The sequence below is a fragment of the Pristiophorus japonicus genome, chromosome 14, assembly GCF_044704955.1.
Source record: "Pristiophorus japonicus isolate sPriJap1 chromosome 14, sPriJap1.hap1, whole genome shotgun sequence".
NCBI lineage: Eukaryota > Metazoa > Chordata > Chondrichthyes > Pristiophoridae > Pristiophorus > Pristiophorus japonicus.
The window spans coordinates 156,531,838-156,653,733 of record NC_091990.1 but is presented as its reverse complement, the minus strand read 5'-3'; the positions used below and the strand labels follow the sequence as shown (position 1 = coordinate 156,653,733).

General features: G+C 43.2%; 1 protein-coding gene across 1 annotated transcript; it reads left to right on the top strand.

Moving 5' to 3' along the window:
- The first annotated feature begins 321 nt into the window (after positions 1-321).
- slc17a6a (solute carrier family 17 member 6a) lies at positions 322-44,707 on the top strand. Its single transcript, XM_070898644.1, has 12 exons — positions 322-407; positions 2,206-2,458; positions 2,948-3,066; positions 14,522-14,636; positions 15,333-15,420; positions 15,536-15,622; positions 18,516-18,658; positions 25,998-26,147; positions 31,949-32,081; positions 37,621-37,731; positions 39,777-39,904; positions 44,375-44,707. Exons 1-12 carry the CDS (start codon positions 322-324, stop codon positions 44,705-44,707), a joined length of 1,746 nt encoding a protein of 581 aa, XP_070754745.1.
- The last annotated feature ends 77,189 nt before the right edge of the window (positions 44,708-121,896 follow it).

Below are 121,896 nucleotides of genomic sequence, written 5' to 3'. Positions count from 1 at the left end.
CTTTAGTAGCTGCGATTTACAGGCTACAGCACAGGATTTATTTTTTTTGCACAGGAACAATACATTTCTGAAGCAGGATTGCCTAAACATCATGGCTGTTTCTGAATCTTCAGTGGTTGGGTGCGGGCAGCCAAATAAGACTTTCTCATTTCCTCTTTGAACTTCGAATCGCAGCACCGTATCAGTTCCCATGTAGGAGTCGTACGCTCCTCTGCAGCTTGAGAGCACTTGATCCTTCTACCAAATTAATTCTAATGAACAGTCATTATTTCTAGCATGACACTTTCGTAAGAGTGTATACCTGAGCACCTTCTGGAGGGTATGGATACTGTTAAGGAACGGGTCTTTGCTCCGAGCAAGGAGGGGATCAAAAATTTTGCTGGGAAGTCTCTTAGCCACCTGTACAGGTAAGACTCCTAACAATATTTGTCAATGTATGATTAATAAAAGGGGTTTAAAATTCCCGGGGATGCATGTCATTGTACAAAGGGGTTTTCTAAATGATCTCTGGAAACGTTATTAAATGCAAATATTGATAATAAATGTATGAAATTATTAAGACTGTAGAATAATCAAAAATGTTTGCCACATAGATGTATGTACGTGATGTTCTATCACTCAACCCTCTTTCGCTCCCCCTTTCCCCCCATACTTACCTATTTAGCTTTTTCAGCTAATAGGACTCAGAGTGCAGTGAGTTTAATATGGCTGCTTACATTTTTGTCCCTTTCAATCACGATTGCTGTCATATTTACTATGACCTACTACAATGCGAAATGAAACATTTTGGTGGGATTTTTCACGGGTTATTTAAGAGTCCATCGTAAACGCGAGTTTTCTTTTGGTCTGAAAAATTGACTTCTAGTGTTACATTCCTGTTCTGGAGCCCCTGAGTGTAATCTCCACCTTAGGAATCAGCCGTGGGACGTGTAAATAATTAATATCGGACGAGATGTCTGCTTTTGCATTTGGCGCGTCTTTGTGCATTAATCCACAGCGCTACGTACATGTCGACCTGTTTAATAATTTATACATCACTGTGCCTTTCTATCAAAATAACAATTATGCAAGCGTTTTTGTTTCCAAATCGAATATTATTTTTGATGTAGACCTTTGCGTTGTAAATAGTCAATGTTTTAAAAAGTAAAGTTAATTCAGTTTATTTACGTGATTAATTGAAAAGTGCAATGGCTTGGACATCTTTGATGTTCAAAAAACTGTGTTTGGTAAATATATGCTTTTTAATATGCTTTGTCTTAACCTCAGGCTTTACTTGACGTACTAATCAATTATTGTCAGGTTAATCTCTGTATAGTTTTTCACACTCAAACATCACCTTCTTTGTCTAATTGTATATATAGGTGTTTAACATTTTTTAATCACAGTTGATTATATTTTGGCTAATTAGTAAAGTTAGCGACAAGAACTGTACTTTTTAATATTGAAACATGGTTGTAATATTAGTTGAGCTAAAGCCCCTACCTATTGTTGCGATCAAACACAGCAACAGCTTTTGAAGCCTAGGAAATCAACATTTTCATTCGGTATTTCTCCGCGTTATGTTACATATTAGCTACTTGTTTTCTACCAATACTATTAACATTGCCCCCACAATAAAACCACATTTAGACCAGAGTGATCAAATATTATTTCTGTATTGGTATTAAACTGAGTCAAAATATACGTTCTTCCAGATTATCTTTTTACCAATGAGTGTCGTTTTCATTTTAGCGAATTTATATCATGCAACAAACACTTACTGTACACTTAAGTAAGGCGTTTACTTGAAAAATAAACTTCACAAAAGCACATATATCGTGCGCTCTAAAATACACCCGCATACACATAAACATATTATTTTAGGTGCGCGTTTATAAAACTAAAAAAATCCGAATGATAATTATATATAGTTTGTATTCTAGGCTTATGTGTCCATATAACATTACACTAATATATTGTGGGCATGCATCTTAGTCCTTGTCGGGTTAATGTGATATATTTTACGAATATTTAACAGTAACAAAACAAGTACACTATCCTACATCAATGCACCCGCACTGCGAATTGCAAACATTAAGACCGCAAAGATAGCACAACAGAAAGATGTCCGTTTCTTAATTTCACAAATAGCTCCTTTCGGTAGACGCGAGCAGCAGTGAAGGCTTGAAATGTTTCTCCTGACTGAATGTGATTTTTGTGGTGCAGAGTCCTGGAGAAGAGGCAACAGCCTGGAGAAAACATCGAGCTGACCGAGGATGGAAGGGTGCAGGAAGTCCGGCCGAAGAAACCGCCGCTCTGCGACTGTACCTGCTTCGGCCTGCCTCGCAGGTACATCATCGCCATCATGAGCGGACTGGGCTTCTGTATCTCCTTCGGGATCAGGTGTAATCTTGGCGTGGCCATCGTGGACATGGTCAACAACAGCACCACCCACCACGGAAATACAATCATTAAGAAGGTGAGGAGGGCACGCCGTTACTCTGGATTCTAAACACTCCGTGCAATTCAGCTAAATCCTACAGCATGACAACTCTCGCTTTAATCTTCTATATTTAGTATGATAAATGTTGGATAATTAGTTCCAAGGCTAAAAAAAAGTAAAATAATTCTTGGAGAAATGTCTGATTATTCCTGTGTTTTTCTTTTACTTCTACGAAAACTACACCCCTTTGAACATGCCAAAAGAATTATATCTAGGCCCAACTGGGATCAAACCTTGCTCTTCACCCTGTATCCTTCACCCTTCCCTGCTACCGGCTTACGGTGAACAGATCCCACATCATTAAGTAACTGCAGTCCGAAGGTTAAAACCCGTGATCGATCATTTGGGGTGCATATGACTATCTTCGTTTCCTAAATATATCTGAAAGATTAATTCCCGTTTCATTATTATATAATTTGACCTGCACTTTCTTCTTCCCCCCCTTTTTTCCCCCTTTTCCTCAAGAAAGCGAAGTTTAACTGGGACCCCGAGACTGTGGGAATGATTCACGGTTCCTTTTTCTGGGGATATATCGTCACTCAGATCCCTGGAGGTTACATAGCGTCTAGATTGGCAGCAAACAGGTAAAATACCTAACGTGGAAAAGAAAACGTAGCAATTTGATGTGCAAACCTGGCGCCATTAATGCAAAAAAACGGAAAATAGCCGACTGCAAATTGTTACAATATGCATTCGATTTTTATTTTATAAATTAAATATTTCGAATTCTAAGCAGATTATTTTGAACGGAGAAGGCATTAAATCTAAACGCTACATTACTGAATGATGGAAAACTAAGTGAAACTCGACAATTGCAACACATACACCCAGAGTGCTTTTTTTGACAAATTTTAATCCTTATTTAACGAACTAATTTTGACCGTAGAAGGTATTTGACTTTTTAACATTTTTAACTTAGCTTATTGGCAAATAGAAATCGGGATCTCACAAACCCTCCCGCGCATTCTTGATGTGGGGACCATCAACACTGGAGTTGGACTATGAGGGAAAACAATCGATATCTGATTCATTCAAATTCAATTCATCCACACGAGCTTTAAAAAACGGTTGTAATCATATAATAGAATAGAATATATTAGGCAATTGGACTAATTTTAATTTATCTTCCAAATTCACATTCTTCATGCTTTAAATATTTTATTTTTTTATGCCAAATGTAGTAGTTTAAGCAATCAATTTCGTGACAAGTTTATGAATTAACTGAATAGAGGATTTTCAGACAGATCCCACTCCTGATTGACGCTCTTTGAAGCAATAACAGAGGGCTGTGAGAGACGGGTAATATTCTGCATGTTGTGTCAGATATAGAGCCGAGTTGGGGAGCAGGTTGTGGAAGATCTGTTTCTATGGTGCCTGCTAATATTGCGGTACACAGGGGGTTTCATCCAACCTGATAATTAGATCCCCTGAGATTGAACCCTAGTTCATCTCAATCCGAGTCACGCACTGTGCCGACTGGCTCCTAGCGCCCGTCCAGCCCACTCTAGAAAACGGGCCCAATTTCATTATGAGCAATATATTCAATCGCATATCAAACGTCTCCGCCGTGCAAAATGTCATGCACTTCAGCTGCAGAAGAACGTGATCAGTGTCGATGTTGCGGGGGGAGCGAGATGGTTTGCGTAACATTGCGACAAGATCCAGCCTGGATAATTACCTGAGAAAGAGAAAGTTGTAATTTGAAAGCGATTTGTTGCTGGGCGAATTTCTGAAAGTAGCAATATCCACCATGTTTCAAAACGTCCCCCTTCTGAGATCGAACCATGTTGAACTGTCAGGCAAGCCCTTTACATAGCAGCTAGTGTCATTTATTTTATACTGATAAAACGTGTTAAATAGTTTAATCCTCCACCTCCAATTTTATTAAGAGGTGGCAGGGAGCTGCATTCTCAATCCGTATTGTCTTTACTGCAGACATTTTGTAAACCTTGCAGTATTTCTACAATTTTACTTAGTGACAACACAGTGGTTGAAGCGAATAGTATAGAGGCATTTAAGGGGGCAGTTAGATAATCATATGAGGGAGAAGGGAATGGAGGATTATGCTGATAGATTTAGATGAAGAAAGACGGGAGGAGGCTGGAGTGGAGCATAAACGCCGGCAATGACTGGTTGGGCCAAATGGCCTGTTTCTGTATAATACATGCGGACTGGGTGTTAAATGCATTGACACATTACTGGTTACTGGATCGTAAATTGTTTGGGAACAATGGAAAAGGGGTTTCCAACGTCCATGTGAATTAGATACAGGAAATAGTTGGGGTACAATTGTAAGAATGCATGCACACATTTGTAAAAACACAAGCCTCAAATTGTCAAAAATACTGCGTAAATCGTTAACTCGTCTATGATAGAATTTCCAAGTGCTTTACATATTCATATATCCGCCTTACATCATATAACATACATCCCAATCTTATCGGAATGAATCATTAATATCGCTGTCCTATTGGAATGTGGTGTGATTGAACTTTTAGCATTGCAATCTGTGAGCGATTATCTAATTTCAAATGGATTATTTCTTGCAAATATAGTTGGTTTCACTTTCAGAATAACTGCAAACGGGCGCGTGTTTGACACGTCCTTTTAACTTCTACTCCAACGAGCTGGCCCTTTCGCTGAGATATCTTTCTAAATGCTGCATGTGTCTGAATATAGGCTCTGTAAGACAATCACTGGAGCGCAATAACAACTTGACGATGTAGCAGGGAACTTCAAAACGTCCTTTGGAATGACTATATGCACGAGTTTGTGTGCAAGAATGAGTTTACAAAAACGGCCAAATCTCGATGATTTTGAGGACAGTTTTTCTCTTCACTTCACAGAAAATATCTCAAAATGTGACTTTTTAAGAGGGGGGGGGGAATCGCTGAAATTATTTTATGATTGAACGTGTTACAATCTCGTATTTTCGATACTACGTTTTTATGAGGTAAACATTCAGGTAGACATCGTGAAATCAGATATTAAAGCAACGGATGTCATGTCAGGGGTTGTGTACGGAGGGAATTCTCATTGTCCAACAATTTCGCTACAATTATTTTTTTTAGCTGGGGTGGGGGGTCGGTCTGTCTCAATTAGCAGAAGACCATTTGTAACACCGCGATGCCGGATTCCTTAATCTGTCCCCCGTGGAAAATAGGCGGAGTTGAGATCCAGACCAAGACTCGTGATGAGTTTCACGGATTAAACAAAGGTGACTGTTCCTGCAGGGTAACTACTTGTTACCTCGTTAGTCAAATCCAGGAGGTTGTAACAAACTATGAGGGTTCTTGTCACGATTTGCAATCTCTTGTTGGCTTTGTTCACTAAAGCAGCTGTTGGAAATTATTGATACCCGCCAGTCTCAGTCTGTTATATAAACCCCAGCATGTTAAAGCGGCACTGCTAGAGATTCGAGGTACACGTGCCCTCCAGCCTGCACAATTCTAAACTTGAGTTTTTAGCATATTATCTCCAACAAACGGTAACCGACTAATTCTTTTTGCTGTGGCAATATTCGCTGTCACCTGGCAATTGCAGATTGACTGCACTATCTATGATACCCCTATTCGTATAATAGCTCTGATGGGGCATAACTTGAAGAGAACTCCTCACAATAAACTGTATCCAATCTGATGATATAAGGTACCCTGGATATGCGCACAGCAAACATCCGTCGATGCCCCCACCTCAATTCGTCTATTTTTTACGGTAATTATAGTAAACTTGGGAAATGGCTTCAGCGAAACAAAATTCACACACATTTCCCAACATGCCCAGACATATTCACTAATCGCTGCGAAGAAATTCCATGGGAACCGAAACACTTAAATCAAAACAATGTATTAATCTTTCGTCCCAGGTTCGGGCCAATTGAAGCACGCTTACCCAAACCTTTCACTGGAGCATTTTAGATACTTAGAGCTTGCAAAAAAAAACATTGCACTTGTTTCTACCAAGAAGTGCTCAGCTTTATACGTAACAGTTACCCGTGGAATAACATTTAAATGTAACGTCAGCAAAACAGAAATACTACATGATACCAATAATCATACAAGATTCAATTAGGTTTGAAAAATAGCTCTTGAAGTACCGAATCTTAAGAAAACAAACGCTTATATTTAAATTTGAGATAGTTCCTCTTTATTGTTCATGGCCATGCTTTTTTTCACTGATTATGAATGGGATGTCCAGCTGACATGTTCTGTTATACCAGTACGGGTCGTATGCTAGATTATGTGACAATATTAATCTGCGGGGCGAGTGGGGGCAGTATTAAGTGGAATAAATATACGATTTTGTTCTTTAAAACAATTTTTGCAACGAAAATATGAATTGTGCTTTAAACATGTAGAGTATATTCACGGTGCGTTTGTGTACCTTCTGCTTGTTTACAACACAGAACAAAGGGCAGTATCATATTTGGAATATGATATTTAAATGTATCCATCATTCATTGGTATTATTGAGATATTCAAATTTCAGATTATTTCGCAATATGCAGAACCTTTTTTTCGTAAATTCACATTGAGCAATTCCATTCCACTCTACCAACACCCACAAATGATGAATTTGTACAAATTAGTTCATTCATAAACCACTGGTATCTTGTCATCTTCTTCCTCTTGTGTACCTATCCCCAAGAGGTAGAAGCAACGTTGTGATTAGCTTTAAAATACAATTTTTGCTCTTTACATTTCAATGTGATGCCCCTCGCTTGAATCCCAAGTGACCCTCCCTCCCCGTGACGTTATCCATGGCACAGTGCATCATTATCCAATCAAAAACTTCTAATAAGCCCCTTCCGGTTTGCGAATGAGATAGAAAACGGATTATACTTCCGGTTCCGGATTGGTAGCATGTGAACAGTATAATCATGCGTAATTTTACAACGCAGAGATTTTCCGCCACTGGGCCCGAAGAAAGTTTAAGACAGCCTTCCGGCCTCCACAACTCATATGCCTTCCTTACAATAAATCTTTTGTCACCTGGAAAAGGGAACTATCGCCTTTGTGCCCAAGCTAGCACCAATGAACCTATGCTATGGGGCGGCGGGGGGTGGGGTAATAGCCGCTTAAAGTAGTTGAGTCAGATGTACAAATACATTCTCAATAGAACTAATTAACTTATACCCTCAAGCTTAACCATTCTCAAAGGGTCATTCGCTGAACTCGTGTGTTTTGGATCGGAAACACAGGATTTGAAACTATAATAATTCGTCCAAGTTAAATTCAGTATAAATGAAGCATATTTATAGCTAGAAATCCGGTATTATATTTGACATTTTAATTAATTACATGGAGACTAAGGGATGATTGGGGATCAGTACCTGGCTGTAATCTAATTTGAATGTTTTAAGTGACATGATAAACCACAAAAGCACAATTGATGTAGTTATTAATGTCATCTGAAATCTGGAATAATATTTCCACCTGACAATCACTCCCATGATTCTTTTCTTTTTTTGTCTATGAGCTCCAAACCTAGATATTAATACATGATACATGATTGCTGCAGCTTGATAAATTATACTAATCCATTGATGACAAAGACATAACAGAGCTAACACAAGGTGTCATACATAGAATAACACATAGACTGCCATGTGTGATTCATTAAAACGTTAAAGAGGGTGGGGGTAAAAGTTGTATTTTAATGGTTGCTATTCGTGCAATTTCCCCATGGGCAATTTTATGAAACACTATTTTTAGTGGGAATTCTAATAAAACTAATGTCCCACTCAAGCAGCTAAATAGCCAACAAACTGGTGTAAATGATGGAAACTTCATTCAGCCAATTGTGGAGTGTATATTATTTGTCTATAAAGGTTTCATGAAAATAAAGAAAATCCCAGTGTGCCACCAAGGCCCATAGTAAGATTTCCATCATCTACTTCTGTGCTAATTGGTTCAATTAGCTAAAACCCAGATCACTGTTTGTTACTCAAAAATTGTCACATCACAATTATGCTCATCATTTTGAAAAACAGGAAGATTGAATATAGAAGAAGAACAAAAGCTTATCTATTAACCTCCTCCATCATTGTCATGGCCCAATAAAAGCAGTAAACAACTCCATGTATGGACTCAGAAGAATGAACCACATTTTATAAACAAAGGCAAAGGCCACTGGTAGAATTATTTCATGATAAAAGAACATGCTATTGCAGATAGGCAATTGGTTGAGATATTTATACAACTAACAAAGGGACATGTTAAAGCATATATCAAATCTTTCATTATTGTGCTTTTATAAATAACTTAATTTTTTAACATCTACGTATCTGTGCTGACATTTATCATGAACTAGAAGCATATTTTTGAAAGTACCTTCCCCCATTCTTATGAAAAATAAAGAGCAAGAATATCAATTGTTAAATAGATGGACAATGAAAATAATTAAAAGAGGAAGATGCACATCAACATTTTTATTTTGCAAACTTCAAAACCACAGGTGTGAGGTGAAGGGACAAGAAAGCACTTGGAACCTGAAATTATAATGAAATAATAGATATGAATGCCTATATTTTTGAACATAAGCATTAAACCATTTAAAACACCTCCACTAAAAGAGCGATGGGAGAAATTTCAGATAAATGCATAAAGCAGTTGTTTATTATCCCACCGTGTAGTTTCAAGCATCATTCAGGTTTCCAACTCCTTCCTGCCAAAAACACATATCAACACACAACAGACCAACACACAACACAGACATATACACTCACACATACACGCACACAAAACACATGCTTGCATTCACAAGTAGTTTCAAATATTTAATCTAAAATTAGTTTGTAGGTGGTTGAGCTAGCAGAATCTTTTATATACAAATCTTTTTTCTAACGCTTCATCCTGATCATGCCATTACACGCAAAACATAGTCAGAAACTCCTCATAAATGTTCTGTCCTTTGCTGTGCTTTTTTCCCCCCAATAGAGGTTTCCTTTTCTTATGTTGTTTCTGTTTTGTCCACCACAATATTAAATTATTGATCTAGATCTCAAGTTTGCACACACACATATTTATTTATCCCAACATCGCCAGCAAATTTATTTTGATTACTGACAAATCTTGTCTTATCACAGGCACAACCAACCTAAATATTTCAAGCCAACTACATGAACTCATATCACATTATTTTGCTTTTCCCATGCATAACTAACAAGTGCCAGTACTATATTAGCATAAATAGTGAAATGGAACAACATTGCAATGATTCCTATTATTAGATTCTTATTTAGTAATTTCATCAAGTTTCTTAATACATCACCCTCCTCATCCCAACCAGTTATACTATTAGTTTATCTTTCTTTTTCTCTATATCATGCTTCTCCTTTCTTTTTTGCTGTATTTTCTAGTTTTGGTATTTCTCACTGAAATAAATGGGAATGAATGAATGAATGCCTGTCTGTTCTGTCTGTCTGACTGTCTGTTGGTCGGTCGGTCGGTCGTCCTTTTCTTCGAACAGCCCGGAATCTAAAGCTGAGCTCTGTAATCATATTTTCACACATCAACTTGCAACCATGTTGCTATACGTGACTGTGATAAATTGCAAAGATCATTTCCTCCATCCTGATGTCATCAGAGTGAGTCCATATTTGTCTTGATGTACTTCACAAGTACAATCAAGATAAGATGAAAATACTGATCACCAACTGAGTTAGAGTCAGATCCAAACTCAATTTATTAGAAATCTAAATAAATGAACAGTTATGTTGCAGTTCCCAAACATAAAATGACAGAGATGCTTACTTCCTTCAGACAACGTCCTCAAGTTCTGAATTTGAGTTATCTCTCCCCATGTCATGATGCACAATCAATCTCCATTAGCTTTTAACAAAGACATAACAGTCCTTAACAAGGAAAAAATCCATTGTTAATTTCAGGCAGCACACTTTATATTGGACTAAGACGAAGATTAGTCGTACAAGTACCGTACTATTTTCTATTAGTATCACGCAATTGTTTACTCATTTTTTTGCTAATATTCTAACAAAAAATCCCTGTGGACCTAAAAAAGCTTCAGTAAACTTGAGAACAAATCTTTTGAGTAGTCCAGCAATTAAATCTCAATTTCAGATGTATTTACCATTTATTAGTATCATGGTATGTAATTCCCTTTTTATAACCATTTTAGATCGTGCTGAGGGTGGATTCCAATTGTTGCTCATATATTCTCGCTTGTGGACAGGGTTATGGTGAACAGTGCGAGGTGCAAGTTACTGTGATCAAAGCACTTTAAAGAAAGGCAATGATTTGGGGCTTTCTTACACATGTTGCATGAAATCGCTGGTCATTGATCCCTTATATACAAACAGAAGTTACAAGCCAGTTTAAAAATCACTTATATGAGACACTGCTGTTATTCATTATATAGTGAATTGTTACTGTTCAGTCATTTTCAGTAGTGAAAAGACAAAAAGTGTATATATAATAAATATCGATAAATATGAAACGGGGAAATAATATTAAATTCTCTAGGATTACTTCCTTTTTTAAATAATGTTTTCTTATTTAAACTACATACAATTTCACTTATGGAATATATTGATATATATTCCAATAATTTATTCAAATCATTTTTCGTGTATTTCATTTAGAAACAGGATGTCATATGAACAAGTTACTCAAATATTAAACTAAAAAAGTAGACGAGTATCTCGGAGATGTGAGCTATAGAATGTATCGGTTATAGAAGATCATACAATTCAAACGAATTTTAGAAAACCATTCTAAACCAAGGTTCGTTCGTTCGTGTGTGCACCATCACGACCAGATCAATGGTCTTTGCACCTTTGGTGAGCGAGCGGCCGTTTTCAGAGCTGAATGGAGAGACAGTAAAACTCTGGTCTATCTGATGGGCATGCACCCAAACATGTACCAGTCTCACACCATGAGTGCACTACAATTGCATCCTGAGTGGGTTTAAAAAAAACAACTTACCGGTGCAGTAATAATAACCATTGTGGTTGGTCGAAAAGCTTATCCGGCCTCTTGATCCCATTTAATGAAATGCAGAAGCTTTAGTATATAGTGCGCATTAATAGTAAGGCAGGCGACCTTGGGGCGGGGGTTAGATCAGCAGAGGTAATAATCTGTTCCAGAGTGTAGTTTGGAGAAAACCTAAGTTAGCAGAACACGGCGATAATGTCTAACAATGTGCCTACATCGAATTGACTTTCCTGTATAAAGGTGTTGAATTACTGCTGGACCTTGTAGTTGCTACAGGTGACTGTAGCATAATATGTACAGAAGTTCCCCGTGTCAGCCTACCTTCACTCTTAGTGCGCGATTTACATGTTATGTCATAATTATATAAGATCGCACTATCAGTTTAAGATTGTAAAGAAATGATTGTTAGAACTGTCTTTTTCTTTCAGTGTCATTCTAGAAAAAGAGCTCAGTTCGATTTCTTGGCATGTAACGTCGCCAGGTCACGTTAGGATTAGAATATATTTGTAAAAGATTAGGGCGCCGAGATGGCACGGGAATCGTTCTACTCCTTGATGCTTTGCCGTAGAGATGGAAAAGCTGCAGCCCCACATCACCAATGAATATATTAATTCATTATCATTAATTATTTAGTCGCCGGTGTAAAGATTTACTGTCCACTGACGCCAGAAAAGTATTTACATATTTATTGGATATTTCCAAAGATCATCAGTCACTGAGATTAGGCTGCGAGTTTATGAGGCAACATATTTGTTTGCAGAATATATATATTCATGTCAGATCAAAAGAAATTTAAATTACAAACTTAATTTTATTTCAGTGTATAAGGATGGAACAGTCTAGTTCCCTTTCTCTGGTATTCTCGTTTGATTTGTCTTTCTAGAAGTGAGAGAGATGGACATGGTTTTATTTCATTTACCATGGAAGCAATGCGTTGTATTCCACGCTATTTATCCTGTATTCGGAGGTTTGTTGCTGTAATTTCTGTGATGGAGACTATCCCGGGAGGCTTTCAGTCTGCCTCAAATCACAAAGGAACCGAGGCAATGGTTCCTTGCTCGCTCGGTTATTTTATCCGATTTTCGTCTCTCTAGCTCTGTAGTTGGTTCCCCAGGCTACGTACAGTATGCGTGGAAGCAACCTGAGCATGTTAACAAGATTGCAATTTACCCCGAAAGACTCGCCCTCTCGGCAGTCACTGTCCCTGCGGTATTGCTGGGCTTGATGTGAACAGGTGCAGCACCGGCCGGCCATCCAATGTGCCTCGCTTAAATTGCCATTTTAATTACAATTACTGACTAGAAACACAGAGCACCATATTAAATACACAACCGCTAAAATGAAAATATTTGATTCTATAAATTTCATGACATTTAGCCCAATCTCATAAAATAAGCAAGGCGTGAAACTTATCACGACAAGGCATATCTATCTATCTCTCTGTCTGTCTGCTTGTCTGTCTGGCTGTATATCTAGCTATCTAGCTATCTATCTATCTCTCTCTGTCTCTCCTCTTAGCCATCTACATATTTCTAGATTAATTGGCTTATTCACAAAGCAAACTGCTGATCTCACGGTTCGAGCAAACTCAACACAATTTTAACCACAAATAGTTTGTACGGTTAAATACATTCAAACAATAAATTGAATATCGAAACATAGGTAAGGTACCAAGAATTGATATCGGGATTATGCTTTTACATTGGATTCCTATGTTGAAATTGGGGGAGACTTTGGTCTGGCCACGTTTCCGAATTCACTGCACTATAGTAGAAATAAAATACATTTATGTATAAATAAATCGTTCATCAGAATGCAGCTTTCATTTTGCACAGGAGCTGCCCATTCAGCAGGAATTTGAACCATCTGCCAATGAGTTTTGATTGAGCATATACATTTATTTATATATTAGGGCCCATCTGGCTCCCAATTTGCCTTCTATGTATTCCATTCAAAAGCTTTGTGGAAGTACACGTTGAGCTGTTAAAAATGTATTCCTGTTGCACAGATTAAACATCTAGGATCTTTGAGGTCCACTTCCTTTTTAATTTTTAATATTGCGACGCCATATGTTCGAAACCCGTTCAATTTACATTTCAGATAATTAGATCGGTTTTACAATTTGAATGATTCACTCTGAGATTTCTTTTTTTTGGTGGGGGTTGGGGTAATAACCCATTCGCCAGTGGTCTCAGCTGTGGGAAAGTATTATCTGAATCACCGATGAAACTTCAAGGAGCTGGGTGCAGATTTCAAATGGATTGTTTTCAGGAGCTCTGCTTTAAGTGAGTGCAGGTTTGCAATGGTGATACAGTGAATGTGAAGTTATAACCTGGGCCCTCCATCATCGCACACACATAGCACTCAAACAGATATGGTTTAAGGGAACCAAATAAAACGCAGTGCGCAATTATTATGATATTCATTATTATTGTTATGATATTATTCATTATTGTGATATTTATTAATTGAATAGTAACCCAGATGACACATGTAAGCATCGATGTTAAGGATTACTTACTCGTTTAACGCCATTGATTTGGCAATATTGAAACTGTGGGTGAAAGGGATAATTGGATAACACGGCAACATGAGGACCTGGTAGACAATTACGAATTCCTTGGTTCAATTACATTACTTTTCCTCAGACAATGTTAAAAGCAACGCTGATTGAATCAGTCTTGTGTAGTCTGTGAGAAGCCGCGTTATAAACTAAACTGGAAAAGCTAAAGAAAACTCAATTTTTATATAAGGATTGTATGTGCGGCACGAAACAGCTTCAGGCGCTGTTCAGTCGCTATTAACTACAGAATATTGAAACATTTTAAAATCTGTTACCTAATTTATCTGCTATTCAGTCTGGTAACAATACGTCCTAACAGTCCCCTTAGAACGACCACCATGCAGAAACCCCAGTGCATTTGTACAAAGTGATGGAAATAGTCATTGTGAAGAATATTGGGCGCGACCGAGTGAAATATCTTGACCTGAAGGAATGTGTCTCAGAGAGCAATATTGGAAAGAGTTAATGAACGTCTGTGAGGAGAATGTGTATAATGAGGATATTTCTGTGGCTCTGTTTCAGAGTGTTTGGCGCTGCCATCTTTCTCACCTCCACTTTCAATATGCTCATCCCATCTGCAGCTAAAGTGCACTATGGTTTCGTGATGTTCATCAGGATCCTGCAGGGACTGGTCGAGGTATGTTTGAATCTCCCGGGTAATTGGAGCAACATCGATTAATTCACAGAAGCCCACAGAGTGCTCACAATACAATGTAGTAAGGTCTGGAAAAAAATTACACTCCCTCAGACATTATTCTACAGTTTGCCCTTTATGCCCATTACCAGTTTAAACTGATGAAGGCTTTACTCCCCAAACATCATAACACACCTGTTTTGTCTCTTTATAGATGTTGAATGACCTGTTGTGTGTTTCCAGCCGGTTATATTTTCATTTAATAATTGCAGCATTTTCAGTCTTTTTGTTAATTTTATCTTCGAATTGTTGACGTTTTATTACCGATTATATATTGTCATGTTTCTGAACTCATTGGCAACTATTAGCTTTAACTACATGCATATATTTTAATTAATATTATGATTCAATTGGCTCTTGCAGAATTTTTTGCAGGAATACAGATATCTGGTTACACGCAGGTCTGTTGACAAAAAAAGGAAATGTAAACTCGAGATATAGTTGTGTTCTTGGGTAGAAATATAATAGTAACTGAACTGCAAGATACATTCACATCTCTTAAAATTTTCGACTGCTGATTTCTCTATTTCATCTGTATCAATAATTTAAAAAGAGTAAATGTATTGATTTTTACTTAGATGACTGATAACAAATTACACTCACCCTCTGTGTAAAAACATAAATGATGTGTGTTTGCAGGGAGTCACGTATCCAGCCTGCCATGGCATATGGAGTAAATGGGCTCCACCATTAGAGAGAAGCAGGCTGGCAACCACCTCATTTTGTGGTAATTAGCCTTTTGTTTCTCCTGTAATTTTTAAAAAATGGATAAAATGTTGCTGAAGTGCAACCTTTGAATGGGGTCATACTTGCCTGTTGATTTGAGATTGATCTTCTTGCAGGTTCTTATGCTGGAGCTGTAATTGCCATGCCTTTAGCTGGGATTCTAGTGCAATACACTGGATGGCCCTCCGTGTTTTATGTGTATGGTAGGTTCTGTATTCCAGTGAAGCAGATAATTGCTGACCAACATGCCTTAAATACATATCGGCCAATAAGCTTCAATACACCAAAGAACACTAGTTTCTTTTATTAAAATAAAATAACATTTCCCACATTACAACAGTGATTACATTTCAAAAGTACTTCATTGGCTGTAAAGCGCTTTGAGACATCTGGTGGTCATGAAAGGCTCTGTAAAAATGTAAGTCTTTCTTTCATAAAATAGTAATTTATTTTACTTTTGTTGTTTAATCATTAATATGATTATCAATATAAACATTGCATTTCTGAAAATACAGTACTGATAACCTGCAAAATAACTTACTAATCCTAGATTGTTATGAACTTTTATTACACAAAAGCGATCAGTTCCCGTATTATTTAAAAAAATAATCTGGCAAATTACTTAAAAGATTAATAATGGAGCTATTTTTAAGTCTATATTTGCAAGTTGGTAAAACAGTTAAAAAAGCATACGGGCCTTGGATTTATAAATAAAGGCATAGAGTATGAAAGCAAGGAAGTTATGCTAAGCCTTTATCAATCACTGGTTAGGTCTCAGCTGGAGTATTGCGGTAGAAATTCATCTTGAATGGTAGGACAACATGAGGGACATTGAATTGGCTGCCTAAATGGGCAGCACGGAATTGGCTGCCTATTATATGCCTCACTTGATATTCAGTTCTAATGAAGTGAATGGAACTGACTATCTGGTGGGGGGTATAGTGGGCGGCCAATTCAATACCATCTACTTAGTGCCACCACCAAAGATTAAGTTCCACCCCATTGTGTGCGATTCTGGGCACCACACTTTAGGAAGGATGTCAAGGCCTTGGAAAGAATGCAGAAGAGATTTGCTAGAATGGTACCAGGGATGAGGAACTTTAGTTATGTGGAGAAGGGTAAGGAGAGATTTAATAGAGGTGTTCAAAATTATATGGGGTTTTGATAGAGTAGATAAAGAGAAACTGTTTCTACTGATGGGTGGATCAGTAACCGGGGATACAGATTTAAATAATTGGCAAAAGAACCAGAAGAGGAGATTTATTTTATGCAGCAAGTTGTTATGATCTGGAATGCACTGCCTGAAATGGTGGCAGCAGCAGATTCAATAGTAACTTTCAAAACTTTCATAAGGGAATTGGATATATACTTGAAAAGGAACAATTTACAGGGCTATGGGGAAGTGGGAGAATGCTACTAATTGTTTAGCACTTTCAAAGAGCCAGCACAGGCACAGTGGGACGAATAGTCTCCTTCTATGATTCTATGATTTGAGGTGTTATTTTAGAACATGTAATAGCCAATATAGTAAATATAATCAAATTTGTTCTTCAAAGTGGATGGGAACTCCCATCTTTCTTCATGAAATCAATGGAAAGACAAATTGGGAAATTTCTATAATGGATTCTTAACCCATAACACCAGTTTACATTCTGGCGATAAATTGAAAATGACCCCCATGGTCCTTTAAATATTGTTAGAACTAAAAACCATATCATGTAAATCTGAAGTAATGGGTAACTCCCTAATATAGGGGTTATTAGGAAGGTACGTGAGTCACATTACAACAATGACTACACTCCAAAAGTACTTAATTGGCTGTAAAACACTTTGAGATGTCCGTTGATCGTGAAAGGCGCGATATAAATGCAAGTCTTTCTTTATATTCTTACTCCAAAAATATAAATAACATTACCTTGAGGGCAATTGTACAATATAAGCTGCCATTGGGTGAAGTTTCTGCCACCAATGTATATTTAGATTATTATCCTGGGATGTTATTAGATTAGAGCATCTCTTACGCATATAAGTATGCATGGCAACATTTTTGTAATTGGTTGAGAGGTTATGGGATCAAGGGCAACATCTGACTGGAACAAAACAGCAGGATATAGCAATGCAATGATATCAAATATAACTTGGATATAGAATTCTTGGTTTCAAATAAGGATAGTTAATCTCAATTTCAGATACATTGATAATGTCATAATGTTTAATGTGCTAGTAGATTCAACCACAGATGTTGGCTAGGGGAACTATAAATAGTCAAGTAAACAAATATAAGTCTACTAAAACAATTAGTTGAGGTACAAAAGTCTTCTAAGATGTAATGGGTTAGCAATAATTTACCAAATTCTTATTATGGTCCAATTCAGTCGCAGCTGGCTAATTAAACCCTCAATCTCAATCTTCATTTGGCACAGCACAAACTAATGTCCAGTAGATTTGAGTTAAGATTATTAGGCAAAATACAATTTACTCCTTTGAAATATATGTTCTTATTTGGCAAATAAATTAATGAGATGAATGAAAAATGGTACCATCTGTTCCTAAAATCAGCATAATTTTTAACACTGCTTTTTATTAAATACATAAATTTCAAAAATAAATGTTTTAAGTAAGCCAGTGAAAAACTCTCAGGAACATCTGAAATTGTACAGCAGTTCTGTCAGTGAAAAATTGGTTAGCATTTACCGCAAGGTACTACATCAGAAGGTCTGTGCTCACGATTGTTTCCATGATCTTCCAATGCGCTCTCATGACGTGTGAGATACTTTGCCACATGTGTGAGGATTGAAAAAATCTACCCTTAGAATATTAACCTGCTGTTCCCCTTTCAGCGATTGATTGCCTGGCTGTACAGTTCTGGCATTTTCTGTTCTTAGCTCAGAGTTCCAGCATTCATATACTCATTCTGTGTTAAATAATTCATTTTTTTGCAAATATTAAAAACTATTTATGCCACATAATAACTGAATAGTAAGATATTGAATAACGAGTAATTGTTCTGTTGGAGATCAATGGCATTTTGAATGAAAGCATCTTACTTCTGATTCTATATAGTTTATTTCATATGTAACTTTTTTTTTGGACTAGGATCTTTTGGAATAGTGTGGTATATGTTCTGGATTCTGGTATCCTACGAAAGTCCTGCAGCACATCCAACTATCACAGACGAGGAGCGTATCTACATTGAAGAAAGCATTGGTGAAAGTGCCAGCCTTGTTGGAGGAATAGATGTATGGACATTTCATTCTGTATATTTTTTAGATATATCTCAGTTAATTAAACACAAATACAAATGTGTGTAAAATTACTCAAAGATATTCACAAAGCTCTGTGCAAACAAAATCACATTTGTTGAACCTTTTATATACATACTTTATAAGTCCCTTGTGCTCTGCACCTATGTACTTAAACATGTACAGAAATTTGGTCCAACATACTGAAACATGGGCACAGGACTCTGGACTTCGATACTGAAGTACATGTGCAGAGATCTGTTCTTACATATGTGCACCAAGATTTTTGCATACGTACTTAAATTCATGCATTGAATATTGGGCCTTCATATTTTTAACTTATACAATACGTTCTGTGCATACATACTTTAGCACTGAGCTCTGAGCTTCTGTACTTTAACACAACAACAACGTACATTTATATAGCACCTATATAAATTTAAAGATCACATGGGTGAACTTCAACAATTGTATATCCCTGTCTGGAGTAAAAATAAAACGGGGAAGGTGGCTCAACCGTGGCTAACAAGGGAAATTAAGGATAATGTTAAATTCAAGGAAGAGGCATATAAATTGGCCAGAAAAAGCAGCAAACCTGAGGACTGGGAGAAATTTAAAATTCAGCAGAGGAGGAATAAGGGTTTAATTAAGAGGGGGAAAATAGAGTAATAGAGGAAGCTTGCTGGGAACATAAAAAATGACTGGAAAAGCTTCTATAGATATGTGAAGAGAAAAAGATTAGTGAAAACAAATGTAGGTCCCTTGCAGTTGGATTCAGGTGAATTTATAATGGGGAACAAAGAAATGGCGGACCAATGGAACAAATAATTTTGTTCTGTCTTCACGAAGGAAGACACAAATAACCTTCCAGATGTACTAGGGGACCGAGGGTCTGGTGAGAAGGAGGAACTGAAGGATATCCTTATTAGGCGGGAAATTGATGGGATTGAAGGCCGATAAATCCCTGGGGCCTGATAGTCTGCATCCCAGGGTACTTAAGGAAGTGGCCCTAGAAATAGTAGCTGCATTGGTGATCATTTTCCAACAGTCTATCGACTCTGGATCAGTTCCTATGGACTGGAGGGTAACTAAAGTAACACCACTTTTTAAAAAAGGAGGGAGAGAGAAAACGGGTAATTATAGACCAGTTAGCCTGACATCAGTAGTGGGGAAAATGTTGGAATCAATCATTAAGGCTGAAATAGCAGCGCATTTGGAAAGCAGTGATAGGATCGGTCCAAGTCAGCATGGATTTATGAAAGGGAAATCATGCTTGACGAATCTTCTGGAATTTTTTAAGGATGTAACTAGCAGAGTGGACAAGGGAGAACCAGTGGATGTGGTGTATTTGGATTTTCAAAAGGTTTTTGACAAGGTCCCACACAAGAGATTGGTGTGCAAAATCAAAGTACATGCTATTGGGGGTAATGTACTGACATGGATAGAGAACTAATTGGCAGATAGGAAGCAGAGAGTCGGGATAAACGGGTCCTTTTCAGAATGGCAGGCAGTGACTAGTGGAGTGCCGCAGGGCTCAGTGCTGGGACTCCAACTTTTTACAATATACATGAATGATTTAGATGAAGGAATTGAGTGTAATATCTACAAGTTTGCAGATGACACTAAGCTGGGTGGTGGTGTGAGCTGCGAGGAGGATGCTAAGAGGCTGCAGGGTGACTTGGACAGGCTAAGTGAGTGGGCAAATGCATGGCAGATGCAGTATAATGTGGATAAATGTGAGGTTATTCACTTTGGGGGCAAAAACACGAAGGCAGAATATTATCTGAATGGCGGCAGATTAGGAAAAGGGGAGGTGCAACGAGACCTGGGTGTCATGGTTCATCAGTCATTGAAAGTTGGCATGCAGGTACAGCAGGTGGTGAAGAAGGCAAATGGTATGTTGGCCTTCATAGCTAGGGGATTTGAGTATAGGAGCAGGGAGGTCTTACTGCAGTTGTACACGGCCTTGGTGAGACCTCACCTGGAATATTGTGTTCAGTTTTGGTCTCCTAATCTGAGGAAGGGCGTTCTTGCTATTGAGGGAGTGCAGCGAAGGTTCACCAGGCTGATTCCAGGGATGGCTGGACTGACATATGAGGAGAGACTGGATCAACTGGGCCTTTATTCACTGGAGTTTAGAAGGATGAGAGGGGATCTCATAGAAACGTCCAAAATCTGACGGAACTGGACAGGTTAGATGCGGGAAGAATGTTCCCAATGTTGGGGAAGTCCAGAACCAGGGGACACAGTCTTAGGATAAGGGGTAAGCCATTTAGGACTGAGATGAGAAGAAACTTCTTCACTCAGAGAGTTGTTCACCTGTGGAATTCCCTACCGCCGAGAGTTGTTGATGCCAGTTCATTGGATATATTCAAGAGGGAGTTAGATATGGCCCTTATGGCTCAGGGGATCAAGGGGTATGGAGAGAAAACGGGAAAGGGGTACTGAGGGAATGATCAGCCATGATCTTATTGAATGGTGGTGCAGGCTTGAAGGACCGAATGGCCTACTCCTGCACCTATTTTCTATGTTTCTATAACATAGTAAAACATACCATGACACTTAACAAGAGCGTTATCAAATAAAATTTCACACTGAGCCACATAAGGAGATATTAGGACAGATGACCAAAAGTTTAGTCAAAGATGTACGTTTTAAGGAGCATCTTAAAGGAGGAGAGTGAGTTAGAGAGACGGAGAGTTTTAGGGAGGGAATTCCAGAGCTTAGGGCCGAGGCAGCAGAAGGCATGCACCAATGGTGGAGCGATTAAAATCGGGGATGCACAAGAGGACATAATTTGAGGAGCGCCGCGATCTCAGAGCGCTGGAAGAGGTTACAGAGACAGGGAGGGGCAAGGCCATGGACAAATTGAAAATAAGGATGCAAATTTTAAAATTGAGGCGTTGCTGGACCGAGAGCCAATTTGGTCAGCAAGCACAGGGGAGATGGGTGTACAGAATTTGGTGCAGAGTTTTGGATGACCTCAAGAGGGAGAAATTTGAGAGCGCTTTTACAAGTTGAAAAAATGTCAACTTTGAAAAAATGTGGTGTTTGCGCTCCAGGAAGGAAGTAAAGTGCTAAATCAAGTGCTCCACATCCTTCCTGCAGCACAATCGGATGCAGGCGGGGAGGTAGTTGTGCAACGCTGCACACTGGGCCGTGCAGCGCTGCCATGTTCGGAGGTTCCTTCTCTCCCGTAAAGGGAAGGGCCATCGCTGTAAGCCCTGTATTGGAACCACTTACCTGGTTCCCGACTGCAGCCACGATCCGACCCGATCAGCCTGATGCACTGCAGCAGAGTTCCAGGCTGATCGATTGCAGCCGAAGAGGAATCTAAAAAAAATAAGAACCACCACTTTTGAATTTTTTTTTAACTTCAGCCTCCTCACCTTTAATTTTTGCCCCCGAAGTGCCCCGCCTCCCGATCAACGTCACCTACAGCATCCGGTGTTTTCGTCCGGCGATGCTGCAGGGGATGGAACCGAAGTTCGGGTCCGAGTACTTCTGAGGCGATATGCATGGCAATGATGTCACAATCTCCGGGATGAAGGAGATCGGGGTAAAATGTCCTACCATTGCCGCAAACCTCCTGCTGAAGTTAGCGGGAGTTGTTCGTCTTGCAGCGCCTGGTTAGTAAGTGGTTAGCGTCCCATTATCACCCCCTGGAAGCAATAACGGGAATCGCTGAGGAGGCCAATTTCTAGGCCCAAGTTTGCAGAGGGTGGAAGATGGGAAGCCAGCTAGGAGAGCATTGGAGTAGCCAAGTCTAGAAGTAGCAAAGGCATGGACGAACGTTTCATCAGCAGATGAGCTGGGTGGGGAAGAGTTGGGCGATGCTAAGGAGGTGGAAGTAGGCAGATTTTATGATGGAGCGGAAGCTCATCTCAGGGTGAAATTTGACACTAAGGTTGCGAACGGTCTGCTTCAGCCTCAGATAGTTGCCAGAGAGAGGGATGAAGTCGGTGGCTAGGGAATGCAGGTTGTGGCTGGGACCAAAGACAATTTATTTGGTCTTCCCAATATTTATTCTTCTCATCCAGTATTGGAGGTTGGACAAGCAGTGTGACAAATTAGAGACAGTGGAGGGGTTGAGAGAGGTGGTGGTGAGGTAGAGCTGGGTGTCATCAGCATACTTATAGAAAATGACGCCGTGTTTTCGGAAGATGTCACTGAGGGACAGTATGTAGATGAGAAATCGGAGGGACCAAGGATAGATCCTTGGGGGACACCAGAGATAATGGTGTGGGAGCAGGTTGAGAAGCCATTGCAGGTGATTCTCTGGCTATGATGGGATAGATAAAAATGGAGCCATGCGAGGGCAGTCACACCCAGCTGGATGATGGAGGGGAGGCATTGGAGGAGGATGGTGTGAACAACTGTGTGAAAGGCTGCAGACTGGTCAAGCAGGATGAGGGATAGTTTACCACCGTCATAGTCACATAGCATATCATTACACTGACCTCTGTGTATACATACTTCGAAGTGTGTACTGAGCTCTGTGCATACATACTTTAACATGTGTACCAAGCTCTGCAGATTCATACTACAAAGTTAGATGGGAATGTAAGTTGTGAGGAGGACGCAAAGAGGCTGCAACGTAATTCGGTAAGAAGATGGTAGATGGAATATAATGTGGAGAAGTCTGAAATTATCCACTTTTTAGGAAGAAGGAAAAGCAGAATATATTTTTCAAAAGTGAGAGTCTAGTAAATCTTGGTATGCAGAGGGATTTGGGGGTCATTGTACACAAATCACAGAAATTGAACAAGCGGGTACAGCAAACAATTAGGAAGGCAAATTAGCCTTTATTGCAAGGGGGTCGGAGTATAAAAGTAAGGAAGACTTTCTACAATTATAATGAGCCTTTGTGAGACCACACCTGGAGTACTGTGTACAGTTTTGATCTCCTTACCTATGGAAGAATATACTTGCCTTAGAGAGGGTGCAACAAAGGTTCATTAAATTGATTCCTGTGATGAGAGGGCTGTCCTATGAGGAAGGATTGAGTAGAATGGGCCTATATTCTCTGGAGTTTAGAAGAATGAGAGCTGATCTCATTGAAACATTTAAAATTTTTAGAGGGTTTGACAGGGTAGATGCTGAGAGGCTGTTTCCCCAGGCTGGAGAATCTAGAACCAGGGGGCACAGTTTTAGGATACGGCGTTGACCATTTAGGACTGAGATGAGGAGAAATGTCTTCACTCAGAGAGTTGTGAATCTTTGGAATTCTCTACCCCAGAGGACTGTGGATACTCAGACGATGAGCATATTCAAGACTGAGATCGATAGATTTTTGGGCACTAAGAGTATCAAGGGATGTGGGGATAAGGTGAATAAGTGGAGTTGTGTAAATCAGCCATGATCTTATTGAATGGTAAAGCAGGCTTGAGGGGCCATATGGCCTACTCCCGCTCCTTTTTCTTATGTTCTTATACAGGGGTATTTTAAAATATGTACTGAGCTTTAAGCATACATATTTTAACACAAGTACAGAGCTTTATACTTACATACAGGAACATACATACAGAGCTCTGCCCTTACATACTTAAACATATACACTGAGTTCTGCACACAGTTCAACACATATTCAAAATGTGGACAAAACTCTTTTCACTGGCTGTTGAAATTTTTGATGAGAAGAAAATATCCTGACTTTTCCAATAGCTCTTGCCTAACATTAGAAACTTGAAGCTGGTGTAACAGATTGTATGGATATTTTCTATTACCTTAACGTAGTCATTTAAAAGGTTCGCTTTATACTGATTGATGGATATAAAATGTTTTAATGGTGTGAGTTGATCTCCTTAAGGTGGATTTATGTTCAGTGTAAGATGCCAAACATGTGATGTTGTACATTTTGAGTTGCTATAATTCTGGAACTGCTACACTGTGACACAAGATGTGCAGGAATGACATTTGCAGTAGCCAAAATATAGAAAACTTGGCATTTCTGAGTCTTTAAAAATTGATTTAGCAGAATGAAAGGTATTTGATAGCACACCAAACATTTACAAAAGAACAACTTCCTGGTTCTTTGTCACAATAAGTTGTTATAGCAACACACTGTCCAATGGAATACTGGGACATGGATTCTACCCACAAGATATTTTATATTTCAACATAGATTATAGTTTTTAATCTTGGTTATTTATCATTAAGCAGTGTTATTGCTATATAACAACTTACATTTATATAGCACCTGTAACATAATAAAACATCCCAAGGCATTTCACAGGAGTGTTATTGAAAAAAAATTGATACCGAGCCATATAAGGAAATATTAGGGCAGATGACCAAAAGCTTGTTTGAAGAGGTAGGTTTTAAGGACAGACTTAAAGGAGGAAAGAGAAGTAGAGAGTTGGAGAGATTTAGGGAGGGAATTCCAGAGGCTAGGACCAATGCAGACTAAAGAAGAATAGTACCCAGCATAATATTAACATAACACTATAATTCTACCTACTTATTACATTCTGAGAGTACGGGGCTTTATTTATTAATAGCAATTCAATTAGAATGAGAAGAAAAATAAACTTGAAATTGTATCTTCAGACATCAAAAAAACCCATCTAAATGGTAAGATTCTATAGTAATTATTCGATTAGTTGATCACAAAGTCATTATTTAGAAAAAAGATTAAAAAATTACAGCTCTGGAATGAAATAATCAAAATGTGACGATGATATTTATTTCTCACCGTTTTGATTTGCCAGAGAATTGGTGATTTGCTCACCACAGCGGCATGAAGGTTCTTCCCAAAATAACTTATAAATAACAGAAGACAAAAACAGTTGAGGTAGAACTGAGTTTCTGCCATTTTCTATTAGTTTTCACCTGTTAAAAGCAATAGTGTAGAGCAGCCAGCTGGTAATTAAATAGTCATGTTCCAAGCTTGTAAAAAAAAATCTTTGTGTAAATTTGTTGTTGATCATTTGATACTTCCATTAGCCAACATATATTTACCATTTTGTTTTACAAAAATCAGTTGGTTAGATGTACGGAGGTCTTAATCTGCAGGCTATTAGCACGTGTAGTCGGTCAATGGATTTGGAGGAAAGGCAAGGACTTCTTCCTCACGGACTCTAGTTCTGGTCAATGTTCCCCGCATGCGGTATCTTAGAGGGAACAGCTTGTGAGCGGCCTGTGCGATACCTTCCCGATTGCTGCGTGGTGGTGCAGGCACGCAGCTTAGAGGGAGGATTGGGTGTGATACCATTTTCTGATTTTATCACAGTGAATGGAATTTGATTCATAAATGGACTCGATGTAATAAAATTGACTGGTGCACACCCCAATTTAACAGTGACTAAAATTTGATTAGGTTTGTACTTTTTTTTAGAAATACAAGACACCATGGAGAAAGTTCTTTACCTCTATGCCAGTCTATGCAATAATTGTGGCAAACTTCTGTAGAAGCTGGACTTTCTACTTGCTACTGATTAGCCAACCTGCCTACTTTGAGGAAGTGTTCGGATTTGAAATCAGCAAGGTAACTTTAATTCTGAGTGGTGATGTTCATAACAGGATAGACAATTTGCCCAGTTCTGTTTCATACAGTCACTTCATAGAGGAGACTGTGGTTAGAACAATGCTGTTAATCTCTACTTCCTGGGTTTAAATGTAGACAAAAGTCAGTAAGAAATCTCTTCGCTCATCTTGTAGCCAATGTAGTAGTGACAAAGACACTCCAACGGAATATGTCATATATCGGATTTCCTTTCAATAATGCTATGATAACATCTAGGAGTGCCCTGTGCATTCCTGGCATCCAGGTTTTCTACCTCTGTGGGGGAATGTGGTGTTTAAAATTTGAAGTACTGTCTCTCAGCTCATACAGTTAATAACATAGGCTAAGACAGAATTGTCTTTTTGAAAATTGAGGCCAGCTCTGGAGGCTTCCAGCCAAGCTGCTCTGTGTTAGGTACCTGCAACCTGCTATAGCCATTTTCCTTCTCTCTACCCCCACACAGGCACCCTGACTGAGGCAGGAAGCACACCTCATATAGGTGTCAGCCTTGGCTCAGTGGTGGCACTCTCACTTCTGAATCAGAAAGTTGCGGGTTCAAGTCACACTCCAAAGACTTGAGCACATAATCCAAGTTGACACTTCAGTGCAGCATTAAGGGAGTGCTGCACTGTTGGAGGTGCCGTCTTTTGGTTAAGAAGTTGAACCAAGGCCCTGTCTGCCCTTTCAGGTGGACATAAAAGATCCCATGGCACTACATGAAGAAGAGTAGGGGCGGGAAGGGTTCTCCCCAGTGGCCTGGCCAATATTCATCCCTCGATCACAAAAAACCCCACATTATCTAGTCATGATCTCATTGCCATTTGTGGGATCTTGTTGTTTGCCATTTGGCTGCTGTTAGTCCCTGCATTACAACAGTGACTGCACTTCAAAGGTACTTCATTGACTGTAAAGTACTTTGAGATGTGCTGAGCTTGTAAAAGGCGCTATATAAATGCAAATTGTTCTTTCATCTAAAATATGGTAATTACTTTGACCCCAGAAAATCGGTCAGGATTGGACCATTGGGGCAGATCGAACTTCTGCACCAAAATTGCACCAGGATTCCAGCAAAACTGAAAATCATGTCTAAAATGTGTTGTATAGTCACAGCTTATTTGTTGATGCACCTTTTTGGTAATATCCCAAATCTTTTTATAAAAGATCTCCATTTATTTTAGATCTGATGCCACCTTGTTGTAAATTCATATCTGGTATCTCTTTCTACACAAATTGTTAGTCCTGCATGCTGAACTCTTAACTTATTACCTTCTTGCCAGGTTAACTACGCACGAGTATGAAAGACGAGGGCTGAATATGATTTTTAAAAACGAGTAACTCTAATTATTACAAAAGCAAAATGCTGTGGATGCTGGTTTCTGGAATAAAAACAGAAAATGCTGGAAATCTCAGTGGGTCAGGCAGCATCTGTGGAGAGAAAGCAGAGTTAACGTTTTGGGTAGATGACCCTTCATCAGAACTGGAGTTGTGGGAGTAGTGGGAGTTGTGTACAGACCACTAAACAGTAGTAGTGAGGTTCGGGATGGCATCAAACAGGAAATTAGGTATGTGTGCAATAAAGGTATAGCAGTTATCGTGGGTGACTTTAATCTATATATAGATTGGGCTAACCAAATTGGTAGCAATACTGTGGAGGAAGATTTCCTGGAGTGTATAAGGGATGGTTTTCTAGACCAATATGTCGAGGAACCAACTAGAGAGCAGGACATCCTAGATTGGGTCATGTGTAATGAGAGAGGATTAATTAGCAATCTTGTCATGCGAGGCCCCTTGGGGAAGAGTGATCATAAAATGGTAGAATTCTTAATTAAGATGGAGAGTGACACAGTTAATTCAGAGACTAGGGTCCTGAAATAAAGAAAGGTAACTTCGATGTTATGAGACATGAATTGGCTAGGATAGCTTGGAGAATGATACTTAAAGGGTTGATGTTAGATAGGCAATGGCAGACATTTAAAGAGCACATGGATGAACTACAACAATTGTACATCCCTATCTGGCGTAAAAATAAAACGGGGAAGGTGGCTCAACGTTGGCTAACAAGGGAAATTAGGGAAAGTGTTAAATCCAAGGAAGAGGCATATAAATTGGCCAGAAAAAGCAGCAAACCTGAGGACTGGGAGAAATTTAGAATTCAACAGAGGAGCACTAAGGGTCTAATTAGGAGGGGGGAAATAGAATATGAGAGTAAGCTTGCAGGGAACATAAAAACTGACTGCAAAAGCTTCTATAGATATGTGAAGAGAAAAAGATTAGTGAAGACTAATGTAGGTCCCTTGCAGTCAGAATCAGAAGAATTCATAATGGGGAACAAAGAAATGGCAGACCAATTGAACAAATACTTTTGTTCTGTCTTCACTAAGGAAGACACAAATAACCTCCCGAAAATACTAGAGAAGGTGGAACTGAGGGAACTGAGGGAAATCCTTATTAGTCAGGAAATGGTGTTAGGGAAATTGATGGGATTGAAGGCCGATAAATCCCCAGGGCCTGATAGTCTGCATTCCCAGAGTACTGAAGGAAGTGGCCCTAGAAATAGTAGATGCATTGGTGGTCATTTTCCAACATTCCATGGACTCTGGGTCAGTTCCGATGGATTGGAGGGTAGCTAATGTAACCCCACTTTTTAAAAAAGGAGGGAGACAGAAAACAGGGAATTAAAGACCGGTTAGCCTGACATCAGTAGTGGGGGAAATGCTGGAATCAATTAGTAAAGATGTAATAGCAGCGCATTTGGAAAGCAGTGACAGGATAGGTCCAAGTCAGCATGGATTTATGAAAGGGAAATCACGCTTGACAAATCTTCTAGAGTTTTTTGAGGATGTAACTAGTAGAATGGATAAGGGAGAACCAGTGGATGTGGTGTATTTGGATTTTCAAAAGACTTTTGACAAGGTCCCACACAAGAGATTAGTGTGCACAATTAAGGCACATGGGATTGAGGGTAATGTATTGACGTGGATAGAGAACTGGTTCGCAGACAGGAAGCAAAGAGTGGGAATAAACGGGTCCTTTTCAGAATGGCAGGCAGTGACTAGTGGGATACCACAAAGTTCAGTGCTGGGACCCCAGCTATTTACAATATATATTAATGATTTAGATGAAGGAATTGAATGTAATATCTCCAAGTTTGCAGATGACACTAAGCTAGGTGGCAGTGTGAGCTGTGAGGAGGATGCTAAGAGGCTGCAGGGTAACTTGGACAGGTTAGGTGAGTGGGCAAATGCATGGCAGATGCAGTATAATGTGGATAAGTGTGAGGTTATCCACTTTGTTGGCAAAAACAGGAAGGCAGATTATTATCTGAATGGTGACAGATTAGTAAAAGGGGAGGTGCAACGAGACCTGGGTGTCATGGTACATCAGTCATTTGAAGTAGGCATGCAGGTACAGCAGGCAGTTAAGAAATCAAATGGCATGTTGGCCTTCATAGCAAGAGGATTTGAGTATCGGAGCAGGGAGGACTTGTTGCAGTTGTGCAGGGCCTTGGTGAGACCCCACCTTGAGTATTGTGTGCAGTTTTGGTCTCCTAATCTGAGGAAGGACATTCTTGCTATTGAGGGAGTGCAGCGAAGGTTCACCAGACTGATTCCCGGGATGGCAGGACTGACATATGAAGAAAGACTGGATCGACTAGGCTTATATTCACAGGAATTTAGAAGAATGAGAGGGGATCTCATAGAAGCATATAAACTTCTGACAGGATTGGACAGGTTAGATGCAGGAAGAATGTTCCCGAAGTTAGGGAATTCCAGAACTGGGGTCACAGTCTAAGGATAAGGGGTAAGCCATATAGGACCGAGATGAGGAGAAACTTTTTCACCCAGAGAATTGTGAACCAGTGAAATTTTCTACTACAGAAAGTTGTTGAGTCCAGTTCGTTGGATATATTCAAAAGGGAGTTAGATGTGGCCCTTACGGCTAAAGGGATCAGGGAGTATGGAGAGAAGGCAGGAGTGGGGTACTGAAGTTGCATGATCAGCCATGATCTTATTGAATATTGGTGCAGGCTTGAAGGGCCGAATGGCCTGCTGCTGCACCTATTTTCTATGTTTCTATGTTTCTATGAGAGTGTTCGAAAAGAACAGATTCTTAACAAGTACTAAAAGGGGGAGGGGAAGAAAGAACAAAAGGGAAGGTCTGTGATAGGGTGCAAGGCAGGAGAGATTAGAGAGACAAAAGGAATGATGGGCCGAATTGAAATGGTAATGGCCGGAGTTAGAAAAACATTCATCAAGATAGGGTGTGAATGGCGGAATAATGATCAGCTGCCATTAGAGATTTAGCTACGAGACATTATGTTGATTTTTTTTTAATAGACATTGCAAGCCTTGTAGGAAAACAGTTTACAAGTGAAAAGCTCTGTCACACATTTATAATTAAAACAATAGAGCTGAGCGGTTCTTAATGCATATTTAGGTTTGCGTGGCTTTTGTTGTTCAGCTCTCCCACAGACATTCATAACTCGGTCTGAATGTACAACACATCAAAATCTCCAGCAGATTCCTGGAATAGACATGCAGCATGTGCTACGTTTATCAGAGTTCATCCACCTTTCACCCATGCCCTTCCCTCCCTTTCCGCTGCAGCAGTTGGTGAAGTTAGAAACTGTTTTATTTTTTCTTTAGTGAAATTATCTTTCTTGTCTCTGTTATTTTTTTCCACTGCATTGTTTTCACCAATTGAGAGCTGCATGTTGTTCAAGAAAAATCTTCTAGTGTTTTTTTTTATTCGTTCACGGGATGTGGGCATCGCTGGCAAGGCCAGCATTTATTGCCCATCTCTAATTACCCTTGAGAAGATGATGGTGTGTCACCTTCTTGAACTGCTGCAGTCTGTGTGGTGATGGTACTCCCGCAGTAGTGTTAGGGAGGGAGTTCCAGCATTTTGACCCAGCGACGATGAAGGAACGGCGATATGCTTCCAAATCAGGATGGTGTGTGACTTGAAGGGGAACGTGGAGGTGGTGGTGTTCCCATGTGCTTGCTGTCCTTATCCTTCTCGGTGCTAGAGGTTGTGGGTTTAGGAAGTGCAGTTGAAGAAGCCTTGGCGAATTGCTGCAGTGCATCTTTTAGATGGCAGACACTGCAACCCCGGTATGTCGGTGGTGGAGGGAGTGAATGTTTAAGGCAGTGGGTGGGGTGCCAATTGAACTTTGTCCTGGATGGTGTCGAGCTTCTTGAGTGTTGTTGGAGCTGCACTCATCCAGGCAAGTGGAGAGTATTCCATCACACTACTGACTTGTGCCTTGTAGTTCGTGGAAAGGCTTTGGGGAGTCAGGAGATGAGTCACTCGCCTCAGAATATCCAGCCTCTGACCTGCTCTTGTTGCCACAGTATTTGTGTGGCTGGTCCAGTTAAGTTTCTGGTCAATGGTGATCCCCAGGATGTTGATGGTAGGTGATTTGGCGATGGTAATGCCATTGAATGTTAAGGGGCGGTGATTAGACTCTCGCTTGTTGGAGATAGTCATTGCCTGGCACTTGTGGGCGCGAATGTTATTTGCCACTTATCAGCCCAAGCCTGAATGTTGTCCAAGTCCTGCTGTATGGGGGCATGGACTGCTCCATTATTTGAAGATAACCTTGTTGCTCTCAGAATCCTGTTGACTATTTTAGATTTGATCTCAGATAGTTTTTCCTGGGCTACCTTGTTCGAGAGAATTTTCAATGTTAATTCCAGTAATTTATGTCTCTCTCTGCACAGGATACAGCAGAACAAATCGTATTCCCTGTTGCCTTTAACTATTACATTTTACTATTCCAGGTGGGTATGCTATCAGCTTTGCCCCATCTTGTCATGACAATTATAGTACCCATTGGTGGACAGATCGCGGACTACCTCAGAACTAAGAGGATACTTTCAACTACAAATGTCAGGAAGATAATGAACTGTGGAGGTACGTCTCCATTTTTTTTAGATTTCATGAAGATACTTATACATTTTTAGGCATATTCATTCAGACTACACCTACAATATAACAGTGGGTATAGTCATCAGAATACATAACCAAACAATAGTGTATAATTCTTGATAATGTTGTGCAGGTTATAATGTTGGGAGCTATTGCATTCCACATATGAGTTAAAGGACATGCAGTAAGAGTGAAAAGAATATTTTCTACTATCGATTATTCTTTTGAAGTTCAACCTCTGGAGTCCAAACATATTCAAAGGTTCGAAGCACATTCGTACTCAGAGGCAAGAAGCAAAGGGTAATGGTTGATGGGTGTTTTTGTGACTGGAAGGCCGTATCCAGTGGGGTTCCGCAGGGCTCAGTGCTGGGTCCCTTGCTTTTTGTGGTATATATTATGACTTAGACTTGAATGTTGGGGGTATGATTAAGAAGTTTGCAGATGACACTAAAATAGGCTGTGTGGTTGATAATGAAGAAGAAAGCTGTGGATTGCAGGAAGATATCAATGTACTGGTCAGGTAGGTGGAACAGTGGCAAATGGAATTCAATCCGGTAAGTGTGAGCTAATGCATTTGGGGAGGTCTAACAAGGCAAGGGAATACACATTAAATGGTACAACACTGAAAAGTGTAGATGAACAAAGGGACCTTGGAGTGCAGGTCCACAGATCCCTAAAGGTAGCAGGCCAGGTAGATAAGATAGTTAAGAAGGCATATAGAATACTTGACTTTATTCGTCGAGACATGGAATACAAGAGCGAGGAGGTTATGCTTGAACTGTATAAAACGCTGGTTAGGCCGCAGCCCTAGTACTGTGTGCAGTTCTGGTCACCACATTACAGAAAAGATGCACTGGAGAGGGTGCAGAGGAGATTTACAAGAATGTTGCCTGGACTGGAGAATTTTGGCTATGAGGAAAGATTGTAGATGCTGGATCTGTTTTCTTTGGAACAGAGGAGGCTGAGGGGAGACCTGATTGAGGTGTATAAAATTATGAGGGGCCTGGATAAAGTGGATAGGAAGGACCTGGTTCCCTTGGCAGAGGGGTCAACAACCAGAGGACATAGATTTAAAGTAATTGGGGGGGAGGTTTAGAGGAGATAGGAGGGGAAATTTCTTCACCCAGAGGGTAGTGGGTGTCTGGAACTCACTGCCTGAAAGGGTGTAGCAGCAGAAACCCTCACAACATTTAAAAAATATTTGGATGTGCACTGAAAGTGCCGTAACCTACAGGGCTTATGGATCACGAGCTGGAAAGTGGGATTAGGCTGGTGCGGACATGATGGGCCAAAATGACCTCCTTCCATGCTGTAAATTGCTATGATTCTATTTCTTACACTCACGGACGGCAAAGTAAGACAACAAGGTAGAGTTCAGTCTGTTTAATGTAGGTGAAGAGTTGCAATTGGTAGCAAAGTAAAAGACTGACAGTAACAATAACAATCTCTAGTTCAGCACTGAAGGTTTGAAATTGCCCCAAGCTGTACCAAGACTGTGTCAGTGGCATCATAAGATTGATAGCATTGAATTTTTTTTGATGTATGTTTCCCACTGGCATTTCAGCTTAGCACAGGAGATCAATATATTGTATTGGGCACCCTTTTCACCCAGAATTTCAAAATAAAATACTGGATGCCAGGCTTGCTAGTTCAAGAATCTCTTACAAAGGGTTTTGTGTGAACCAATTGAGTGCAGAACTTTCTTCTTGAAGACTGCACCTCCCTTCACCTTTATTTCTCTGAATCTACATTTTCTTGTCAGCTGGGAATTTGCTCAGAGCTGCTCCGTGTCTTAACGTCACTGGAAATGTGATGGAAACCCTAAGATTCTTCTTCTGCAGGCTCTGGCTGCTGAAAAGGACCTAGGGGAAAGAGAAAGCAAAGTTAGGATGGCACTGACAGTCGGGACAGTAGCAGCTGACCATCTTCAGAATCGAGCCAATATTGCCAGTGGGTTGAATGATAATGTCAGATTTTTGATGAGGTGGAAAGGGGTTTCAATATCCAAGCATTTCCTTTGTGCTTCACCAGTTTCACGTCAATTATTAGCAACATTAAACAGATTTTTAAAGGATCTAATTCTATCATGGGGAAATATTAACTGGTTAAAACACAATCCTAAAGATTGCTATGTTATTAAAGTAATGGCCTGGAGACTTTAGGTTTGGGTGCCAAACAGGCGCAATATCGGTGAGGCTAACAACACTCACTGTTATAACGTGGTAAATCAGACTGCAACTGCTGTTGTCCCAACATACGCAATTAAACGTGCAAATCCAGAGGTTTCTGTCAGAGATAGCCCATTCCTCCACAGGATGTGGTGTTGCAGCCCTTGCCGATAGACTCAGCACTGAACTTGGGGTACTTGCCTATTAGTTCCGCACGAAAAACAGTTGAAAAAGTTAGGGCTGGTGCATTCAGGAGGGAATGAGTTTTTAACAGTATGATAAGTGAGAATTACTGCTTAAAAACCACTCTGGCACTGAAAATTTAATTGTTCAAGTGTGTACTCGCATTCCCTAAGAAGAAAATTAGTGTTGGAGGTTTAAAAAAATAAAAAATTAGTATTTTAAAAAACTTTTTCTATCTTGTCTATTTTGTCTCACTTAAACCAATCTGTATTTCCCAATCTTTAGGCCAAGTTTCGGCCTCAGTTGCTCCTGATTTTTTGGAGCAACTGGTGTAGAACGGAGTATCTTAGAAATTCAAATTCTCGGCATTTAGTTTGCTCCAGTTCTAGTCAGTTAGAACAGTTTCACTTTGGAACAGAATTTTTTTTTCAAAAGGGGGCGTGTCCGGCCACTTACGCCTGTTTTCAAAGTTTCGGCAGTGAAAACTTACTCCAAACTAACTTAGAATGGAGTAAGTGAAGATTTTTGTACGCTCGAAAAAACCTTGTCTACACTTTAGAAAATCAGGCGCAGGTTACAAATTAGGCGTAGGGAACGAGGTGGGGGGGGAGGGGGGGGGAAGAGAAGTCATTAAATTCTACAATCAATCCTTAGTTATACTTATACAAATATTATACAAATAAATCCAACCTGAATAAAAATTTATAAGCAAAAAAAAAGATTAAATAAACCATGTTCCTACCTGTGTGAAACATCAGCAGCCTTCGAGCTGCTGTGCTTCAGGCAGGCCTTTCATGTTGGAGACAGGCAGGGGTGTGGCGTCAGTGTCTCGACGGCAGCCCCAACAGCGGCAGCAAGCAGCCTTCGAGCTGAGCTGCTGTGCTGCAGGCAGGCCTTCATTCTGTTCGTGGCTGTCCGGCAGCCGAAGGATCAACATCGGAGGCACGCAGCTTTTCAAGGGGGTTGAGGCCATTCGGCCATGGGATAGGAGCGGCGTCAGTGGCTGGCTGGCAGCCGAAGGATCAACACCAGACGCACGCAGATTTTCAAGGGGGCTGAGGCCATTCGGCCACGCTTAAGGGGCGGCGTCAGTGGCTCGACGAGTCCTTTTAAAAATGGCCGAGTGCCAATGTTTGTTTGACACTGCGCATGCGCGCACGCTCCAACGCGCACGCGCAGGGTTGCCAGCACCACGTTGGCTCATTTAAACTGAACCCGCCCCCCACTACTTACAGAATTGGCGCGAGTGTTTGGCTCCGCCCCCCCGCTGTGAAGAGCGCGCCGCGCCAAGCTGAGATCGAGCTCCGAGGAGCCGGAGAATATCAAAGTTTTTTTCTAGCGCACTTTTAGGCGCGAAGAACAGGCGTCCAGCTCGGAGGTGCGGCATTTTCGGCGCGGGCCGAAACTTGGGGCCTTTATTTTGCATTACATCATTTAAATCTAATTTATATTTCTTGCTTTATAGTTCCTGGTTTTGACTCCGCGAGTCTCAGTGAGGCTTCTTCAACCTGATTGATTGAAGAGCCTTGCTGTTTCTTACCTGCTCACAGACACCACAGATCCCCTGTAGTGGGCACCGGGCTGAAACAGATGTTGAATTAGAGCAGGTCTGCGCTCTAAAGCCCACAAAAACATTGTGGGCAACTGCCCGCGTAGTGAATGGCGAATGCCGTTCCTTCGCCACTGACGGAAAATTCCGGGCCATTACTTTAATAACATAGCGATCTTTAAGATTGTGTTTTTAACCAATTAATATTTGCCCATGATAGAATTAGATCCTTAAAGATCCATTTAATTTTGCTGGTAATTGATATGAAACTAGTGAAGCACAAAGGAAATGCTTAGATATTTTAACCCCTTTCCACCTCATCAAAAATCTACAGTGCCTGTGATACTTTTGGTTCAGCTATTTCGCATTTATCCATATTAAATCATTGTTTTACCTGCAGAAATTTTATTGGAGATTATTTAAATTGCTTTATAATATATACTATACCATAATTTTGCTTCTGAGATTTAATATTATTTTATTGTACCTGTTTTGAATCAAGTGGTATTGTATTCTATAGTTATTACCTTATTAAAAAAATGTAAACACCTTCTGTAATTATTCACTCACCATTGCTGCAACATAGCAATAATAATATGAAATATATAAGTTAACTGTAATATGTATTACAAAAAATAAGGTTGAGCAAAAGTAACCAATCAATAATTCAACTCCTTTGTTCCTAATTGTATCCATTCAAATTATGATATTGTGGTTCATGACATCATCTGAATACCTCAGATTAGTACTTTATTACATTTGCTGTTTGTGGGTCTTTGCTAAGCACACACTGGTTGCCATATTTGCTACATAACATCAGTGACAGCACTTTAAATAGTAATTTATTCGTTGTAAAGCACTTTGAGATATTCTAAGGACACAACAAGGTGCTGTATGAATGCAAGTTTGTTTCCTTCTCAATTTACTTATGACTACATATATAATTAGTTGGTCTCAGGATGTGGGTAACGATGGGAAGACCAGGTTTATTGCCCATTGTTAGTTGCTCTGAGAAGGTGGTGGTTGGTTTTCTTCGTGAATTGCTGTAGACCGTGTGGTGACGGTGCTCACACAATGGTGTTTGGTAGGGAATTCCAGGATTGTGACCCAGCTATGGTGAAAGAACACTGGTCCAAGTCAGGATGATGTGTGAATCGGACGGGGAACTTGCAAGTGAAGGTGTTTCCACTCCATTGTTGCTCTCCTTCTTCATGCTGGTAGAGGTCACGAGGCTGAGAACTACTGTTGAAGTAAAGTTGCTGAATTGCTGCAGTGCATCCTGTAGATAATACATACTGCAGCCACAGTGTGCTGGTTGTGGAGGGGATGGATATTGAGTTCATTGACAGGGGCACCGATCAAGTGAACTGGTTTATTCTGCATGGAGTTAAGTTTCTTGAGTGTTGTTGCAGCTGTACCCATCCAGGCAAGTGATGAGTACTGTGTCATACTCTGACTTGAGCTATATAAATGGAAGTTGCTGTTGTTATAAACAGTAGAGAAGCATCATGATGTCAGGAGGTGAACCATTTGGTGCTGAGTATAAATCATAAATATCATAAAACCAGAATTATTAAAAGTTCTCTTCTGAAACATAACTACTTGTATTTCATTTTTCCTGAAGGTTTTGGTTTGGAAGCAACATTTCTTCTTGTGGTAGGCTACTCACAAAACAAAGGGGTTGCGATTTCATTCCTTGTCATGGCTGTTGGTTTCAGCGGTTTTGCTATATCAGGTAAGACAATATTGTAAAACATCCGACAAAGCAAACTGATATTATTTTTCTAACCTACTGTCAGCCAGACCATTTCTATCTTAACCAACGCTAACTATATTTCAGATTTCCAAAAGCTGCAATAATTTGCTTTTGTTAACTATATTTCTATCTATAAAAGTTTATTCTACATTTTCTGAATACCAGGAACTGCGTCTTTTACATATCTACAGATTTCCCAATTTTCCATATCAAAATGCTTAATGATGTTGTGGAACAGCATATTATTTGTATGAGGAGAATATTACTGAGTTAATGAGACTGTGTATTGGGCTAGCCTTATGAGAGGATGATTGAATTATTGGGCCCAAGTTTCTACATGATTTGCGCCTGATTTTTAGGAGCAACTGGTGGAGAACGGACTATCTTAGAAATCGCAATTCTTTACATTTTTTTTTCTGCAGTTCTAGTCAGTTAGAACAATTCCACTTTAGAACAGAATGTTTTCTTCAAAAGGGGGCGTGCCCGGCCACTGACGCCTGATTTCAAAGTTTCCACAGTGAAAACGTACTCCAAACTAACTTAGAATGGAGCAAGTGAAGATTTTTGTAGAACTGAAAAAACTTGTTCTACACATTAAAAAATCAGGCGTAGGTTACAAATTAGGGGTAGGGAACGAGGGGGGGAGGGGGGGAAGGGAAGTCATTAAATTCTACAATAAATCCTTAGTTATACTTATACAAATATTATACAAATAAATCCAACCTGAATAAAAATTTATAAGCAAAGAAAAGATTAAATAAACCATGTTCCTACCTGTGTGAAAGTTCTTCAGGCAGGCCTTTAGGAAGCGGTTTGCCATCGGGACCGAAGGCTGAATGGGCCGGGCCCGAGATTTCGGGCAGGGCCCGACCCCAGCACCAGAGGTAGGTGGCATTGGGTCGGGTCGGGGAGAGAGGTTCGGTTCGGGTCAGCGGGGTGGGGGGGGGGGAGAGGGAGAGAGAGGGAGAGGGAGGGAGAGAGAGGGAGGGAGGGAGAGAGAGGGAGGTCAGGTCGGGGAGGGGGGGGAGGGAGGTTGGGGGGGGGAGGGAGGTCGGGGAGGGGGAGGTCAGGTCGGATCCAGTCCGGGGGCGGGGGCGGGGGGCGGGAGTAGAGTCGGGTCGAGTCGGGTGGGAGCGGGAGCGGCAGACGCAGACGGGTCGAGTTGGGTCCGGTCCCGGGGGGGGGCGGGGGAGAAGCAGGAGCAGGAGCGGCAGCGACAGGCGGGTCGGGTCGGGTCGAGTCCGGTCCGGGGGGGAAGCAGGAGCGGCAGCGACAGCGGCAGATGGGTCGGGTTGGGTCCAGGGGGAGGGGGGGGGTGGGGGGGAAAGCAGGAGCGGGAGTCGGCAGGCAGCAGGAGCTGGCCATGGGAGGAGCCTTATTCACGCAGCCCCAGTGAGGCCATTCGGCCAGGGCTAGGGGCTGCGTGCTTCGGTCCCCTCCCACACAGTTTCAGGCGCCTGGAGCTACTGCACTTGCGTGCCCACTGTAGCGCGCATGTGCAGAGGTCCCGGCACTGTTTTCAGTGCAGGAACCTGGCTCCGCCCCCTACAGCTCCTGCTGCGCCACGCCGAGGGCCAGAGGACCTGCAGGGAGGTGGAGAATACGGAGGGTTTTTTTAGGCGCACTTTGTGACGCGAAAAACGGGCGCCCAGCTTGGAGGGGCGCCCGTTTTTTATTGTGTGGAAACTTGGGCCCATTATGTTGCATTGCCAAGGAAATCATTTTTGTAGACTGTGTGCGACCTAATGTTCATCCATGGTTACTGAGTTTTAATGAACCAAATCTGATAAACAAAATTTGTCCCCTGCAAGCTCAAAGAGTGCAAATCAATTTTACATCTGTGCATGTTAGATTTGGTTATTAGTTTAACAGTTCTTTTAATTCCTATTTTGCATAAGAAATACACTCAGTTAGTAGTTTTACCTTAGACTGAAAAGCAATTCATTGTCTGATTCCCCAATTAATTATTTAGTCTACATTCCAACACATGCATTTTCATAACCCCTTTTTTACTTTCTGTTTAGGTTTCAATGTTAACCATCTGGATATAGCACCAAGATATGCCAGTATTCTCATGGGGATTTCCAATGGTGTGGGAACACTATCTGGAATGGTGTGCCCGCTGATTGTTGGAGCAATGACCAAAAACAAGGTACAGCAACTGTTAGATCAACAACTATGGAACACTATGGAGTAGAATTTCAACTTGCCTTCCAGGATTAACACATGGAATTGCAGATGAGCTTTAGGATAGAATATTTTGTTATTTTCTATTTTAATAATTCACCAATCATATTATGCAAAACCTTTCCCCCCAGTTTCATTTTTCTGTGCAATTGCATTGCAGCATTATTTTGTTGTCTGAACTGCAGTCTCTATGGGCCCAAGTTTCCACATGATTCGCGCCTGATTTTTAGGAGCAACTGGTGGAGAACGGACTATTTTAGAAATCGCAATTCTCCACATTTTTTTTTCTGCAGTTCTAGTCAGGTAGAACAGTTCTAGTTTAGAACAGAATTTTTTCTTCAAAAGGGGGCGTGTCCGGCCACTGACGCCTGATTTGAAAGTTTCCACAGTGAAAATGTACTCCAAACTAAAGTAGAATGGCGCCAGTGAAGATTTTTGAAAAAACCTGTTCTACACATTAAAAAATCAGGCGCAGGTTACAAATTAGGCACCCAGAACGAGGTGGGGGGGAAGGGAACTCATTAAATTCGACAATAAATCCTTATTTATACTTCTACAAATAAATCCAACCTGAATAAACAATTATAAGCCAAGAAAAGATTAAATAAACCATCTTCCTACCTGTGTGAAAGTGCTTCAGCCAGGGAGAATTCTGCAGCTGTTCGTGCCGCTGAGCGAGAGAGGGAGGGAGAGAGAGAGAGAGAGGGAGAGAGGGGAGAGAGAGAAGGGGAGAGGGAGGGAGAGGGAGAGGGGGAGGGAAAGAGGGAGGAGAGAGGGGAGGGAGGAGAGAGAGGGGAGGGAGGAGAGAGAGGGAGGGAGGGAGAGGGAGGGAGGGAGGGGAGGGGAGGGAAGAGAGGGGGGGTCGGGGAAGAGGAACGGGTGTCGGGGGGGGAGCGGGGGTCGGGTCTGGTCGGGCGGGGAGCAGGAGCTGGCCGTGGGAGGAGCCTCATTCACACAGCTCCAGTGAGGCCATTGGGCCAGGGCTAGGGGCTGCGTGCTTCGGGCCCCTCCCACACAGTTCGGCGCCTGGAGCTACTGCACTTGCGTGCCGACTGTAGCGCGCATGTGCAGAGGTCCCGGCACTGTTTTCAGCGCAGGGACAAGGCTCCGCCACCCCACAGCTCGTGCTGGCTGCGCCGAGTGCCACAGGACCTGTAAGTCGGTGGAGAATACCGAGAATTTTTTTAGGCGTGTTTTAGGCGCGAAAAACGGGCGCCCAGCTCGGAGGGGCGCCCGTTTTTTTTCTTGTGGAAACTTGGGCCCTATGACACTCCCCACTATGACTAAAGCTGAGGGTAACATGTTTTTTCAATAATAGTACTACTTTAAATATTAGGCAAGAACTTGCTGTAGCAGGGCATCTAATGGCATCTGCTATTAGTTAGACTTGCCTCTGCTCCAAATATATTTGGCCACAAAGTTGCTGAAAGTGCCAGCTGATAACAGCATAGCAAAGGAAACAGGGCACCTGGGACCTGAGTGAACCGATCAATAAACCCGCTGTCTACTGAACTAATCTGATTGAAGAATTGGGAAGTAAACACAGGAAGGATTGAGAAGGAGGGTGAAGGGTGAATTAAAGGGGTGAATCCAATGTCAAATCAGGTACAGAAAGAGAAATAAAGAGAGGGAACAAAAGATTGAATTAAGCGAGAGAGTAAAAGAGACAGAAAGGAAAAAAGTAAGGAGAATTTAAAAAAAAAAATTTGATATTTTTAAAATCTCCCTGAAAAATTCAAAACCTGAAGTAATGAGACTTCAAACTTAATTGATTTTTCGGAGCCACAGAGGATGATTGGCAGTCATTAACACTTAGCATATTTTTAAAAGGATACTTAAATTTGGAATGACAAGGCTTAACTTTCTGTGGCGAGTTTAATGAGAAATCAATGGGCAAATACAGCACAGCTAAGGGCAATGTATCATTTTTGCAAAACTAATGGCAGAGCGGCGCAACTCGGACAGCAACATTTGGATATTGGCATTTAACTGCGCATCTGCTCCTTACCTGGAGTTGCTGTACCATTTACCCATAAATACCAGCCAGCGCCATTATTTTGATGGCAAATTCTGGCCCATTATGGAGTCTGAGTGGAGTGGGTTCTTGTGTGCTCCCAAGAATAAAATGGCAAAGAGTAACTGCACAAACCTACAACTGCATTTACAGCAAGCTGATGTAGAGGAGCCTAGCCTTCCTCAAGCCTCAGACTCAGTTTAGAAGGTGAGTGCAGACAGAGGGTGGAGTCCAGTGCCAAAGCTTTGGGTGAGGGTGGATGCCATGTTAAATTTTGGAGTTTGTGATAGCGGAGCTTTTGGCGAGGAGATTTAATTTCCCCCAAAAACCCAAAGAATTAAATAAAAAGAAAGTTTACGCCTAGAAATGGATGAGCAGTGTTTCAAAACACTGACTGCTCTCTGCCCAGAGACTGCTTATGGGCTGCTAATATAATTCTGTAAGATGGAGTCTCTGCTCTCTAAATTGTCAATCCAGTCCTCCTTTCAGATGTCTCACAAACTACTGTCACTCAAAGTTACTATCCCAGGCAGTGGCGTGTTGTTTGAACTGTAGCCAGGGGCCTTCTCATAGTCTAGCTGGCTGTGTGACCCTCTGGATGAATTAAACAGAACAACACCTTATGTAGCCAACAACCCTGAGGAATTATGTGAAGCATTTTTGATGATAGCATAAGATATTTGGGACTGCAAATAATGACATGCCAGATTGAATAATTAATTTACACTGCCGACGATCATTGTGTCGGACAAAAAAAACCTCATATATTGAGGAATTCTTTACAGAAGTATCATCCGATTTGAACTAATAGCTTTCTGCTTACAAGATGCTTTGTGTGGACTTGGATATTAACCATTTATGCATTGCAGTACACAATGCAGCATAATTTAAAGAAAATCCATTTTGTCACAGGTCAAAATCCATTTTGCCACACTTATTGTTGTCCAGTTTGTTTGAGTCATGCAGAGTGCTCAAGAAAATCTCTTACCTTTTGGCTCTTGTATCCATTCAAGCAATGTGTTTCCCAAGCCTTGACCAAGGGTTCTGTCACTGAGTGATTTGGCAGTTTGGGGATTTACGCCAGACTATTCAGCATTCCCTGTTACTTGTCCAAATGGATGCATTACTCATTACTACTGTAATATTTGTCTGCAGAGTGACGTCTCGCAGTCTTTGATGCTCTTTTCTTGCAAGCAGCCACTATACCACAACCGAATGAACAGCCCCATGATGTAAATTCAGTTTTATCTGAAAATCATAAGTTGAGGAGATTTGTCCACAGCTGTGACCATTCAGCATGACCAAGCCAAAAATCCAGATATGATTGTAGAATACTACATCTGCACATGCTTCAGAAGTGTGGAAAAGAGGGAGAAGTATGATGGAAAATTGGTCGTGGCAAACAGAGAAAGAACATAAGATCATAAGAAACAGAAGCAGGAGTAGGCCATTTGGCCCCTCGAGCCTGCTTTGCCATTGAATAAGATCATGGCTGATCTGATCATGGACTCAGCTCCACTTCCCTGCCCACTCCCCATAACCCTTTGCTCCCTTATCGCTCAAAAATCTGTCTATCACCGCCTTAAATATATTCAATGACCCAGCCTCCACAGCTCTCTGGGGCAGAGAATTCCATAGATTTACCATCCTCTGAGAGAAGAAATTTCTCCTCATCTCAGTTTTAAATGGGCGGCCCCTTATTCTAAGACTATGGCCCCTAGTTTTAGTTTCCCCTATGAGTGGAAATATCCTCTCTGCATCCACCTTGTCGAGCCCCCTCATTATCTTATGTTTCAATAAGATCACCTCTCATTCTTCTGAACTTCAATGTGTATAGGCCCAACCTACTCAATCTATCCTCATAAGTCAACTCCCTCATCTCCGGAATCAACCTAGTGAACCTTCTCTGAACAGCTTCCAATGCAAGTATATCCTTCCTTAAATATGGAGACCAAAACTGAAAGCAATATTAAACTGGAATGCTTCAGTATGTTACTATAACTGTCATGAAGGATTGGTAAATGCTAACACAAATACTGTTGTGAATCTGAACATTGACATACTTATAAAATATTTTGCTTTTTTTGCACTGATCGTAATAATTGCAGTCTCAGTGGCTTTTGCAGTCAATCAATTTGTTTGTCATAATGTTCTTTTGAGTATCAGAATTTACAAGTAATGTGTTCATATGACAGGGAGAAGAAGAGCTTGTTCACACCACAAGATTAATTATTATCCTTAGCTGTGATTACTAAGTTGTTTGAATGCAGAAAGTAACATTTGGGGAAATCAACATTTCTAAGTGAGGACTTTCCTAACTTGAAATTGAGCTTTTTAGCAGGGGATCTTTGTAAGACCTCAAGCCTACACTATTCAGGTAAATTATGGCAAATAAAGTTTCACTGTACTTTTCATTCACAGAGTCAGAAGGAGTGGCAGTATGTCTTTCTAATTGCAGCCCTGGTCCACTATGCAGGAGTCATATTTTATGGGTTATTTGCATCTGGTGAAAAACAGCCTTGGGCAGACCCTGAACAAACAAGTGAAGAAAAATGTGGTTTTATACACGAAGATGAACTGGCAGAAGAAACTGGAGACATTACTCAGAATTATGGCACAACAAAGTCTTATGGGGCCACCACCTGTAGCAACGGTGGCTGGCCAAATGGATGGGAGAAAAAGGAAGAGTTTGTACAAGAGGAGGTTAAAGATTCTTACAACTACAAAGAACATGAAGAAGGAGACTATTCATAACAGGGAGAAGAAAAAAAAAGTCTATTCGATATTTTGTAGTGTTTGTGTCCAAGATTCATTGTGATTGTTTGCACAGAAATCTGTGGTGTGAATGTCCACACATAAGAATGACAATTGTTAACAGTGTACAAATCAACAAAGCAGCATTTGAGTGCAATCTGTACAAAATGGTGGTGTGCATCATCTCAATCCAGGCTTTACCATTTTAGAAGGACTTGGGCTTTTATGGGGGGTTCTGCAGTAAACTGCCAGGAGATTTAACAGGAACCAAAATGTCCGAATGATTAGCTATTCAGCAGGAGAAGCTTCTGACAGTTAGCTGGTTCCTCATTCAAATGAAAGATAAATTCCAACTTAAGTGCTTGAAAGGATGTTTAGGTTATGAATTGTTATGTTGAGTTACAGATATTAAAGTAAATTTTAAATATTTTCAGTGGATCTGAGCCAAAGTTTAATGCATATTATATCGATATTCAGATACTTGGGACGTGAAGATCTCCGATAAGTGATCAGGAAATTTAAACCTAATATTCCGTGTATGACCCAAAATATGCATTTTTCTTAAATGAATACTTTTATCTATAAAATCCCACTGAATCAATACATTTACATCCTGGTTAGATATTTTATACACTTGATAGCCAAAATGCACGCTCATCATGTCCATCTTGGCTGTGTAGTAAGATTGCCTTCGACTTTCCACTAAACCAAACGATTTATATTTTACAAGTCTCGCCATTACTATGAAAAAAAGTATGCAAGAAAGATTTGCTATAGAGCACACATACTAATAATTTAATGTGAACTATTGATATTCTAGTTAAGTAAATAGCTTTTATAATGAAAAAAATCACATATTTAAGAGTTATCCGCATTTGAATACTGTTAGCACTCCAAAGTAAGAGGTTATTTATCGACACAAAAGCAGTTGATGCTTTGCAAATTTTTAACTTACCGTAAAGATCTTGAACAGAAATTTATCTTAACCCCAGATGTAGGATTTACATCGAAACATTTGACTGAAAAACAGAAGAAGAAGGTTGGAGTGACAATCCTCATCAATAACCAAAGGTGGCATGCCTCATCAGGTTTAGGAATAGCATCACTCAATGTCCTTATCGGCTAAAACCATTTCCCCCCCCAACATTATTGGATTCACCAAGGACTGCAGCATTTGTGTACAAAGCAATAAACCCACATAATAAACTGCGTCGTCTTGTACTCTTATATGTGCTCCACTAATGTAGTTTGATATAGCTTTTGGTTGTAGGTAACAATTAAGCTGAATTCAGCAGCACCTCATGTTGGCTTGAGACAAGCCACATTCTTGAATGAAATTATGCTCCACAAATGATCGCAGTCCTACTGATTATTGGTACAGTTCCCAAGATGTATCAACCATTTGCTGCTATACTGTGCATTCCAGGTGGTGTAGGGGAGGGGTTGTTTCTATTTGTTGGCTATACCGTACTAGTGGATGGAGGCTATTTTAATGTCTGTTGTCCCAGTATACAAGTCGAGAATGGCTTCTATTACTAATGGGGGAAACCTACTTGACCTGAAGGTATTGCCCTTGCTTTGTGCCTCAAAGTGATGTGAAATGTGGTCATGCCGTTGCTGTGTACTTTGGAAAGATGTGGACTGTGTCACTTTTGTTGCTGCAAGAAGTGTTAATAAAAAGCTCTATCTATACTTTTATATAAAAGTTATGTTCTTAAAGCAAATAGTTTAAATATATATATTTGCACTTACCTGCACGTCACTAACACGAGCAGGCAGTATCACCTCTATTGGCAGTTGTAAGCTTGTCACAAGAGTTTTGACCAATAGTTTTGAAAGATAATAGGATGTTTATGTCATAAACTTCTATTGAAAAGGAAACATCCATGTAAAATTTGGCACAAAAATGGATCATATTGGCAGGAATAAATCACTGGTCACCTCTCTATAGTGTTTTTTTCCTGACAATAAGCTTGATTTTGAAGTGTTGTAGGAGATGCATCAATTGTTTTTGTGACGATATCCCCCGTAAAATACATTTATTTTCTCTTTTGTGTTTTTGTCCATGGCTTTGGGTATCTCTTGCTGGTTGTGCTGCTCATATTGCCTTTTCATTTTGTCTGTATGAACCTGGTATAGGAAAAGATGCACAGTGGAAGATGTAAACTGCCTGTAGCTGGTCTCAGGTGTGGATTCCACAGTTTAGTTTTTGCCCACAAGGTCACCAAGGTCCAAGAAACATGTTCTGAACATATTGTGAATGGTATTTTGAAAATTCCTCTTACTTCAGGCAATCATAGAATATGTCAACCTATGATTTGCCAAATAAATAAAATGCCTGTCCATTTGTATCTGAATACAAAGTTAGCAACATGAACAATTATGGAGATAGGTGCAAGGAAGGCGTACCCAAAGAAAGAATGTCAATACAATCCATAGGAGCAACAAGCTGGATCATTGCATTCAATTCAGCACAAGCACATCACTGCTCATTGTTTTTCTCTATTTCAAATGAGGTTTGGAAGGACTTGATACTAAGACGAGTTTTAGTGTATTGGTGCATGTATCTTTACTGGGGTCAGGTAACTGGCTCTGTGGATCATATTAGGAAAGGGGAAGTTAAAAGTGATCGAGAGGTATTGGCTGACTTGTTGCTCAGCATGTCCAAAAGGATGCTAGGCTACATTGACAAATCAGTTGAGCTCAAATCCCCAGAGATCATGTTGAAGCTGCACAGTGCTCACCTTTCGAGAGATCACCTCTACCGATCTTAAAGAAAGAAAAAAACAGGAAGGGAAGATAAGAAAGTCCTTTTTCAGAAAATAAAAGTAGCTCCTCGCAGTCTACCTGATCCCATGGTGTTTGTGGATTTGATCGTTCACGAGGTGAAACTGACAAAGCTTGTCTCTTTCACTCTGACATGGGGAAAAGTCTACACTTGGCGCACTGCAAGCTGTTCTGGTCGCTGCAATTATAAAAGGCCATTCACATTCTAAAGGCGATACAGAGCAGTGAATTATGGCTGGTCCCTAATATCAGAGGGAAGAGCAATGAGAATTTACTTAAGCTAGGGCTCTTCAGTTTTGAAAAGAATGTGTTAGATACTTAATGGGTTACAGAAAGTAAGCCTGAAAAAATACCTTCAGATATGCAGTGCAACAAGATAAGGCACAGACTCAGGGTTGTGCCGGGCAAAAGTAAGTGAGTCGTCAAGAAGTTTTCTTTTACACAGCGAGCGAAAAACACATTGCCAGGAGGCCAAGGTAGTGGATTAATTTAAGGAACAACTAGATGTTGCGATAGATTTTTTGTTAGACAAGGATATTGAAGATTACGGAACCAAGACGGGTAGATGGAGTTAAGATGCAGATCAGCCTTAATCTAATTGAATGGTGGAACAGGCTTGAGGGGCTGAATGGTCTATTGCTGTTCCTATGTTCTTACATTCCTAATCATTATAGGGTTTGTAGTGTCCTTACACTCTACTATAAATTCACACGAGGTACATTCTGCAGACAAGGTCACTCTGTGACCTGAACCTTTATTCACAGGACCAAGAAGTAATGACCCTGCGTGGGACCTCCCTTAAAAACCTGGGTGACCAGGTGAGGAGTGTCTCCCACAAGTTCACCCCCTGTGGTCAAGGTGTGCATTTCTTAGGTGTATATAGTATGCAGTGTTGTTACATGAAGGTTACAGTTACATGAAGGTTACATACGTGACAGGGTTTGTAGTCACAAATTGCCCATTAACTTCAAAAGCCCAAATCCTACAATACTCTGGACAGTCGATGCTTCAGTAACTGTGAGAGATGCAAAACCACAAGTTACAGGGTTCTACAATGAACCATGACTCCCCAAGCCTTTCCACCATCTACAAGGCACAAGTTAGGAGTGTGGTGGAATACTCTGCACTTGCCTGGATGAGTGCAGCTCCATCAACAGTCAAGAAGCTCGACACCATCCAAGATAAAATAGCTTGCTTGATTGGCACCCCATCCACCACCATAAACATTCATTCCCTCCACCACCGACATACCGTGGCTTCCGTGTGTTCCATCTACAAGATGCACTGCAGCAACTTACCAAGGCTTCTTCTGCATCTCCCAAACTTCTTTTGAATCTTCCAACTCTCCCACCTAGAAGGACAAGGTCAGCAGACACATGGGAACACCATCACCTACAAGTTCCCCTCCAAGTCACACACCATCCTGACTTGGAAATATATGCCGTTCCTTCATCGTCGATGGAACAAAATTCTGGAACTCCTTCCCTAGCAGCACTGTGAGAGTCCGTTCACCACATGGACTGCCGTGATTCAAGAAGGCGAATCACCACCACCTTCTCAAGGGCAACTAGGTTTGGACAATAATTGCTGGCCTTGCCGGCGATTCCCACATCCCAGGAACGAATAAAGAAAAAAAAATGTTTTCACTTCTTTATTCTCTTGGACAAACAGTTGGAGGAAGAGCAACCTCAGCAAGCAGGATGAGCAGCATCTGGGCCTGCTGGAGCACAGCTTATAGCAAGAGCTCTTACCCAGCCCAAAGGTTCTATTGGCCAAGAGACACTTTCTTGGACATCTCTGGCCAGCAGTGCATCAGGAGACTGCGCTACACTGGACAGGACATTACAGATATGTGCCACAATCATGCAGCAGGAACCTTCTGCCTGCCGGACCAGCAGGCCGTTCCCCTCACCTGCAGATTGTTTTGAAAGGGTGAATATTGAAAAAATGTTTCAACTGGTTGGTGAATCAGTAACAAATTTAGACAGACTTGGAAAAGCAGGCGACGGGAAATCAAAAATCAGGGTACAATCTCGGCTATCTCAGTGATGCTCAAGGCCTGCCTGATGCAATTTTTAAGTGGGCTGTAGATAGGCATGGGACGACACACATCAGGCAGCATCTAAGGATAGCAAAGTTGGTGGCCTGTCACAGCAAGGTTTCTCAGCATCTTCCCGACTTCATTTTTTTCTACTTAACTCCCTCAGTCACACACTCATTAACCTCCTAAACAACATAACCCCTGATGTGGTATAGTGTGGCCAATGATGTGGCAAAAGCTTGACGTCGAATTTACATCCTAAACTTTGTTCCTTTGCTTGAAAGTGCTGTTGCCTCCCAAACTCGTGCCCATCTTTCACGGAACTCTATGTTTGAATCTCTCCAATCAGGTTGCCATCCCTGCCACAGTACCAAAACGGTTCTTATCAAAGTCACAAATGGCATCCTATATAACTGTGACAAAGGTAAACTATCCCTCCTCACCCTTCTTATCCTGTCTTCAGCCGTTGACACGGTTGACCACTCCATCCTCCTCCAAGGCCTCTCTATTATCATCCATCTGGGTGGGACTGCACTCGCCTGGTTCCTTCCTTATCTGTCCAGTCGTAGCCAGAGATGCAATGGCTTCTCTTCCCGCTCCTGCATTGTTACCTCTGGTGTCCCCCACCTATTTCTCATCTGCATGCTGCACCTTGGTGATAGCATCCGAAAACACAACATCAGTTTCCACATGTATGCTGATGACACCCAGCTCTACCTCACTACCGCTTCTCTCAACCCCTCCACGGTCTCTAAATTGTCAGACTGAACGTCCGACATCCAGTACTGGATAAGCAGAAATTTCCTCCAACTAAATATTGAAAAGACATTGCCTTCACTCCCTGCCATAAACTCCGTTCCCAAGCCACCAACTCCATCCCTCTCCCTGGCAACTGTCTGAGGCTGAATCGTATTGTTTGCAACCTTGGTGTCATAGCCGACCCCGAGATGAGCTTCCGTCCACAAATCCGCACCATCACTAAGACAGCCTATTTCAACCTCCGTAACATTGCCCGGCTTCACCCCTGCCTCAGCTCATCTGTTGCTAAAGCCCTTATCCATACGTTTGTTACCTCTAGACTTGACTATTCCAATGCTCTCCTGGCTGGTCTCCCATCTTCCACCCTCTGTAAACTTGAGGTCATCTGAAACTCTGCTGCCCGTGTCCTAACTTGCACCAAGTCCCGTTCCCCAACACCCCTGTGCTCGCTGACTTACATTTGCTCCCAGTTAAGCAAGGGCTCATTTTTAAAATTCTCATCCTTGTTTTCAAATATCTCCATAACCTCACCCCTCCCTATCTCTGTAACCGCCTCCAGCCCTACAACCCTCCAAGATATCTGCACTCCTCCGATTCTGACCTCTTGAACATACCCAATGTTAATAATTTCACCATTAGTGGTCATGCCTTCAGCTGCCAGGGCCCTAAGCTCTGAAATTCCCTAACTAAACCTGACTATTTCTCTGTCATGTATCTTACATTATTATATATAACTGTATCCTAACATGCTATACATGACTGTAATAAGATATGACCTGTAACCACCAGGGGTGCACTTGCAAGAGACAGGTATATAAGGACAGGTCTCAGGCAAGTGCAGCATTCCAGAGCTGTGAAATAAAGGTGCAGGTCCAGAGTGACCTTGACTTCACTACATGCCTCATGTGAATCTGTACTGAGAGGACAGGACTTTATATTCTCTACCTCTCTTTCCTCCTTTAAGACACTCATTAGAACTTACCTCTTTGACCAAGCTTTTGGTCATCTGCCCTGATATGTGGCACGATGTCAAATTTTGTTTGATAACGCTCCTGTGAAGTACCTTGGGATATTTTACTACATGAAAGGCACAATATAAATACAAGTTGTTGTTGTTGAGTTACAGCTCTGCTAACTCTTTTCCTCCTCCTCCTCCTCACAGAGTGGGATTCCTAGAAGTACCCTCATTGTAAAACGACTGCAATGCAAGAAGCCCCTTTACAGTTCAGAGCCTACAATAGCACATACAGGAACATTTAAAACTTTGTCAAAATAGCAGCTCCTGCAAGAAAAATGTCTCCAAAAGCTCCGTCTAGCTTCATCTGAGAGTGACTGAGGTATCCTTCATTTGAACTTGTACCTCTTGTGGTTTGTGGGCAGGAGCAAAAAGAAGCATTAGGCATGCAGTGAGGTGAGCTCTGAATGAAGTCACTTGGTCCTGTTTCAGAATGAGAGCTCTGGCTGCCAGAAATGATCCCCCCCGGAAAATCAGGAAGGTTCTGCAAGTAGCGATAACTGGGTGAGAGGATATGACACTGCATTTCTCACCCACTACTACCCTGTCTTTGGACACAGACAGGGTGGGAAGTGGACCAAAGTCCGCTCCATTGTCTATCTTATTATAAGCAATGCCTTGGGAGATTCACTAACATTTGATTAATAATACAAGGTGGCGAATACAAATCAAGTAGCAACAATGATTAGCTTAACATGAAATCACTGCCCTAGCAAGCATACAGGCCTTATTGCAAATTAGCATCAGGCCAGCTTGCTGTAATTGGTTTTGTTCACTAATACATTTCTTAATAAGGTGAAGGGTCCAGCAAGTTTAATGATAGACTGGGGGACCTTGAGCTAATTCTATATTCGTACTCAGCATAAAACAGCAAAACAAATGAGTAATACTTGATATATTGTATATTTTTATCAACAGAAGAAAGCAGAACATTTTTCTGAGCCTAAAATAGGTCAATCTGAATCATAGAAATTTACAACGCACAGGAGGCCATTCGGCCCATCGTGTCCGTGCCAGCTGACAAAGAGCTATCCAGCCTAATCCCACTTTCCAGCTCTTGGTCCGTAGACTTATAGGTACGGCACTTCAAGTGCACATCCAAGTACTTTTTAAATGTGGTGAGGGTTTCTGCCTCTACCACACTTTCAGGCCATGAGTTCCAGACCCCCACCACCCTCTGGGTGAAACAATTTCCCCTCAAATCCTCTCTAAACCTCCTACCACTTACTTAAGAAAATAAGAACATAAGAAATAGGAACAGGATTAGGCCATTTGGCCCATTGAGCTTGCTCAGCCATTCAATAAGATCATGGCTGATCTGATCATGGGTTCAGTTCCACTTCATGCCCGCTCCCTATAACCCTTTACTCACTTATTGCTCAAAAATCTGCTTATCTCCGCCTTAAATATATTCAAAGACCCAGCCTCCACAGCTCTCTGGGGCAGAGGATTCCATAGATTTACAGCCCTCTGAGAGAAGAAATTCCTCCTCCTCTCAGTTTTAAATAGGCAGACCCTTATTGTGAGACTATGTTCCTTCGTTTTAATTTCCCCTATGAATGGAAATATCCTCTCTGCATCCACCTTGTCGTGCCCCCTTGTAGGAGCGAAAATCTTAATCAGGGGAAAAGTAATTTGGTAAAATTAAAACATAAAGCAAGAAAGACTGAGAGAAAGATTTAATGTGTTCATGGTAGAATAGCTGAATCCCACATTCCAGAAATTAGGCTGAATCACAGAACAACCGGTCTCACAAGGGCTAGGACTAAGGTCAGAGAAATTCTCTGAGGAGATAGCACTTCTATGAGCACCCAAAAGATTTATGTAGACAGCTCACAGAAATAATGAGCTTGAGGCCGCCATGTTCCAGTCACATGAGATAAAAGAAACAAGGCCCCATTGAAATAAGTATAGCCAGATGGATCTGTCAAGGACACAGATTGAGAGCTAGCCTGGGAATACGTTCACAGAAATGTAACACATAACCTATAGGAGGCTTTTCCCTAGCAACAGTGGCCATAACTGAATGTACCAATGAAATCATTAGAAATTACTGTAACTGTAGTAATCAATGAAATTGCTGTAAACTGCAGTAACCAAGGAAATTGCTGTAAACTGTATTAACCAATGTATTAGTAGCAAGTGGGCGGGGACTGGTGGCAAATAACCAATGGAACAATTCCCCATGTAGTTTCACCATTTTGACTGTATTTCGACTGTATAAAATGTAACTACACAACCTGTCCCATGAGACCGGTGATTAGATCATCCAGTAGGGTACTGATGCAACTGGTTCTCTCTTGATTAATCAGGTTTTAATAAACAATTCTTTTCTCTATATACGGACCTTTGTGTCGAGTATTATATTTTTAATACTCTACAACATTTTGGCGCTGCGAGCAGGGTACAACGGATGATCTATAGATGAGCATAAAAGGATCCATCATGAGTGAGTATATTTAAATTACCACTCATAATCCGATGTGAGCTGTTACGAGACGTGTCGGTTGCCTGGGGTATCAGAATCTGTGAAAGGTCTGTTATGGTGTAAAAGACTTGGGGAAATTAGGAAGTCACGATAGACATTATCATAAGGTATCGATGTGTGTGTTGCTTTTAAGTTCAAGGGGAACCGGGTAGAGGGATAATCACTATCTTAGAATACAGATAAATTGATAAATGTATCGATGGGATTGCAGGCTCTAGGGTTAGGGGAAACTGATTAGAGGGACAATCAGTATCTAAGAATACAGTTTAAATTGATAAGAAATCGGTGAGACCATAGACGCCGGGTTTAAGTGAAACCAAGGAGGAAGACGGTCAGTATCTGAGAATACATTGATATAGGGGTAGACGTACCAAAACTGAGTATGGCGTGTAAAGATATGTTGGACACTGCTCCCTTATGGGGAGCGGGTAAATATCTTTCGGACGACCATAAAAAAAACCTGATAGTAACTATGTTATGTGATGTATGGGATCCAAAAATAGGGCCGGCCAAACAATAGAATAAACAATTCTTTTCTCTATATATGGACCTTTGTGTCGAGTGTTATATTTTTAATACTCCACAACACCCCTCATTATCTTATATGTTTTGATAAGATTACCTTTCATTCTTTACTTTAAATCTATGCTCCCTGGTTATTAACCCCTCTGTTGAGGGAAATATGTCCTTCCTATCTAGGACCCTCACAATTGTATACACCTCAATTAGGTCTCCCCTCAGCCTCCTCTGTTCCAAAGAAAACAACCCCAACCTATCCAATGTTTCTTCATAGCTAAACTTCTCCAGCACAGCCAACACCCTCGAAAATCTCTTCTGTATCATCTCTAGTGCAATCACATATGGTGACCAGAACTGTATGCAGTACTTTAGCTGTGGCCGAACTAGTGTTTTATATAGTTCAAGCATAACCTACCTGCTCTTATATTCTATACCTCAGCTAATAAAGGAAAGTATCCTGTATGTCTTCTTAACCATCTTAAATACTTGTCCTGTTATCTTCAGGAATCTGTGGGCATGTACTCCAAGGTCCCTCTGTTCCTCTACACTTCTCAGTGCTGTACCATTTATTGTGCATTCCCTTACCTTGTTAGCTCTCCCTAAATCCAATCTGAACCATCTTGCATTATATAACTTGCATGCTGCAATAAAGAAAAGCAAATATTGTTCTTTTCTAGCACTTGGCTGTTGCCTCATAAAAGGCCACTGACATTTTTGATGGAAACAAAAAGCTGGAATTTCTCCGCAGGTCCGGCAGTATCAGAATGTTCTGACAAAAGGTCATCAACCTGAAACATTAACTCTGTTTCTCGCTCCAAAGATGCTGCCTGACCTGCTGAGTATTTCTAGCATTTTCTGTTCTTATTTCAGATTTATAGCATCTGCAGTATTTTGCTTTTGTATCATTTTTAATGGGGAGTTTTGTGAGCAGTTTCAGGAACAGTCTACTGATAAGCTACGATGAGGTCAATTCAGATGGGATAGAAAAAAACATTACTGAAAGGGTAGTTGGTCATTGGAACAGCTTACCAAGGGAAGTTGCAGTGGCTGGTATCTTAAAGACAAAATTGGACAAGTAACTTGAAGAAAACATTATTGGATACATCTGCAAGCACAGCAGGAAAGTGGACTAGATGGACTGTTGAAGGTAAATTTTCCCTCGACTTGTATCCTGCTGCTTCTTGCAGATTTCAGGAAATCAAGGTGAGCCATTGACAATTTATGACACACTGCTCGCAGTGATTTTCGGATGTCTGGTAGTTGTGGACAAGATGCCTTGTCATGGGGGCAGATTTGAAAAATGTAGTCAATGGTCTTTTCTAGCCATGAGCTTTTGATGATTGCTGGTGGAAAATCTATGCTGTGTTCTGCTGTGGTGTAAAGTGTTCCCTACATTTTAATTAAATATTACATTTTCCATTTTTAAATGTACGATCCATGCCATACCATCACATGCAATGTTGGTTAATATGCCTTTAAATGCCTTTAAGTGCCTTTACATTTTGGGCCCCCCCTTGCCTCGGCGACAGTCACTCGAGGGGATAGGAAAAGGGGAGAGGGGCTGAACACTGGCCAGCAACGGCTCTCAGGAGGGCTGTGGAGTCGAGCAGCGCTCACCTGCTCCTCCTGGCACTACAAGAACATTTCCTTGGTGGTCACAGCGGCCACTGAAGAACACTGAGCGAGGCAGGCCTGATACCTACACCACTCATCGCAGACCAATTTCCACAAGGGGGCCTAAAACACGCGTTAGACCTGTCAATTAGGCAGCCACCGGGGATACCTGAGAAACGGCACGACCCAATTTCGGGTCAGATGTTTTTTCAGGCAGCCTTGGGGCGCAGGATTTTGGTCACTGAAATTGGGCTTTTTTCTGAAAATCCAAATTTCTACCCCATTTAACCTGATTCAAGTTGAGGCAGCAATTTGGGCTGAATGGAAAATTCACTTACAGAAATTAAAAATGGTACATTTTTCAATGGAAGTAAAATTTCTAAAGAGTTTTCTCAGAACCATATATGAGTACAGGGTAACCCCAGTTATACAGTCCACTTTTTGTCATATTCTTTTTAACAGTCTCAAATTTGCTCTGCCTGCTATCAATCAGAACTAAAAGCCACAGCTCATAGAAGGAACTTCTTCACAAAATGAATCAGAATCATTCACAGACTGCATCAGCCCGTTTCTCTTGCAAGCTGTCACAGAGATTTGTTGTCACTGGCACAATCACTGATTGAAGGATCTCACAGCACATGTGTTTGATGATCAATGAACTGATAAAACCTGCCCTGAAGCTGAAATGCCAAAGAAGGTAGCAATAAAATATCTGACACATAAGCTCCAAAAGTCTTGATGATTTGAAGGGCCACTCTCTTCATGAAAATGTTTAGCAAGCCGTTTTTCATTTATTTATGAACACACTGTATGATGAAGTAAATGGTATCCCTGGTGGCTGCCTAATGTCAAACACATCATTACATCACTTCCAAAAATGGCACACAGTAAGGTCGGAATCTTGCTTGTGTTGTGAGTGCGAGTTTGAAGGCGGGTCCACTGTCAAAATGGCTGTGATTGACAGCAGGGCAGAAGTCCACAAGAACACAAGAAATAGGAGCAGGAGTAGGCCATTTGACCCCCTCGAGCCTGCTCCACCATTTAAGAAGATCATGGCTGATCTGATCATGGACTCAGTTCCATTTCCCTGCCCGCTCCCTATAACCCTTTATTCCCTTATCACTCAAAAATCTGTCTATCTCCGTCTTAAATATATACAAAGATCCAGCTTCCACAGCTCTCTGGGGCAGAGAATTCCACAGATTTACAACCGTCTGAGAGAAGAAATTCCGACTCATCTTAGTTTTAAATGGGAGGCCCCTTATTCTGAGACTATGCCCCCTAGTTTTAATTTCCCCCATGAGTGGAAATATACTCTCTGCGTCCATCTTGTCCAGCCCTCTCATTATCTAATATGTTTCGATAAGATCGTCTCTCATTCATCTCTACTCCAATGAGTATAGACCCAACCTACTCAACCTATCTTCATAAGTCAACACCCTCATCTCCGGAATCAACCTAGTGAACTTTCCCTGAACAGCCTCCAATGCAAGTATATCCTTTCTTAACTATGGAGACCAAAACTGTACGCAGTACTCCAGGTGTGGCCTCACCAATACCCTATACAGCTGTAGCAGGACTTCTCAGATTTTATACTCTATCCTCCTTGCAATAAAGGCCAACATTCCATTTGCGTTCCTGATTACTTGCTGTAACTGCATGCTAACTTTTTGTGTTTCATGCACAAGGATCCCCAGGTCCCTCTGTACTGAAGCACTTTGCAATTTTTCTCCATTTAAATTAAAATCTGTTTTTCTATTTTTTCTGCCAAAGTGGATAACTTCACATTTTCCCACATTATACTCCATCTGCCAAATTTTTGCCCACTCACTTAGCCTGTCTATATTCCTTTGCAGATTTTTCATGTCCTCCTCACAATTTGCTTTCCCACCCATCTTTGTGTCATCAGCAAACTTGGTTACATTACACTCGGTCCCTTTATCCAAGTCATTAATATAGATTGTAAATAGTTGAGACCCCAGCACCGATCCCTGCGGTACCCCACTAGTTACTGTTTGCCAACCGTAAAATGACCCGTTTATCCCGACTCTCTGTTTTCTGTTAGTTAGCCAATCCTCAACCCATGCTGACATATTACCCCCAACCCCGTGAACTTTTATCTTGTGCAGTATCATTTTATGTGGCACCTTATCGAATGCCTTCTGGAAATCCAAATACACCACATCTAGTGGTTCCCCCTTATCCAACCTGCTCGTCACATCCTCAAAGAACTCCAGCAAATTTGTCAAACATGATTTCCCTTTCATAAAACCATGCTGACTCGGCTTGATTGAATTATGCTTTCCAAATGTCCTGCTACAGTTTCCTCCTTTCTGTCTGCCTCCTTTTTCAAACAGTGGTGTTACATTTAAGGTTTTCCAATCCGCTGGGAGCGCCCAGCATCCAGGGAATTTTGGTAGATTACAACTAATGCATCCACTATCTCTGCAGCCACTTTTTCAAGGACACAAGATGCAAGCCATCAGGTCCAGGGGACTTGTCCGCTTTTAATCCCATTATTTTACCGAGTGCTACTTCTTTAGTGTTAGCGATTGTATTAAGTTCCTCCCTCCCTGTAGTCCATTGATTCTCCCCTATTGGAATGCTTTCAGTGTCTTCTACTGTGAACATCGATACAAAATATTTGTTCAAAGTTTCTGCCATTTCCCTGTTCGCTCTGAACCCTCCTCCTTGTTAATTTTACAAGTGCCGGCTCTTTTAGATTTTGACAGCAGACCTGCCTCCGAACCCGCCCTCTGAGCACCGGCAAAATCCAGTCCAAGTTTTGTGCTGATTGCATGCAATTTTCCTGGGGATCTCATTGGTATAATTATGCACAGCTCCATTTGCAGCTTTGGTCTTGCACAGGGATGATAGTCCAAGGAGCAGACTGAAAAATCAGTGTGGGTAAAATTTAAAAGGATGCAGCCACTTAAGAGGAAGTGGCTGCATAACAGGGTAAATTTTTTTAGCACCTTTAGAAAGGTTCAAAGATATTTCAACCTATTGGCAGCCTTTGGTAAGGCTGCCAGTGGAGAGGGAGAAAAGAGTGCCAGGGAAGAATGAAGTGAAAGGAAACCCAATGTGAAATCTGGAGGTAAGTATTAGAACAGCCCAGCACCGAACCCTCGGTGTCATGGCCAGTGACGTTATGCTACAAGTGATGGATGCCAGACTGTTGTCCTCTGTTGTCATCATCATCATAGGTAGTCCCTCAGAATCGAGGAAGACTTGCTTCCACTTCTAAAGTGCGTTCTTTGGTGGCTGTACAGTCCAATATGAGAGCCACAGACCCTGTTACAGATGGGACAGACATTCGTCGAGGGAAGGGGTGGGTGGGACTGGTTTGCCGCGTGCTCCTTCTGCTGCCTGCGCTTGACCTCTTCATGCTCTCAACGTTGGGACTTGAAGAGCTCAACACCCTCCCGGATGCATTTTCTCCAACTAGGGCGGTCTTCGGCCAAGGTCTCCCAGGTGTCAGTGGTGATGTCACACTTTACTAGGGAGGCTTTGAAGGTGTTCTTGTAATGTTTCCGCTGCCCACCTTTGGCACGTTTGCCATGAAGGAGCTCCGCATAGAACATTTGCTTAGGGAGTGTCGTGCCTGGCATGCGAACTATGTGGCCTGCCCAGCGAAGCTGATCGAGTATGGTCAGTGCTTCAATACTGGGGATGTTAGCCTGGACAAGGACACTGATGTTAGTATGCCTGTCCTCCCAGGGGATTTGCAGGATCTTGCGGAGACACCGTTGGTGATATATCTCCAGCGACTTGAGATGCTTTCTGTTATGTATGTAAACCTGTAAATACCATGTCTAACCACCAGAGGGCTTATCTCCTGGAGTCCCAAGGGATCCCACAATCCCTTGGGACCACTGTATATAAGGAGGCCTAACAGGCTGGAGAGGCACTCTGAGATTTGTAATAAAGGACTACGGTCACACCTTACTTTGAGCTTGCAGTATCTAGTCTGACTCTTTATTCAAGACATAACACCTTCTATACATCGTTCATGCCTCTGATCCATGCAGAAGGGCGGGTATTACTACAGCCCTGTAGACCATGAGCTTGATGGTAGATTTGAGGGCCTGGTCTTCGAAATCTCTTTTCCTCAGATGGCCGAAGGCTGCACTGGCGCACTGGGGGCGATGTTGAATTTCCACATCAATGTCTGCCTTTGTTGATAGGAGGCTCATGAGATATGGGAAATGGTCCATGTTGTCGAGGGCCGCGTCGTCAATCTTGATGACTGGGGAGCAGTGCTGTGCGGCAAGGACAGGCTGGTGGAGGACCTTTGTCTTACAGATGTTAAGCGTAAGGCCCATGCTTTCACATTCCTCGGTGAATACATTACCTATATCCTGGAGTTCAGCCTCAGAATGTGCGCAGACGCAGGCATTTTCCGCCTACGCAGCGCAATGATTGAGATTTGGGTGATCTTAGACCTGACCTGGAGGTGGTGTAGATTGAACAGCTTCCCACTGGTTCTGTAGTTTAGGTCCACCACAGCGGGGAGCTTGTTGATTGTGAGATGGAGCATGGCAGCGAGGAAGATTGAGAAGAGGGTTGGAGCGATGACGCAGCCCTGTTTGACCCCGATCCGGACGTGAATTGGGTCTGTAATCCATCTGTTGGTAAGGATCACGGCCTGCATGTCGTCATGGAGCAAGTGAAGGCTGTTGACAAACTTTTGGGGGCATCCGAAATGGAGGAGGACGCTCCATAGACCCTCACGGTTGAGTGTCAAAGGCCTTTGTAAGATCAAAAAAGGCCTTGTATAAAGGCTGGCACTGCTCCCTGCACTTTTCCTGCAGCTGTCGCGCTGCAAAGATCATGTCCCCGTAGGGGACGAAATCTGCACTGTGTTTCCGGGAGGAGCTCCTCGGCCACAGGGAGAAGACGGTTGAGGAGAACGCTACCGAAAACTTTCCCAGCGGCTGATAGCAGGGAGATTCCCCTGTAGTTGCCGCAGTCGGATTTGTCCCCTTTTAAAACATGGTCACGATCACTGCATCTCTATGATCTCCCTGCATGCTCTCCTCCCTCTAGTTGAGAGAGATGAGGTCATGTATCCACGCCAACAGAGCCTCTCCGCCATACTTTAGCGCCTCAGCAGGGATTCCATCCGCACCCGTAGCCTTGTTATTCTTGAGCTGTTTTATGGCTTTGCCTACCTCGTGCAGCGTTGGGGTCTCACTGAGTTGGTGGCAGGTCACATGCTGCTGGATGGTGTCGCGAACACTCGAGTCAAAGGAAGAGTCTCGATTGAGGAGATCTTCAAAGTGCTCCTTCCAGCGGGCCCTGAGAGCCTTGGTGTCCTTGATGACTGTTTCCCCATTCTTGGCCAGGTGTGGGGTGGGGCCTTGGGAGTTTGGACCGTAGGTGGCCTTGACTGCAATGAAGAATCCTCGCATATCGTGGCTGTCGGCCAATTGTTGTATCTTCTGTTCTTTCTCCATCCACCACCTGTTCTTTAGGTCCCGGATTTTTTGTTGGACCTGAGCCTTGAGCCGTCTGTAATGTTGCTTTGCAGCTCCCGAGTTGGGTTGTTGCTTGAGGCTCAGAAATGCTTTGCGCTTGAGATCTATAAGTTCTTGGATCTCCTGATCATTTTCATCAAACCAGTCCTGGTGTTTTCTGGTTGAAAGGGAGAAAGGAGTGCCAGGGAAAATGAAGTGAAAGGAAACCCAATATGAAATCTGAGGGTAAGTGTTAGAACAGTCCAGCACCGAACCCTCGGTTTCATGGCCAGTGACGTTAGGCTACAAGAGATGGATGCCAAACTGTTGCCCTCTATTGTACTCCAGTGTTTCCTCCACATTGGATGTCAGTGCAAAGGGTGAAGTGCAGTGGCATTCTCTCAGTGTCCCAGCCAACATTTATCCCTGTGGTAAAATGTAGACCAAGCAGTCAGTCTTCCTTGACGAAATCCAGGTATGTATGTCTCTGCCAGTTTTTGCAGATGGGAAGGCAATGGTAGGTGGGCACAGCCATCCTGTGGTGTAGCCTCATCTGCTTGGTATCCATCCATAAAGGATAAATAAATCAAGATTCACATTCCAATTTCGTGGATTAAACTAAAAAAAATGAAAGCAATGCCAAAACGCACATTTTCAGGAAATAAAAACCCCTTCCAAAACCCACACCCAGAGAAACATTTCAAAAGTGGTCTATAAGTGCAATAAATATAAATAGTTTTGCACCTCTGTAAATAAGATTTGCTTCAAAGTAGCAACTAGCAACTTTCAACACCTGTTTCATATGTGTGAATTGATGAAACACTGCACTTCATGCATAATTAGCAAGAAATTGCTTGGACACCTAAATTACGTCTTTGGGACTTCACCAGTATGTTAAAATAATTTGGCCTGTTTCTATCAAAGCCCCAATCAGAAATGTGCGTGATGCACATTAGAGGTAGAGACTGAACACAACCGATCTCCGCCTACATTTCCACTGCATTACATCCTGAATGAACTCAACAATGGGGAATAACGAAGCTTAAAACCAGGCCTATTGTATCAATTTGTCCTCTTCCCAAGTTGTGACATGGCACTTCCCAACACTGCACCATCGCGTGACCATGCCAAGGACTGACAAAAAATTATCCAACAATCTGTGTGAGTTGTTTCTTTGCATGAAACTTAAATCTAAATTACGTCGTGCATTACTCATGTCTGGGTCATGCTTCTCTTCCTTTTGATGCAATCTTTGACAGTCCTGACATATTAGCTAAAAACAGAGTTTTATTGGTAAATTGAATTTCACATGGACTCTTCTAGCAGACTAACAACGCAAACAATAGCTGGCCATTGATAACAGTTGAATATTCCTAATACCCTATTTTGGCTCCGAAAACACAAATTACTATTACCCAGTTTAATTCACTCCTCTATTTATAGATCCAAAATCCAAATCTTCTCAGTTCTCCTTCAACTTATCTGATCATGATTTCTTTTGCATTGCTACCTTCTGCCTCATTACTCATCTTATCCTGAGTACTATATACAGTCAGCCTGTGCCTATTGCAGGCTAGGTTTGTCTGTGTTCTTCCAGGACGAAGCATTTTGCCAGTGACAACAGCAGCAGAATATGCTTTTTGTTCCTATTGAGCTGCTGTTCAATTGGCAACATTCCCAGAGCAAGATTCCCAGAGCCACCAGATGAAAGACCGATTCCAGCATCACTCATCATTTTCCGTCTTGTCCAGGACCTCCTATCCATAGATTTCTGAGCACTGGCAGTCCCACAGCATGCGAATGTGTTTTATCTTTTGCATGGTGCCAACATTGTGAATGCAACTTGATTTCTGCCATCTGTATCTGCCTGCATGTCAACATCTAATGGTTCAGGTTGTGAATCAGACTATATCCTATATCCATTCTAGGCTGTGATCGCTTTTACCAAAAACCCTGGGGGTTGATTTAAGCTCCGAGTGGGTTTTTGGGAGAGTGGAGGGCGGAGCGAGTGTGAGATGCATTCGGTGACCTAAATTTCAGGCCTGGCGTATTTTAACCCCTGGGCCTCACCTACATGCCATCAGTCAGCTGCCCGCCTGAAATGGGCAAAAAGCAACTGCTTACTGGCGGGCGGGAAAGGAGTTTTGGGCGGCCTTTGTCTGCTGACTGACATTAAGAGAAGGTTTACTGGCAAGCAGGTAATCACTGGAAGAGGGTTTTGGAAGGGTCTTGTGGAAGGGCAGCGGGAGTGGGGGGGTGGAGGGGGATGTGGGCAGGCGTCTGTGGCGGAGGAGGTCATGTCTATCCTTATGGGCCTCTTTCTCCTCCTAGCCCTGCAAAGGAATGTTTTACCTTGGAGGGCCTATTCTGTCTGCAGACCAGCTAAACACTTGTGACTTTCCTGTTCGGGCACCAGTTAAATTGCGGGATCCCATTGAGGGAATAGGCTTCCTAATTTGCATAACTTTAAGAGACCCCGCCTACTTTAGCTCGCCCCCTCATTTACCTGCAGAACCTTAGAGGCTAATACCCGAAATGGTATGAAAAGGTCGGTATCCGAGCTAGTAAGTTATTTGCTCATTTTAACTGCCCACCCATCCAGGAGAAATAAAGGGTTGTGATTGATCCCCAGATGATGGTGAGTCACCATTTACTCCAAACATGGGATAGCAACCTGGAATCAAGCGTCTTTGGACTGAAGTACTGGCTGTATGGGCAAGGATCACTAGAATGGTCTGAATAGTAAGCAGAAAATGTTGGAGTGACATGCCATCACCACCAAGACTTGCATTTGGAAACTGAATAGAGAATTCTTGATTAGCTATTGTTTTGCTATTTTCATCTTACTTTAATATTTAGTTTGAATGTAAATATTTCCTCTGTGCCCATAGTGATACACACCATCTGTGCAGTCAGTCAGATAGTCCAATTCAGCAGATGTCAGCTCCACTCCCACGTAAAACTGGCAGCATAAAGAAAACGAAAGACGTATATTTATATAGCACCTCATCATGTCTCTTACAAATAACCCAAAGCCCTACACATTCAATCACTTTGACATACAGTGATTATTGTTCTGTAGGCAAATTGGCAGTTACTTTGTACAAAGCAAGATGCCAGAAACCTGCTCAATTAATCTGTTTGCTCAGACAAAATGTTTGCAGATGCAGTTCAACATCTACACATGCAGTAGTAAAAGAGGTAGCTATGGAAATAGTAGATGCATGGTTGTCATCTTCCAAAATTCTATAGATTATGGAACAGTTCCTGCAGATTGAAGGATGGCAAATGTAACCCCACTATTTAAAAAAGGAGGAAGAGAGAAAACGGGGAACTATAGACCAGTTAGCCTGACATCAATAGTAGGGAAAATGCTGGAGTCTATTATAAAGGCTGTGATAATGGCACACTTAGATAATATCAACAGGATTAAACAAAGTCAACATGGATTTGTGAAAGGAAAATAATTTTTGACAAACCTACTGGAGTTTTTTGAGGATGTAACTGATGAATAGATAAAGGAGAACCAGTGGATGTAGTGTATTGGATTTTTAGAAGGCCTTTGATAAAGTCCCACTTAAAAAGTTAGTGTGCAAAATTAAAGCACATAGGATTGGGGGTAATATATTGGCAGGGATTGAAAATTGGTTAACTAACAGGAACAGAGAGTAGGAATACATGGGTCTTTTTCGGGGTAGCGGGCAGTGACTAGTGGGGTACCACAGGGATCAGTGCTTGGACCCCAGCTATTCACAATATATATAAATGATTTGGATGAGGGAACCAAATGTAATATTTCCAAGTTTGCTGACAACACAAAACTAGGTGGGATTATGAGTTGTGAGGAGGATGCAAAGACGCTGCAAGGCGATTTAGGTTGAGTGAGTGGGCAAACACATGGTAGATGCAGTATAACGTGGATAAATGTGAAGTTATCCACTTTGGTCTCCTAATCTGAGGAAGGATGTTCTTGCTATTGAGGGAGTGCAACGAAGGTTCACCAGATTGATTCCCAGGATGGTAGGACATATGAGGAGAGACTGGATCGACTGGGCCTGTATTCACTGGAGTTTAGAAGGATGAGAGGGGATCTCATAGAAACATATAAAATTCCGACAGGACTGGACAGGTTAGATGCAGGAAGAATGTTCCCGATGTTGGGGAAGTCCAGAACCAGGGGACACAGTCTAAGGATAAGGGGTAAGCTATTTAGGACCGAGATGAGGAGAAACGTCTTCACTCAGAGAGTTGTTAACCTGTGGAATTTCCTACCGCAGAGAGTTGTTGATGCCAGTTCGTTAGATATATTCAAGAGGGAGTTAGATATGGCCCTTACGGCTAAAGGGATCAAGGGGTACAGAGAGAAAGCAGGAAAGGGGTACTGAGGTGAATGATGAGCCATGATCTTATTGAATGGTGGTGCAGGCTCAACGGGCCGAATGGCCTACTCTTGCACCTATTTTCTATGTTTCTATGTTTCTATGTAAAAACATAAGGACAATGTATTATTTAAATGGTGATGACTTGGGAAGTGTCGATGTACAGAGGGACCTGGGTGTCCTTGTACACCAGTCATTGAAAGCAAACATGCAGGTGCAGTTAGGAAGGTAAATGGTATGTTGGCCTTCATTGCAAGAGGATTTGAGTACAGGCGCAAGAATGTCCTACTACAGTTATACAGGGCCTTGGTGAGACTGCACCTGGAGTATTGTGTGCAGTTTTGGTCTCCTTACCTAAGAAAGGATATACTTGCATTAGAAGGACTGCAGCGAAGGTTCACCAGACTGATTCCTGGGATGGCAGGACTGTCGTATGAGGAGAGATTGGGTCGACTAGGTCTGTATTCAACAAGAGTTTAGAAGAATGAGAGGGATTTCATTGAAACGTATAAAATTCTGACTGGGTTGGATAGACTGGATGCGGGGAGGATGTTTCCCCTGGCTGGGAAGTCTAGAACAAGGGGTCACAGTCTCAGGATACGGAGTAGGAAACTTAGGATCGAGATGAGGAGACATTTTTTCACTCAGAGGGTGGTGAACCTGTGGAATTCTCTACCACAGAAGGCTGTGGAGGCCAAGTCACTGAACATATTTAAGAAAGAGATAGATAGATTTCTAGAAACAAAAGGCATCAAGGGGTATGGGGAAAAATTGGGAATATGGTGTCGGGATTGAGGATCAGCCATGATCGTATTGAATGGCATTGCAGACTCGAAGGGCCGAATGGCCTACTACTGCTCCTATTTTCTTTGTTTCTATGTTTCAACATGGGGCAATGTGAGGTCATCCACTTTGGACCTAAGGAAGATACATCAGAGTATTTTCCAAATATCAAGAAGCTAGGAACTGTGGAGCTGCAGAAAGATTTATGGGTCCAAATACAGACATCACTAAAAGCTAGCGGGCAGGTACCATGGAATGTTGGCCTTTATCTCAAGAGGGCTGGAATACAAAGGGTGGAAGTCATGTTACATGTATATAAAGCTCTGGTTAGACTCCATTTAGAGTATTGTGTCAGTTTGGGGGGCAGCAGCTAGAGAAAGATATTGGAAGCGTGCAGTGCAGATTCATCAGAATGATACTGGGGTGAAAATAGCTAAATTATAAGGACAGGTTACACAGACTAGCCTTGAATTCCTTTGATTATCGAAGATTAAGACATGATCTAATTGGGGTGTTTAAGATGATTAAAGGATTTGATGGGGTAGATAGAGAGAAACAACTTCCTCTGGTGGGGAAGTCCAGAACAAGGGAGCATAAAATTGAGACCTAGACCATTCAAGGGTGATGTCAGAAAGCATTTCTTCACACAAAGGGTGGTGGAAATGTGGAACTCTCTCCCCCAAAAAGCTGTTGGTCTCAGTCAATTGAAAATTTCAAAACAGAGATTGATAGATTTTTGTTAGGCAAAGGTATTAAAGGTTAAGGAACCAAGACTGGTAGATAGAGTTAAGATACAAATGGCAGAACAGGCTTGAGGGGCTGAATGGCCTGCTTCGGTTCCTATGTTTTATGGTGGTGTTAGTTGAGGGATAAATGTCTTTGAATATTGCCAAGGGGATCTTTTACCTGGACAGTCAGACATTGCATTGAAAGGATAGCACCACTAACAGTGAAGCAATCCCTCAGTACTACACTGAATAGTTAGCCTAGTAAAACATGCAGCTCAGTTCAAAATAATCACTGCTAACACTCCTTTCAGTTGATTATTTCTGTGGAGAGTAGTGTGAAAGCTGCATTTTTAAAACTGATGGGAATATTGGAACAGGAGTAAGATATTCAGTTCCTTGAACCTGCTTCGTGATTCAATTAGATCATGGCAAATATGTACCTCAAGTCCATTTACCTGTCTTAGCTCCATATCTCTCGATACCCTTGCCTAACAAAAATCTATCTAAGTCTCGAAAGCTCCAATTGTCTCCCAACCTCCACAGCCTTTTGGAGCAGAGAACTGCAGATTTCTACTACCCATTATGTGAAAAAGTACTTCCTGATTTTCCTTCTAATGTGCGTAGCTCTAATTTTAAGGTTATGTCCCTTCGTTCTTGATTCTCCCATCAGAGGAAGTAGTTTTTTTGTATCTACCCTATTGAATCCTTTTATTATTGTAAACACCATGATAGAGACAATGCCTCACATTTTTAATTCATATGACAAGTTGTTACCACAGCAAGACTGCTGGGTGTAATAAACTGAGAGGACTACACAAACTCCATAGCTCTGTGGAAGAAAGAGACAGACGGTATCCGATAATGGTTTCATAATGCTCACAACCCTCCTTTATGAGGTAATATTTCATGGAATGAGTCCTTCTGAACTCTGGGATGACATGCAATGTTACAGAATGGAAACCTTACAATCAACACTGTCAGAAAGCAGTCCTAACAGCAGAGGGAAGCAGAGAAGAAAAAAAAAGTATTCATATAGCTCAAGATAGAAATGAACAGAAATAACAGAGTCAGCCAAACTGTTGTGGGGATTGGCAAAATTATCATCAACTGCAGTCTGGTGTTTCATTTGATGCAGCTCCATGACAACCTACTGCCGGCTGTCCTTTATTGCTTAAACTGATTAAAATGTTTATTTTGATCTGCATACTTTTACCGGAATGTTACATGGGATTAATAATTCCTATATAGGATTGAGAATTCCGATAGAATCCTATAGGACAAACTTCGCTTGTGGTAGCAGAAATAAACCCAATAAGAGCAAGACTTAGAACTATAAAGTAGCATGTTATTATAGATTTTCTCAGTACTCATCCTTAAGAGTACATTGTTATATAATAGATATAGAATATCACAGAATAATGTTGCAGCGTAAAAGGGGGTAGCTCTTGACTTAGTGCGATAGTCTAAAATGGGTGATAGCGAATCGGCAGCCCATTTAACATCGCTCTCGACATATTGGCCTAGAAATCCCGGCCTCCCTGGGTCTGTACGGCGTGTGTACGGACCCGGGAAGGCATTGCAGCACCCAGTTTACAGCGCACAATACGCATGCGCTGAAAACCGGCTTTTCTGATCTGTCAAGCTCCAGCTTGACAGATCCTCCGCAACTCCACAGCCAGGACATTCACATGGGCAAGATTGCGGTATTTACCCATATTTTGCCCAGCGGATGATCCTGAAAACTCTTGCACCTGATAAAAGCAGGTGCATAGACTACTTTTACAGACATAAGAGTTTTAAAACACACAAAAACATAATAAAATTAAATTAAAAATCACATTTTATTGTTAAAAACCATGCCTACTATGGTAAGTTTATTTTAAACCATAATTTAAAAAAAGTTTTAAAAAATCGGAAATAGTTTTTTTCTCTAAGACATTTATTAACTTTAATTTCAATTAATTTTATTTATGTGAGGTGTGTTTTTTATTTTTTATTATGGTGTTTAGTGTGTTTTTTTTCTCATTAATAGTAATGAGAACTTGTAGATACGGAGCTCTCATTGCTATTAATCAGAAAGCGGTGGAATACTGTACCTGATTGGTTGTGCAGTCACATGTGACTGCATCTTCTGCGTGGGAACCTGGAGGACGGGAGCGCACTTCGCAGCGCGGGAAGAGAAGGCCTCCCCACTGGAATCCCATGCTCCTCCGGGACCACCAAGTAAATTTGTAAAAATTCTCCGTTCAAAGGCGTTCGTCCGAAAGAAGCCTCCGACCGGAATTCCAGGGCCATTATTTTATATGTTAAATAATTGACATATATTTATTAGGCCCCTACTACTTTCAGGCAGGTGCTCTGGATGACTGAATGTCACCTGAGTCAATATGTGTCCAATGCAATTTGAAGGTTTTACGCTGATAATACGCCAGTAAAATAGGCAGCTGTGAGTTCAATTTCTCCCCTTGCATCTCTAACAAGATTTTTTATTGCAAGGCATTGAAACATTATCTATATTTAATGCAATGGAGTCTTTACCAGTTTTGAATTATTTACTGCTAATGATATAATGCCTCAAAAGTATCTAGTGTCATTACTGGTTTAGTTTGGTAAAGTGAGATAGTCATACAATTAGAAGTCCATTGTAACATGACATGTTCTCCTTCGAAATAACAGCATTAAACTAACGAGGTTTAATTCCTTCAAGTGAGAGCTGGACCTGTTTCTGGTTGGGGAGGACATCACCTCTTACAAAAGGTAGGTATTTCAGGGAATTCAGGGCCAGAGTGATCTCCTGGACTAGTTTCAATCACCTAGATGGGTCGGAGAGGAATTTTCCTGATTTTTTTCTCCCAAATTGGCCTGGGTTTTTAATCGGGTTTATCGCCTTTCCCAGGAGATGATACACAAGGTATCACAATAGTGTGGGACAGGCTGGATGAACCAGAGGGTCTTTATCTCTCCGTCATTTCTGGTATGTTTGTAGGTACTGGCCTTGGTGGATGCAAACATTCACCGTGCTTACATGATTTCAGTTCCTGTGATTTATCATTGTTGCAAAGACAAAGTAGCTTTTCTTAAGGGGACCAGAGATCAATCTTGCTGCGTTTTCGAAGCTGAGTAAAATGGACAGATACCAGCAGAGCTGAGGCTGGATGCTAATACATCAGGTAATCTACACATTAGCTATACAGGAGTGTACCTTGAGCTGGACAATGAGATCTCCCTCTTATGGTATGTTAAATAAAAAGGAAGCTACACAAATAACTGCTGTCTACCCAGAGATGCAACATTACTGTGGAAGATTGATGAACTTCTTGATGGAATAAAAGTGGAGGTGTTCCATTTCCATTTGGTTTTGGCTGTAATGATATCAAGTAGCACTATATACAAGACTTGTAATGCACACACACACCAGTGAACCTCTGGTGGCATTGCACACGATGCGGGTGGCGGGGTGGGTATAATTTTGACTTAGTGCGATAGTGTAAAACCGGTGTTAGTGAACTTACATCTCTCCCGAATTTTATTTCTATTGGTTAAAATCTACCTAAGTGAGTCACGACCAAGTGTAGTGATTAGGTCAAGCGGGTTTAGAGAATATAATTGGAGGAGAAGGAAGGACAGGAAGAAGAAGAGGAGGAAATGCTAGAGAAGGAAAAAAATGAGCAGGAGGAAGAAGAGGACACAAAAACAGGAAGGATGGGGTAAGGTGAATGTAGGCGGAGGAAGAATTAGAGGGGATGAATGCAGTGGAGGGGAGGGAGGTGGAAGGAGTAGGAGGGAGGGCAGCAGAGGAGGGAGGATGCACAGGTTCGACTGTTAGAAGCAAGGGATGGGGTCATTGTAATACACCTCTGCCCACGACCAACCCCCCCCCCTTATATGGAGTATTAGGTCACTTATGATTGGAGTACAGGGACTCATAATTCTTCTGATTAACGAGTGGCTTGTTGCCGTACTCTGCCTGCACCCACAATTTGTGGGAGGTGCCTGCCCTTAGTTCATCACATGTAACATCTACAGCTCTCAGTGCTGCATTTCTTTAATTGGCCTTGCACACCATGGGCAGCTGGGGTTGTGATCTGTCGAGGGTTTGGAGAGGGGGGTGGGTGGGTGTACCAAGGGCCGGGTCAGAGAGTCCCAACCGCCAGCACTAAAGAGTAGAGCACTGAAAAAAGGATTGATTTATGTTCAGCAAAATAGCAATCACATGGAGGGGAGGTCCTCACTAAAAGGTAGGCAGCCCCAACAAATTTCGGATGCAAGCGCACCACAACAGACCACCAGCAGGAAGTAGCAGCAGTCAGAGTGGGTGAAGAAAGAGCCTCTGGGAAAGGGAAAGCAGGACAGCCCAAGGATTGCAGAAACTGTTCAACTTTTAAAGTGCCAACATAAGAGTTTTATTTTATTTCATTTTTATTTTAAGGGAAAAGTTAACTCTAATTGATTACATTCTGGCAGCTTATTGAAAATCTCTCATAGGCAGTCCCTTGAAATCGAGGAAGATTTGCTTCCACTCTAAAATTGAGTTCTCAGGTGGCTGTACAGTCCAATGTGGGAATTACAGTCTCTGTCACAGGTGGGGCAGACAGTAGTTGAAGGAAAGGGTGGATGGAGAGCCTGGTTTGCTGCACGCTCCTTCCACTGTCTGCGATTGATTTCTGCATGCTCTCGGTGACGAGACTCGAGGTGCTCAGTGCCCTCCCGGATGCTCTTCCTCCACTTTGAGTGGTCTTGGGCCAGGTATTTCCAGGTGCCAGTGGGGATGTTGCACTTTATCAAGGAGGCTTTGAGGGTATCTTTGAAATGTTTCCTCTGCCCACCTGGGGCTCGCTTGCCGTGTAGGAGTTCTGTTATGTATGTTAACTGGGTTTTACCTGCCACCGGAGGGCGTGACTGTCGGAATCCTAATGGTCACTGGCAGACACGTGCAAGCCGTGCATATAATGTTGGCAGCTATGTTGAATCCTCACTTTGAGAATAAATAAACTGGAGTAAGTTCATGCCTGAACTAGCTCACTGTACTTAGCCTCGTGGAGTTATTCGATACCTAAAAAGTTCCGAGTACAGCGCTTGTTTAGGGAGTCTCGTGTTTGGCATGCAGACGATGCGACCCACTCAATGGAGCTGGTCGAGTGTGGTCAGTGCTTCGATGCTGGGGATGTTTGCCTGGGCAAGATCACTGACGTTGGTGTGTCTATTCTCCCACTGATGTTGGTGCACCTATCTTGCCAATGGATTTGCAGGATCTTGCGGAGGCAGCGCTGGTGGTACTTCTCCAGCGCTTTGAGGTATCTGCCGTATATAGTCCACGTCTCTGAATCATATAGGAGGGCAGATATCACTACTGCCCTGTCGACCATAAACTTGGTGCCAGATTTGAGGTCCTGGTCTTCAAACACTCTCTTCCTGAGGCAACCGAAGGCTGCACTGGCACACTGGAGGCTGTGTTGGACCTCGTCTGCCTTTGCTTATATTAGGCTCCCGAGGTATGGAAAATGGTCCACGTTGTCTAAGGCTGCGCCGTGGAATTTGGTGATGGGGGGGCAGTGCTGTGTGGTGGGGTCAGGTTGGTGAAGGACCTTTGTCTTATGGATGTTTAGTGTAAGGCCCATGCTTTCATATGCCTCAGTGAAGGTGTTGATGATGGCTTGGAGTTTGGTCTCTGAATGTGCACAGATAAAAGAATCGTCTGCATACTGTAGTTCGATGACAGAGGATGGGACGACCTTGGATCTAGCCTGGAGACGATGAAGGTTGCACAGGTTCCCATTGGTTCTATAGGTTAGTTCCACTCCAGTGGGGAGCTTGTTGATAGTGAAATGGAACATTGCAGCAAGAAAGATTGAGAAGAGTATTGAAAAAGTAAGATTGTCATGTATCTCACATTACTGCATATAACTGTATCTTGCCATGCCATACATAACTGTAACTGGATATCACCTGTAACAATAAGCATACCTTACCACCAGGGGTGCGCTTGCAGGAGACACTCCATACCTGCCCCACTGAGGTATATAAAGGGAGGTCTCAGGCAAGTGCAGCACTGGAGAGCTGGAATTAAAGATGCAGGTCCTGAGTGACCTTGACTTCAGCATGTGTCTCGTGTAAGTCAGTACATTAGAGTCAGGACTTAACAAAGATGGCGGCTGAGCTTAGAGGAACATCTTAGAAATTTCCTTCAGACCCACCTTAGCTGACTTCTACTGGAGATATGTAGGTGTGGATGTTAGGCGAAGAGAGAGTCAGACTTGGCAAACATCCTCCACTGCTGAATAGCCCACTAGAACTCACTATCGGAGCTCATACCTGAATCGGAGATGCGTCCTGGCTATGGAACTTTACCCCTCTATGAAGTTAGTGCAGGACAGGAGGGGAGAGAAAGGCACATCACTCAGAGCCTGTGTAAGCCCAGCCAATGGCTATGCATAGATGAATACAGAATTATGAAGACAATGATGTTATAAGATGCCAGCAGCGATACTGAATAAAGTATAACAAAGCATTCTGTCTGCAAGCACCTACTGCAGAAAAAAAATTGTTTGCAAATCAATTTTACTGTTAGAAAAGTGGGTGAAGGTTGCCAATATAAATCTTGCTAACACAATGATAGAGGTATAATATTGTCACAACAACAATCTATACGTCTTTGTTCCAATAAGAAGTAGTATGGAAACCTAAACTGCAAAGGAAACAAATGTCACCAGAGCTCTTAGAGACTTAGGGCTCAATTTTCCAGTTATCTGCGTGGTTATTTGGCGCGTGCCGCTTTTTTTGGCCTAATTTAAAATATCCAAGTTTCCCCAAAGATTGTGCACCAGAGTAACTCGGTTAGTTATGACTTTTAGGTTAGTTTTTTTTGAGTCATAGTGGGTGTAACCTGATGTCTGTGCCAGTTTTTCACATTTATGCAAGTTTGACCAACTTACATTTCTCCTAGGATGGCGTATGTGACCACTTTCAAAAAACCTCCTGGACACTTAAGAAAAATCAGTGCACATTAAAAAATCGGCGCAGAAAGACGCCATTGTTTATATGCAAAGTTTTGGAGGGAGTTAAGAGCACATTAAATATGCATCATTGAAGCTTAATTTTCTCAAACTTAAAATGCAGAAAATGGAAGTTTCATGCAATTCTTTAATTTTGGATTTTTTTCAAAGTGCCACGCCACCTCCGAACATCTCCGAAGGGGGCTTGAGGGTCAGAGCATCGGCCGGTAGAATCGCTCCCTCGCCCGGACACAGGGACTTGGGGCTCGGCTTCAAAAGAAGCCGGGGGGCGGTGGGGAGTTTGTGGAAGCCGAACTGAAGGGATGAGAACCCTAACACTATGCAACAGCATCAAAAGAAGCCCGGGGGTGGGGGGGTGAGGAGTGTCTTTGTAGAGCCCCTGTGTCCAGCCGAGGGAGCGATTCTGCCGGCCAACCCTCCACCCGGTGAGGAGACGTTCGGTCGGAGGTGGGGTGGCACTTTGAAAACAATCTAAAATTAAAGAATTGCGTTAGGCTTCGTTGACCCAAATGTCCTCATTTGAATGCCTAGCTTCCCATTCTAAGTAAGCCTTTTGTGCGTGCATAGACCTGGGTGTGGCCCATACTAGGGTATCGACCTTGGTGAGAGAGAGAACAAAGAAGCTTGTCCTGCTGTTTTGAGCTTTTTGCAAAGGGACAATTTAATCACGGGGGCAATACTGACAATGCCACACCTCGTGTAAACCTTCTGCATCATGGTGCTGTGGAGGAGACGATTGATTTGACGTCATCGCATGAGGAATCTCAGAGCATGTAAGATGATGGACAGGAGACCTTACTCATGTCGGGTATATCGAGACAGGCATTCATAGCTGCACCTGGTGATGCAGACTGTGTGAGAAGGCTGCTTTTTTGCAAAGAAGTTGTAACTGAGATCTGTGAGTTAGTAACAGTAGACCTGCAACCTAGAAGCGTCAGGAGGACTGCTTTATCAGTTGAAGTGAAGGTTACAGCTGCACTTTCATTCTATTCATCTGGATCATTCCAGGCCACAACTGGGGATGTGTGCGCCATTTCTCAACATGCAACACATATCTGCTTTCAGCAGATACCTGCTGCACTATATGCCCGGAGGAATCACTACATAAAGTACCCCAGGACCGGCCAGGCAATGCGTGAAAAGGCTATGGCCTTCTCCAGGATTGCTGGCTTCCCAAAGGTACCCACATCACCTTGCGAGCACCTTTGGAGGATTCCAAGATGTACAGGAACAGAAAAGACATCCACTCCATTAATGTGCAGCTCATGTGTGATGACATGCATCGCATCATGTCAGTTGATGTGAGATACCCTGAGAGCACCCATGATGCGTTCATCCTATGCGAGGGCGCTATATCTGCCATGTTTCAGCAGCAGCCAGAAGGGCAGAGCTGGCTGCTGGGAGACAAAGGGTACTGCCTCGCCACCTGACTCATGACGCCCCTACGCGTAACCCGGATGGAAGCTGACTGGGAATACAACATGTCGCATATTGCGATGCACAGCATAATAGAGAGGACCATTGGCATCTTGAAACAGTGTTTCTGATGCCTGGACCATTCTGGAGGCTACTTGCAATACTCTCCTGAGATTGTTGGTCAGTTAAATGTTGTGTGCTGCATGCTGCGTAACTTAGCCATCATGAGGCAGTAGCAGCTGGTAGTAGAAGACCCACCTGAGGTGAGAGTGGCTGATGATGAGGAGGCAGATGCAGATGATGATGATGATGAGGAGGAGGAGGAGGAGGAAGCCATACAACTACCTGAACCCGGAGCACGATGACGGAGGAGGGAGGGCCGTCGTGTTCCTTTAACAATTGCTGGAGCCTTGCGCCAGCAGCTCATCCATGAACGCTTTGCTGCCTGAAGGCTCAGTGGCAACTATTCCATTGGACCATGTTTACTGTTTGGACCTGTTCCATAATGTTGTGTTGTGTTAATGGAACAAATAATGGAAGTGATTCTTCTTTACTTCAAAAAGTTGTGTTAATAATGGACCAAATAATGGAAATGATTCAGTTATAATTTAAAATATATTTTATTCAAAAGTTTAACAAACAGTTGTTTGTACTTAACTTAACTTTAATAAAAATATTATTGTATCAAACTTTAAAGTTTTCAGTTAAGCTCATTTACAAACTTTAAGATCACTTACAAACTCTAAGATCACTTAAAAACTTTAAGATCACTTACAAACTTTTAAACTTGTAAATTTACATAACTTACAATAAACTTTTAATTTGAGATTTGTTACAACAGTAACAACAGTAATAATAATAAGAACAACAGCAGCAGCAAAGAAAGGCTGCACCTATCTTTCCTCCGCCTTATTCTAAGACTGCCCACTGCGCTTGGTCTTGTTGATTCCACCCCTGCCCGCAGGCGGTGGCGCAGTGTTTCTCGGGTTGGTACCAAGCTTATTCTTTAGAACATCTCAGGTAATGCGCACTTCTTGATGGGGGCGGGGGGCAGGGGCAGGGGGGGGGATGGTGGCGGGAGAGGTAGGTGGTACTGTGTAAGGCCTGGCTTGGGCCTCTTCAGAAGCTGGTCTGGCGATTGGAGCGGGAGTGGCAGTTAATTCTGTCAATGGGCGTGGGATCTGGGCCTGTTCCATTATTGCAGCAGCTAACTCTGACATTCCCTCCCTCATGTGCCCTGACAGTGTGTCAGCTACATCCAACATTCTCTTCCTCATGTTGGCCGGCAGTGTATCAGCTATCTGCGACATTCCCTCCCTCATGTTCACCAACAGTTTATGAACTATCTGCAACATTCCCTCCCTCATGTTCACCGATAGTGTTTCAACTACCTGAAAAATTCCCTCCCTCATAGTCACTGACAGCGCATCAGCTACCTGCGACATTCCCTCCCTCATGCCCTTATGTGCCCGGACAGTGTTCCCATTTCTCGTGAGAGTATTATTACTTCACCCACCCCACTGATGATGTCCAGGAGTGATCGTGTAAGGTCAATGCTCTCCACACTCATTGCCATCATCTGAACCACATCTGTTAGATCCTGCACCTCAGGAGAACGCTGTCAAGCTCTCCTTCCCCTCCTCACCCTGGGTGTGGCTCGTTGCATCCCACTGGGACCCGCAGCCTCGGACAGTGGAGACCTGGGTATGCCTCGTTGCATCCCACAGGGACCCGCAGTCTTGGACGGTGGGGCCCTGGGTGTGCCTCGCTGCGTCCCACTGGGACCCACAGCTTCGGACAGTGGGGCCCTGGGTGTGCCTCGCTGCACCCCACTGGAATCCCCAGCCTCGAACTGTGAGAAACCATGGAATGACCCAACACTCGTACCACTCAGGAAAGAGCCTGGCACCTCAATGGGCGGCACCTGCACCTCCTCCAGAGTGTGTACAACATCCATCCCCTCCCCCTGCCACTCCCCCTCCCCCTCACCCCCATGCTCTTGGTCTGGAAGGTGGGATTGGAAGATGTTCTCTTCAGGCTCGTCCGCAGCTGAATCACCTTCTGCATCAGTTTCAGCCTCGTCAGGGTTGGTCTCAAATTCTGCAAAATATAACAGAACAGACAAGTGGTTAGCAGTGGAGGATGGGGCAGAGTGGGTGGCATGAGTAGGCTCACACAGCGCAGACAGCAGGCTCATTTGAAGGACCACGATGAATGATAGCACATTGCATCAACCGAAGCGTAGCTGACGGAGACATCCCCATGAAAAGAAGCATGGCTAGCCCGCTCAGTACTTAACATTTAGCAAAGCCAGAATGTGGAATTTGCAGGAGTTACCCTCTCCCTCGAGTGTGGGCCCAGCTTGTGCAGTAGTGGGTGCAGGTTTGCCACGCCTCCTCCTGTTCAAGTCCTTTCCCTTTTATTGTTTGCCACCTTCCTCTGCAAAGATGAAAATATAACTTTTTAGAGAGGGTATCTTTCTGCTGGGTGGCACATAGACAGCTGGTCACATTTACAATTGCAATTCCAGTGAATAAATGAAAATATTACTTACACTAACTACTTGACCAATGTCCTGCTACTTCTTTTTGCACTGGCCTCCAGACCTGAGGGAGGTCACCATTGCACATTAATCTTCTGCACATTGGTTTCAGTGTTTCTTCATTTCTTTTGGTGAAACTTTTATGTGACCTCTGCTGGTGTCCAGTTCATGCCATCTAGCCTCAATTACAGTAACCATTACCTCCACTTCATCCTGTAAGAAATTCTTGGTCCTTGATTCACGTTGCATCTTGTATTGCAGTTCCGATTTTTCCAATGACAATTAAAGTTTTCACACACAACTGGCTCTTTAAAAATGGCCGAATGCAGACCGGGAGGTGTACTGGGCATGCGTACCCATAGCAGTCATATCAAAAATGTCCTTTTTTTTTCATGCATGCGCAGAAGGAGGGGAGCATCATTTTTTCGGTGCAGACATTAGGCTCCACCCCCCCCAAAGCTAAAGGACAGGCTGCACGGCGCCAATTTGAAAAGATAGAGCAGGGAAACTTGCTAGTTATTTTTCTGGAGTAGTCGGGGCGAAAGAAAATGGGTGTAACTCATGCACTATGCCAAAAAACGGCATTGGGGAAAATTGAGCCCATAGGGTTATTGCTGCAGAGAACTCTTTACTGGCAAGGTTGCCAAAATGTTTGTTATTTACTAACAAGATCTATCCCCCTCCCCTGGGGATCACCCTTGGGATATAATTCTCTTCAAGGTCTATTCCAGGTAGCTGAGATGAAAAGCAATTTGTCATTAGTTGTTTGCCTTTTAAGAGCAGCTAAACAATGGCGCTGACTCTCGATGCCATCTACAGCTCATTAGTTTGTAAAGGCGGCAGACTGCATTTTCTTTAAGCATAGATGGAGCTGTGGTTAGAAAGCACCTCTTGTAAGCTCTTTTGTGGTAAGAATACTCAAGCAGATACCGTGTAGTGCCCATCAAAATAGCACCATTGTATCGTCTCCAATGTCTCCGCCTTGACATAGCCAAAACCAGAGCTCGTTCCCATTTCTAATAACATGCTTTGAATGCAGTACTCAGTGAGCTGAGCATCGTCAAAAATGGAGCAAAAGAATTACAAATAATGTTTAAAAGATGGATGATGAAGAATTCATAACGGTAGGTACTCTTGTACAAAGATAACTGCTGAGTTATGATTAATTTGTGAACTATGAATATGATTTCTTTGGCACAGTTAATGGAGACACAAAATAAAACAAAGCAACGGATTAAAACGATGCAATTGCAACTGCTAGAATACATTTGCTTTATCGTTTGAAGAGGATACAACTTGTTCCTCGGGTATATAAGTACCATATAAACCACAGGCGACAGCAGTGACCCTCACCCATAACTGCCCTTCACATGTAAGCCTGAATAGTGTGTATCAGCAGCCATTGTAGCTAAGATGGATCTGATTGTTACCTTTAGCAATTTTTAGCAATAGATCACAAGATTTCAACACTGGCAATGCTACTGACCATGATAGTGCTCCCACTGCTATACCTTGCGGAGAGTGTCTAAATGGCACAAATTAGGGTCATTCGCATTTATTAGGCTCACTGCTACATTAAGTGGTGCAGTTGCCAACTGACGGTTGGGAGATTGGGGTAAAAGAGTACCTCAATCCTCCTATTTTTGACCCAGTCTCCACTAAATTTTAGCTATAATTCAGTCAGAGGCCGAGAAAAAAGTATAGCTCTAAACTGATTGTGATCGAGAAACAAATTGCCTCAAGTAAATATAGGGTGGCAGAGATGGTCTGCGTGGATTCCACTGGTTACCATCATTGACATGCATTGTGTATGCTTCATTTCCTTATCCAGGGGTACAGTTATCCATTCATTACCAGATTTTAATTCTCAAACTGCTGTGGTGTAATTTGAACTCATGTTTGCTGATTACTTAGTCCATGCCTCTGGATTATTAGTCCACTATACTACCTTACCTGAGTATGAGTCAGCATCCATCACAAAGGAGTTAATTGGGGTGATATTAATTCTACCTGCATAGCGGAAACCGGGCAGGTTGGCAATTAAATATGCCCAGGTAACCTCCCTGCTAGAAAGCTGCCAGGAACTCACCATTCAGAATGTTAACCTACTGTATTGATCAGGTGGCAAGGGCAGCTGGCCAAAGCCAACAGGTTCCTTCATTGCATATGCATGTCGGGTATCAGCGGTATCATTGCAATTTTAACTGGTGGTATGAGTGGGGAATCCACTGTAGCTGTCCCATCAGATGAAGACAGCAGAAAGAGGAGCTGGGCTTGAAGAGCCAAAAACAGATAAGATTTTTACTTTCCCTGTGGGGCCAGGAGGAGCATGCTTGTGGCCGCCAAAGCCAATTCCACCACCTGCTTGGTGTCAGCGGCGGCCTCCGGGCCGTGTGATTTTCCGCCACTTCGCATTCTCGCCCAAAATCCGCCCAGAGTTAAAATCGGGCCAATGGCTTCAGGAGAGGTGGAGGTGGAAGGGACTGGAAGAAAAAAAAGGAAAATATTTTTCAGTAGCTAACACTCGAACACCCACTTTCCAAATCAAAGCAGCATGACACTCATTCTAATAGCAATAGTGCCTGGATTCACAGTCTTTGTTGCGGACTGTGGAACCATCAGCTGATTAAATAGGGAATGCAGCTGAACGTATTGATGATCGTGACATCCCCTATTCAGCATGGAAGCTGAGTGTTCAGACCATTCAGCTTACACAGCAGATGCTGTTGGTTTGAAACAATATTGTCCAAGATGACTTCGATCTACTTGTGTGTAAATGAGGTGTGTGAGGTCCTATTTTCTATTTGCAATCGCACAGATGAAATCTTGTGACCATGCCTGCAGGTTTTAAAGCAAATTGCATTGTCTAATAAAATTCATCTTTGGATGGTGTCGCTGAAATATTTGATTACCACAGGATCAAGACCGACAGGATTGTGATTAAAGATATGGAGTCATTCACCGTTCCTCAGACTTAAATATTTTGGGGTCAGTTTTGTATCAAACTTGTTGTGGCATATGACATGTGTGAGCCACCATCCTGATGTATCCCACTCCCGAGTTTCGTGCAGTTTTAAAATTCACATCCATATAATCTGTGCACAGTTTTCTCTTGCTGTGTGTGCCAAATGTGCAAAGAAGCGAACTAGCTACTTTGTACATCAAATACCAACAAGATTCATACGTAATTGAGGTAGGGTTACATACTGCTTGTAGTTTGAATGTGCAACAGCAATGTAAGTGGAATATTTGTTTTGGCTATAACTGAAAAAATTGAAGGATACACCATGGGCTCTTTCCATATATCAAGGTGACTATGGAGGGATCTCACAATCAAACATGTCCACATACATACTGGAAGTCCTATTTGCATTTCTAATGACGCCGTCACAAAATATTTATTCCACAAAAGCAAAGCAGTGGTTAGATACACAACTAAAGCAGGTTGCTGTAATTGAGTTTCCAAGGTTTACTGAAAAATTATGTTTACCAACCTACAATAGTTTTACTCTATACTTTATACTATAATGCTTGTAATGCAAAAAATGTCACTACATCGTGTCATGTTTATAAACCAGTGCAATTATCTTGATTTGAACATATTACTGCAAGGAATTTCTATTTCGTTTACTTAGCATTTCTACCATATGATGCCCATGTATTTCTGAATGGGTACTCAGTTAATTAGTTCTACGCTGTTGTTTTGTCAGTGGTAGCACAGCTAATTGAGGGCATGGACTCGTCAGCTTCCCAGATCATTCTGCCCTCTTGAGTATCCATCGGTGGCCGTGCCTTCAGCTGCTTGGGCCCTAAGCTCTGGAACTCCCTCCCTAAACCTGTCCGCCTCTCTGTCTCTTTTTCCTCCTATAAGACGCTCCTTAAAACCTACCAAGCTTTTGGTCATCTGCCGTAATTTCTTCTTATGTGGCTCAGTGTCAAATTTATCTGTTTTGTCTTATAAAACTGCTGTGAAGCGCCTTGGGATGTTTTACTACGTTAAAGGCGCTATATAAATAAAAGTTGTTGTTGTTGCTGTTGAACCATCGGGAACTCTGAGAACAGTGGCTGCTGAAACTGCTCATTCTCCCTTATGGAACAATCAGCTACATTTTACTGCCCTTAAAATCCCCAAAGATGCAACTTGATCTGTACAGAGGGACAATAAAGCTTCTGAGGATGAGATAATGAGTGACCTGTTAGCGTATCTATCAAATAGTTATATAGGTTGAAGAGTAACAATCGCAGGTAGAGTATCAATACAAATGGCAAGAGGTAGACAGCATTAATCTCCAATGTGCTACATCCATGTAATGTGCTCTGCTTTTTATTTGTGTTTCCTTTTACTTTGAAAACACTGAGAAGGATCAGTGTAGTTATCAGGAAGAAGGATACAAAAATAGGGAACATGGTTCATTGTGAATAGGATTGTAAGCGACTTCAGGAGGACATAAACAGGTAATAGAATGGACAGATAGATATCAGATGGAACTTAATTGCAGAGAAAGGTAACTGCTACATTTTGGAATGAAGAACATGGAGAGGAACCAGACACTAAGTCGTAAAACTTTAAAAGGAGATGAAGTAGCAAATAATTCAGGGGCTCAGGTACACAAATGTGGGAGGATACATTGGTAAAGCTAGGGGCATAGGGGTATAGAGTCAAAAGTATAAAAAATAGCATAAAAATAGTGGCTTGGAGTCAAAACCAAAGAAGAATATCTATACAAACTATTGGTTGGTCTACATGTTAGAATAGTGTGTCCAGATTTAGGCACCCTCCTTCAGGAAAGATAGTTAGACCATGGAGAAGGTACAGCAGAGATTAGACCAACAGCAACAACAACTTGTATTTATATAGTGCCTTTAACGTAGTGAAATGTCCCAAGGCGCTTCACAGAAGTATTATGAGATTTTAAAAATTGACACACAATGAGAAATTAGGGCAGGTGACCAAAAACTTGGTTAAAAGCTAGGTTTTAAGGAGCGTCTTAAAGGAGGAAAGGGAGGTAGAAAGATGGAGAGGTTTAGATAGGGAATGTCAGGGCTTAGGGCCTAGGCAGAAGAAGGCACGTCCACCAAAGGTTGAGCGATTATAATTAGGGATGCTCAAGAGAGCAGAATTAGAAAAGCGCAGACATCTCAGGAAGTTGTGGGGCTGGAGGAGATTATAGAGATAGGGAGGGGCGAGGATATGGAGGGATTTGCAAACAAGGATGAGAATTTTGAAATCAAGGCATTGCTTAACTGGGAGCCAACGTAGGTCAGCAAACACAGGTGTGATGGGTGAGTGGGACTTGACGTGAGTTAGGGCACAGGCAGCCGAGTTTTGGATCGCCTCTAGTTTACGTAGGGTAGAATGTGGGAGGCCAGCCAGGTGTGCGTTGGAATAGTCAAGTCTAGAGGTAACAAAGGCATGGATGAGGGCTTCAGCAGTGGATGAGTTGAGGCAAGGACTGAAACAAGCGATTTGGAAGGAGACAGGAGGTGGAAATAGGCGGTCTTAGTTATGTTGCAGATATGTGGTCAAAAACTTATTTTAGGGTCAAATATGACACCAAGGTTGCGATCAGTCTGGTTCAGCCTCAGACAGAGGGATGGAGTCAGTGGCTATGGAACAGAGTTTGTGGCAGGGACATAAAATAATGGCTTCGGTGTTCCCAATATTAAATTGGAGAAAATTTCTGCTCATCCAGAACTGGATGTCGGTTAAGCAGTCTGACAATTTAGAGACCGTGGAGGGGTCGAGCCAAGTAGTATTGAGGTAGAGCTGGGTGTCATCAGCGTACAGCTGGAAACTGATGCTGTGTTTTAGGATGATGTCGCCAAGGAGCAACATGTAGATGGGAAATAGGAGGGGACCAAGGATAGATCCTAGAGGGACACCAGAGGTAATGATGTGGGGGCGGGAAGAGAAGCCATTGCAGATGATTCTCTGGCTACAATTAGATAGATAAGAATGGAACCAGGCGAGTGCAGTCCACCCCAGCTGGACGACGGAGGAGAGGCATTGGAGAAGGATAGAGGCGTCAACCATGTCAAAGATTGCAGACAGGTCAAGAAGGACGAGGAGGGATAGTTTGCCTTTGTCACAGTCACAAAGGATGTCTTTTGTACTTTGATGAGAGCAGTTTCGGTACTGTGGCAGGGACGGAAACTGTATTGGAGGGATTCAAACATGGAATTCCAGGAAAGATTGGCACGGATTTGGGAGGTGACAATACGTTCAAGGGCTTTGGGGAGGAAAGGGAGATTGGAAATGGGGCGGTAGTTTGAAAGGACGGAGGGGTCAAGGGTTGTTTTTTTGAGGAGAGGGATGATGACGGCAGATTTGAGGGACAGGGAGTCAGCACCTGAGGTGTAAGTTGTTTTGCTCTTGGTTGTTTCGAATCACCCCCCCCCCCCCCGCCCCCCTTACAACAGTCCTAGACCCGGGAATTATAGCGGTGAATGGAATACACAGTTATAGACAGATCTTTCGGTCTCAACCATTACAATGCCTTTATTCAAATTAAAGCACGCACCTGCTTCCAGTAAAACACACCCTGATATTGTGAAACAAAAAAAAACACAGTACAACACTGGCCCGTATGAACAGCTCCCTATCGCGAAATACCCACGCCTAAACCACTCCTGCTTGGCTCAATAGGGCACCACCGAATCTATCCAACAGACTGTGTGTATGCCTATGATCTGCGCAGAAACCTCCCCACTAAACCCCTAAGGCTTGGTTGGGACACACGACACCCCTTCACACTATGCGGTGGCCTTAAGGATGTGTTGACTGGAATAATGCTCACCAGTTTCCCCTCTGGCTTACTCACTGCTTCTCCGATGAGCGAAGCTTTCTTTGCTCGTAGATGGTGGTTTCTTCTCGCCATCCCAGATGGAGTGCTCGGTCCTTGAATGCGTTGAATGAAGCAAGCAAGCGTAGAAGAGGAGAGAGAAAGAGATGGCTGCAAGCTGCTGTCTCTTATACCTGAAAAATGCTTCTGAATTCTCGTGCCAAAAACTAGTCCTTTGCCTGAGGCAATCCAACTAAAACCAACGAATCACATCTTCGGCCTGTGCCTTTGTTACTGGGCTGTTCCTGGGGATAGAGGCTGTAACAAGTCTGGGTGGCCAAATAGCTTCCTTTGTCCTGAAGTTCCCGCGCTCCGGGGCTGTCAGTCATTTCGATGTCTTGAGCACTGATCAGTTTACCTGACCTCTCACTGATGGGTTTCCATTACATGACAAAGGGTTCTCTATCAGCCATCTTCCTGCGATTTCAGCCATTGACCCATCCCCGCCCACCTGATGTGTATTCCTGTGGAACATGTCTGGACCTATCCCAGTCCACTGTCTGCTCTTCTGCAGTAACAGAAAATATGGAAAAGCAATGTCCAAAACTTAAAGTCCAAAATATTTACGCTGATGCTGTCGATGTTTCTGCCGATTCTCACAATGTCAGCAAACATGGGAGCCAGAAAAGGAAGTTGGACGGTCAGCAGTTAGGTAGGAAAAGGGTCAAGGGAGCAGAAAGTGTGTCTCATTGTCAAGATGAGCTCTGAAAGGTCATGAGGGGAGATCAGAGAGAAACTGGAGAAAGTTGTGAAGTCAGGGCTAGGGCAAGGAGGATCCTTAGAGGAAGTTTGGCCTGGTGGGCTAGGAGCAGGAAGGGAAGTGGCAGAGGCAGCAGAACGGATGATCTCAACCTAAGAGGCAAAGAAATCTATGAGCTCCTCACACTTATTGTCAGAGCTGAGGATGAAGACTGGGGAGAGAGGTTTAATAAGACAGTGGAGAATAGAAGCTGGGGTTTATCTTTACATTCCAGAATGATTCTGGAATCATGAGCAATTTTGGCAGACGAGAGCAGGACCTGATAATGCTTTATGTGTTCCAGCCAGATCTGGCAGTGAATGACTAAACCAATTGTCTGGCACGACCATTCAAGTCTGCATCCCTTGGACTTAAGGGAGTGAAGATCTGGGCAGTACCGGGGGAACGGGAGGAATGAGAGGCTTTAGTTCTGAGGATAGAAGGGTATAGGGAGACCATATAGAGGTTTCCAAGATGATGCGGGCTTTCAGTAAGCTAAATTGGAAAAAAAAACTATTTCCACTGTACGATGAGGCAGTTACTTTTAGAAAACAGAAGGTCAGAAGAAACACCAGCAACTTAAAACAGCAGATAGAACAGAACAAATTTGCATCCCAACCCAAAGCCTCATGGCAACTAAGTTAACAACAATGTTTGATATTTTCTGACAGGATTGTTCAAAATTATGACGGGTTTTAAGGTAAATAGAGAAGAACAATTTACATTGGTCAGTTAATTGGTAAATAGCGGGCATAAACTTAAGACCATTTCTAAAAGAAAGAAGAGAGAGAGCTTGGGAGATTTGTTTTATGCGGAGAGTTGTTAAGGATGTAGACACAGAAACTGTGGTGGAAGCAGAATCTCTAATAACTTTCAAAATTTAATGGAGGCTGCAATTTCCCCTACCTGGAGTGGGGGGGGGGGGGGGGGGGGAGCAAGGCGGGAGATTAAAAAAAAATTCATTCAAGGGATGTCGGCGTCATTGGCAAGGCCAGCATTTATTGCCCATCCCTAATTGCGAAGGTGGTGGTGAGACACCTTCTTGAACCGCTGCAGTCCGTGTGGTGAATGTACTCCTGCAGTGCTGTTAGGGAGGGAGTTTCAAAATTTTGACCCAGCGACGATGAGGCTGTGTGACTTCTAGGGGAACGTGGAGGTGGTGGTGTTCCCATGTGCCTTTGATGGTGGCGTGGTACAAGCCCCGCTCCTGCGTTGATCCAGGCCAAAAAGAAGATCTTCCAGTAATGGGCCTTGTTAGGCCCGTCCTGCGCATTTCCCGGCCCAATTAAAAGGAGCGCGTCTGCTGACATCACTGGATGACGCAATTCTCTCCAGTATAATTACCATTTAGATGGTCCCGTTTGCTTTTAGTTGCTTTTTCAGAAATTAAATTGGCGTGTAGTTCACCAGCATGAGCTCACAGAGCCAGAGAGCATCACCTCATTTTTCCGATGAGTCCGTCCATCATCTTGTGGAGGGTGTGAGAGGAAGTAGGGGTGTTTCCTTCCCTGTGGACAGGAAGAAGAGGCCTTCCCAGCAGACAAAAGCAGCGTGGCTGCAGATAGCCCAAAATATTACGGTCAAATCAGTAGTGGCTCACCCCTGGGTCCAGTGCCGGAAAAGATTCAATGATCTTCTAAGATCAGGTAAAGTGAGTATAAATCTACACTTACCTTGATGCTGCTGTGCCTGTCATCACATCCCCACCACTCTGCTTTGCCAACCCTACTCCTGCACAACAGTACTCACCCCAACATCCCTTGGACCTTAATCCATTCCTCTCTCTCTATTTACATTATCAGGTCCCCATCTTATTATCCACCCCTCACACTCAGCCTCATCATAATGCAATGACAATAAGTAACAGCACAAAAGGAGGCAACTTGGTATCGCCAAGCCACTTCATCAAAGTCTCCCTGCAAAGCTGTATCCCATTCCATTACTTACGCTCATTCCATCGGTCTCATTCAACCTTCTCTTTGGGAGGAGGCCCTCAAGCCATGTTTTATTTGACTCATGCAGAGGAAGCACTGAAGATTGCTGGAGTGGTAGAGGTTCTGGAGGTGGGGGACGGAGAGAGGGGCTCAATAGAAGAAGCTGGTGACAGAATTATTATCCATACAGTTGCAAGCTTTTCCTCCGTCACTCATATGAGGTGTTATGTGAACATAAAGAAATAAAGATTTAAATTTATATAGCGCCTTTCACAACCACCGGACGTCTCAAAGCGCTTTACAGCAAATGGAGTACTTTTGGAGTGTAGTCACTGTAGTAATATGGGAAACGCGGCATCCAATTTGCGCAGAGAAAACTCCCACAAATGACCAGATAAAGTGTTCTTGTTATGTTGATTGAGGGATAAATATTGGCTAGGACACCGGGGATAACTCCCGTGCTCTTCTTCGAAATAGTGCCATGGGATCTTTTATGTCCACACTCAAAGAACAGACGGGACATCGGTTTAACGTCTTATCTGAAAGACAGCACCTCTGACAGTGCAGCACTCCCTCAGTACTGCACTAGAGTGTCAGCCTAGATTTATATGCTCCAGTTCCTAGAGTGGGACGTCAACCCACTACCTTCTGACTGAGAAGCGAGTGTGCTATCCACTTTAACAAAAATAGAATTTATTCAACATTAAAAACATTCACAACATCGTGATCATTCTATTGTATCATACAAATCCTTTCTGCCACTCTGCACAGCCATTCTTCCAACACATATTAACATCAAAAGCTGAAGTTTAATTTGTCTCCCGTAACATATATTAATCTATTGTACTTTGAAAATTGATCATAACCAAACCTTCCAAACTCTTTCTAGGATATCCTCATCCCAAAAGATTTCTTGCAGACACAACAGGTCAGTGCCTTTAAAACACTACCATTATTCTCGCCCCTCAATCCGTTCACATTAATCAAGACCAATATAATCATGGCTCCTAAAAAAAGGAAGTGTGCCTGATAATCCCCCATTATTTAATCTCTGGCTCTTCCCTTCTCTCATACTCCTTTATAACTTTTCGGGCAGCTGTTGCTTTCTCTTGCAGCCTCTGGCATCTTCATCTCTGGTTTGAACCTTCCCTGCCATTTCAGCTTCTTCCTTACATTAGGTTTAGGCCGAGGAGCTGCCCCTTCTCCCTCCTTCTTTCCCTCACTAACCTTTCCCTTTCCACATGATGCCACCCCACCCCCCACTTCCATGTCTCCATCCCTCTCTGACTCCTCACTCTCGAGCTCTTCTGTAATCTCCCATCCCTGCTCCCCATCAGATACTTCATCTCCCTTAGAGACTCTTCCTGCTAACATAGTTTCTCCAACAGTGCCGCTCCCTTCGGCATCACCATCACCACTGACCCTTGCTCCCTATTTCTTCTCTCTCTGGGACAATGGCGCGCCTTCACCTCTCTTACATCTCTTCACCTCTCTTGACCTCCATAAAGTTAGTTAAACCTGGCATTGATGAGGGCATCCCTGGCGATTTTAACGGGCAGCAATGAACTGGTCGCAATGGCACTGCCGGCTCCTCCAGGTGTTCCTCATCGTCATTGGCAAGCTCATGCTGCTCCTCCTCCTTCTCCTCCTCCTGCAATGAGGCTGTGCTCTCTGCTCCGTCTTCCTCATCCAGGCCCAGTCCTCGTGGCTGCGCTACAGTGTGCAGGGTGCAGCAGACCACCACTATTCCGGAGACCCTGGCAGGTGCATATTGAAGGGCTCCTCCAGATTTGTTGAAGCATCGGAACCGCATTTTCAGCAAGATTATACTTCTGGTCGATGATACTTCTGGTTGAGATGTAGCATTGATTATATCGTCCCTCAGCCTTGTTTGTTGGTCTCCTCAAAGGTGTCATGAGCCAGGTATTGAGGGGCAGCCCTTGCCACCAAGCAGCCAGCCAGAAAGACTGTTTGGTGGAGTGAAGAGCTGAGGGACAATGGACTGGCACAGGATGTAAGAATCATGGCAGCTGCCAGGGAACTTGGCACACACGTGGATGATTATCTTCCTGTGGTTGCAGACCAGCTGAACGTTGAGGGAGTGGAAGCCTTTGCAGTTAATAAAAATTACTGGGTTGCGATGGGATGTCCTGCTGGCCACTTATGTGCAGTCAATGATGCCCTGTGCCCGTGGAAAGCCAGCTAGAGCAGCAACGCTGAGTTCCCGCTCAGTCACACTGGCTTCATCTGTGGAAAGAAGGATATAGTTGGCCGACTTGTTGACGAGGGCATCGGTGATCAATGTGGGCAGCCGACTGCGAAATGCCGCTAATGCCTGCTGCAGATACCTGGAAGGAGCCTGAAGTGAAGACGTTGAGGGCAAGGGTGACTTTGACAGCCATTGGTGAGGGGTGTTCACCCCTTCCTTTGGGCTGCAGGTCTTGCTCCAGCAATGTGCAAATGTCAGTGACCACCTGGTGCGATAGCTTGTCTCCTTCGGCACTGCTGCTCCGTCATGTTGAGGAAGCTCATCCTCTGCACGTCTACCCTGTGTTGGGGGTATCGCCTCTGGCGCGGTACAGCCCTGCGATGATGCCCTCTATCCTGTGCAGCATCAGGTGGCTCAGAAGAAGGATGGAGCTCTTGTTGTTGCTGCTGCTGGTGTGGATGGTTCTGCTGCTCCTGTGGCTGTTCCTCATCAGATTCAAGGTGAAAGAGTATAAACCATGCCCCTTCTGATTTTAAATATGCCAACTGTAGTTAAGATGATGGAGCTGGTCAGATATGTTCTTCCAGATGGTGACTACAAAGTTTACTACAAACACTTCCAAACTGCACAAAGCTGAAAAGTCTCTTCCAAATACTGAAGGCTCCAGATTCTGAGATTGGAAAGTGAACAGCTGTGTAATGGTAGCTTTTATACCACTTTTGCAGCTGTCACCTAATGAAACCAATCCAGAATTGTTGAGAACCCGACACACTGATCTGACGTGATACCCAAGGGACATGAACCTCATGGAAAACTTGAAAAAATCCTTTGGACCTGGTAAAATGCTACTTAAATAGCTTTAAGCAGGGTCTTATCTATCACAATTGCCTGACGCACCGCTTAGTGCTGGGTCTGCAAAGCATAGGCAGAGCCAGCACTTTGGAAATTCACAAGGAGGCGGGTTCAGGGCGGACAACCTCCCCACTGTCAATCACAGCCATTTTGACAGCAGACCCGCCTCCAAACTTGCACTTGCAGGGTTTTGGGAAAGGACAGCGGAATGGATCCTAATGGGTGTCTCTTTCAGAGAGGTCACACAGGTGCAATGGGCTAAATGAACTCTTTCTGTGTTTATGATTCCATGATTTTATGATTCTATTTCATACCTATTACATCTCTCCAATGCATATTCAGCCATGCTCTCATCTGTCAGGATAAGAGGAAATCCAATGCTGCCACTGTGATCCTTGTAGTAGGAGTGCTACATTTTTCATGCCAAATGTCTTGACACGACTGAACTAGTTTTTGACCTCTTGCCAGAATACAGATTAACTCTTCAACTACTTCTTTCCCCAGTCAGGATAGTGTTCAACTACTTATTCACTTCTTCCGAGGTTGTTCAATGGGGTTCGGTGGATTCATGATGATTCTAAAGATTTGTCATCTTTCCTCATCATCAGTTGTTGTCCTGCTGTGTATAGTGACTTCAATGTAGTAAAATGTCCCAAGACACTTCACATGAGTGTTATTAAACAGAATTTGACACTGAGGCACATAAGGAGATATTACAGCAGATGATCAAAAGCTTGGTCAAAGAAGTTGATTTTAAGGAGAGTCTTAAAGGAGGAAAGAGAGGTAGAGAAGCGGAGAGGTTTAGGGAGGGAGTTCCAGAGCATAGGGCCTTGGCAGCTGAAGGCACGGCTGCCAATAGTGTAGTGATTCAAATTGAGGATGTGCAAGAGTCCAGATTGGAGGAGCACAGATATCGCAGAGGGTTGTCGGGCTGGAGGCTGCAGAGATAAGGAGGGTTGAGGTCATGGAGGGATTTGAAAACAAGGATGAAAATTTTAAAATCGAGGCGCTGCTTCACTGGGAGCCCATGTAGGTCAGCGAGCATAGGGGCAATGGATGAGTGGGACTTGGTACGAGTTAGCACACGGGCAGCAGAGTTTTTGGATGACCTCAAGTTTCAGGTGGTGGAAGATATGAGGCTGGCCAGGAGTTCATTGGAATAGTCAAATCTAGAGATAAGAAAGGTTTTAGCAGCAGATGAGCTAAGGCAGGAGGGTCAATTTCATTGATTATTATTTCCATTCACTTCCTTCGCCTCCTCCTCCCCAAGTCCTGCTGTCTCCCTTTGCTAGGAGGTGGACAAGAATGACCCAGGCCTCTCATTTTCCTGTCTTTCGTGTGTGATGTTGCACCAACACTCTGCTCAGTGCTGCCCCTAGTGGAATAGCAGAAATCAAATTCACAGGTGTGAATCCATCTCTCCCCTTCCACACCATGGGATGTTGTTTTGTGGCCGCAATATGTCTTACCATTGCTCTACGAAGATCATTTGTTTCTGGTGAAGTTTAATGTGGAGTTAAAATCAATCTCAAGTGGGCTTTGCTTTATAAAAATTTGTTCGGCACAATGTTTGTTCACAAGTATTACAAAGATATAACTGGCTCTTGTAGGTCTAATAGCACCCTTTGCACTTGATGTCATCACGTCCCCATCCACAAATTTAAAAACAAATTGGCTTGCTAAATTGTTCATGAAAATAGAGCATTTTAAAATTCCTATCACTAAAATTCATTAAATATAAAAAATATGTTATGAGCCTAGCAGTGCCGAATTTCTCAACATTTAAATATTCCACCCCTACACGCATTTGCTAAAATAGTTGATAAAATTGTTTCATTTTTGATGCAAGCCCCTAACCAACGTTGGTGATACTGTCTGTGCAGCAGATGCTTAACGCCTACACGGCAAATACAAAATCAGGTTCATTATGTTTCACAATCTTTTATTCACCATGACTAAAAATCTGTGAAAAGTGAAGGCCCTTCATTGTAGCGCATGCTTTGCAGTAGTGGCGGTGCAGCTTTATTGGGCTTTTATAATGAAGCAGGCTTGGTACAGTCAACGTGTTGGACATACAAGACAGAGTACAATAAAACATTTGTGAAGCCGAATAGATTGACATATGTTCATGCTATTCCAAAGCTACTCATAATTCATTCCACAATGAGCTTTTCAGCCTAAGGTTACATTGCTTAAAAGAACTAAATTAAATTGAAATCTTTTCATTCGCAGAGAAGGACAGCACGTATTGCGAATGCATTTAGAAGCAGTGTAGGTAGTGACAGGCAATGATTAGTCATGGGCCACAGAACTAACTGAGACAAAGGAAACGTATTAACTCTATACTATCAGAGCAAAGTGTTTTACTGCATAGCTAAGAAACTTCGCTTTATGCAAATACATAGTTTCGAAGATATGATTATTGTTTGTGTCTCATTTAACTCACGGTGACACCTATAAACAAAGTTGAACAAGTAGCAAATCATGTTAAATCTGTTTCGCTAATTGTAGCTTAATATGTATTCCTGCAACTGGGAAATATCCAAATGCCTGGTCTCTTGAGTTTTCCCTAGCTGTTGCAGTGGTGTTAGAATAAGCTGGATACTATTTATACCGCATGCGTACACATTCGCACTTTGCCCCCACAAATGCAATTTATGTGCTACATTTCAAAAAAAAGGAAAGAAAACCAACTGTTAGCAACATACGGAGAAACTTCCCGAGCAACAGTAGATACCTAATTCACACAGGAGTCAGAACATCTGTTACTGCTCTCTCGCTCTACCTCCCCCTCTCCTCCTCTATCTCTCCCTCTCTGCCTTCCTCTATCCCATCCCCTTCCCCTCCTCCTCTCTCCTTCCTCTCTCCTCTTCCCTTCCTGCCCCTTACTCCTCTCTCCTTTCCTGTTCCCCATTCCATTCCTCCCTCTTTCTCCTCTCTTTACCTTCACCTCTACCTCTCCATCTTTTCCCCTATCTCTCTCCTTCCTCCTTCATTCCCTATCACTGCCCTCTCACTCCCTCTTATCCTCTCCCTCCCTATCTCCTTCCTCTTCCTGAATCTCCGCTCTCCTTCCCTACTTCGCCCTCCTTGTTCCTCCTCTCCATCCCCAACCTCTTCCTCTTTTCACTCTCTTCCCCTTTTCCCCTCTCTCCTCATCTCTCCCTTTACCTTTTCCCCTCACTCTTCCATCTGTTTCCTCCCACATCCTCCTCCCTTATCGGGGTCTATTACCCCTCCCGCCCTCTAATCCCACTTGACCTCATTACTGCACACAGTCTTGAATGTAAAAGCGTGGGAGATTGCCGAGTGTAGCAAAAATATCAGAGCTGGCAGCAGTCTCAGTTATAGATATAATGAAACATATATAAATGGGGAGCATTGTTATGTATTTTTTAGTAAATCACAGTCAAAAAGATAGGTTTATGGGAATCACACAAAATTGGGAATAAACAACTCCCACTTGTTTATTAGGTGCCTCCACTAGAGTCAGCAGTAGGTAGCACCCTCGCTTCTGAGTCTGAAGGTTATGGGTTCAAGTCCCACTCCTGGGACTTGAGCACAAAAATCTAGACTGGCACTCCAGTGCAGTGCTGAGGGAATGCTACACTGTCGGAGGTGCCGTCTTTCAGATGAGACGTTAAACCGAGGCCCCGTCTGCTCTCGCAGGTGGATGTAAATCATCCTATGGCTCTATTTTGAAGAAGAGCAGGGGAGTTCTCGCCAATATTGAACCCTCAATCATCAGCACTAAAAACAGATTATCTTGGCATTTTCACATTGCTGATGGTGGGAGCTTGCTGTACGCAAATTGGCTGATGGTCATGAAAGGTGCTATATAAATACATAAGATACATAAGAAATAGGAGCAGGAGTAGGCCATTTGGCCCCTCGAACCTGTTCCGTCATTCAAAAAGATCATGGCTGATCTGATCTTGACCTCAACTCCACTTCCCTGCCCGGTCCCCATAACCCTTGAATCCCTTATCATTCAACAATCTGTCTATCTCCACCTCAAATATATCCAATGACCCAACCTCCACAGCTCTCTGGGGAGAGAATTCCAAGGATTAACAACCCTCTGAGAGAAGAAATTCCTCCTCATTTCCATTTTATATGGACGACCCCTTATTCCAAAACTATGCCCCCTAGTTCTAGATTCCCCCACAAGGGGAAACATCCTCTCTGTATCTACCCTGTCAAGCCCCCTCAGAATCTTATATGTTTCCATAAGATCACTTCTTATTCTTCTAAACTCTAATGAGTATAGGCCTAATCTGCCCAACCTTTCTTCATAAGACAACCCCTTCATCTCAGGAATTAACTTTATGAACCTTCTCTGAACTACCTCCAATGCAAATATAAGGAGACCAAAACTGCACGCAGTACTCCAGGTGTGGTCTCACCAACGCCTTGTACAGTTCTAGCAGGACTTCCCTACTTTTATACTTTATCCCTTTTGCAATAAAGTTCAACATTCCATTTGCCTTCCTAATTACTTGCTGTACCTGCATGATAACCTTTTGTGTTTTATGTACAAGAAACCCCAGATCTCTTTGTATCTCAGCATTTTGTAATCTCTCTCCATTTAAATAATAATTTGCTTTTTTATTTTTCCTAACAAAGTGGATGACCTCACATTTTCCCACATTATACTCCATCTGCCAAATTTTTGCCACTCACTTAGTCTATCTATATCCCTTTGTACATTCTTTACATTCTCCACAAAACATTCTTTCCCACCTATCTTTGTATCATCAGAACATTTGGCTACATTACACTCAGTCCCTTCATCCAAATCATTAATATAAATTGTAAATAGTTGAGGCCCAGCACTGACCTATGTGGCACCCCACAAGTTACAATTTGCCAACCTGAAAATGACGCATTTATCCCGACTCGCTGTTTTCTTTTTTATTATTGCCATTTAATTATTACAGGAGTTACTCATTATCTTTCATACTTCAGATAAATGGCAATTGTCACTTAATTATACACATGTTAGTACATTCCCAAAGTTGTTTCATTAATATAAGTTTCTCGGCTATGTTTATTTGCACCACCAATGGGTTGAACCAGATTTCTGATCAGTCCTCTTGGAAGACAAGACACACCCAACAATTTGTCTGGAATGTATAATTTGATCCTGCCTTCTATAGACAATCCTGCAATGTGTAATTTGATCCCATCTTATCAGGCAGCCTACAGAAAGAGTGGAACTGGAGTTGACTTTGTGAAGATCCTCTGTTATCTAGTATTCTGAAATTGCAATTATAGTTGTCCTTGGCTGGTAAAATAAAATACTTTTTTAAAAGGGAGAAATTGGCCCCCTTTGCATCTCCCATTAGTGCCTTCGGAGGACGATAACGGGATACTACCAGCTCTGCGTCCGGCCACGGTGAGAGTACCGACGCCCGCGAACTAGCCTTGCAGGTTAGTGGCTGCGCTAAACCCTGATGCAATGATCTCCTGCGACACAGAGATTGTAATGTCATCTGGTGCACAGCTCCCTAGTATCGTCCCGGATGCGAACTTTGGTATCGCCCCCTGCAGCATAGTTAGGCGCCAACACCGGCAGCTGCAGGAGGTGTTGCAAGGTAGGCTGGTCGCTTGGGGAGAGGTATTTAAAGGGATTGCTGGTGAAATAGGGGAACAATTTTTATTGAAACCTCAGGTCATTTTTTTAACTTTTTCTTCTGCGAGATTGATCAGTCCTGCTCTCTGTTAGAGTGCTTGGGGCTGATCATCGTGGATCGCAGGTGCCGTCGGTGAACAGGGAATTCCATTTCTTGCAGCGCCTGCAGCAATGGCACTTCCTTTTAATGGAGCAAGGAGCCTCTGATTGCGGCCGTGCTTCATTCGACATTGTGCAGCGCTCTGCCACTACCGCTCCTCTTGCCTGGTTTAGCGCTCTAAGGGAAGTGATGGCGTTTGATTTAGTGCTCCACTTTCCTCCTGGTGTGCTAAACTGGAACTTTGCGTCTGCTAGAATTTAGTAGCGCCCGGCGATACATTTTCACTCCCGCAAAGGTTAGTGCCACAAATGGGGTGCTACACAAATTCTACCCATTTATACTCTAAACAGTGGGTTAGTTACTAAATAATGGTTTTATCTTTCTTTCCTTCTGGAAGTGATAAAAATTCAGAATGAAGGGACCAAGGTCAAGATTACAACTGTAAGAAACGTTCATTAAAATAGGAAGGCTTTGTGTCTTAATGCAAGGAGTATCCGCAATAAGGTGGATGAATTAATTGTGCAAATAGATGTTAACAAATATAATGTGATTGGGATTACGGAGACGTGGCTCCAGGATGATCAGGGCTGGGAACTCAACATCCAGGGGTATTCAACATTCAGGAAGGATAGAATAAAAGGAAAAGGAGGTGGGGTAGCATTGCTGGTTAAAGAGGAGATTAATGCAATAGTTAGGAAAGACATTAGCTTGGATGATGTGGAATCTATATGGGTAGAGCTGCAGAACACTAAAGGGCAAAAAACGTTAGTGGGAGTTGTGTACAGACCTCCAAACAGTAGTAGTGATGTTGGGGAGGGCATCAAACAGGAAATTAGGAGTGCATGCAATAAAGGTGCAGCAGGTATAATGGGTGACTTTAATATGCACATAGATTGGGCTAGCCAAGCTGGAGGCAATACGGTGGAGGAGGATTTCCTGGAGTGCATAAGGGATGGTTTTCTAGACCAATATGTCGAGGAACCAACTAGGGGGGTGGCCATCTTAGACTGGGTGTTGTGTAATGAGAGAGGATTAATTAACAATCTCATTGTGCGAGGCCCCTTGGGGAAGAGTGACCATAATATGGTGGAATTCTGCATTAGGATGGAGAATGAAACAGTTAATTCAGAGACCATGGTCCAGAACTTAAAGAAGGGTAACTTTGAAGGTATGAGGCGTGAATTGGCTAAGATAGATTGGCGAATGATACTTAAGGGGTTGACTGTGGATGGGCAATGGCAGAAATTTAGAGACCGCATGGATGAATTACAACAATTGTACATTCCTGTCTGGCGTAAAAATAAAAAAGGGAAGGTGGCTCAACCGTGGCTATCTAGGGAAATCAGGGATAGTATTTAAGCCAAGGAAGTGGCATACAAATTGGCCAGAAATAGCAGCGAACCTGGGGACTGGGAGAAATTTAGAACTCAGCAGAGGAGGACAAACGGTTTGATTAGGGCAGGGAAAATGGAGTACGAGAAGAAGCTTGCAGGGAACATTAAGGCGGATTGCAAAAGTTTCTATAGGTATGTAAAGAGAAAAAGGTTAGTAAAGACAAACGTAGGTCCCCTGCAGTCAGAATCAGGGGAAGTCATAACGGGAAACAAAGAAATGGCAGACCAATTGAACAAGTACTTTGGTTCAGTATTCACTAAGGAGGACACAAACAACCTTCCGGATATAAAAGGGGTCAGAGGGTCTAGTAAGGAGGAGGAACTGAGGGAAATCTTTATTAGTCGGGAAATTGTGTTGGGGAAATTGATGGGATTGAAGGCCGATAAATCCCCAGGGCCTGATGGACTGCATCCCAGAGTACTTAAGGAGGTGGCCTTGGAAATAGCGGATGCATTGACAGTCATTTTCCAACATTCCATTGACTCTGGATCAGTTCCTATGGAGTGGAGGGTAGCCAATGTAACCCCACTTTTTAAAAAAGGAGGGAGAGAGAAAACAGGGAATTATAGACCGGTCAGCCTGACCTCAGTAGTGGGTAAAATGATGGAATCAATTATTAAGGATGTCATAGCAGCGCATTTGGAAAATGGTGACATGATAGGTCCAAGTCAGCATGGATTTGTGAAAGGGAGATCATGCTTGACAAATCTTCTGGAATTTTTTGAGGATGTTTCCAGTAAAGTGGACAAAGGAGAACCAGTTGATGTGGTATATTTGGACTTTCAGAAGGCTTTCGACAAGGTCCCACACAGGAGATTAATGTGCAAAGTTAAAGCACATGGGATTGGGGGTAGTGTGCTGATGTGGATTGAGAACTGGTTGTCAGACAGGAAGCAAAGAGTAGGAGTAAATGGGTACTTTTCAGAATGGCAGGCAGTGACTAGTGGGGTACCGCAAGGTTCTGTGCTGGGGCCCCAGCTGTTTACATTGTACATTAATGATTTAGACGAGGGGATTAAATGTAGTATCTCCAAATTTGCGGATGACACTAAGTTGGGTGGCAGTGTGAGCTGCGAGGAGGATGCTATGAGGCTGCAGAGTGACTTGGATAGGTTAGGTGAGTGGGCAAATGCGTGGCAGATGAAGTATAATGTGGATAAATGTGAGGTTATCCACTTTGGTGGTAAAAACAGAGAGACAGACTATTATCTGAATGGTGACAGATTAGGAAGGGGGAAGGTGCAGCGAGACCTGGGTGTCATGGTACATCAGTCGTTGAAGGTTGGCATGCAGGTACAGCAGGCGGTTAAGAAAGCAAATGGCATGTTGGCCTTCATAGCGAGGGGATTTGAGTACAGGGGCAGGGAGGTGTTGCTACAGTTGTATAGGGCCTTGGTGAGGCCACACCTGGAGTATTGTGTACAGTTTTGGTCTCCTAACTTGAGGAAGGACATTCTTGCTATTGAGGGAGTGCAGCGAAGATTCACCAGACTGATTCCCGGGATGGTGGGACTGACCTATCAAGAAAGACTGGATCAACTGGGCTTGTATTCACTGGAGTTCAGAAGAGTGAGAGGGGACCTCATAGAAACGTTTAAAATTCTGACGGGTTTGGACAGGTTGGATGCAGGAAGAATGATCCCAATGTTGGGGAAGTCCAGAACCAGGGGTCACAGTCTATGGATAAGGGGTAAGCCATTTAGGACCGAGATGAGGAGAAACTTCTTCACCCAGAGAGTGGTGAACCTGTGGAATTCTCTACCACAGAAAGTAGTTGAGGCCAATTCACTAAATATATTCAAAAGGGAGTTAGATGAAGTCCTTACTACTCGGGGGATCAAGGGGTATGGCGAGAAAGCAGGAAGGGGGTACTGAAGTTTCATGTTCAGCCATGAACTCATTGAATGGCGGTGCAGGCTAGAAGGGCTGAATGGCCTGCTCCTGCACCTATTTTCTATGTTTCTATGTTTCTATGAAACATATAAGATTCTGACAGGACGGTACAGGTTAGATGCGGGTAGATTGTTCCCGCTGTTGGGGAAGTCCAGAACCAGGGGACACAGTCTTAGGATAAGGGGTAGGCCATTTAGGACTGAGGTGAGGAGAAACTTCTTCACTCAGAGAGTTGTTAACCTGTGAAATTCCCTGCCGCAGAGAGTTGTTGATGCCAGTTCTTTGGATATTTTCAAGAGGGAGTTAGATATGGCCCTTACGGCTAAGGGGATCGAGGGGTATGGAGAGAAAGGGGTACTGAGGGAATGATCAGCCATGATCTTATTAAATGGCGGTGCAGGCTCGAAGGGCCGAATGGCCTACTCCTGCACCTATTTTCTATGTTTCTATGTTTCTATGAAATAGAAAACAAGGAGTGTAAAGAGTCAATGGCCTGCAGATCTTAAGTGGTGCATGTATAACAGGAAATTAGTAAGGATATTCCAGTCAATAAACCAATGGGTGCGGGCATGGGGCTCTGTGTGGTTGGGGCGTGTGTATGTGTGGGGCGTGTGTGTGTGAGGTGTGTGTTTGTGTGGGGTGTGTGTGAGGCGTGTGTGTGTGAGGCGTGTGTTTGTGTGGGGTGTGTGTGTAGGTTGCATGTGAGTGGGGTGTGTGTGTGGGCTGTGTGTGTGTTTGTGGAGTGTGTGTGTGGGGTGTGTGTGTGTGCGGGGTGTGTGAGTGTAGATTGCATGTGTGTGGGGTGTGTGTGTGGGGGGCGTGTGTGTGTGGGGTGTATATTTTAGTGGGATGTGTGTGTGTGGGTTGTGGGTGTGTGTGTGGGGTTTGTGTGTGTGTGGGGTGCGTGTGTGGATTGTGTTTGTGGGGTGCATGTGTGTGTGGGGTGTGGGTGTTTGTGGGGTGTGTGTGTAGGTTGCATGTGTGTGAGATGTGTGTGTGTGTGTGTGGGGGGGCGTATGTGTAGGGTGTGTGTGTGTGGAGTGCGTGTGTAGGGTGTGTGTGTGGGGTGTATGTGTGTAGGTTGCGTGTTTGTGGGGCATTTGTTTGTGTGGGGTGTGTGTGTGTGTAGGTTGCATGTGAGTGGGGTGTGTGTGTGGGGCATGTGTGTGGGGCATGTATTTGAGTGGGGTGTGTGTGTGTGGGTTGTGTGTGTGTTTGTGGGGTGTGTGTATGGGGTGTGTGTCTGGGGTGCATGTGTGTGTGGGGGTTATGTGTGTGTGGGGCGTGTGGGTGGGGTGTGTGTCTGTGAGTGGGGTGTGTGTGTGTGGCGTGTGTGGGGTGCATGTGTGTGGGGTGTATGCGTGTGTGTGGCGTGCATGTGTGTGTGGCGTGTGTGTGGGGTGCATTTGTGTGTGGGGTGCGCGTGTGTGGGGTGCGCGTATATGGGGTGTGAGTGTGTGGGGTGCGTGTGTATGGGATTGTGTGTGGGGCGTGTATTTCAGTGGGGTGTGTGTGTGTGGGGTGTGTGTGTGGGGTGTGTGTCTGGGGTGCATGTGTGTGTGGGGTGTGTGTGTGTGTGTGTGTCGGGGGGGTGTGTGGGGTGCGTGTTTGTGGGGTGCGTGTGTGTGTGTAGGTTGCATGTGTGTGAAGTGTGTGTGGGGCTGTGTGAGTGTAGGGCGTGTGTATGGGGCTGTGTGTGTGTGGGGTGTGTGTGTGTGGGGCGTGTGTGTGTGGGGCGTGTGTGTGTGGGGCCTGTGTGTGGGGTATGTGTGTGGGGGATGTGTGTGTGTGGTGTGCGTGTGTGTGTGTAGGGTGCATGTGTGTGGGGTGTGTGTGTGTGTGTGTGGGGTGCATGTGTTTGGGGTGCGCGTGTGTGTGGGGTGCATGTGCATGTGGGAGCATGTGTGTGGGGTGCGTGTGTGTGGGGTGTGTCTGGTTCATGTGTGTATCCAAATCTCTGCCGTACCAGTGAGTTCACACTGTGGGGAGGCTGTTCACCTACTCCGTTTGTGAAAAGGGATTCACTACTTTATTGGCTGGAAGGACGTGATTCACGTCTAACAGACGGGGGAGAATATGATCTTATGATCTGTCTTCCCATCTGAACCATGTTCTCGCTCTCAACTACCCTCCTTTAGACCGGGATCACATTCTTCCCCCATCCCCACTGTGCTCTCTGTGTTCTAACCGCCCCTCACATGAGCCCCCTTCCCCCCACCCCACACCGTTGCAACATTTTCCTCCTCCTCACGCCCCCTCACACCCCCCCCACCCGAGTTCCTGACCTTCTCCCCCGTCCCTGAGATCCTGACATCCCCCCCACCCCTGAGCTCCTGACATTTCCTCCTTCTTTCTAAGGTCTGCTCCCCCTCCGATACCCTCTCCTCTCCCCCCTCCGAATGTCGCCCTCTGTTCCCTCTCCTCTCCCCCTCCAAGCCCCTCTCCTCTCCCCCTCCGATGCCTCTCCTCTCCATCCTCCGATCCCCGCTCCTCGCTCCCACCGAACATCTCTCTTCTGCCCCCCTCAGTTCCCCTCTCCTCTCCCCCTCCAAGCCCATCTGCTCTTCTCACCTCCCCGATCCCCTCTCCTCTCCCCCTCCGTTCCCCTCTTCACACACCCCCATACCTCTCCTCTCCCCCTCCGTTCCCCTCTCCTCTCCCCCTCTGTTCCCCTCTTCTCTCCCCCTCTGAACTCCGATCCCACCTTCGATCCCCTCTCCTCTCCCCCTCCGTTCCCCTCTCCCCTCCCCCTCCGATACCTCTCCTCTCCCCCTCTGTTCCCCTTTCCTCTCCCCCTCCAAACTCCGATCCCACCTACGATCCCCTCTCCTCTCCCCCTCTGAGTCCCTCTGCTCTTCTCCCCCTCGATCCACTTTCCTCTACTCCTCCTTTCCCCTCTTCCCTTCCCCTCCGATACCTTACCTCTCCCCCTCCGATCCCCTCTCCTCTCCTTCTCCGTTCCCCTTTCCCCTCCGGTACATCTCCTCTCCTCTCCCGCTCCGAACTCCGATCCCACCTCCGATCCCCTCTCTTCCCCCCCTCCTTTCCCCTCTCCCCCCCCTTCCGATACCTCTCCTCTCCCTCCTCCAATCCCCTCTCCTCTCTCTCTCCTTTCCCCTCTCCCCTCCCTCTCTGATACCTCTCCTCTCCCTCCTCCGATCCCCTCTCCTCTCCCCCTCTGAGTCCCTCTGCTCTTCTCCCCCACCCCCCCGATCCCCTCTCCTCTCCACTTCTATTCCCCTCTCCACTCCCCCTCTGATACCTCTCCTCTCCCTCCTCCAATCCCCTCTCCTCTCCCCCCCCGAACTCCGATCCCACCTCCAATCCCCTCTCCCCCAGAAGTTTACTGCCCATTCGGGGCACGGGGCAATTTTGTCCCTGTACTTTTTAACACAATTACTATTTAATGAAAAATTAATGGGGATTTAATCAGTATGGCATTTGTTTTGAAAGTGCCCAAGTCTCTGCAAGATTACTGCAGGCTATCAAAGTGATTTATAGTCTCAAATGCTTACAGAGTTTATTAAAATTCAGGATGAATATCTTAACCATTTGATCATTAACTTATCTTGTATGTGTCAGGCTGCAGCCTATGCTACCAATATTGTGGGCTGTTTCCTGCATTCCCAAGCTGTCAACTTCAGAATATTAGTATATAATAACAGTGCTGTTTAAGGGCATCCATCTTGCCATTAAGCTTTTGTCTGAACACACTGCTCACAGCAGAAATATTTTGTTGTAATCAAAATATTCAAATCATACAAGTTACTGACCAGACAGTTGTAACAGTAATAGGAGACATTGGGGCCCGAACTAATGCAACATTTTAATATTTCTGGTTTTGTTATTTTATCTTGCATCATGGCTGTGATATATTCACAGAGCACAGCACACACAGCTCCTAACCTAGCAGACAACTCTGTCGGAAGCCTCCGGAAATCTGCCTGGTTCTGTTTAATTATTAACTATGCAATTGCAGTACATAATACATCCATATCCACAGTGTGGAGCTACAAACATTACAAGCTTACAGACATTACACTTCTCCCTCCTTAATGAAGAAGTTATTATAACAAACATCATACATAACTTTCATGTTTATACATAACACAGGATATAAACTTATTTTTTCCATATTTACAAATTTAACTTTACCACTTGTTTTCTGTTTCGAAGAGGATACCTTTGCTCTCGAACAGAACCTTCCAAACATGGTGTCGATTTCACACTCATTCGAGGCTCATCCTGAGGAATGTTTACCTCCACGGAATTTCCTTGATTTTCATTTGAGCTCACTCTAACTTCAAGCTCTTTGTTTTCCTGACTCGGACTCAGACTTTCATTCTGATTCTCTCCTGGATTTGTTTCCAGTACATTGGATTTAGGATTTTCTACTGGTGTATCAAAACTATCTGATGAGTCAGAAATAATTGAATCATTCCCACCTTCAACCCCTTCCATGTCTGTAGGTAAAATATGATCAATATGAACAAACCTAACCTGTCCATTATCAAACATCTTTACCAAATATGTGCGAGGACCGCATATCTTCACCACTCTTCCTGGTAACAACTTTACCCATTTATGGTGATGGTTCTTCACTCTCACCTTCTGATTTAAATTCACATTTCTCTCTTTTACTCTACCTCGATCATGATTCTCTTTCGGTCTTAATTGTGTCTCTTCTACGGACTGTGCCAAATTTGGCTTTAACAACGAGAATCTGGTTCATGGCTGTCGTTTGAGAAACAACTCTGCTAGTGTTCTACCAGTAGTTGTATGAGGAGTATTTCAATATGTAATCAAAAAATTAGCCAATTTGTGATCCAATGACAACTGTTGTTTCCTTGGATTTGGATCTAACATTTGTTTTATGAGGGCACGTTTTACAATTTGTACAGTGCGCTCTGCTGCACCATTCGAAGCAGGATGGTATGGTAGAACCTTGGTATGTTTCACACCATTTTTGCTCGTGAATTGTGCAAATTCTTATGAATGAAATTGTGGTCCATTATCTGAAACAATCTCTTCAGCAAGTCCAAATGAAGAAAATAATTTTCGCAAAATGTCCAATGTTTTACTTGTTGTTATTTTCCACATTGGAAACACCTCAACCCACTTCGAATGGCTATCAATCACAATTGTTGTCCTTCTAACTCAGCAAAATCAATATGTAGCCTTTGCTACACCCTGGGAGGCCATTTCCATGGCTGTAATGGTACTGATGGTGGTTGCTTGCTTACCGATTGACATGTCGTACACTGACTCACGATGTACTCTATATCTTTATCAAGACCTGGCCACCATAAATAACTGCGTGCAAAACTCTTGGTCAAGCACATTCCCAGGTACTGGTCATGGAGGTCTCCTAATAATTTGGACCTGAATTTATTTGGTATAACCACCCTTGCACCCCACATGATACAATCTTTATCGACTGATAACTCATTCCTATGAATGAAGAATGGATGTATATCTTTGTCTATTACCTGGTTTGGCCATCCATTTGCAATATAATCATACACCTTTGACATCACTGGGTCACGTTTGGTTGCTCTACCAATCTCTTCAGCTATGACTGGCAGTTCATCAATGTATGAAAAATAAAACACTTCTTCCCTATCGGATGTAATTTGTGATGGGGAAGGCAATCTAGACATTGCATCAGCATTACTGTGATCAGCTGATCGTTTATATTCAATATGATATGTATATGCTGACAAAATCAAAGCCCATCTCTGCATTCGGGCTGCAGCTAATGTTGGAAATGGGGACTTTGGATGGAGGATTGCTGTTAGGGGCTTATGGTCCGTAACAATGGTAAACTTACGACCATACAAGTATTTGTGAAACTTCTGACCCCAAAAATTAATGCCAAAGCTTCCCTTTCAATTTGCGCATAATTACTCTCACTGGCACTGAGAGTGCGTGAAGCAAAAGCAATTGGTCTCTCCTCCCCACTACTTAATACATGAGAGATTACTGCCCCAACTCCATGCGGAAAGGCATCACATGCTAGCTTAATCTCCTTAGATATGTCACAGTGAACTAACATGGTGCTCTCTACCAATTTGCTTTTACACTCCTTGAATGCAGTATCGCATTCTTTTGACCACTTCCAATGGACCTGTTTTTTCAATAGTTCATTCAGTGGATGTAATACTGTAACCAAATTTGGGAGGAACTTCCCATAATAGTTCAAAAGACCCAAGAATGAACAAAGTTCAGTGACATTCCTGGGAGTGGGTGCATTTCTAATTGCATCCAATTTTTCCATGGTTGGATGTAAACCATCTTTGTCTACTCTGTACCCTATGTACTCCACTGAGTTTTGAAATAACTCACACTTACGAGCAGACACTCGTACTCTGTGCTTCTCTAGCCATTTGAGGACTTCATGAATTTGCCTATTTGGTGCTGAAATTAGTATGTCATCCAAATAACATACTACCCCTTCAATACCTTGCTAAATCTGGTTCATCACCCCTTGGAATATGGCAGGGGCGGAAGACACTCCAAACGGTAGCCTATTAAATTGATATAGGCCTAGATGAGTATTTATAGTCAAACATGACTTGGACTTCTCATCTAGTTCAAGCTGTAAGTAGGCATTTGTAAGATCCAGTGTTGAGAAGATCTGACCACCTGTCAGTGTGTGAACAAATCTTCTATATTCGACAATGTATTGGGGACATTACCCTCTAGAACCTGGTTTACGGTTACTTTATCATCATCACACAATCTTACCTTACCATTGGACTTAGGTACAACAACAATGGGTGTAGCCCAATTACATCGATCTATCTTACAAATAATGTTCTCAGTCTCTAGTCTTTTGAGTTCTTGCTCAACTTTCTCCTTGAGTGCATATGGTATGGAATGTGGCTTGTAGTAAACCGATCTAGCATCCTTCTGTACCCAGACACTCGCCTTGAAGCCTTGGATTGGACTGCCCATTTCGCAGAACCCTTCGGATACTTCTTGATAACCTCATCCGTTGATGAAAATCTCGCTTCCACACAGAAAATCTTACTCCAATCCAGCTTCAGTGAGCTCAACCAATTTCTTCCTAATAAGTCAGGCTTGTCTCCTTTCCCTACTATTAGAGGCAAGTTCTGAAATTGATCTTTATATTTCACCGGTACGGTGATACGACCTACCACAGGAATTTTCTCTCCCGAGTAACCTCGCAGCTCTATCTTGGATTTCTCCAGTTGGAAATCACGCAATTTGTCGAGGTACAGCAACTCCGGTACTACACTCATGGATGCACCCGTGTCAATTTCCATTGGTATCTTGAATCCCGCAATATCTATGTGGATTGTGATGCTTTCCGAATTGCTGTCCGTTAACCTCATGCTCCTGATGACGTGTAACTCTAACATCTCCTCGTCCTGTTGTTGTTCTTCCATGCTATGTAGTCTCTTGGGATTTCTACTCATAGCTTTGAACGCTGGACTCATAGCTTTAAAAACTGGTTTACCCTTCAGTCGGCATATCTTCGCAAGGTGCCCAGTCTTTCTGCAGAAGAAACACTCTGCCTTTACGTGTGTACAACTTTGAGCAATGTGTTGTCCCAGGCATCTATAGCACGACTTCGACACTCTGTTAGAATTTCCAGTTTCTGAGACTTTGGGCCCCCACTGTCTTTTACTTTGAACCTGCAGGTGATTTACCTCGGTTGACTGAAGACCGTAATTATTATTTAATTCTCGGGAATATTGTTCGGCCATGCTCATCGACCTTGCTGTCTGACAAGCAATCTCAAAAGTCAAGTCATCCGTTGTCAATAACTTCTTTCTGATCACATCATTTTTCACCCCACAAACAAAATGATCCCGTAATGCTCGGCTTTGAAAGTTTCCAAAATTACAGTGCATCGATAGCTTTTTTAATGCTACGATGTAATCACTGATACTTTCATCAGCCTTTTGATTACGAATCCCGAAACGATAGCTTTCAGCAATTTCTAACGGTTTGGGGGTTATAGTGCTGCTCCAACTTCGTTAAAATCTCTTTAAGCGTTGTGTCCTTTGGCTCATCAGGCACAAGCAGATTTACAAGAGTTTCGTACAATGTCGGACCCGCCTCCGATAAGAAGATTGCTTTCTTACGTTCCAACACAGCCTGGTTCTGGACTGCATTGTCTGGAACTTTGATTATGTTATTTGCAGTGAAATACATTTCTAGCCGATCCACATACGCTTTAAAACATTCCCGGTCATGTCTATATTCCCCCAAATGTCCGATTACACCTGCCATTTTAATCTCTAGCTCTTCACACCATGTGCTGTATTTTACCTTGGATTTTGTAGCCTTTTTCCAAATACAGAAACTTCCAAAATCTCTCTGTCGGCTGGCTGAATCCTTACCCAACAAAATTTAAGCTTTAAATCATCCGAAAAAATCCCATCTCGCCTCCAATGTGATATATTCACAGAACACAGCACACACAGCTCCTACCATGGCAGGCAGCTCTCTCGGAAGCTTCCGGAAATCTGCCTGGTTCTGTTTAATTATTAACTGTGCAACTGCAGTACACAATACGTCCACATTCAGTGTGGAGCTACAAACATTACAAGCTTACAGACATTACAATGGCTATTTTAATTGTTGCACTTAATCTAGAGACAGACATGTAAACATTCACAAATTCCTCCCAAGCCAATGAAATGGAAAAGCTATCCTTAAATAATGGAGAGGATTGCAACTTATATAGTGTTACTTTTAATATTGAGAGGATTCTAAATAATAGGTTATTAAACGATTGCATACTGCGTCGTAAATCACAAATAACCCATTGTGAATTCCAGCCATTCAGTAGGAGGATTTGCTAGATAGGAAACATTTAGACATCACAAATATTCTATATTTTTCTGCTGCTGCGAGTATATCAAGCAGCAAATTCTCCATTACGAAGATGGCTTTGACAGAAAGTCAGATATTTTAATATCGATAGTAATTTTGCCAATTATTCTGCTTGGAGCTGCAGGCAAAAGGAAAGCCTTGCATTAATGTAATGCCTTAGCATCTCATCAAAATGCTTCACACAATTAATTACTTTTGAACTGCAGTTATTTTGTAAGCAAATATAGCAGCCATTCTGCAACAACAATGTCCCTCAAATAACAATGAGATGAATGACTCGGCAATCTGTTGCTTCAGTGGTAAAGTTTGACCAGGATGCAGCCCCCTATCCTTCTTCGAATCGTGCCCCTGTATCTCTAATCATCACTGGAATAGGCAGACTCACTCCATCACTACTGCACTAGACTATCAGCCAGCTGCAGCAGGGGCAGAAAGTAAAAAAATCAAAATCGAAGTGTGATGTCACAGCCAAGCAGGTAAGTGATTGGCTGGTGGATTGGTGAGTATTTTTCTTTTCTTTAAGAAACCTTTGGCATTGTTTTAGGTTAGGAATTGCAATTAAATATATAAGTGATCTTTATTATCTAAGGAGAACCAGTTAATTAAATCGTCTATTTGCTGAGTAGCGGGTGGGTATGTTTTCCTAAGGTTTGGAACTTAGAGGTTCTACTTGATAGTTGCGAGTGTAACTAGAGGGATGGCAGGGCAGCTCAGTCCCGTGGATTGCACATCCAGTGGCGTGTGGGAAGTCCCGGGTGCTTCACACAGCTGGGACGACCACGTGTGCAGGAGGTGTCTCCGGCTGCACCAACTCGAGCTCCGTGTTTTGGGGTCACTGCGGTGCACCCGTGAGACTGAGAGCAACATGGATAGCACGTTTCTAGAGGCGGTCACCCCACAGCTTAAGAGTGTGCAGGCAGGTAGGGACCCCTGGATAGAAAAGGAGGACTAGGGCAGGAATCCCCTGAGTCCATCTCGCTCTCCAACCAGTAATCTCTTCTGAGATTACTGGTTGGATATAAAAGGGGTCGGAGGGTCTAGTAAGGAGGAGGAACTGAGGGAAATCCTTATTAGTCGGGAAATTGTGTTGGGGAAATTGATGGGATTGAAGGCCGATAAATCCCCAGGGCCTGATGGACTGCATCCCAGAGTACTTAGGGAGGTGGCCTTGGAAATAGTGGATGCATTGACAGTCATTTTCCAACATTCCATTGACTCTGGATCAGTTCCTATGGAGTGGAGGGTAGCCAATGTAACCCCACTTTTTAAAAAAGGAGCGAGAGAGAAAACAGGGAATTACAGACCGGTCAGCCTGACATCGGTAGTGGGTAAAATGATGGAATCAATTATTAAGGATGTCATAGCAGTGCATTTGGAAAGAGGTAATATGATAGGTCCAAGTCAGCATGGATTTGTGAAAGGGAAATCATGCTTGACAAATCTTCTGGAATTTTTTGAGGATGTTTCCAGTAGAGTGGACAAGGGAGAACCAGTTGATGTGGTATATTTGGACTTTCAGAAGGCTTTCGACAAGGTCCCACACAAGAGATTAATGTGTAAAGTTAAAGCACATGGGATTGGGGGTAGTGTGCTGACATGGATTGAGAACTGGTTGTCAGACAGGAAGCAAAGAGTAGGAGTAAATGGGGACTTTTCAGAATGGCAGGCAGTGACTAGTGGGGTACCGCAAGGTTCTGTGCTGGGGCCCCAGCTGTTTACACTGTACATTAACGATTTAGACGAGGGGATTAAATGTAGTATCTCCAAATTTGCGGATGACACTAAGTTGGGTGGCAGTGTGAGCTGCAAGGAGGATTCTATGAGGCTGCAGAGCGACTTGGATAGGTTAGGTGAGTGGGCAAATGCATGGCAGATGAAGTATAATGTGGATAAATGTGAGGTTATCCACTTTGGTGGTAAAAACAGAGAGACAGACTATTATCTGAATGGTGACAGATTAGGAAAAGGGCAGGTGCAAAGAGACCTGGGTGTCATGGTACATCAGTCATTGAAGGTTGGCATGCAGGTACAGCAGGCGGTTAAGAAAGCAAATGGCATGTTGGCCTTCATAGCGAGGGGATTTGAGTACAGGGGCAGGGAGGTGTTGCTACAATTGTACAGGGCCTTGGTGAGGCCACACCTGGAGTATTGTGTACAGTTTTGGTCTCCTAACCTGAGGAAGGACATTCTTGCTATTGAGGGAGTGCAGCGAAGGTTCACCAGACTGATTCCCGGGATGGCGGGACTGACCTATCAAGAAAGACTGGATCAACTGGGCTTGTATTCACTGGAGTTCAGAAGAATGAGAGGGGACCTCATAGAAACGTTTAAAATTCTGACGGGGTTAGACAAGTTAGATGCAGGAAGAATGTTCCCAATGTTGGGGAAGTCCAGAACCAGGGGACACAGTCTAAGGATAAGGGGGAAGCCATTTAGGACCGAGATGAGGAGGAATTTCTTCACCCAGAGAGTGGTGAACCTGTGGAATTCTCTACCACAGAAAGTTATTGAGGCCAATTCACTAAATATATTCAAAAAGGAGTTAGATGAAGTCCTTACTACTAGGGGAATCAAGGGGTATGGTGAGAAAGCAGGAATGGGGTACGGAAGTTGCATGTTCAGCCATGAACTCATTGAATGGCGGTGCAGGCTAGAAGGGCCGAATGGCCTACTCCTGCACCTATTTTCTATGTTTCTATGTTTCTATGTTTCTATGTACCGGTGAGGGCTGATGGTAATTCCAGGGAGTGCAGCCAGAGCCAAGTCCACGGCACCACGGATGGCTCAGCTGCACAGGAGGGGAGTAAGAAGAATGGAAGAGCAATAGTGGTAGGGGATTCAATAGTTAGGGGAACAGGCAGGCGTTTCTGCGGCTGCAGACGTGACTCCAGGATGTATGTTGCCTCCCTGGTGCCAGGATCAAGGATATCACTGAGCAGCTGCAGTGCATTCTGGGGGGAGAGGGTGAACAGCCAGAGGTTGTGGTCTACATCGGGACCAATGACATAGGTAGGAAGAAGGATGAGGTCCTGCAGGCAGAGTTAAGGGAGCTAGGAGAGAGATTAAAAAACAGGACCTCAAAGGTAGTAATCTCCGGATTACTCCCAGTGCCACGAGCTAGTGAGTACAGAAATAGGAGGATAGAGCAGATGAATACATGGCTGGAGAGATGGTGCAGGCAGGAGGGCTTTAGTTTCCTGAGACATTGGGACCGCTTCTGGGGGAGGTGGGACCTGTACAGTGCCGGGACCAATATCCTCACGGAGGGGTTTGCTAGTGCTGTTGGGGAGGGTTTAAATTATTTTGGTAGGGGGATGGGAACCTAAAAATAGATTCAGTAGGGAGGGGAGTAAAACTGGAATTAGAAAGCAAAAATAAAGAAAATGAGTTTGAAGGAGAGAGGAAATAAGCAGGAAAAAGGGGTAAAAAAAACAAATTTAAATGCACTTTGCTTAAATGCACATAGCATTTGTAACAAAATAGATGAGTTGACGGCACAAATTAAGACAAATGGGTATGATCTGATAGCCATTACAGAGACATAGTTGCAAGGTGACCAGGACTGGGAATTAAATATTCAGGGGTTTTTGACAATCCGGAAGGACAGACAGAAAGGAAAAGGAGGTGGGATAGCTCTATTGATAAAGGATGGAATCACTGCGATAGTGAGAAATGATATTGGCTCAAATGATCAGGATGTTGAAACAGTTTGGGTGGAGATAAAGAATTATAAAGGGAAAAAGTCACTTGTGGGCGTAGTCTATAGTGAGTCAGTCAGTCATAGGCGGTCCCTTGAAATAAGGATGACTTGCTTCCACGCCAAAAAAGGATGAGTCCACAGGTGTTTCAATGAAGGACCCGAACTACATCCTCAAGGGTGGAAGATACCTGTGCGTGGATTTTTTTAACGTGTGGTGGCTGTTGCATGCCATGTGTGGGCTGGCCTGTGCTGCCCCTGGGCCCCTGGCCCCGAACTCACGCCTCCCCTGGGTCCCGATCACGTCCCTCTACAGTCTCTCGGCGCTCTTTCGCCCCGACCTCGCCGCTCCTGCTGTATCTGCCCACGCTCCAATCACCGACATGGACCTTGATGACGTCACTCTTTGCTGCCGCCACCCTCCTGCGCCAGCTCGCTCTGCTCCCTGGAGTAGTATGCCTCCACGCTGCACCCCGAGGCCTCCATGCTGCTCTTTTTATGGCCCCGACCTGCCGCTTGTATTCTCATGCAGGTCGGGGCCTCCACGCTGCTCCCAGGGCCTCCACATTGCTACCTTTATGGTCCCGACCTGCCGCTGGTGTTCTCACATAGGTCGGGGCCTCCATGCCACTCCTTTTATGACCCCGATCTGTGTGAGAACACCAGAAACTCTCTTGTTCGGAACATAAACCAGGAAATAGTGGGGGCTTGTAAAAAGGGAACAGCAATAATCATGGGTGATTTTAACCTCCATATTGATTGGACAAATCAAATTGGTCAGGGTAACCTTGAGGAAGAGGTCATAGAGTACGTAAGGGACAGGTTACTTGAGCAGTATGTAACGGAACTAACCAGGGGCCAGGCTATCTTAGATCTGGTCCTGTGTAATGAGACAGGATTAATAAACGATCTCGCAGTAAAGGATCCCCTTGCAATGAGTCATCACAGCTGTCATGTATGTATACTTGGGTTTACTAGCCACCAGATGGCGCCACTGTTGAAGGCCATTGGGCTGTGCGCACGTGTGTGCGGCCCAGGTATAAAAGGCCAGCCATCTTGTAATGTAATCAATTTGGGCCCTAATAAAGTAGAGCCAGGTTTTTACCTGTTCGGAATTTATGGTAGTCAGTGTATTGAGTTATTGCATACACAACATTTGGCACGAGGTAACAAGAACCTTCGCATGCAAAAATGAGCACAATTGGAATTCTGGAGCGATTCATGGAGGGAGAAGATTGGGCAGACTTTGTAGCCCGCTTGAACCAGCACTTCGTGGCCAACAAAATGGAAAAAGAGGCAGACGCTGGGCGGTCCTCCTCACGGTTTGCTGTCCAAAAATCTATGGACTCATAAAGAATCTCTCGCCCTTATGTCCAATGGACAAGGACTATGAAACATTGTGTGCTCTGGTATGTGACCATCTCAAACCTGATGAAGGCATCATCATCTCAAGATACCGATTCTACACGCACCTTTGTTCTGAGGACCAGGATGTATCGGAATTCGTTGCCGACCTGAGACATCTAGCTGGACCGTGTAAGTTCGAAACTGCGTTGGCAGACATGCTGTGGGACTTCTTTGTAATCGGCATCAACCACGAGGTAATCTTGCGTAAGCTACTGGCGGTGGAGATGCTGGATTTGAGCAAGGCCATCACGATTGCCCAATCATGCATGACGACGGACAAAAGCTTAAAACAAATATAATTGAAAAATCGGAACTCGGCAAATACTGTAAACAAGTTAGTATCGTCGTTTGGCAGGGTCTATCCGACTGCGTATGCGAAACCTGTGGCTGCTCAAAGTCCGCCAACGTGAATGGATCCACTATCACCATATTGGCATTGTGGGGAAATCATTGGCATCATCAGTGTCGGCTTAGCAGTATATTTGTAAAGGCTGCTCGAGAGTGGGGTATCGCCAGTGCATGTGTCCGTAACTGAATAAGCGTGCTGCGACACCTCACGTGGATGGAGGATGATGACCAGTCCAGCGCTGATCCGGATATGCAATCCGACATACCAGAGAAGGAAGTGAATTGACTATATTCGTTCCTAACAAAGAGCCAACCAATAATTATTAATATAAAACTTAATGGTGTGCCGGTATCAATGGAATTGGACACAGGTGCGAGTCAATCTATAATGAGCCAGAGGACATTCTACAGGCTGTGGGATACTAAGGCTGTGAGGCCTAAGCTGAGTCCAGTCAATGCCAAGTTGTATATGTATACTAAAGAACTCATAACGGTGATTGGCAGTGCAGTAATCAAGGAGTCGTATGATGGTGCGGTTCACGATTTACCGTTATGGATTGTCCAGGCAATGGTCCAACGCTGTTCAGCAGGACCTGGTTAGAAAAAATCAAATGGAACTGGAACGAGATCAAAGTGTTGTCATCTGAGAAGGATACTCTGTGTGCTCAAGTGCTGAGCAAGTTCCATTCGCTGTTTGAACCAGGCATTGGCAATTTCACGGGAGCCAAGGTGCAGACCCACATGGACTCGGATGCAAGACCCGTCCATCATAAAGCTCGGGCAGTTCCGTACATGATGAGGGAGAAGGTCAAAATTGAACTGGACAGACTCCAGCATGAAGGGTTTATATCACCGGCCGAATTTAACGAATGGGCTTGCCCCGTTGTTCCCGTGTTGAAAAGTGATGGTACTGTCAGGATTTGTGGAGGCTACAAGGTTACGATCAACCGAGTTTCGATACAAGAGCAATACCCGTTACCGAAGATTGATGACCTGTTTGCAACGCTAGCCGGGGGGATGTCATTCACAAAACTGGATCTGACGTCGGCCTACATGACACAGGAGCTGGTCGAGATGTCGATGAAACTTACGTGCATCAACACTCATAAAGGGCTGATTATCTACAACAGGTGCTCTTTTGGAATTTATTCAGCTGCAGTCATATTTCAGAGGAACATGGCGAGTCTACTGAAGTCCATCCCCAGAACCTTCGTGTTCCAAGATGACATCCTGGTCACAGGTCGTGACTCCGCCGAACATCTGAACAACCTGGAAGAGGTTCTACATCATCTGGACAAAGTGGGACTCAGACTGAAATGCTCGAAGTGCGTCTTCATGGCACCGGAAGTCGAATTCCTGGGGAGGAAAATTGCTGCTGACGGTATCAGGCCTACGGACGTGAAAACCAAGGAGATCAAGAACGCACCTAAGCCTCAGAATGTGATGGAGCTGCATTCGTTACTTGGTCTACTCAACTACTTCGGTAATTTCTTACCTAGATTGAGCACCTTATTAGAGCCACTGCACATGCTGCTAAGAAAAGGAGACAACGGGGTTTGGGGTGCGTCTCAAGATAGAGCTTTTGAGAAAGCTACTAATCTGCTTTGCTCCAACAAGCTGCTGGTGCATTATGATCCGTGTAAACGTCTAGTATTGGCCTGTGATGCTTTGTCATATGGAGTTGGTTGCATGTTCCAACAAGCTAATGAGCTGGGCAAATTACAACCTGTTACATATGCTTCAAAAAGTTTGTCAAAGGCGAAAAGAGTCTACAGCATGGTAGAGAAAGTAGCACTAGCCTGTGTGTATGGGGTTAAAAAGATGCATCAGTATCTGTTTGGTTTTCGGTTTGAACTGGAAACAGATCACAAGCCACTCATTTCATTGTTTTCGGAAAACAAAGGTATCAATACCAATGCATCATCCCGCATCCAGAGGTGGGTGCTGATATTATCTGCCTATGATTATGTCATTCGCCATAGACCTGGCACTGGGAATTGTGCCGATGCATTGAGCCGTCTGCCGTTGCCCACAGCGGAGGTGGCAACACCACAACTGGCAGACCTACTGTTAGTCATGGAAAGTGAAGGAACCCCAACAAGTTAAGACCTGGATCAGCCAGGACCCAATATTATCAGTTGTGAAATGTTGTATCCTTAGTGGTGTTTGGTCTGCCATACCCAAGCAAATGTGTGAGGAGACCAAACCTTACATCCATCGCAAAGACGAGCTATCCATTCAATCAGATTTTATACTGTGGGGTAATCGTGTTGTAATGCCCAAGAAAGGCAGAGAGAAATTTGTGCATGATCTACATAGCACATATCCCGGTATTGTCATGATGAAAACCATTGTCAGGTCTCATGTATGGTGACTTGGAATTGACTCTGATCTGGAATCATGTGTGCATCAGTGCAACACTTGCATGCAGCTTAATAAAGCACCAGCGGAATCACCGCTGAGTCTGTGGTCGTGGTCATCTAAACCATGGTCCAGGGTCCACATCGACTTTGCAGGTCTCTTCCTGGGAACAATGTTCTTAGTTGTGGTGGATGCTTATACCAAGTGGCTAGAGTGCACAATCCTGTTATCCAGCACATCCACCGCTACCATTGAGAGCCTTCGTGTCTGTTTGCTACGCATGGTCTGCCTGACATTGTTGTAAGCGACAACGGATCTTGCTTCACCAGTATGGAGTTTCAAGAGTTCATGAAACTCAATGGTGTCAAACATGTGAGGTCAGCCCCATTTAAACCCACATCCAATGGACAAGCAGAGCGTGCGGTCCAAAACATCTAGCAGAGTATGAAACGTGTAACTCAATGTTCACTGCAAACTCGCTTGTCACGCATATTTATTAATTACAGGACAAGACCCCATACGCTTACTGGGGTCTCCGCTGCGGAACTATTGATGAAGAGAGGTCTCAAGACCAGGTTCTCTCTTGTCCACCCTGACTTGAATAATCGTGTCGAATACAGACGTCAAAGTCAGCAATGGTATCATGATCGCGCTACTGTGTCACGTGACATTTCTATCCAGGATCCTGTGTATGTACTGAATTACGGTCAAGGTCTCAAATGGATCGCCGGTAATGTTACGGCCAAGGAGGGTAACAGAGTTTTTATCATTAAGCTCAAGAATGGGCAAACATGCAGGAAACATATCGATCAGATACAGCTGCGGCACACGGATGAACCGAAACAGTCTGATGAAGACACAATCAGTGACCTACCCTCAGTCATCAGAGGACTCTGCTGTCATCAATCAATCTGGACTTTCAATCACTGACATGGTCAATGAATCTGAACTTTCAATCCCTGACGTGGTCATTGCCACTCCCATCAGATCGGCTACCCAGCCCCCAGTCATAACAGACTCAGATGCTCGCCCAAGGATGGAGCTGAACTGAGATGTTCAACTCGGGAGCGGAAAGCCCCGGACCATCTCAATTTGTAAAAAGACCGTTACTAATATCTTAAAGGGGGATAATGTCATGTATGTATGCTTGGGTTTACTAACCACCAGGTGGTGTCACTGTCGGAGATCATTGGACTGTGCGCATGTGTGTGCGGCCCAGGTCTAAAAGGCCAGCCATTTTGTAATGTAATCACTTTGGGCCCTAATAAAGTAGAACCAGGTTTGTACCTGTTCGGAGTTTACAGTATTCAGTCTATAGAATTATTGCATACACAACGATAGCATGATTGAATTTCAAATTCAGATGGAGTGTGAGAAAGTTGGATCTCAAACCAGCGTACTAAGCTTAAGTAAAGGAGACTATGAAGGAATGAGGGCTGTGTTGGCTAAAGTTAACTGGGAAAATAGATTAAAGTGTAGGACGGTTGATGAACAGTGGTGTACATTTAAGAGATATTTCATAATTCTCAAGAAAAATATATTCCAGTGAAGAGGAAAGAGTGTAAGAGAAAAGAGAGCCATCTATAGCTAACTAAAGAAATAAAGGATGGTATCCAATTAAAAACAAGGGCATACAATGTGGCCAAAACTAGTGGGAGGACAGAAGATTGGGAAGCATTTAAAAGCCAACAAAGAATAACTAAAAAAATGATTAAGAAAGGGAAGATAGACTATGAAAGTAAACTAGCACGAAATATAAAAACAGATAGCAAGAGTTTCTATAGGTATATAAAAAGGATAAGAGTGGCTAGAGTAAATGTTGGTCCCTTAGAGGAATTAGTAATGGGGAACATAAAGATGGCAGAAAGTCTGAACAAATATTTGCATCAGTCTTTACGGTAGAGGACACTAACAATATTCCAACATTGGATAGTCAAGGGGCTATAGGGGGAGGAACTAAACACAATCACAATCAATAAGGAGGTGGTACTCAGTAAAATAATGGGACTAAAGGTGGATAAATCCCCTGGACATAATGGCTTGCATCCTAAGGTCTTAAGAGACATAGCGGAAATGATTGTGGATGCATTAGTTGTAACTTACCAAAATTCCTTGGATTCTGGGGAGGTCCCTTGGTTGTAAAACTGCAAATGTAACGCCCCTATTTAAAAAATGAGGCAGACAAAAAGCAGGAAACTATAGACCAGTTAGCCTAACTTCTGTGGTCGGGAAAATGCTGGAGTCCATTATAAAAAAAGCAGCAGCAGGACATTTGGAAAAGCAAAATTCGGTCAGCATGGATTTATGAAGGGGAAGTCATGTTTGACAAATTTGCTAGAATTCTTTGAAGATGTAATGAACAGGGTGGATAGAGGGGAACCAGTGGATGTGGTGCATTTGGACTTCCAGAAGGCATTAGACAAAGTGTCACATAAAAGGTTACTGCACAAGGTAAAAGTTCACGGGGTTGGGGTAATATATTAGCATGGATAGAGGATTGGCTAACGAACAGAAAACAGAGAGTCAGAATAAATGGTTCATTCTCGGGTTGGCAATCAGTAACTAGTGGGGTGTCGCAGGGATCAGTACTGGGACCCCAACTATTTACAATCTATATTAACGACTTGCAGGAAGGGACCGATTTTAATGTAGCCAAGTTTGCCGATGATACAAAGATGGGAGGAAAAGCAATGTGTGAGGAGGACACAAAAAATCTGCAAAAGGACATAGACAGGCTAAGTGAGTGGGCAAAAAATTGGCAGATGGAGTATAATGTTGGAAAGTGTGAGGTCATGCACTTTGGCAGAAAAAAATCAAATAGCAAGTTATTATTTAAATGGAGACAGATTGCAAAGTGCCACAGTACAGCAGGACCTGCAGGTACTTGTGCATGAAACTCAAAAGGTTAGTATGCAGGTACAGCAAGTAATCAGGAAGGCCAATGGAATCTTGGCCTTTATTGCAAAGGGGATGGAGTATAAAAGCAGGGATGACTTGCTACAGTTGTACAGCGTATTGGTGAGGCCACACCTAGAATACTGTGTGCAGTTTTGGTTTCCATATTTAGAAAGGATATACTTATTTTGGAGGCAGTTCAGAGAAGGTTCACTAGGTTGATTCTGGAGATGATGGGGTTGACTTATGAGGAAAGGTTGAGTAGGTTGGGCCTCTACTGATTGGAATTCAGAAGAATGAAAAGTGATCTTATCGAAACGTATAAGATTATGAGGGGGCTTGACAAGGTGGATGCAAAGAGAATGTTTCCACTGATAGGGGAGACTAGAACAAGAGGGCACAATCTTAGAATAAGGGGCAGCCCATTTAAAATTGAGATGAGGAGAAATTTCTTCTCTGAGGATGTGAATCTGTGGAAGTCGCTGCCTCAGAGAGCTGTGGAATCTGGGACATTGAATGAATTTCAGACAGAAATAGACAGTTTCTTAAATGATAAGGTAATAAGGAGTTATGGAGAGCGGGCAGGGAAGTGGAGCTGAATGCATGATCAGATCAGCCATGATCGTATTGAATGGCAGGGCAGGCTCGAGGGGCCGTATGGCCGCCTCCTGCTCCTATTTTTTATGTTCTTATGTTCTTATTATATAGACTGAAAGTGATCTTTGCTTGATATTCAGGTCCTTTTTCCTTATGTCTGACACAGCAGAGCAGCTTAAAGAAACAAAGTCACCCCTCCATAGAATACAATTACCATAATAATCTTAGGCGTTGCGTTGAAAGGAAATGCTGCTGGATCAGTCCAAGCCAGAGCCATTAATTAACATTGGTAATCAAAAAATGAAAATACATATTATTGAGTTCCTAACACAGATGAGGCTGCACACAGGGAGGTTAAAATAGCAGTGACCTCAGTCTTTAATAAGACACTCCAGAGTGAGGAACAGGCCTTAGGGGCCGGCTTATAGACAGTGCTCCCAAGGGATGCTGGGATCCCTTGGGACTTCAGGGGATGAGCTCCCTGGTGGCAGAACATGGGAATGCATGCTTTCCAGATACACAACATCACTCCCCCGCCAAAGACAAAGTGAAAACTATTTACAAGGTGAGGCGGTTGGGAGCCTTTCTTTCCCTGGTGGACCGCCTCGGTACAAATGCCTGTTCTGGTGTGTTGGCTGTGCCCTCGCTGGGCTGGCGTGTTGTTGGCCCTGCAGGGCTGCTGGGTGAGCCTGGCCTTGCTGGGCTGTTGGGCGTGATGGGTTCGATTTCCTGGTCCGGCGTGGTGTCGTTGATCCTTTGGGTGTGTGTTGTGGGCTCGAAAAAGGTGGTGTCTGCTGTGGGTTGTTCAGGGCAGTCTGTGAACCGCAGCCTCGTTTGGTCCAGGTGCTTTCTGCAAATTTGTCCATTGTCTAGTTTGACTACAAACACCCTATTCCCTTCTTTAGCTATCACCGTGCCCGCGATCCACTTCGGACCATGTCTATAGTTTAGTAATACACAGGGTCATTCAGATCAATTTCCCGTGACACAGTGACGCGACCATCGTTTACATTTCGTTGCTGCCGCCTGCTCTCGAATTGATCATGCAGGTTGGGGTGAGCCAGCGAGAGTCTGGTTTTAAGTGCCCTTTTCATGAGTAGCTCAGCTGGGGGCACCCCTGTGAGCGAGTGGGGTCTCGTGCGGTAGCTAAGCAGTACTCGGGACAGGCGGGTTTGGAGTGAGCCTTCTGTGACTCATTTAAGGCTCTGTTTGATGGTTTGTACTGCCTGCTCTGCCTGCCCATTGGAGACTGGTTTAAACGGGGCCGAGGTGACATGTTTGATCACATTGCGGGTCATGAATTCTTTAAATTCGACACTGGTGAAACATGGCCCGTTGTCACTGACCAGTATGTCAGGCAGGCCGTGGGCGGCAAACATGGCCCTCAGGCTTTCAATGGTGGTGGTGGCGGTGCTTCCCGACATTACTTCACATTCAATCCATTTTGAAAAAGCATCCACTACCACCAGGAACATTTTACCGAGAAACGGGCCCGCATAGTCGACATGGATCCTCGACCATGGTCTGGAGGGCCAGGACCACAAACTTAGTGGTGCCTCTCTGGGCGCGTTGCTCAACTGAGCACATACGCTGCATTGCCATACACAGGACTCTAAATCAGAGTCGATACCGGGCCACCACACGTGGGATCTGGCTATTGCTTTCATCATTACTGTACCCGGGTGTATGCTGTGGACATCCAAGCTGAACGTCTCCCTGCCCTCTTTTGGTAGCACTACGCGGTTACCCCACAATAGGCAGTTTGCCTGAATGCATAGCTCGTCCTTTCGCCGCTGGAACGGCTTGATTGGCTCTTGCATTTCAACGGGGATGCTGACCCAGCTCCCATGCAGTACACAGTTTTTTACTAGGGA

Bases quoted from the DNA above. Each gene is read 5' to 3' on its own strand.
- slc17a6a (XM_070898644.1), top strand. From the start codon at position 322: ATGGATACTGTTAAGGAACGGGTCTTTGCTCCGAGCAAGGAGGGGATC. The intron at 408-2,205 runs GTAAGACTCCTA...TTTGTGGTGCAG, and splicing joins TCTCTTAGCCACCTGTACAG to AGTCCTGGAGAAGAGGCAAC. The intron at 15,421-15,535 runs GTAATTAGCCTT...ATCTTCTTGCAG, and splicing joins GGCAACCACCTCATTTTGTG to GTTCTTATGCTGGAGCTGTA.